The 144,179-nt window shown below is 46.2% G+C and overlaps 2 protein-coding genes across 5 annotated transcripts in view; both read right to left on the bottom strand.

The window, feature by feature from the left end:
* Nucleotides 1-36,079, bottom strand: part of tmem104 (transmembrane protein 104) — a 286,532-nt gene extending 250,453 nt beyond the window's left edge. Inside the window, exons 1-3 of one of the 2 annotated variants that reach the window (XM_072483238.1) lie at nucleotides 35,978-36,079; nucleotides 23,569-23,642; nucleotides 18,803-18,924 (exon numbers count right to left, since the gene is read on the bottom strand). In XM_072483238.1, the coding sequence (XP_072339339.1) occupies nucleotides 18,803-18,924; nucleotides 23,569-23,613 (167 nt within the window). In that variant the 5' untranslated portion in view covers nucleotides 23,614-23,642; nucleotides 35,978-36,079. Of the gene's footprint in view, nucleotides 1-18,802; nucleotides 18,925-23,568; nucleotides 23,643-23,743; nucleotides 23,854-35,977 lie in introns of those variants that run through there. The other variant, XM_072483239.1, reaches the window with a different exon arrangement.
* Nucleotides 36,080-53,289: 17,210 nt separating this feature from the next.
* ddx41 (DEAD-box helicase 41) lies at nucleotides 53,290-140,528 on the bottom strand. Of its 3 annotated transcripts, XM_072483234.1 has the most exons (17): nucleotides 140,388-140,528; nucleotides 135,695-135,772; nucleotides 134,561-134,717; nucleotides 130,399-130,473; nucleotides 127,990-128,050; nucleotides 115,904-116,040; nucleotides 105,074-105,146; nucleotides 103,291-103,444; nucleotides 85,253-85,389; nucleotides 81,721-81,883; nucleotides 80,171-80,302; nucleotides 77,479-77,550; nucleotides 72,447-72,543; nucleotides 63,731-63,880; nucleotides 58,778-58,849; nucleotides 54,938-55,048; nucleotides 53,290-53,857 (listed from the first exon to the last, which is right to left on the bottom strand). In XM_072483234.1, exons 1-17 carry the CDS (start codon nucleotides 140,427-140,429, stop codon nucleotides 53,721-53,723), a joined length of 1,848 nt encoding a protein of 615 aa, XP_072339335.1. In that variant the 5' UTR covers nucleotides 140,430-140,528; the 3' UTR covers nucleotides 53,290-53,720. The 3 variants fall into 3 exon arrangements, with proteins under 3 accessions (XP_072339335.1, XP_072339338.1, XP_072339336.1); XM_072483237.1 differs by lacking the exons at nucleotides 103,291-103,444; nucleotides 115,904-116,040; XM_072483235.1 differs by lacking the exons at nucleotides 115,904-116,040; nucleotides 127,990-128,050.
* Between the last annotated feature and the right edge of the window lie 3,651 nt (nucleotides 140,529-144,179).

The raw sequence follows: 144,179 nt of genomic DNA, 5'->3' as shown, positions 1-144,179 counted from the left end.
GGGTGCTTATATTTGGAGATTGCAATTACACTTTAGACTAAGTTTGACTGAAGTTTAGGAAATGATGGGATAGGGTTACAACCTCCCGAGAGTTAAAAGCAGAGCGCGCGACGTGGCCATTTTGAGTAAAACTCTGGATATTCCACCATCCCTGGAGTTGACAAGTGGTTGGACAATACAAAACAAGGAAAATGCCAAGAAAGCTGGAAGTGTTCTCATTTGATCAGAAAATATTATGAGGTGACCCAGACAAGGTCTTCAAAATTTAGAGGTGTGATGAACTGTTACTGTAATACTACCCTTGTCATCATGCAAGGTGATATCACCTTTAAGACCGGGCTTGGAACCCTGGGGAACTCCGCCTCCGGCTCCGCCCATCTGGGAGCCGTATAGAAGGGGCTGCCTTGTGAGCAGTGCAGCAGTTAGCACACGTCTCGGCACTCGTCTAGTTCTTAGTTTATTAAAACCTTCTTTACTGTTTACACTCTAAACGTCGTCGTTATTGAGGGTACCACAAGAGGATTGCTAACAAAGACAAAACTATTGATACAAAAGGCACAACAAAGACAACAATCAGAAAAGAGCACAAGGGCAAGAGAGTAAGCTGCTCAGGAAAACCTCAAGAGAAAGAAATGCAAGTAGAAGAGAAAAAGTGAGCACAATCAGAAAAAGAACAAGATTCCTCAACTGAAGTTGTATTTCATCAATATCAACCATCCACTTTGAATGATCTCAAACGTACCCACAACACACATCCCTTTCAATAATGGGAAGTAAAAACTTCAATCTTCAATTACATAAAGTTTAATTAAAAGGTGTGCAAAGTGGTTCAATCATAAAACTCTGCACAGTACTAAGTACACTGAAATATTTGCAAACAAGAGCAGCCAGCCACTTGTACAGCATTTTTGATTGTTTTTCTAAATATATAAAGGTGCTCCAGAGTTATAAAAAAAAACCATGGGACTTCCGGCATCAGCCACAAGCTGAGCGGTCGCACAAAAGCTGGCTCTCGTCTCGGAACCTAGGCTTTTCAACCCCACCAAATGGGTTAAAAATCCTCAAACAAAGACCCCAGCTATCGCAGTGCCAGCTAGAATGCCAAAGAACCAGTAAAACCAGTGAAAGGGAGACCCAAAAAAACACGGACAGGGAAGCCCACTTGGCAACATAGAACCGGCCATGGTTGACCCCACGGAACCGGCCATGGTTGACCCCACGGAACCGGCCATGGCTGACCCCACGGAACCGGCCATGGCTGACCCCACGGAACCGGCCATGGCTGACCCCACGGAACCGGCCATGGCTGACCCCACGGAACCGCCAGGCAATGATGGAGAAGATGGAGTTCATCACCACTGAGCTCCAGAGGCACAGAGCAGCAATGAAGGAGGACCTTGGCAGCAGTGGGGTCAGTACTGACTGCAATGGCCCCCATAAAGGAGGCAATGGGCAGAGTGCAGCAAAGGCTTGAGGCCCAAGAGGCAACAGTACAGGACCGAGAAAAAGCTGCCATGTACCAGGGAGACGGGATCGCTGCACAAAGTCGAGGTGACGAGGCTGGTCAAGACTCAGAAGGCACTGAGAGATAAAGGTCAACCACCAAGAAAATAAGTCACGCCAGCAAAACCTGCAGATCGGGGCACGGAGGGGAAGAGCCGCAGAGTATGTGGCGGCGATGCTCGGGGAGAAAAGCTTCGCCAAGCCCCCGGAGGTGGACCAGGCCCGCAGGCTGCTCCGGCAGTGGCTGAAGGCAGGGGAACCACTGCAGGCGATGATAGCGAGGTTCCACAGGTTCTAGGAAAACGAGCAGATCCAAATCTGCACCGTTTAAAAGCAAGGTCTACCCCACCAGATGACTGGTGATTGAACCTGTGGATCACCACACCTCTGGCAAGGGGGAAAGGTTGAGAAGGTGGGCCTGCCAGGACAAGGAAGATACCTTTGACTTCCGAGAGAGAGAGTGAGAGAGAGTGAGAGAGAGTGTGAGAGAGAGTGTGAGAGAGAGTGTGAGAGAGAGTGTGAGAGAGAGTGAGAGAGAGAGTGAGAGAGAGAGTGAGAGAGAGAGTGAGAGAGAGAGTGAGAGAGAGAGTGAGAGAGAGAGTGAGAGAGAGAGTGAGAGAGAGAGTGAGAGAGAGAGTGAGAGAGAGAGTGAGAGAGAGAGTGAGAGAGAGAGTGAGAGAGAGAGTGAGAGAGAGTGAGAGAGAGTGAGAGAGAGTGAGAGAGAGTGAGAGAGAGTGAGAGAGAGTGAGAGAGAGTGAGAGAGAGTGAGAGAGAGTGAGAGAGAGTGAGAGAGAGTGAGAGAGAGTGAGAGAGAGTGAGAGAGAGTGAGAGAGAGTGAGAGAGAGTGAGAGAGAGTGAGAGAGAGTGAGAGAGAGTGAGAGAGAGTGAGAGAGAGAGAGAGAGAGAGAGAGAGAGAGTGAGAGAGAGTGAGAGAGAGTGAGAGAGAGTGAGAGAGAGTGAGAGAGAGTGAGAGAGAGTGAGAGAGAGTGAGAGAGAGTGAGAGAGAGTGAGAGAGAGTGAGAGAGAGTGAGAGAGAGTGAGAGAGAGTGAGAGAGAGTGAGAGAGAGTGAGAGAGAGTGAGAGAGAGTGAGAGAGAGTGAGAGAGAGTGAGAGAGAGTGAGAGTGAGTGAGAGAGAGTGAGAGAGAGAGAGAGAGAGAGAGGCGAAAGAGTAGTTTAGAGAATCTTTAGGGACAGGAGGAAAGGGAAGCCAGGCAGCAGATCAACTCCATAATGGAAGTGATTCGGTGATACTTCTTGGAATTACTGGCAGAGAAGAAAAAGCTATATGATCTCCACTGAGAAAGCAGCCCACCACCTCTGCCAGACATGGAGGGCCTTCTAAGAGCATGAAGACAAGGCCAGCCGCCTGCTGGCAAACCAACTAAGCAAACAAGCTGCCTCAAGGGAAATAGTTCAGGTTAGGGACGGGAACGGGAGGATGGTCACCGCCCCAAACAAGATCAACGAAGCCTTCACCAACTTCTACTGGGCCTGTATACCTCTGAGCCCCTGGACGAGGCTCGGCGATGAAACAGTTCCTCAACGGACTGGACATACCAGTTGTGGGAGGACCTGGAAGCACCGCTAGGGCTGGATGAGATCATGGAATGCATTAATTCCATGCAGTCAAGGAAGGCAACAAGACTGGACGGGTTCCTGGTGGACCTTTACAGAAGATTCGCAGCAGCACTGGCCACGGACTTTCGGGAGATGTTCAATGATTGACTGTCAAAGGGTGTCCTGCCGCCCACACTGGCACAGGCCCCAATCTCATTGATCCCCAAAAAAGACAAGGACCCGATGGAGTGTGGATCATACAGAAGAATGATCAGACCACGTTTGTCAAGAGCAGACAGCTAACATCGAATGCCTGAACATAATTATGACCCCACCTGGGGAGGAGACACCAGAAGTGATCATCTCCCTGGACGTGGAGAAAGCTTTTGAAGGAGTAGAATGGAGGTAACCTCATGGAAGTGCTTGAGTGGTTTGGGTTTGGACCAGGGTTCACCATGCGGGTGAAACCTCTGTACAGCATTCTCATGGCAAGCGTGCGGACAAACGTCACCAGCTCTGATTATTTCCGGCTGCACTAGGGGATGAGGCGGGTGCCCATCGTCTCTGCTGCTCTTCGAAGTGGCAACTGAGCCATGGCCATCACTCTTGGATTGACAGAAGGGTGGATCAGCATCCAGACAGGGGGCAGGGAGCACACTATGCAGATGATCTGCTCCTCTACATATCAAACCCCCCTAGCCAGCATGGGACAGATAACGGAACACCTTAGGGAGTTCAGAGTCTTCTCAGGTTACAAACTCAACCTGGGAAAGAGAGAAACCTTGCCAGTGAACCTCCAAGGGGGAGAGCAGAGGCTGGAGGAGCTACCGTTTAAACTGACCCAGACCAGGTTCAAGTACCTGGAAGATACAGATAGCACACAACTGGACGAGGCTCCACCAGTGGAACCTTTCCAGCCTGGTGGAGGAAGTGAAGATGGATCTACAAAGATGGGGCTCACTCCTGCTATCACTAGGAGGAAGTATGCAGACATTAATGAACATACTGCCCAGGTTCCACTTATCCAGAACACTTCCAATCTTTCTCCCCAAATCCTTCTTCTCCAAGGTCGACAAGCTAATCATGGTCTTCGTCTTGGGCGGAAATAATTTCAGGATACAGAAAGCCATCTTACAGGGCGGGGGACATGTGGCAGGCCTGGCCCTGCCGAACCTCCTATTCTACCACTGGGCAGCAAATGCAGTGAGGCCGAGGGGATTGCTGGGAGAGCCAGAGACGGAACGGGGTCAAATGAAGGAGGCCTCCTGTACATCCAGTTCGATCCCAGCCCTGGGTCACTGTCCGTGTAGAGTTTGCACATTCTCCCGTGTTTGTGTGGGTCTCACCCCCACAACCCAAAAATATGCAAGGTAGGTGGATTGGCCACACTAAATTGCCCCTTAAAATTGGAAAATATGAATTGGGCTCGAAATTTAAGAAAAAAAGGCATGTAAAGAGGACGGAGAGGTACCAACGGCGAGGGATATGGAGGTGGATGGTAGAGCGGTGACCCCAGGTGAACTATCAGAGAAGTTCAACTAACTTTGATACCTGCAGCTGCAAGACTTTCTACGCAAGGAGACCAAGATGTTCCCCCAGCTACCCAGACACCACTGGACAGGTGCTAGCACGGAACTGGCTAGAGGGAAGAAAAATACAAATGACTTTTGGAAGATGTCAGGACCCCACTGGACGAAACCAGACAGAAATGGGGGGAGGAACTAGGCATGGTGAGTGCAGCACAGTATCAACTGCACCTCCTCTTGCGCAGGGCTAAGCTGAATGCAACTCAAGGTGGTGCACAGAGCACACTTAATCAAGACACAGATGAGCAGATTCTTCCAAGAAGTGGAGGACAATTGCGAGCGATGTCAGAAGGGCCCAGGAACACCCACATATTCCGGTTGTGCCCCAGATTCAATTTCTTCTTTTGTAAAGTAATAAATTTAGAGTACCCAATTCATTTTTTCCAATTTAGCATGGCCAATCCACCTACCCTGCACATCTTTGGGCTGTGGGGGTGAAACCCACGCTAACTCCACATGGACAGCAACCCAGAGCCGGGGTCAAACCTGGGACCTCGGCGCCGTGAGGGAGCCAGTCTCAATTTCTTCTTCGAGGCCATTTCCAGGATGGTGGAAGTGAAGATTGAGCTATGCCCATTTGTGGCAGTCTTCAGGGTGTCAAAGCATCCAGGGCTCTTCAAGGAGAGAGGGGCAGACACCCTAGCCTTCACCGCCCTGATCGTCCGGCGGAGACTTCTGCTTGGATGGACCAACCTCGGGTGGTTCTCCAACCTAGCAGAGTTCCTGAAGCTAAAGGTCTAACAAACAATCAGGACAAATTCTATGATCTTCTCCTGTGCGGCAAGGTTCCATGACCATCTGGCACCAACTTTGTTATAAGACCTACCCAAACCTTCGGTATGCAATGAGAGATTGAGGTGGTAGCATAGTGGCTCCTCATAAGGTCATGGTTTTGCACAGTGGTAATTTGGAGACCTGTAACTGCTGCTCAATTCACTGCAATGTTTTTATAGAACCATAGAATTCCTACAGTGCAGAAGGAGGCCATTAGGCACATCAAGTCTGCACTGACCATCTGAAAAACAGCACCCTACCTAGGCCCACTCACGGCCCTGCCACCACCTAATCTGTACATCCCTAAACACCAAGGGGCAATTTACCATGGCCAATACTTCTAACCTGCACATCTTTGGACTTCGGGAGGAAGCCAGAGCACCCAGAAGAAATCCATGCAGACATGGGGAGGAAGTGCAAACTCCACATTGTCACCCAAGGCTGGAATTGAACCCAGGTCCCTGGTGCTATGAGGCAGCAGTGCTAACCACTGTGCTGTTGGGAAAATGGGGGCACCGCATGAACTTTATCAACAGCTGGTTGGCATAACATTAATTTTTAAATTGGATACAATCTTGCAATGATTTTAAGTATGAACTAAATGCAGCTTATAACCTCCCATTTAGTATGAAATATAACAATGTAAAAATGTTTGTGAGCTAAATGAAGCTTAGTCTTTAATTGCACTCATCTAACAACATTATAAACGCTGGCTACAGGACGAATTCATTACCATGATGCCATCTACTGGTACAAACCTACTGCTGCATCTGCAAATTTACCCAAGCAGCTATATAAAAAAAATTATAATTGCGATGCAGTGGGGGCGGCATGGTGGCACAGTAGTTAGCACTGCTGCCTCATGGCACCGAGGACCAAGGTTCGATCTCAGCCCCGGGTCACTGTCCGTGTGGAGTTTGCACATTCTCCCAGTGTTTGCTGGAGTCTCACCCTCACAACCCAAAGATAACAGTAAGTCTTTATTATTGTCACAACTAGGCTTACATTAACACCGCAATGAAGTTACTGTGAAAATCGCCTAGTCGCCACACTCCGGCACTCGTTTACCGAATTCTAAACTGCTCCCAATCCTTAATCTTGTTACTTTTTGTAGCAAATTTATATGACTCCCCTTTGGATCTATTTCTAGCTCCTCGTGTCTCTCACACTCCAGGAATTCATCCACCACAGTATTATTGCTAATTTGGTTTGCCTAGTCTATATGTAGATTATACTCGCCCATGATTACTGTAGCATCCTTGTTACATGCATCCCTAATTTTCTGCTTCATGCCATCCTATATGGGTAGCACTGTTGCTTCACAGCTCCAGAGTCCCAGGTGCGGTTCCCGGCTTGGATCAGTGTGTGGAGTCTGCACGTTGTGTCTGCGTGGGTTTCCTCTGGGCGTTCCAGTTTGCGCCCACAAGTCCCAAAAGATGTGCTGTTAGATAATTTGGACATTCTGAATTCTCCGTGTACCCGAACAGGCGCCGGAATGTGGCGATTCGGGGCTTTTAACAGTAACTTCATTGCAATGTTAATGTAAGCCTACTTGTGACAAGATTATTATTATACCTTACCATTGTTTGGATGCCAAGAGACAACTCCCACTAATGCGTTGTGTCTTGCTGCTTCTTAAGTTCTAACCAAACTGATTCTACATCTAGATTTTGAGCCAGTATTCTTTCTCACTACTGCACGGATTTCATCCTTAATTATCAATGCCATCCCACCTTTTCCTTTTTGCCTGTCCTTCCGAAATATCAAATATCCTTCCGTATTCAGTTCCCAGCCTTGGTCACCTTGCAGTCCTGTCTTTGTAATCACATTCATATCATACCAGTTTACAGCTACTCGCGTTATCTTAAATAAATTTAGAGTACCCAATTCTTTTTTTCCCCCCCAATCAAGGGGCAATTTAGCATGGCCAATTCACCTACCCTGCACATCACTTTGGGTTGTGGGGGTGAGATCCATGCAGACACAGAGAATGTGCAAACTCCACACGGACGGTGATCCGGGGCTGGAATTGAATCCGGGTCCTCAGCGCCATGAGGCAGTAGTGCGAACCACTGCACCTCCGTGCTGCCCCTGCTATGTGGGTTGTTAATTCGTCTACCTTACTGCCAACACTATACATTCAGATAGTGCCTTTCGACGTGCTTTTAACATTTGTCCTGTGGCCTGATTTGCTGCGAACACTGGTTTTCTATGCCTTCCACTTTTGCTTGCCACTCTTCAGTCTTTCACTTCTTTCTTTGTTTCCGTCTGCTGTCACTCGACTCATGTTCCCATTTCACTTCCATTCTAGTTTATACACTCCCCAACTGTACTAGAAAACACCCCAAGTCCTGAGATGAAACCCATCTAGCTTGTACAGGTTCCACCTTGCCCCAACGCCTCAGGAATCTAAAATTGCACCCTCCACGCTATCTCTCTAGCCACACATTCATCTGGGCTATTCCCAAGCTCACTAGCACGTGGCACCTTGACCAATCCAGAGATTACAATGCTTAGGGGTTCTGCTTTTCATTTATTTCCTAGCTCACCATTTCTGCTTTCAAGACCTCATGTCTCTATTTACCCAAAAGCACTGGTACAGATATATGGACCACAACCTCTGGCTGTTCACCCCTCCCCCTTTGACCGTGGCACCAGGAAGGCAATATACCATCCTGGTGTCATGTCTGCTGCCACAGAAACAATAAAACTTGTTCCCTTTAGGATAGAAACACCAATCACTATTGCTCTCCCATCTTTTTCTCTCAACGCATGCAGCGGAGCTATTCATAGAGTCAGAGTGTACAGCGCAGAGGGAGGCCATTCGGCCCATCGAGTCTGCACCAGCCACTGGAAAGAGCACCCTACCTAGGCCCACACCTCCACCCTATCCTCAGAACCCAGTAACCCCACCTAAATGCTTTGGACACCAAGGGACAATTTGTCATGGCCAATCCACCTAACCTGCACATCTTTCGACTGTGAGAGGAAACCGGAGCACCCGAAGGAAACCCTCCAGACACGGGGAGAATGTGCAGACAGTGACCCAAGCCGGGAATCGAACCTGGGACCCTGGAGCTGTGAAGCAACTGCTAACCACTGTGCTACCATACCACGGACTTTTCTTGCTGCATTCCCCCAAGAGACAACTCACCCAGCAGTAACCAAAACTGAAAGCCTGTTGAAGGGGATGCACCCAGGGAATTCTTGCACGATAGGTCTAATGTTTTTAATCTGTCTAGCAGTCACCCATTCCCTTTCAGCCTGTGGTATGATCATTCACTGCACGTGCTATTCATGAAGATCATATTCTTGCAGGTGCGCCAGCGATTGCAACTGCAATTCCAGCCCCAAAATATAGTTTGAGTAGATGCGGCGGGAGACATTTCTTACACACGTGGACACCAAAAGTGTTTCTGGCTCCCACATCACAGGAGCATCCCACATGCCACAGCTGCCCTGCCTTGACTTACCCATAAATTACTTCCTTTACTTCTTACAGTTCAGAAAACATTAAGGAAAGTGGAAATGTTCATCAGGTCCTACTTACCAAGGCAGCTTCACTTCTTTTACGAACAGTAGAAATTGAAAGGATCATCTCATTATCAAAATCCCTCAGTCAAACTCCAACTTAAGCCAAACTCCAACTTAAGCACTCTCGTGCAGCCCAAAGCAGCACTCCAGTTGAAGACTGGCGAGCATGGGAGAATTGAAAATAAAATGTACAAAGCACAATGTCTCAGGGATCAGTTTCAAATCCCCAGAAACAGCCCATATTCAGAAATAATGTTGGCCAGATGTAGTAAGAGTAGTTAAGGCACTACATAAAGACATGGACAATGGCAGCAAAGAGTTACAGTCAATAAAATTCAAAGTACATCTTGCTCTGGAGAGGTGTACAGTATAGGCAAGTCAGTATTTCAGGATTAGCAGAATTTTCATCCAAACCTTCACTGCCTTTATCCTACCTTGCACCAAACACCCTTCACATATGGCTGCTGGGCGCGTAGTGATTTTAAAATTCTCGTATATTTTCTTAGTTCCCTCCCTGGCTTTGTCCCTCCCCACCTCTGCAATCTCCTCCAGTCCTACAATCCTCCAAGATGACAACATTCCTCCAATTCCAGCTTCTTTCGCATCCCTGATTTTATTACCTCCATCATTGGTGGTTATGCTTTCAGTTGCCTTGGTCCTTAAGCTGTGAAATATTCACCCTAAACCTCTGCCTCACTTTCTTCATTTAAGACACTCCTCAAAACCAAGTATTTTGGTCATCTGCCCCAATATCTCCTGATGTGGCTCAGTGCAGTTTTAGAATGCGACCACGAAGCACTTGGTTTGTTACACTAACGGCACAAATACAGCTCATCGCCAATTCCTAGTTGTCTGGAATACATTAACGGGGGACTGATGTTTCATTGATAAGACCTGATACGGAGGTTTCCTTCCCTAAAAACAAAAACAATTGAGCAATGAGAACCAGTAGCTTCCAAATTACCTAAATGAATGGAGTTTCACAAGTTGCAATAATAGGATTGGAATTCTTGACCTCAAGGTTGTCCGTCCAGTACCAGAAGCACTGTACTACAGGTAGGTAACAGATCGGAAGATAAAGTAGGGCAAAACTCCATTAACATGACATGGAGAGAGATATAGAAAGTGAAAACAAAAGCTCTTTAGAATTCATTACCATACTGCCATCTTCTGGTATAAATGTGCTGCTGCGCTATAAAAGCATTGAAACAATAAGCTATAAACACAGGAGAACTGTTAATTAAGAAGCAATTAAAACATACAATATTAATATTAATAGATCACTGGTGACAGTAGCACCCGATTTTGGGATCACACTTGAGAAAGGACGGGAATGTTGGAGAAGGAGCAAAGGACATTTCCCATTCCCCCGATCATCTACAGCGTGACCAAGGTCGAGACCCAAATATTGCCGGGTACTTGACATTCTGAAAAGAAACAAGGCTAGGAAAAGGTGGTGGGGTAGCTCTGTTAATTAAATATGTCATTGTCCAGTAGCAAGAGATGGGCAATAGGAATGGTAAGAGGTAATTTGTGGGAATCATTTATAGGCCCCCTACAGTAATTACATTGTTTGATAGGGTATACAGGAATAAATAAATGGGGCACGCAAGAAAGGCACCGCAATAGTCAAGGGAGACTGTAATCTACATGTAGATTGGGTATATCAGATTGGCAAATTTAGCCTGGATTTTATAGTGTGCATTTGAGACAATTTCTTAGAGCAGTACATTCTAGAGCCAACCAGGGAACAAGGCTAGTCTAGACTTGGTAATGAGCAATGAAAAGGGATTTAACAATAGCTTCATAGTAATGGGGCCTCCAGATGACAGCAATCATAACATGATAGAATTGCATGTTCAGTTTGAAGGGGAGAAATGTGGGTCTAGGACTGGTGTTTTAAACCTGGAAAAAGGTCAATTTAAAGGGTATAATGGTGGGACTAGCTAAATTGAGCTGCAAAAGTGGATTAAAAGGTGGGACAGTAGAGATGCAGTGGCAGACATGCAAGGAAAAATTGAAATAACTCAAAGATTTACCCCAGTGAGAAAGAGCGAATCTTTGAAAAGAATGAATCATCCATGGCTGGTTAAAGATAGTCCAACTTGAAAGAAACACTGAAAGAAACACTGTACAAATCTACAAAAATTAGGTAGGTCAGAGGATCGGTCAAATTTTAAGAACCAAAGACTGGCAAAAAGGGGAAGAAAGAGCATAACAGAAAGTGAGCTAGTAATATAAAACCGATAATAAAAGAGTTGACAAATATTTAAATAAGAGGGCAGTAACTGAAGCTAGTGCAAGCCCACTGGAGAAATGATAATGGAAAACAAAGAAATGACAGATATTTTGGTGGCTATCTTCACTGTAGAAGACAATGATCATTGAAAATAAAGGGGTGAATAATAGGGAGGAACTTTCTGGGAAAACTGTTAAGATTTAAAGATAGGGCAGCACAGCACTGCTGCCTTACCGCACCGAGGTCCCAGGTTCGATCCCGGCTCTGGGTCACTGTCCGTGTGGTGTTTGCACATTCTCCCCATGTTTGCATGGGTTTCACCCCCACAACCAAAAGATGTGCAGGGTGGCTGGATTGGCCAAGCTAAATTCCCCCTTAATTGGAAAAAATGAATTGGCTACTCTTTTTAAAAAAAAAAAAAAAAAAAAAAAAAAAAAATTTTAATTTTAAAAATAAGACTTAAACATGGACATACTCTCAGGACTGGATAATCTTCATCCTTAGGGTTTTAAAAGAAGTGGCTGCACAGATAGATGAACTGTTACTCTTCCAAAATTCTTTAGACTCTCAAGGATTGGAAAATAGCTCATGCAACACCTTTATTCAAGCAAGGACACAGAGAGCAGGAACCTACAGACCAGTTAGCCAAATATCACAAGATGGATAAAGGCAGACCTAAATAGCATATTTGGATTCCAGAAGGGATTTGATAAGGTGCCACAAAGGTTGGAACACAAGTTAAAATGATATGCTGCAGGCTGGGGAGTAACATAATATTAAGTAAGTTTGTCACTTATTGGAAGAGACTCCTCATTTGAAAAAATAATACAATTGTATTAGACACGGTTCATTCAACTCATTCCTGGAACATGGGGCTCACCTTATGACTAACGGTTGAGCCTACACTGATTGGCGCTTAGAAATATGAGAAAAGTGATCTAATTGAATCATAGATGATCCTGAGAGATTTGATAAAGATAGATACAAGGAGGTCATTTCCACTTCTGGGAGAGACTATCATCTGGGGACATCACTTACAAAGATGATGAGAAAGATTCTCTTAAAGGGTGGCTGGTATGTACAATTCTCTTTCCCAAAGTGCAGTGGAGGCTGGCTGATTACGTTCAACAAAATATTGATAGATGTGGGTTATGAAGTGCAGTTAAGACCACAACCAGATCAGCCATGATCTTATTGAACAGCAGAGCAAGCTCAAAGGGTCAAAGGGCATATGTCTGCTCCAAAGTCCATGTCCTGCAGTCCTAGAATGGTACCATGGATGAGGGATTTCAATTATGTAGAGAGATGGATGAAGCTGGGTTGAATCACTACAATGCAGAGGAAGCCATTCAGCCCATCAAGTCTGCACTGACCCTCTGAAAGAGCTCCCATGCCCCCCACCCTATCGCCACCTAATTTTCTGGACACTAGGGGAAATTTAGCATTACCAATCCACCTTAGCATTACCAATCCACCTAAGCTGCACAACTTTGGATCGAGAGAGGAAACCAGAGGAAACTCACGCAGACATGGAGAGAACTTACAAACTCCACAGTCACCAGAGGTCGGAATTGGGTCCCTGGAGGCAGCAGTGCTAACCACTGTGCCACCGTTAGTTGTTCAGAGGAAGAATGGTTAAGAATATTTAATGGAGGTCTTCAAAAATTGTAGAGCTTTGGATTGATGGGGAGAAACTGTTCCCACCAGGAGATTCAGTAATCAGAGGCAACAGATTAAGATAATTATGTAAAGCATGAATATGGTGCACAGAAACAGGCCATTCAGCCCAATTTAGCTGTGCTCCCGATAAGCCTCCTCTCACCCCTCTTCATTTAACTCCATCAGCACAACCTTCTATTTCTTTTATCCAGCTATTTTCCTCAACTTGTAGCAGAGAATTCTGCATTGAGCAGTCTGTGGGTTCAGAGTAGTGTTTATTGAAACTACATGGGTGCAATTCTCACTAATTGGAGTGATACCGCTGAACAGAATAGAACTGTTAAATCACAGCAAAACTAGTTGAAATCAATAGAGGTTAATTGAAACCAGAAAGGTTTCAGCAGGACAGGAAGTGCTTATATGGCTAAACCAATGGATGACAACTTGGCAATAGGTGAACCAACATGCAATCAAATAACCAATCTGCATCCAGAACAGGATTGTCCACGAGCTTTCAATGCATTTTGTATGAGAAACCCTGAAATGTCCCACACAGGAGCAGGAAGTGGAAATAAAGAGTTATGGGGGTAAGCCAGGAAAGAAAGTTGTGGATCACATCCAATCAGTCAGGATCTCATTGAATGACGGAGCAGAATCCATAGGCCGAATGGCCTACTTCTGCTCTTATGTAATTTACACATCACAAGAAGTGTCCCAATCAACCCAAGCAAAGAGATCTCAGTCAAAGATCACTTAAGTGACCTTGTCCCATTGTATTGACCTCAATAAAATGAAGACATTAGCAAGATTGAAAATTGCAATGGTAATCCATGGTCTCCAAACTGGAGATAAAATCATCCCAACGGTACAGGAGGCCAGTCTGCACCAACCCTCTGAAAGAGCACCATACCCAAGTCCACTCCCCTGCCCAATCCCTATAACCCCATCTACCCTGCACATCTTTGGACACAAGGGGCAATTTAGCATGGCCTATCCAGCCATCTTTGGGCTGTGGGAGGAAACCGGTGCATCCAGAGGAATCCCACGTAGACACAGGGAGAAATTGCAAACTCCACACAGGCGCCAAAGGTTGGAATTGAACCGGGTCCCTGGTGCTGTGAGGCACCAACGTTAACCACTGTGCCACCACACCATCCTGCAACATTCTGACCATAAGTAGTTTCTCTTGAACTCGTTATTGCATGTGATGACTTTTATATTTATGGCACCTTGATTTGGTCGCCACAAGTGGAATCTCTTTCAGAATCAAGTCAGCCGTCAGCCATTTATTTTGTAGAGAAAAGAGCCCTGGCCTGTTAATCATTTCTAAGGTTATACACCTCAAACCAAAAATCTTTTTTGCTTCTAGAATTACCGAAATTTTAGAAAAGCTCCCATGGATTAGAATGTAGCAAATGTAACCCTTCTATTCAAGAAATAAAAAAGGGCAAAATCAAGGAACTGTGGGCTCATTTACCCATCAGCAGTTGGAAAATCCTACAATCGCCAAAAGGAAAATGCATCAAGGAACAGTGTCCCCCAAGCTTTTCTTCAATTGAAAGGCTTAACATCAGGACAAATTTGTTTTGCATGCAGAGGGCCGGATCTGCACAACCCTGGCTGAATCTTAATTGGTGGTTGTTAGTGTAATTATTGGATCACAGATCGTTCAGCAAGTGCTATTAAATGTTTAATAAGACCACACCTGGCAAACCAGATACAGTTTTGCCACTTAAAATTCTTAGGAGGCTTAATAGAAGTGCTGTCGGGGCAGCACGGTGGCAGAGTGATTAGCACTGTTGCCTCACGGCACGGAGGTCCCAGGGTTCGATCCCGGCTCTGGGTCAGTGTGTGTGTGGAGGTTGCACATTCTCCCAGTGTTTGGTGTCGCCCCCACAACCCAAAGATGTGCAGGGTAGGTGGATTGGCCACACGAAATTGCCCTGTAATTGGAAAAAATGAATTGGGTACTCTAAATTTATTTTTAAAATATACAAGTGCTGTCAGGACATCCCACGTAGTTGGAACACAAGGTCACAAGTTTCAGAAAGGGAGTTAGTCATTTAAGGTCGAGACGGGAGGGGGGGGAATGGATTTCTTCATGTAAAGGATTATGGATCTTTGAAATTCTCTACCTCAAGAGACCTGTGGATGATCAGTTGTAGAGTGCACCCTGAGGGGTGGCAATTTAACCAGAGGGTCACCACACCTCAGGCAAAGGATAATGTTGAGAAGGAAGGGCCATTATGAAATAACATCAGCCAGTACAGGAATTGAACCTGTGCTATTGGCGTCACTCTGCATCACAAACCAGCCATCCAACCAACTGAATTAACTGCCTCCCAAGCAGTTACAAGCATTCCGAAGAGTGTGTAGGGAACGGTGGAAATCAAGGGATGTTGAAATAGTGCAAGAAATTGGAATTAAGGTCGACCAGGCTTGATAAATCATGAATGGCTGAACAGGCCAGAGGTGCTGGCTGGACTACTCCTATTTGTCGAGCTTTCATTCAAAACGGTTCACAGTACTCCCATGTGTTGTCGATACATGTAAAGCCCCCTAATGGAAAAAGTTCCAGTGTTGCGTAAGGGCATGTTGAACTTTGAAATAAGACTTATTTTCTTATATGGACATGCAAGCCAAAAAAGATGGAGGATGTAAATTCTGGGAATGTAAATTCAGTCAGTCTGAATTGCTCACCGTGGCGGTTGACACTCCCTGTTTTCAGAAGGACAGATCAAAGGCACAAAAGTCACACAAAATAATTGCCATCTACTGCAGAGATAATGGAAGCTGATCATCATCCAGCAGGTATGATATCCTGCAAGTAGTATCCTAGACCGGTTTGTGGATATGTACCTTCCTGGAATATGCTGCAAATCTTAGTGTGAACTAGTGCTGGGTGCATCAGTGTGTATGACACAAAGGGGCAAGACAGCTGCAGACAACCCGGATTGTTGAAGCAAACCAAGTCAGCAAAGCTGCAGCCAAAAAAGTAGCTGGATGACTTACTGCAGGACGCTATAATCTTGAAACCAACTATTCAAATACCGAGTTCAATGCTGCCGACATCAGGAATCAACGACCACAATGTTTCACCATCCACTCCTCATGGACAAGTCACAGAGGATTCATTTTTTTGGGGACTCACTTCTCATTTATAATTAGTGTGAATGTATGTGCATATGTTTTAGTATATTTTATGCATTTAGTAGCTAATCATTCTTTATCTCAAGAAAGCCTGGTTGAATTGGCTCATTTTAAAACAGAGATGGGGACAAGCTACCACAAGAGATGGGAGGGGGAGTCAGTTCATCCTCCCCTCACCTGGGGGCACAACAATTTAGGTATCCCCTGAACAAATTGAGGGATCTCGTCTGGGAGGAGAGATTTTCGGGACCCGTCGTAACAAACCTAGGTTCTGTGATTTTCAATTCTATTCTTCTGCAAATTGTCTCACCTCAATTATCTATAATTGAAGTTTGTCAATTACACATGCTGTTATTCTATTGATGTATTTCTGTATTGTCGCAGTGCTCCCGTGTATAGCTATTACCCCACCCCTAACTTGGTGTCTGAAAATTTTGAAATTGCACTGCCTCTTCCAACTCCAATTTATTAACCAACAGTGGCAACAATTATCCCAGTACTCCCTTATGGAATACCACTTCCTATTTTTTGCGAAGTGACTTATGTTTAACCTTCAAGTTTGTTTTCTGTTCCATAGCCAGCTTGCTATTCATTCTGTTCTGTAAAGAAATATATTCCACCCCCCCCCCCCCCCCCCCCCCACCAACGTTATTGTGGGAGACTAAGGAGCATCGTGTGGAGGCTATGTATATAGAACCATAGAAAAGTTATAGCAGAGCAGGCGGTCATTCTGTCCATGCAAGCCAGAGGACACCCATGCACTTCGTAATCCCAGTGTCTTGCACCCGTGCATCATCGTCCTGTAGTTTACAGCACTTTAGGGTGCAGATCCAGGTACATTTTTTTTTATTTTTTTTTTATTTTAATAAAGTTTAGGGTCTCTGCCTCCACCAACTCGGGCAGCAAATTCCAGTCACCCACTACCCTCTGCATAAAAAAGTTTTTCCACATGTCCTCTCTACACTTTCTGCCACTTATTTTGAATCTCTGTCCCCGGTTCTAGGATTCTCCGCCAAGGGAAACAATTTTATCCTGTCCACCCTATCTCTTCCCCTCAATTTTGTACACTTCAATCAAGTTACTCTTCTTTGTTCAGAGGAAAATATCCCCCAAACCTATCCAACCTCTCCTCGTAGCTACTAGGTTTGTGTGACTATTTTAATTAAACTGAAGAGTCAGGCTACAAGGATTAAACCAATGGGCTGGGTGTAAAACAGGTATTGTGATGTGGAGATGGGGTGCAACTAAACAACATGGATGGAAATTAACACAGATGAAGATTGTTCACTTGTTGAATTTCAAATGAAGTATGAGAAAGGTTTAAAACTAGCAATCATAAATTCATAAATAAATAAAGCAATGTTATTTGGTTTATTTTCCCAAAAGTAGTGACCATAAAGACAACATGAAAGATTTTTATATTCTGGGAAAGGTAACTTCAAAGAAAGTTAAGAACAATAGGTTTAAGGAGAGAAAACAGAAGACAGATTTTAAGGAAAGATTGAAAGCTGTACGATAGGGGAAGCCATGTGATATCCTGAGTGTGCACTGTGCAGGGGACAGACTTGTGAAATAAGCAGCCTCTAAGCAAACCCCAGAGAAGTATGTGTTTGTTCCAGAAAGGTTTTGTTACAAGTCTTGGACTTCCATTGGCAAGAGATGGGGAAGCTCTGTGAAAAACCTCCCCTATAGCTGCAAGGCATGGCTTGTATTACTTGAATTTTTATCGATTAAGAATCCATGGGGACTGTTGCCTGGAAAGGGGTGCTTATTTGAGAGTTTAAGTACTATTGAGAAACTTAATTGCGTGTTTAAGTATTTTTTTATTTAGCTAAAAAGCGTTTTAATATTTAAGTACTCCAAAAAAAATGGTATTGTAAGTTTTACTTTGGAATTCAGTACTTGTGTACCTTCTTTTATAAAAATACAAATTGCAAATCGTTGAGCTTGAATAAGCCACTCTGTGATAATTGGTCATCCCAGCAATTACCACCTGCCATATCATAACAGTTACTTGTCTCTTGGTTGCATTTGCTCTGGATTTGGTCATGAGTCGACTGTGCGGTGCCCCGTAGCAGGCATGGTGAAAATCCAAATATGTTAAATCAACACCATTATCCTCATCTACCCCTTCTGTTACTACTCCCAAGGACAACATTCAGGTTGCTCAAGCAGAATTTTCCATTTTGAAGTGCTGATTACTCTATTATATTCTCAGGTTCTAGATGTTCGTGTTACATTGTTGAGTAAGGACTCAATCTTTCCGACCACCATTAACTAATCATCCTATAGTTCTTCCTCGCTTTAGACAGAAAAGGAGATAATTGATAAATGTCTTTACCTCTAGATTTTAATGCAGAATGGATTTAATAACTTCAGAGTTTAGGTGAGGAAGCATTTCTTAACTCAACGAGTAGTGCATGAAAGGATGAATGCAACAAACCCTTCATAATATGTACTTGTTTTTGCAAAGCTAACCATAGCGTTGTTTTTTTTTTTCAAAATCCATCATTGCAATGCTGTACAACTGGGTACTCAAAGAACAACCTTTGGAAAAGGATACCAAACCCAACAATTTGCCATTGATTCACTACCCCACACAAGATAAATGTTCACATTGTTTAAACCCCTTCTCTTAACTGTCAGATTACTCCACATGTATGCATTCAGATTAATCCACATGTATCAATTAGTTTTCAAAAATCTCCCAATATATTATTGCAGTTTTAATATTTAGGCGATGACAGCTGATTTACAATCTCTACTAAACCTTTTATGTACAACATTTGTATACAATACCTCATAAATGCAAGGAAGATAATGAGAGCAAGGCTCACTCCCCAGCCAGCAACGGCAAAGGCTTGTGGCATCGTCAGTGCGCCGGTGCCAACGATCAAATTAAACATATACACAAGGCCCACCTATTAATGAAGCAGAAAGTGCATTACATATTAGAGCGCAATTATACTCTATTTGCTACTTAATATTTCCTGGTAGCTCAATAGCTCTGAAGCACAATAGATTAAATCACAATTCAATGTCTTTCATTCCATAAACTGTAATGGTCGAACGCAAATCTGAAGTATTCCAAGGGAGAGGATCATTTCATTCGCAGCCTCATTGAGCCCATCATAGAAATTTACAGCACAGAAAGTTAACATTTGGCCCATTGAGCCCATGTTAGGTACAAGATATCCAGCCTAATTGCACTTTGCAACTCATTTGTCTGCAGCCCTGGAGGTTACAGCACCTCAGGTGCACATCTTTAAAAAATGTCAGGAGGGTTTCTGTGTCTATCACTCTTTCAGATAGCGTTTCAGACCTCCACTGTTTTCTAGCTGGACGCGTCTCAAATTAACCCGTGATCTTTCTACTATTTTCGCTGGTTGAGGAATTAAGTCCTTCCTATCGGTTATTTTTTTAAAAAAATTTAGAATACCCAATTCATTTTTTTTTTCTAATTAAGGGGCAATTTAGCATGTTCAATCCAACTACCCTGCACATCTTTGGGTTGTGGGGGCGAAACCCACGCATCTATCATCCTGACACAGTCATGCCTACATGTGATCCAGTGGTTGACTAACTCTCCTCGGAAACGACCCAGCAAGACATTCAGTTCAAGGGCAATTAGGGCTGGGAAACAAATGCTAGCCTTGCCAGCAATGACCACATCCCATGAAAAGAATATACATTAAGGATCTGCGAGCATCACACTAAGGTTTCTCTGTACTTCAGGATCCTAACATTTATTCCATATTCCCTTGGACTTGTTACCCCCTCAAATCCATTACTGCACTCTTCTCCCCACTGAAATCAATTTGCCACTTTTCTGCCCACCAACCCCGAGCAATGGCAAAAAATAGTGACTGTAACAGGTTCAAGAAACGCTGCATCATTTAGAAGATTTATATAGCACTTTTCATGATCTCAGGACATCCCAAGCACTTACAGCCAATCAATTGTTTTAATGTGGGAAACATGGCCGACAATTTATGCGCAGCAAGCTCGCACAAATAGTGGTAAATGGTTTATTGTAATTGAGGGAGAAATATTGGTCAGGACACCAGGAATAACTCATCTGCTTTTTGAAATAGCACCATGGGTTCTTTGAAATCGATCTCAATTTAACAACTCATCTGAAAGACAGCACCTGTGAAAGTGTAGCAGGTGTTAGCCTCGTTCGTTGTGCTAAAGTACAGGAATGGTTCTTGAAGATCCAACCTTCTGACTCAAGGAGTCTTGTACACAACTAACCAACCTGCGACTGACAATTGTTGAGAAATCACAGATGAAAATTAAATGGAAAAGATTGCAATGGCAGACATTAACCATTTGATCACAGAATGAGAAAACCTATTCCTAATTTCTGCAGGAAATTAAACCAAGTCTTTTGTTAAGAATGGAGGGCAATCGACTTCTGGTGGCAGCATGTAGGGTGAGGTCGCACGTTGGTTGGCTCCTGCGCGTCCTTGATTTTTTAAGAGTTTAACGCCCAGTCCCAGAGGCAATTTTTTATTAAATAAGTGCAGTAAGACATAAGGATGGAGGAGGATGTCCAAGAACCAAAAGAAAGGCGCCGTAAAGAAGAGGCGTGTGAAGGTTCGCCGTCAGGTGGAAAGGTCTGCTCGGCAACTGGAATGATGGCGTGGGCTGGGTTGCTGGGTGGGGCCACACTGTTCATGGCAGAACAGATGACCGAGGAGATGGTTTTGGAATTTGTAAAGCACATGGAGGTGATGAGGAAGGAGATAATGGCGGCATTGAAGGTGTTGGTGGAGGAGGAGATTGCCCCGGTGAAGGTGGGGTCGAGGTGTGGGAGCAGGGTGAGAAACTGAAGGGAGTGGAGGAGGCCTTGTCGAAATACAGCGATCAGCTCACCTTGGTTGGTGAGGAGCTGCAGAGGGTGGTGGAGGCCAACAAGGGTCTGCAAGCCACGGTGGAGGACCTGGAAAACAGATCTAGGCGGCAAAAGCTGAGGATTGTGTGCCTGCCCCAAGGGGTGGAGAGCCCGAAGCCGACAAATGTTGGCGGAGCTGTTGGGAAGAGGGTGAAGATCCCTCCCGGTACGAACTGGATCGGGCTCATCAGTTGTGGAGATCTAAACTAAAGACAAACGAGCCGCCAAGGGCGGTGATTATTTGTTTTCTTAGGTACCATTGAAGGAGAAGGTCCTGAATTGGGCGAAGCAGAAACGAGAGGTGCTGGAGCTGGTATACATATTTACCAGGACTTAATGTGGAGTTGGCAAGGAGGCGGATGGTCTTCAGCCAAGTGAAGACGGCACTGTGTAACAGCGATGTGCAGTTCGGCATAGTGCACCCAGCTAAGTTGAGGGTGACCTGCAGCTCAAACGACTTTTATTTTGAGATGGTGGAAGCGGCGGAGGCATTTGTGAAGGCAGAAGGATTGGGGCAGACGTGAGAAATGGGACTGAAGATTGGACTTGGACTGAGGGCAGGCGGGGGTGGAAGATTGTATATAGTTCTATTTTTTATTTCCTGGTATTATAGGTGTTAAATGAGGTGAAGTTGTCTACTTGGACATGGTGGGAGTTGGGATTTTTTGCATGATGATTTTTTGGGGGGTTTGTGTTTGCGCACTGAGTTTGTGCATTTGAAGGGAATTTCTTGGTTTTCCTGGGACCAGTTTTTTTTTGGGGGGGGGCTGCACAGGGGCCTCCAAATTAGCTATCTCAAGCTTACTAGTGGATGGGATTGCGGGAGAGGGATGGGATTGCGGGAGAGGGATGGGATTGCGGGAGAGGGATGGGATTGCGGGAGAGGGATGGGATTGCGGGAGAGGGATGGGATTGCGGGAGAGGGATGGGATTGCGGGAGAGGGATGGGATTGCGGGAGAGGGATGGGATTGCGGGAGAGGGATGGGATTGCGGGAGAGGGATGGGATTGCGGGAGAGGGATGGGATTGCGGGAGAGGGATGGGATTGCGGGAGAGGGATGGGATTGCGGGAGAGGGATGGGATTGCGGGAGAGGGATGGGATTGCGGGAGAGGGATGGGATTGCGGGAGAGGGATGGGATTGCGGGAGAGGGATGGGATTGCGGGAGAGGGATGGGATTGCGGTCATTGGAGCCTAGGAGAACAGGTTTTGATGGGCCTAAGAGATGTGCAAAGTGGGGGGGGGGGGGGGGGCACTACTGCGTGAGGTGTTTGAGAGCAAGTGGATGCTAGGAGGGGGCAGGGTTCCATGGTAACAATGGGACAGGGCAGGCCATGCTCAGTGGGCAGGGCCCGGAGTTATGATGATGGCAGATAGGAGGGGCAGGGAGGGTGAAAGACACACTGGTCAGGATAGTTGCGTGGAATGAGAGGGGTTTTTTGGAGGGAGGTTCAGGGTCATCTTGGGGATCGTGCACATGAACTCGGAATCAGGACCCCTAGAAGCCATTTTCGGGGTGGAGGACCAGCTCGGGGCTGTAGATGTTTTGGCCTTCGCCTCGCTGATTGCCCGGAGGCAGTTCCGGTCAGCATGAAGGTTAGCTCCTCCACCTTGTGCCTCGGTTTGGCTGGGGACCTACTTGAATTTTTTTATTGACTCTCGAGAAGGCGAAGTTCAAGCTGAGGGGTTGAGGGAAGGGTCCTCCAATTCATGAGGATTGTTTATTATGTACTTTTGAGAATTGGTTGCCATTGAACATTACCTGGGGGGTGCGCGCGTTTGTGGGGGGGGGGGGGGGGGGGGTGGTTACGCTGTTTACTGATCGACTGTAAATTGCTGTTTTTACTTGGCATGTACAGGAGGATGTCCTGGTCTGTATATTGAGAAGGGTGCTGTTTGTGTTTGGGGGATTGTTCCTGTATTTTCTTATTTTTCCTTTGGTTGCTTATTTGATGAAAATGTTGACAATGAGGAGAATAAAAAGATTAAAAAATGGAGGGCAATCAGGATTTAAAAAAAGATGGATGGGAGAAATCACATGATGCAAATGCTTCAGAAGAGTGCAAGGACTGGGATGTCACAGGAGCTTTCCCATCCTTTTGGCAGTGCAGTCAGTATCCTGTTGCACCTTGGGAAGGGACACTGCTCGTGGGAGAGTCCAGTGTGGGTGGATCCACATCCAGAGAAGGTTGGGCAAGGGTACAACTGTTGTGTCCAGTAATTATCCTTTTGGGAGGTTGAAGGGACTTACTTGGCGGTGAGTTGGATGATTCTAGTCCAGTTGTAATATCTAGGTGGTGGTTGATGGATCAGAGAGGTTAGTTCTGAAAGTTCCGGTTCTTCATTCTGGGAGCATTGCTTCTACTTACGAGTATTGTTGCCTGTGAGGTTATTGGATGGTGAGCCTTGATGTCATGCACACTCAATACAGTTGTACGTTGGCTTTATGTGGCCTAATCCTTTCTTCGTGTGGTCCTGGTTTTTGGGGGGGGGGGGGGGGTTGTCAGCCTTGAGTGCCCCCCCCCCCCCCAGTTTTACATTCGGGACATCATTCACATTTTCTTTCAATAAGGGGTCTCCACTGAAGGAATAGCCCGTGTTTTCAAAAACTTAATTCTGCACTTACACCCCATCTCCCACCCCCAGTAACTCATCAATAAATACTCACATATGGAGAGTACAACTCCCCCGCTTCCGTAATCCCACCCGGCATTTTCAGCTCCTACAGCAGCAATCTGGTGGCTAATCAGAATTAAAACAGAACATTCCTATTAAAAAATGGACACCGCAAATTAACAAGCATTTCCAAAAGAAAATGTTCATAAATCAATAATAAAACTTACAATATTCTTGATAACTAGAGAACCCAGAGAAAAATACACTACAGCCCCAGAGAAAACTGGGATCAGTTGTTGTAGACTCTTGTGAATGGTTCCTTAGATCTGCTGTATTATGACATCTGCTGTATTATGACAATGATCTAATGGTGCAGGAAAATAAGTTATAGAATAGGCCATTGTGTTACCTCTTCAAATGTAGCTCTCTCTCTCTCTCTCTCTCTCTAAAAACTACACAGTTCTCAAGAGCCACTCCAGAATTGGTCACATTTTGTTCCTTTCTTCTCTCTGGTGTACACAGTTGGGTTATATCTAGTTGGTTATATCTAATTGAAGCAGACTTGGTCACCTTTGTTCATGTTTTTATATGCTCCTGTGACTTCAAAAACATCTCTAAATTCCATTTTAAATGATATGGTTTCAATTATCCTCCCATTCTTGCCCAACACCTCTTGCCCATCTCCAAAGTGTAGACCTACATGATTCAAAATATCTGAAGACGGCCAATGCAACTGGAGCAATGACTGTTGCCCTCTGCTTCACACCACCACTGAGCTACCAGTGGTATATATTGACTGACCGCAACCATACCCTCCTGCTCATCTTTGCTTTTCCACAATCACAACCATCTTCATTACACAAATAGTCCTCGATACAGTCTTCCGTACACCTCCAGAAGTTGAGTTAACCTTGGAAAAGTAATTACTTAGGCCCGTAACTTCCTCGAAGCATTAATCTCCAGCGGATTGACACACTTGACAGACTTATCCATGCTGTAATTGGAAAGCCACCGTTTCATGCAACTTTCCTCACTCAGGCTGGGTGAGACAGGAGCAGCAAAAGCCCCCCCTGACTACATCAACAGAGTAAATGGAGTGCGGAGAGGAAGGAAACATCTCCTTTTTATGCTGCTAGCCCTGTGGTTGGGGGAAGAGTGGGGGGGGCAGCCTATGTGCGGGGTGCCCCATGCGAGGTTGGGTCTCAGTTTTCTAAGTAGTTACTCTGAATTAGAAGTGTTTTTTTTTCCTTCCAGCTCTTTCAGAGTAACTAAAGTTTGCAATATAAATCACTTCTGTCAGATGGTGCCCAGTCCAGTGTAATTGTCCAGAGGAAGTCAGCACTTCTGGGAAATTGCTGGGTAAACCCTTACGCAGGCACCTCCTGGAGGAATTCCCCAGCATATCATTGGAGTAACCCGGAAAAGCGACACTGGGGAACCAGGAAGTTATGGGCCTTAAATGGGTCAAATGCTCATTTTCTAATCCATAACTGAACAATTAGATTGGCGGAGATTCATGTGAACATATGAATTAGGAGCAGGGGTAGGCCACTCGGCCCCTTGAGCCTGCTCTGCCATTCAATATCATGGCTGATCGGATTGTGACCTCTATTCCACATTCCTGCATACCCCCAGTAACCTTTCACCCACCCCTTGTTCATCAAGAAGCTATAATAATCATCATCATCAATATTGTCACAAGTAGGCTCACATTAACATTACAATGAAGTTACTGTGAAAACCCCTTAGGCACCACACTCCAGTGCCTGTTCGGGTACACGGAAGGAGAATTAAGAATGTCCAATTCACCCAACAAGCACGTCTTTCGGGACTTGCGAGGGGAAACCGGAGCACCCAGAGGAACCCACACAGACATGGGGAGAATGTTCAGGCTCTGCACAGTGACCTAAGCCGGGAGTTGAACCAGGGAGCCTGGTGCTGTGAAGCAACAGTGCTAACCACTGTGCTACCGCTGCCGTACAAATATTCAAAGACTCTGCTTCCACTACCTTTTGAGAGTTTTTCAAAAACTCACCACCCCCAAGAAAACATTTCTCCTCATCTGTCTTAAATGAGTGATTATTTTTAAACAGTGACCCGTAGTTCGAGCATCTCCCACAAAAGAAAACATCCTTTCCACATCCACCCCTTAGGATCGATAGTCAAGATATTGAGCTGTTGAACATTGTGGCGTGTGGAAGTAGTAATTGGTGAAATCGACTCCATTAACCATCAAATAATTACCAATTTAAAAAACATTCAGCCCATTTTAAGTCACCAGAAATATCTCGCAGATTCCCCTCAATTTTGGTATCAAATGGTTTTTGAAATGATTCCAGAGTTTTTGAGCCTATCTGGAAGTTCATGCCACATGATCTGTGAAGAACTTCCTAATATCAGTCTTAAGTTTATTCTCAACTCCCTTGTCCTACTCGCAACTGAAAAAAATTACAGATGTGCCTTTTCCATTCCCTCAGCAATTCTATCGACTTCAAGGATTACCTCTCAGAAGCCTCCTACCAAGCTTTAAAACCAGATACTTTCCTCAATCAATTCTCTGTTACAAGAATTCAGCCTCGTGACTTCATGGAATCCCTACAGTGCAGGATGCCATTAGGCCCTCCGAAACAGCACCCTACCCAGTCACACTCTCCCGACTAGATCCTGGCGCCGTGAGGTAGCAGTGCTAACTACCATGCCACCCAATACCTGAATATGTTCATTTGTTTCTCAATGACTCAGAACTGGGTTGAGTACTTTGACCAAGACCGCTTGTGACTTGAACTCTCATATTTTGATGATCGTGGCTCGGTTGACTACTGTTCTGTATTGGTTCAACATGCATTCGAGGTACAACTCCTTGGCCCCTCAACACCATTCATGAAATTTGCATGTCACCCATTTTTATCCAATTCATTCCATTTCAGCTGCCTCAGTTTCCACCATCAATTCAAATGAACTGAAAAATTGCCTAACATTTTAAATTCAAATTACTGATGCAAATAAGGAATAGCTGTTTCATCTGAAACAACAGATGATCTCAGCAGCATGGGGTATTCATTTCATCCACAGGAAACAAGAGAATTATCCTTGCGCTGTTTATGGAGCTCTTGGGATCTGGTTTCAACATGGCACAGTAAGAGACCATTCAGCCCATCATGCCTGCACCATGCAACAGGGAGCAGTCAAGTCAAATCCCACTTTCCAGTTCTGGTTCCATTCTCTTGTCGGTTACTGCACTTCAAGGGTATATCAAATTTTATTTTAACATGTTATAAGCATTACCCTCTACCACTCTTCCACATTGAGAGTTCCAGATTCCCACCGCTCTCTGGGTGAAACAATTCCCCCACTAAACCTCTTTCCTAGCCGATATTTATACAGCTTGGTTTGATCCCACAGGGCTTTCCCATCTCCTCCACCTAGAACCCTCAATTTTGCCTCCTTTCAGTGTCAAAGAAAACAACACGAGCCTATCTAATCTTTCCTCCATAACTACAATTCTACAGCACAGGCAGCATCCTCAATCACCTCTACACCCTCTACAATAACGAGGCCTCGAGGGTTGGTCACCCCTGACCCTTCACCAGTTGCTTCAGTCAAAGCTCCCATGATCAACATTGTAAGTCATAGTCAATGGTAAAACCAGCTATCTTTTGGTGGTGATAGCAGATGCACTAGAACTTCAAGGGACAATGACTGCTTACAGGTGGAGTATCCTTCATGGGGACAACTGGTGTTCCTTTGAAGCACATGAGGAAGGCAACTGGAAACCACCTCATGCAACCTTTTCCCCAGTCATTTGCTGATTGAACTGGAAAATGGGAAGCTCTTACAAGCAAAAGGGGAAAGCACATGACTGCTGAGGTTTGGAGAAATAAGCAGAGGATTTACACTTAGGTAGATCAACATTACACTTGATTATAAATGAACTATATTCTGCACCCTCGCTGTGGCGCGCACACACAAAACAGCTTTCCAGTCTCAAACACATATTGACCTTTGCTTCCTGCGTCACTTTTGGATCCAACTTGCTATTTTGCCTTGGGTTCCATAGGCGTTTGCTTTTGCGACCAGTCTGCCATATAATCCTTATCAAAAGCCTTGCTAAAATCCATATGGATTAAAGATCAAATGCTACACCAAAACTACTACCAATCCTCCTGGTTACCTCACAAAAATTCAACATTAGTCAAACACAACCTTCCCAGAAATCCCTCTGGACTCTTTTAATTAAATGGTTCTCAGTGAAATTTTATCCCATCCCTCGGTTTTCCCACCCTGAGGTTAGGCTGACAAACCTGTAATTACTCAGTCTATCCCTTTTGTCCTTTCAACAATGGTACAATGTTAGAACGGTCCTCTAGTTGTCTGGCAGCATACCTGTAACCAGGGAGGATTGGAAATGTACCTGCAACGACCTAGGGTACATTTCCCAGATGCGGAGATTTACCCACTTTAATACTTCCTCGCTCATTATGTTAATTTCATAATATTTCACATACCTCCCTGATTGCATGTCTGTATCATTACTCTTTAGTGAAAGGAGATGCAAAGTATTCATTAAGAACCACATCAGTCTACACACAGATTTTCCTTATCAGCCTTACTCTTTAGTAAGGCTTAAAGTAAGGCTTGCTTTTTATACAATCATGAAACAAACCTTCAGGTTTTCTTTGATTTTACCTTCAGTTTCTTAATTTCAACCCTACGCCTTTTATATTCTGCAAGGTCTCATGCAGCTTTGAGCCTCAGTGTCATAAGCTTCCCCTTTTTTTTTTAATCCTAGTCTTTTCCTTGAATGTTGTCCCCTGATCTGGCATTGATTTATCTTCAAGTTTCTGCTACATTTTAGCCGAATTACATTTTAGTTTAGTAAAATTAGTTTTACCCCAATTAAGAATTTGTGTTCCTAATCTTTGACCTTTTCCATAACTACCCAAAATCTAATTGAATGATGATCACTCCCTCCAAAGTGCACCCCAACTGCTAACTTTGGCATCTAATTTTATCCCAGTTAATATTAGGATACAGGGGGTAGGGGGAGAATTTTAATAGGGGGATTCATGCCGGATTGTTTTTGCACGAGATTTGCCGATGTATTTGCTCTTCAATCTGCCTCTGATGGAGGGTCTATAATACATTTCTCGTTCAGCTAAACCCATATGACCTCATTTGATTACCCCTCCACCACCACGAACTAAAATTGTTTATTTAATTGCGACCCCCCCTTCTCCTTGTTTTATCTCCCCACTATAATCTAAAAGCCCTGCGGCCTTTACTGCCCTTCTTTCAGTCATGTCTCAATTATAACTAGAGTGTCTCATTATAGTGACAATATCATACTCTCATGTCAATCTGTGCTCTTGGTTCATCTACTTATTTCCTAAAATGTTACCATTTAGCACTGCCAAACTATTTTCTGATGGGAAGATGCTGGCGTTGGACTGGGGTGGGCACAGTAAGAAGTCTTACAACAACAGGTTAAAGTCCCAACAGGTTTATTTGGAATCCTAGCTTTCGGAGCACAGCTCCTTCATCAGGTGAGTGAGAAACTATTTTCTAGCCTTGTATTTTATCCCATCCAAACACAAATTTCCTGCTATCCATTTCTATCTTTTCTCTCTTCGGAATCTACTCTCAGGTTCACATTTCCCTGCCAAGCTAGTTTAAGCCCTTCCCAATAGCACTAGCAAAGGTCCCCAGCAAGAATATTGGGCCCAACCCTCTTCAGATGCGAGTCATCTGACCTAATGTCTCAGGAATGTAAAGGCAGGTCCCTGCACCACCTCTCCAACCACATGTTCATCAGGCCTATCTTTTTATTTCTATAGTATTATTGCAGATCCACTCCTCTTCCTCCACCACTCCCGAGTCACCAAGAGTGCTGTGGACTTAGCTCTTCCTTCACTCCTGGAGAACTATTACAATCCAAAACACTTCATTTCTAATACACAGACAATCCAAAAGAAAGAAACTTTCAGGAATTACATGTGAATTTTGCAAAGTAGAGTGAAGCCCCATCTATCCTGCCCAACAAATGTCTAAGAAATCAATTCAATCAAACTTTTTATTATCCAGTTCAAAATAACTTGAGAAACTAAACATTTTATAAATCATTATTAGGCCTCAGTGACAAAATTACAGACAATTCTGGGCATCAGGCTCCAGGAAGATGTAAAGACATTAGAAAGAATAGAGAGGTTCTCCTTGGAGAAGAGAAGGTTACAAAGTAACCCAACAGAAACTTTTCACGGTGTTGCCAATTTGAAAGAGAAAATGTATTTCCTTTGGGAAATGGATCAATAACCAGAGGTCATGAATTTAAAATTAATGGTTAAAAATCCAGAGAAATGTTTTCACATTCTGACTGAAAGGATGGAAGCAAATACCGTGAATAATTCAAAAGGGAGTGAGACAAGTACACGGGATGAGAAACTTACAGGGTTATGAACAAAAAGGAGGGATGTGGCATAAATATGGTTGCTCTTTCCAAGAAACAGCAGTGTCATGGACTGAATGGTCTCAGTCTGCGATTCAAGAAATAAGAGCAGCAAAGAGAACCAACTTAAAAGGGAACCCAAAAGTCACCCAAAGGCATTTCCATAGAATCCCAGCAGTGCATGAGGCCATTGGGCCCATTGAGCCTGCACCGGCCCTTGGAAAGAGCACCCTACCAAAGCCCATGCCTCCACCTTATGCCCGTAACCCTACTAACCTTTCGGACACCAAGGGGCAATTTAGAATGGCCAATCCACCTAACCTGCACATTTTTGGACTGTTGGAGGAAATCGGAGCACCTGGAGGAAAATGCACGCAGACACGGGGAGAACGTGCAGAGTCCACACAGACCACCACCCGAAGCCAGAATTGAATCCGGGTCATTGGAGTTGTGAGGCAGCAGTGCTAACCACTGTGCCGCCCCAAATAGCAAAAATCTGGTAAAAAGAGGGATGTAGATGATTAGGAATCAAAGGAGGAATTTATTATACTGGGGGGGGGGGGGGGGGGGGGGGGGGGAAATGGTTGAAGCACAGCTTTACATCTGTATTTATTAAGAAAGATGTTGCCAAAGACAGTGAAACGAGGCAGCTGAGACACCAGATGGGCTAAAAAAAATAATCATAAATTCAAGTATTAGAAAGTCCAAATAGATATGTCATCAGGATGGGATCAAATGCATCCGTGGATACTGAGGGATATAAACGGTGGAAATTGCAGACCCGTGAGCTTCCACACTTGTTCAAAAAAAGGGTTGCGAAGATAAAACCCAGAAACTGCAGGTCTGTCAGTTTAACCTTAGTGGTGGAAAAGCTCTGAACCTGGGACAAACTTAAGTTGGACAAGAGTGGATTAATTAAGAAACACAAACATTTGTTAAAAGAAAATCACGTTAACTAATTTAATTTCATCAAAACAACGTGAAGGATTAATATGGTGTACATGAACTCAAAGGCATTTGATGAAATGCCACAGAATAAGTTTCCCAGCAGAGTTGAAGCCCATGGAATGAGACAGATTGTGGCAGCATAGGTATGAAGTCGATTAAGTGACACAAAACAAAAATGATTGTTTTTGGACTGGAGGATTAGATAGTAGGCATGTAGCTTTTCTTGATCTGTATGAATATCCACACTTGGACGTGGGGGGCACAATTTCAAAAATTGCAGATGATAAACTTGGAACTATTGCTACTGTAAAGGAGGATATGAATAGGCTTCAAGGAGGACGCAAAAAGTGTCAGACACATGGCTGATGAAATTTAATGCAGAGAAGTGTGAAGTGATACGTTTAGGAAAGCCATTATAACAAAGGCACAATTTTAAACAGGATGCAGGAACAGGGAGACAGAAATACAGGTGCACAAGTTGATAAATGTGGGAGCCCTGATTTTAAAAAAATTACCCAATTCATTTTTTCCAATTAATGGGCAATTTAGCATGGCCAATCCACCTAGCCTGCACATGTTTTCGGTTGTGGGGGCAAAACCCACGCAAACAGGGGGAGTATGTGCAAACTCCACACGGACAGTGACCCAGAGTCGGGATCGAACCTGGGACCTCGGCGCGTGAGGCAGCAGTACTAACCACTGCGCCACCGTGCTGCCCTAAGATAGCAGTTAATAAGGCATATGGGACCCTATGCTTTTAAAAATTCATAGGCAAAGCGTACAAAATCAAAGGAAGTTACGGTGAAGCACTGCATCTGATTTTGGGCATCACATCTTAGGAATGATGTGAAGGCATTAGTGAGAGCGCTGAAAAGAAAATGGTTCCAAGACTGGGAGACTTCAGTACATGGGCAGATTGGCAAAACTTGCTGCTCTAATTAAAGATAAATTTGAGTGGCGATTGTAAGTGTCCAAAATCATGAGCCTGGACAGAGTAGGTAGGGAATAGTTGCTCCCATTGGCAGAATAGTTGAGAACCAGAGGACACGAATTTAAGGCGATTGGAAAATGTAATAATGATGATGGAAGGAAATTTTTATGCAAACAGTTAGGATCTGGCAAGCACTGCCTGAATATGGCGTGGAAGCACATTCAATCGAGGCTTTCAAAAGGGAATTAGCTGGAGAAAATTACATAATTGTAGGAAAAAGGTAGGGACTGGGGCTAGCTCAGGTGCTCCTGGAGAGCCAGCATGGCCTCCATCAGTGTCTGAATAATACCATAACAGGTTTCTGTGAACTAACTTGATCTAAATCTGATGTAGATCTCACTCATTAGCTAAAGTCTTCTGTAATTGCTGCTGTCTGGAATGTTGTCCTGCACTTAGTTCTCTTAGCGAGTCCAGCCATTTACCATTACCATATCCAGCAGTGGTTCCTTTCTTGGACAAAGGGTGGAACAACCAGTCACCCCTTTCTTGTTGGGCTTCCCACTAGCTAACAAAGGAATCCTCGCTGCCCCCCCCCCCACCTATTTCTTGCCAGTTTAGTTACGGCAAGTTAAAATATTATTCATTATCTTATACTCATTACACAGTTTTGCCACTATATTTCTATCTTCACTTTCCTTCCACTATTAAAGGATCAGCAACATCCTGTCAGTGTGACTGATCCCTTTTAAAAAGTTTGTTTTCTTAGAGCATTTATCCAATTCCCTTTCGAATGTTATGAACCTTCATCCACCAACTTCCAGGCTTTTAATGCAGCCTCATTGTTTTGGCATTCTACACCTCTATTAATGAAGCTAAGGATCCCATATTACTGCTTGCTGACACATTAGTGACTTTATTTACTAATCATTCTAGCTTTATTTTATAGCAGACACTGTAACAAAAAGATATGTTATCATTCGATACTTATGGCCACCCACTGTTTGATTATTGCCATCACCAACATATCTCAGAGTATTCTGGCTGTCTAGCACCATTATCACATACTCAATTTAGCTTCCATACAGACACCCTTCCCACTTCCCTGTCCAACCCCACCCCTCCGCTCCCCCATCCAACCTCCCAGAAGCCTCGGTTTCCCCCACACCTCTCTCTCTCTCCCTCCCTCTCCCCCCCCCCTTCCCAGTCTCTTCCCCCCCCTTCCCAGTCTCTTCCCCCCCCTTCCCAGTCTCTTCCCCCCCCTTCCCAGTCTCTCTCCCCCCCCCCCCTTCCCAGTCTCTCTTCCCCCCCCCCTTCCCAGTCTCTCTTCCCCCCCCCTTCCCAGTCTCTTCCCCCCCCCTTCCCAGTCTCTCCCCCCCTCCCCCTCTCTTTCCCCCTTCCCAGTCTCTCTCTCTCTCTCTTTCCCTCTTTCCCCCTTCCCAGTCTCTCTCGCTCTCTCTCTCTCTCTCTCTCTCCCCCTCGTCCCCATCTTTTCTCTCTCTCTTCCCCATCCATCTCTCTCTCTCTCTTTCCCCCTTCCCAGTCTCTCTCTCTCTCCATCGTACCCACCTTTTCTCTCTCTCTCTCTCTCTTCCCCCTTCCCAGTCTCTCTCTCTCTCCCTCGTCCCCATCTTTTCTCTCTCTCTTCCCCATCTATCTCTCTCTCTCTCTCTTTCCCCCTTACCAGTCTCTCTCTCTCTCTTTCCCCCTTACCTGTCTGTCTCTCTCTCTCTTTCCCCCTTACCAGTCTCTCTCTCGCTCTCTTTCCCCCTTACCAGTCTCTCTCTCGCTCTCTTTCCCCCTGACCAGTCTCTCTCTCGCTCTCTTTCCCCCTGACCAGTCTCTCTCTCGCTCTCTTTCCCCCTTACCAGTCTCTCTCTCGCTCTCTTTCCCCCTTGCGAGTCTCTCTCTCTCTCTCTCTCCCCCTTACCAGGCTCTCTCTCTCCCCCTTACCAGGCTCTCTCTCTCCCCCTTACCAGGCTCTCTCTCTCCCCCTTGCCAGTCTCTCTCCCCCTTGCCAGTCTCTCTCGCTCTCTCTCCCCCTTGCCAGTCTCTCTCTCCCCCTTGCCAGTCTCTCCCTCCCCCTTGCCAGTCTCTCCCTCCCCCTTGCCAGTCTCTCCCTCCCCCTTGCCAGTCTCTCCCTCCCCCTTGCCAGTCTCTCCCTCCCCCTTGCCAGTCTCTCTCTCTCTCTCCCCCTTGCCAGTCTCTCTCTCTCTCTCTCCCCCTTGCCAGTCTCTCTCTCCCCCTTGCCAGTCTCTCTCTCCCCCTTGCCAGTCTCTCTCTCCCCCTTGCCAGTCTCTCTCTCCCCCTTGCCAGTCTCTCTCTCCCCCTTGCCAGTCTCTCTCTCCCCCTTGCCAGTCTCTCTCTCCCCCTTGCCAGTCTCTCTCTCCCCCTTGCCAGTCTCTCTCGCTCTCTCTCCCCTTTGCCAGTCTCTCACTCCCCCTTGCCAGTCTCTCCCTCCCCCTTGCCAGTCTCTCCCTCCCCCTTGCCAGTCTCTCCCTCCCCCTTGCCAGTCTCTCCCTCCCCCTTGCCAGTCTCTCCCTCCCCCTTGCCAGTCTCTCCCTCCCCCTTGCCAGTCTCTCCCTCCCCCTTGCCAGTCTCTCCCTCCCCCTTGCCAGTCTCTCCCTCCCCCTTGCCAGTCTCTCCCTCCCCCTTGCCAGTCTCTCCCTCCCCCTTGCCAGTCTCTCCCTCCCCCTTGCCAGTCTCTCCCTCCCCCTTGCCAGTCTCTCCCTCCCCCTTGCCAGTCTCTCTCTCTCTCTCTCCCCCTTGCCAGTCTCTCTCTCTCTCTCTCCCCCTTGCCAGTCTCTCTCTCCCCCTTGCCAGTCTCTCTCTCCCCCTTGCCAGTCTCTCTCTCCCCCTTGCCAGTCTCTCTCTCCCCCTTGCCAGTCTCTCTCTCCCCCTTGCCAGTCTCTCTCTCCCCCTTGCCAGTCTCTCTCGCTCTCTCTCCCCCTTGCCAGTCTCTCTCCCCCTTGCCAGTCTCTCCCTCCCCCTTGCCAGTCTCTCCCTCCCCCTTGCCAGTCTCTCCCTCCCCCTTGCCAGTCTCTCCCTCCCCCTTGCCAGTCTCTCCCTCCCCCTTGCCAGTCTCTCCCTCCCCCTTGCCAGTCTCTCCCTCCCCCTTGCCAGTCTCTCCCTCCCCCTTGCCAGTCTCTCCCTCCCCCTTGCCAGTCTCTCCCTCCCCCTTGCCAGTCTCTCCCTCCCCCTTGCCAGTCTCTCCCTCCCCCTTGCCAGTCTCTCCCTCCCCCTTGCCAGTCTCTCCCTCCCCCTTGCCAGTCTCTCCCTCCCCCTTGCCAGTCTCTCTCCCCCTTGCCAGTCTCTCTCTCCCCCTTGCCAGTCTCTCTCTCCCCCTTGCCAGTCTCTCTCTCCCCCTTGCCAGTCTCTCTCTCCCCCTTGCCAGTCTCTCTCTCCCCTTGCCAGTCTCTCTCCCCCTTGCCAGTCTCTCTCTCCCCCTTGCCAGTCTCTCTCTCCCCCTTGCCAGTCTCTCTCTCCCCCTTGCCAGTCTCTCTCTCCCCCTTGCCAGTCTCTCTCTCCCCCTTGCCAGTCTCTCTCCCCCTTGCCAGTCTCTCTCTCCCCCTTGCCAGTCTCTCTCTCCCCCTTGCCAGTCTCTCTCCCCCTTGCCAGTCTCTCTCCCCCTTGCCAGTCTCTCTCTCCCCCTTGCCAGTCTCTCTCTCCCCCTTGCCAGTCTCTCTCTCCCCCTTGCCAGTCTCTCTCCCCCTTGCCAGTCTCTCTCTCCCCCTTGCCAGTCTCTCTCTCCCCCTTGCCAGTCTCTCTCTCTCTCCCTTGCCAGTCTCTCTCTCCCCCTTGCCAGTCTCTCTCTCCCCCTTGCCAGTCTCTCTCTCCCCCTTGCCAGTCTCTCTCTCCCCCTTGCCAGTCTCTCTCTCTCTCCCTTGCCAGTCTCTCTCTCTCTCCCTTGCCAGTCTCTCTCTCCCCCTTGCCAGTCTCTCTCTCCCCCTTGCCAGTCTCTCTCTCTCTCTCTCTCTCCCTCTCCCTTGCCAGTCTCTCTCTCTCTCTCTCTCTCCTTCCCCCTTGCTTGTTTGTCTGTCTGCCTGTGTGTCTCTCTCCCCCTCCCTTACCAGAGTCAGTCTCTCCTTCCCGTCTGTCTGTCTGTCTGTGTGTGTGTGTGTGTGTGTGTCTTGTCTCCCTTACCGGTGTCTCTCCCGCTTACTCGGCTCTGGCCGCTGTGTGCGGAGCTCTGTTTCCCCGATCTCTCTGTTCTTGCTGACGTTGCCGATCGCGCTGCCGGTCACGGGACCCTGATTTTAAACGCGCGCGCAGCCGCGCGGGATTTGCGCACGCGCCATGAATCCTCGGCGTCATGACGTCACCTAAGCCGGCAGAGCCACGTAACGTGCCCGAACTCTTGGGGGTGGGAACCTCAGAATCAGGGACCTCCTGATTTGGTCAACTGTGTGCAGCATACAGTATAAATATGTGGACAGGAATACATACAAATAAAACATTTGTACATAGATCTATAATTGGTATATATTATAATAGATTTGGGATTTTCCCACAGATCATGATAAGGATTTTGGGGTAGTAATGGCGACTATACTGCCAACATTTACTCTCATTACCTGAAACGAACAGCAACTTCTGAAATCCACCTATGTAAAGTTAAATGCGGAAATCTAGAAGTTGATGGCAATGATTATACACTTCGCCATATGTGCACTGGTGAAGTTACCCCAGACTGGATTCAATTAAAAATCACTGAGAACTTCCCTTTTGCCAGGCTGTAACCCCAAAAGTTGCACCTTTCCAATGACGTGTAACTGATTCTTTACCAGCATATTAATTCATGGTCCTGCTGAATTATCCCTCTGGCCCTGGAAAACTAATTTTATATATATGTAATGACATTTTTCCCATTTGGATAAAAATTCCAAGATTTATTATATATTTTTACAGTTTATGCTTTTCAGCTACTAATTTGTATGTTTCAATCCTTTATGAAATGAAATGAAAATTGCTTATTGTCACAAGTAGACTTCAAATGAAGTTACTGTGAAAAGCCCCTAGTCACCACATTCCAGCGCCTGTTCAGGGAGGCTGTTACGGGAATTGAACCGTGCTGCTGGCTTGCCTTGGTATGCTTTCAAAGCCAGCGATTTAGCCCTGTGCTAAACAGCCCCTTTATTTTGCTCTCTGTAAAATTTGTAAAAAGCGAAGGTCAATCAGTGCATTTTACTTCCTTGTTTGCTGTCTATGTGAATATTTCAATGCCATTGGTTACTTATCCTGCTTGATAAATTACTGTTGTTGCACAGCTGGCGATCCCCTTGACATGGCATCAGAATCAAAATGACATCAGGAAAGGTGAAATCCGCATCACCCAGATTGTTTGATCTTTGTTGACAGCTTCCTTCATGGTCAGTGATGAGTGTCGCTTGGTCACAGGCCACAAAATCTGAGCCATTATGTTCTACCTCTTTGCCTGCTAGGACATCAGCAAATTCGTTTTATCAGTTAATAACTTATTAGTTTTTCTTTTCATGACGTGGTATTTGCCCTGAAATTAATTGCCACAGCTTATGGAGATGTTGATTTGCTACTTTTCTTCCCTAGTTCAACATGCCTACATTTCTCCCTGTGATAATTTTCTGCCTGGTAGATGGCCTCAAGCAATTCTTCTCACTGTCAACACAGTCTCTTTCCTTTGCATAAGGCTCATGGTGTCTCTTTACTAGGGATTGACAATTCCCAAACATGTTTCTGGGTTTTGTCATGTGGTGTTTACTCAGATGATACTTCCCATACTGGGTAAATGTTATTTGAAGATTGGATCTGTGGTTTAGTATCTGACTGCAGTTCTTCACCAGCAGTTATGGGATGAGAAATTCTGATACTACAATGTCAGTGAAGAAAGTGTGTATGGCCAAACCATAGTAATTAAGATAGAGTGGGAATTACAGTAAAAGACAAGCTCCTAGCGTACAGAGGATGTCCATAAGACCATAAGACCATAAGACATAGGAGCGGAAGTAAGGCCATTCGGCCCATCGAGTCCACTCCACCATTCAATCATGGCTGATTTCAACAGGAGAAAGAATGGACCAGTCAATTTCGCATCAGCAAAGATAAAATAACTAGAGAATCTGCTTTAGCGATCTTGGTTGAGAGACAAATAGTGAGCAGGACATTTGGAAAATTGGCCTGCTCTTCTTCAAATTGTAATATCCGCGAGGGCAGACAGGACCATGGTTTGACCTCTCTCCTAAAAGAGGGCACCTATGATAGTACTGAACTCCCTCAATACTACACTGACAACGAACGTTGGTTTAAGCTCCCTCCATGTCGATTAATCTCTAATTATACCAAAAACAGTGCAGGGGAGATGGTGCCTCCGAGTACCCATAATGCACGGCGTCAATGAAAGCACTGTATTAAATCAGCAGAATGGCCGCGCATGCCCGTGTGCACTGTGAGTTTTTTGAAAGCTGCAGTCTGCTGTTTGCAGTACAGCAGCAGTGTCCGGAATCCGATGCCCAATGCGGAAATGTTGCAAAAAACTACCGGAGTGTCGGAAACCTTTTATTTTGCATTCCACTGCACAAGCTATTGCAAACATCACTGCTGTCAATCAATCGTATTTCTCTAATCAATTGCTGCTTTATATATATCACCTTTCATAAATTACTTTGAGCAAAAGTTTTAGAGTTCAAGAGGAATGCAACTTAGGAAGTTATGCAACTTAGCCCAGATTTGATTTCCTCGCTTGACTGAAATGTTTAATATGAAAAAAAGCCGGTCTCCAAATCAGGATTCCTCAAAGGCAGATGTCCTCCAGCAATCCCTACCCCACTATGGGGGAATCTTCTGCAGATCACTGTGCACCATTGTGGTGAGCCATGTATGGCTGTTGTATATATTATTGTATTTACTCACGGCTGTTGTATATATTATTGTATTTACTCACTGTTACTGTTGTATTGATATTGTTGTCGGCTTTGCCCCTCTGAGAAGGTGTGTGGCCCATCGTTCCGGGACAGCCTCTCAGTGCGGGAGAAGCCACTGGTGGGCACATTCTAGCTGATTAAATTGATACCAGTTGATGGGGTAGATGGGGAGGTAGAAGGAAGCGGTGAGGTGATGGTGGGCGCAGTGGTACCCGCGGGGGCCAGGTCCCTGAGGGAGACTGTGTCCTGCCGCCTGTCGCGGTGTGTCACGTATGCGTGCTGAGGGTTCGAAGAGCTGCTCAAACCACAGTTCTTGTTAACTACCGTTTCAACTGGATTGATTGGTATCAACCATGAGAGTCAGACCAAGCAGAAACCAAGATGGTTGTGATCGTTGGAGGCCAATCATCTCAGTCCCAGGCAAACACTGCAGAAGATCCTATGCCCAACCAGCTTCTGCTGCTTCCTAAGAATGAGGAGTAGGCAATTCAGCCCCTCGAGCCTGCTCCGCCATTCAATATGATTAAGGCTGATCTCATCTCCACTTTCCTGCCCATTCGCCATAACCCTTCAACCCATTGTCAAAAATCTGTCTGTCTCCTCCTCAAATTCACTCAATGTCACGGTATCCACTGCACTCTGGGATAGTGAGTTCCAGATTCAAAACCCTTTGAGAAAAGTAGTTCCTCCTCGTCTTTTTAAATCTATTACCCCTCATCAGTAGCACAGTGGGTAGCACTGTTGCTTCACAGCACCAGGGTCCCAGGTTCGATTCCCGCCTGGGTCACTGTCTGTGCGGAGTCTGCACGTTCTCCCCGTATCTGCGTGGGTTTCTTCCGGGTGCTCCGGTTTTCTCCCACAAGTCCCGAAAGGCATGCTGTTAGGTGAATTGGACATTCTCAATTCTCCCTCTGTGTACCCGAATGTCACAAGTAGGGGATTTTCACAGTAACTTCATTGCAGTGTTAATGTAAGCCTACATGTGACAATAAATATTATAAAATTATAGCTTAAAACTATGAACTCGCATTCAAATTGCCCCACAAGAGAAAGCATGCACTCTTCGTCTACTTTGTAAATACTTTTTATCATCACATGTACCTCAATTAAATATCCTCTCATTCTTCTAAATTTGAGTATGGTTCTAAACTGCTCAATCTCTCTTCATAAGACAAATCCCTCATCTTGAATCAATCTGGTGAACCGGACATCCGGTGGCAGCTGCTTTATCCCTTGTGTCTGAATAAAGCTTGTAGTCGTACAGTTGAAGTAGATGCTTTATTGTGTGAGTTTGTTCTCTCTCCAGCGCTTATACTATGTTACATCTGAGCTGCCTGTCTGTGTCCTGCTCACCAGCTGCCGTTCCTGTGAAGAGTGCCCCCTGACTTCCTGTCTGTCCATTATATACATCTCTGGTGCTCCCTCTAGTGGTTACTTAGTGGTAGTGTATTTACATTAATCCCTTGTGTATATACAGTGATGCATATCACTACATCCACTCTTTTTTATTTTTACATATTTTCTGTACTTTGTTAAAGAAAATTGTTCAAAACAGGTAGATAAATGATGATGTGTACAAGTTGTGATGATATTGATGATTATACAAAGCCAATTAATATTTATGGGTCCAATCTTAATTTAAAACATTTATGAGTCCAACTTTATGAATTTATTCGGTTGAGTTTTTTTCTTCTTCTGTGGTTGACGTGGTTATGTTGTTATTGTAAATTCTTTGTAAATGTCATCAGTGTTCTTGTGTTTATGTAACCAACAAGTCATCACAAGGTGTTTGAATGGTCGAACCACTGATGTTGACTGATGTGGACTTTTTTCTGTGCTTGTGGTATCGCTTTAGTGTGTCATCTGCCTTGAAAGCTGGTGTGCTTGTTTGTTCCGGAGCAAATGTGAATTTGTGAGATTTGTTGTCATGACATGATACGTTTGTACTTTTGTCATTGTTTTGGACAGTGCTGTTGCATTGTCCTTCATGTGCAGAGTTGTACCATGTTGTACAGGTCGTTGTTTCATTGTTGTTGTTTCTGTCTTTGTTGTTATCATTGTTGTTCTTGTTGTTGTTTTTGTTGTGCTTGTTGTTGTCTTTGTTATGCTTCTTGTTGTTTTTGTTGTAGTTCTTGTAGTTTTTGTTGTTGTGCTTGTAGTTTTTGTTGTTGTTCATGTTGTGCTTTTTGTTGTTTTTGTTGTTGCTGTTGTTGTTCTTGTTTCTGGTGTGCTTCTTGTGGTTTTTGTTGTTCTTGTTGCGCTCAATGACTGTTCCGTGTGGATAGTTTGAAGCATTCTCAAAGTTTTTTTATTAATAAACATTTTATTGAGGTATTTTTTTGGCATTGTAACAGCAGCAATATCAACAATGTACATAAAAATATAAACATAGTGCAAATACCGCCTCCCTCCCCCACAGGTCCCCCCCATTACTTAACCCCCTACTCTACGCTAACCCCCTTTCTGCTGGCAATTAATTATCTACGAAGTAGTCGATGAATGGTTGCCACCTCCGGGTGAACCCTAACAATGACCCTCTCATGGCAAACTTAATTTTCTCCAGTCAGAGAAAGCCAGCCATGTCCGATAGCCAGGTCTCCGACTTCGAGGGCTTTTAGTCCCTCCATGCTAGTACTATCCACCTCCGGGCTACCAGGGAAGCAAAGGCCAAAACGTCTGCCTCTTTCTCCTCCCGGATTCCCAGATCCTGCAACACTCTGAAAATCGCCACCTCTGGACTCAATGCCACCCTTGTTTTCAATACCTTGGACATGACGTCAGCAAACCCCTGCCAAAATCCCCTCAGCTTTGGACATGCCCAGAACATGTGGACATGGTTCGCTGGTCCTCCCGCACATTTTGCACACCTATCTTCCACACCAAAGAATCTGCTCATCCGGGCCACTGTCATGTGAGCCCGGTGAACGACCTTGAATTGAATCAGGCTGAGCCTGGCACAAGTTGAGGTCACGTTGACTCTCCTCAACGCGTCCGCCCAAAGGCCCTCCCCTATCTCTCCCCCTAGCTCCTCCTCCCACTTTTGCTTCAACTCCTCGGTCTGCATCTCCTCTGATCCCATAAGCTCCTTATAAATGTCCAAAACGCTCCCCTCTACTATCCATCCTCTAGAAACCACCCTATCCTGAATCCCCCTTAACGGCAGGAGTGGGAAGGTTGGTACCTGTCTACGCAGAAAGTCCCGCACCTGCAGATATCAAAATTCGTTACCCCCCGCCAATGCAAACTTCTCCGCCAGCGCCCTCATACTCGGAAAGCTCCCCTCTATAAATAAGTCCCCCATCCTCTCAATCCCCACCAAATTCGGAACCCCCCGTCCATCCTCCCCAGGGCAAACCGGTGATTATCGCAGATTGGGGACCAGACCGATGCTCCCACTGCTCCCACATGTCTCCTCCACTGTCCCCAGACTCAAGTCATTCTCAAAGTTATTGGTGTCAGTGCCCTTTGTGGTATCTGATGTTTCATTGAGCGTTTCTTCTTGAGGATTGTGAGAATGATCTGATGTTGCATTGATCTTGGTGACATCAGTCATTTGTGGTTGATTTGATTCCTCTTTACTTCCTTGGTGCTCCTCTTCTGGAGTCATTTCTGGTTCATTTGAATCATATTTGGTTTCTTGGTGCTCCTCTTCTGGCGTCAAAATCTTCAAGATTTCATTTTCTTGTGGGTAGTTTAGAGTAGAGGAGGTTTCAATTTATGTGGTCTCACTTTGATCGTTGAGTGCTTCTGTACAGATGAGCTGAGATCTGTCAGTATCGCTGTGATCTTGCACATCTTATACGTCGATTGTGATCACATTGTCACTGTTCTCACACACAGTGGGTAGACCTATATTGTCTTCTTGTTGATTATGTGTGCTGGGTAGACTTTAATTGTCTTTTGTTGTTCACATGTGCTTGGTAGACTTTCATAGTCTGCTTCTGGTGTTACAGTGATCTTCACATTTTTTGAGTACTACTTCTAATTTGGTGTTGTCTTCACCTTTCAAGTATTTAATGCCATTACAGATTTCTCTAGCTTCATGTCCTGCTAGTAGCAGTTTCTTCAGAGACCGTTCTCAAATCATTAGCTATGATATATATTTTGAACATTTGTTTAAAACTTTTCCATCTATGACTTAAATTACCGATCGATTGTTTTCAGCTGCGGTGGAGTTCCAACGAGTTTAATTGAATAAGTGAATGTCCGGTACGAGTTTTCTTGTCATTTCGATCTTTCTTTGTCTGCATCTTGTGTAATCTTCTAGTAAGCGTTCTGAAGTCTCCTGGTACCATGTTTTATACCTTGTGTCTGAATAAAGCTCATAGTCTTACAGTTGAAGTAGATGCTTTATTGTGTGAGTTTGTTTCCTCTCCAGCGCTTATACTATGTTACATCTGAGCTGCCTGTCTGTGTCCTGCTCACCAGTTGCTGTTCCTGTGAAGAGTGCCCCCCGACTTCCTGTCTGTCCATTACATTCATCTCTGGTGCTCCTTCTCGTGGTTACTTAGTTGTAGTGTATTTACATTAACCCCTTGTGTATATAGAGTGATGCATATCACTACAGCAGCCATGGTGTAAGTGGCCGCACACAGGGCGGCTCCGACTCGGAGGCAAAGGATTCAGTACTTCATACTACGTTAGCAGGATAACTCAGATGGGTAAAGGTGCAGAGGTTGAAGAGGGTAGAGTACTCTCCGGGATTGTTATGTCATTTAGCTAAAGGACCCAGCAAAATACGGCTAAAAATCCGACCAGAAAATTGGAGTGCAGGCGCGGTGGTAGGGGAAGGGTCGGTGCCCGCAGGAAATGCTCAAATGGAGCGACTACTGGCCTTTATCAGGGATGAACTCCAGCAGCAAAGAAGAGAGATTCAAGGGGACTGGTCGAGGGCCATTGAGGATGCAATAGCACCTCTGCGAGTATTAATGGACCGCGCAGAAAAGTGCCTTGAGGCACATGGAGCGAAGCTGCGAGAGGTGGAGGTGGTGGTCTCCAATCAAAGTGACCGGATTATATCCCTGGAGGGGGAGGTTGGAGCCCTGGGGAACCTGTGCAAATCACTGAAGGTGATGGTGGCGGAGCACAAAAACAGGTCCAGACGGCAGAACCTCCGATTCATTGGGCTGCCGGAAGACGTGGATGGGACAAGCGCCACAAAACATGTGACAAAGATATTGGCCGGGCTGGTGGAGCAGTGAGTGCTGGATAAGGCCCCAGAAGTGGATCGGGCACACAGGTCCTTAAGGAAAAGGTTAACAGGGGAGCCGCTGCGGGCGGTGATTGTGCGGATGCACATATTTTTGGAGAAGGAAAGGATCTTGCAATGGGGCAGGGAGAAGCGAGACTGCGAATGGGAAGGAAACCTGGTTCACATATACCTGGATATCGGGACAGAACTGGCGACGAGGTGCGCAGGCTTCAACAAGGCCGAGGCAGTATTATACCGAATAAAAATGCGGTTCGAGGTTTTATACCGAGCGAAACTGTGGGTCACATTTGAAGGCCAGGAATATTACCTTGAAACGCCAGAAGAGGTGAATGATTTTATAAGAGACTATAACTGGGGGAGATTTGAGAGTGCAGGTACCTTAGGTTGGCGTCTCCATGGATGCGGAAAGGCATCCGACCTGGTAGAGTGGAGGTATTTGCTTGAAATTTTGGGTAGGTTTGGATTTGGACCGAAGTTTGTGGCTTGGGTGCACTTGTTGTATACTGTAGCCACCTGGGTTGGCCAAGTCCCGATTTAAAATGGAGAACAGCAAAGGCTGAAGGGAAATTCAGCCAACACAGGCAGAAACTAGCAGGTGCAAGTTACTGTGTATTAAACTCTGCAAAAGCCCAGACAGCATCGATACCAGCAACCATCGGCATAATAATGTAGCAGCCATCTACATACTAATGAGCGATACCCGGGAACAATCGCAACATTTGGGACAAACAAAGTCAAGCCAGACTCCTCAGCGACAGCAGGAGCCAACACAAAAGAGGTAAACAGACACCTCAAGACCGCCCATCGATCAGGGAACGGCTCCAGTATTGGAGAAATCGAACCAAGCGATTGAAACAAAGTCCGATCACTTGGAACCAGGTACAGGGTCCGCCCCGAAAGGCAGGAAGCCCCTGGGGACTATAAAGTTAAGCCCCCAAGTCCAAATCGTTCTTCTTGACCGGGTCAGTCAGCAACGCGGACCAACCCTTGACAGTGACCGGTGCAGCTGTCGCCGATATCCAGTAAGTCTTAAGTCAACGCTCGCTACGAGATAGGCGCTCCTTGCTACCAGTCCGTACCAACTTCGAATCCCGCAGACCCAGAACCCGAACGAAAGGCCATTTGTTCCCCTGACCTGGTGGGCCAGTCCGAAGCTTAGTACAGGCCTGTTAGTTGTAGAAGTAGCTTAGAAGTAGAAATTATGCATGAGTAGCGATTACTGTGTATAATAAATGTGCTTTGATTTGAATCTTACTAATTGGTGTGTTGAGTTATTGATCATTACTTGAACATGAACCTCGTGGCGGTATCATAAAGGTACCTGGCGACTCGAGAGCATAGGTTATAAAACAGAGCCAATTGAACCAACCAAAAGTTAGCAACAATACAGCTCCAGTGGCACGTGCAGTTACAAATAGAACAAGCTAACAAAGCTAACTGCCCACGACCCAGGACCCCCTAAATGGCGGAGACCCCACACGAGGACCCGAACGCGCTGTAAGGTATTCCCGTGCCCGCAGAACACCGGGACCCGTCCGTATCGGAATCATGGCTCCCCAGCAACCCCTCTACCTCAACCAGCATCCGGGATCCTGCCAGACGCAACCCCAGAAATGTAACCAGCGCCCTGGTCCCTGTCAGCACCCTGGACCCTGCCAGAAGCAACCACCTATCTTTCACAAGGTCAGACTTCTCCCATTAGATCCCAGGACCATCCAGCCGCAGCCGCCAACCAGGAAGCAAGGGAAACGCAGCGGTCTGCAGGTTAGACTGAAGCAACGTGGTTTCAAGACCCCTCTCCCCAGCATACTCCTGGCAAACGTCCAAGTGATCGAAAACAAGCTGGATGAACGTAACGCGAGACTTACCTCTCAGAGGGAAGTAAGAGAAGCTGTGTGCTCTGTTTCACAGAGATATGGCTCACCCCCGCCTCACCGGACTGTGCCATATAACCTGAAGGCTTCGCAATTCACCGGGCGGAGTGCACCATGTCATCAGGCAAAGCAAAGGATTGAGGGGTTTGCCGCCTCATCATCTCCTCCTGGTGCTTGGATGTGGCGACCCTGGTGACCTACTGCTCCCTGCACCTGGAATACCTGACCGTGAAGTGCCACCCATACTATCTTCCACGTGAGTTCACTTCAGCCATTATCACAGTGGTCTACATCCCACCCCAGGCAGAAGTGAGGAAGGCGCTGGACAAACTGTACACAGTTATAAACAACTACAAAACAGAACACCGGGAGGCCTTGTTCATCGTGGCCGGAGACTTCAACAAGGCCAACCTCAAGAGTGTACTGCCAAAATTCCACCAGCACATCTCCTGTCCCACCAGAGGTGATAACACTCTTGACCACTACTACTCAAAAATCAAGGGCGCCTACCGTTCCATCCACTGACCGCACTTTGTGAAATCAGACCATAAGATGGTGCTCCTTCTCCCGGCATACAAGCAGAAACACAAGCGGGAGAATCCAGCTAAGAAGGTTGTGCAGTGCTGGTCCGAGGAGACAGAAGAGCTCTTATGTGACTGCTTAGAGACAGTGGACTGGTCCATATTTAAGAACTCAGCGACCAACTTAAATGAGCATGCCGCCACTGTCACAGACTTCATCAGCAAATGTGTGGACGACTGCGTGACAAAGAAAGCAGTATGTACGTTCCCCAACCGGAAACCATGGCTCAATGGCGAGATTGACTCCCGACTGAAGGACAGGTCTGAGGCGTTCAAGTCAGACGACCCTGACCTATACAAGAAATCCAGGTACGACCTCCGCAAAACCATCCAAGATGCCAAGAGAGAATATCAAACCAAGCTAGAGTCACAGACAGACTCTCGGCGGTTGTGGCAAGGACAAAACATAACAGGCTACAAGCGAAGCCGAGCAGTATCTCCAGCAGCAGCGCACCCCTCCCCGATGAACTCAATGCATTCTATGCTCGGTTCGAGCAGGAAACCAACAATCCGCTGTTCAGTGCCCCAGCAGCCAATAACTCACCCATACCCACCATCACAGCTTCCAAAGTCAGGTCGGCCTTCCTGAAAGTGAACCCTCAGAAGGCGACGAGCCCGGACGGGATCCCTGGTCGTGCACTCAGAGCCTGCGTGGACCAGCTGGCAGAGGTGTTCGTGGACATCTTTAACCTGTCCCTACTCCACTCTGAGGTCCCCACCATCATAACGGTGCCAAAGAAGAACCAGGCAACGTGCCTCAATGACTACCGTCCGGTGGCCCTGACTTCAGTCGTAATGAAGTGCTTCGAGAGGTTGGTCATGAAGCGCATCACCTCCATACTCCAAGAACACCTTGATCCACTGCAATTCGCATACCGCCGCAACCGGTCCACAGCAGACGCCATCTCCCTGACCCGACACTCATCCTTAGAGTATCTCGACAACAAGGACTCCTACATCAGACTCCTATTTATTCACTACAGCTCCGCCTTCAACACCATAATCCCAGCCAAGCTCATATCAAAGCTCCAAAACCTAGGACTTGGCTCCTCACTCTGCAACTGGATCCTCGACTTTCTGACCCACAGACCACACTCAGGAAGAAGAACAACATCACCTCCTCCACAATAGTCCTCAACCGGGGCCCCGCAAGGCTGCGCATTTAGCCCCCTACTCTACTCCCTGTACACACACGACTGCGTGGCAAAATTTGGTTCCAACTCCATCTACAAGTTTGCTGACGATACGACCATAGTGGGCCGGATCTCGAATAACGATGAGTCAGAATACAAGAGGGAGATAGAGAACCTAGTGGAGTGGTGCAGTAACAACCATCTCTCCCTCAATGCCAGCTACACTGAAGAGCTGGTCATTGACTTCAGGAAACAAAGTACTGTACACAACCCTGTCAGCATCAACGGAGCCGAGGTGGAGATGGTTAGCAGCTTCAAATTCCGAGGGGTACACATCTCCAAAAATCTGTCCTGGTCCACCCACGTCGACCCTGCCACCAAGAAAACACAACAGCGCCTATACTTCCTCAGGAAACTAAGGAAATTCGGCATGTCCACATTAACTCTTACCAACTTTTACAGATGCACCATAGAAAGCATCCTATCTGGCTGCATCAGTCTGGTATGGCAACTGCTCGACCCAGGACCGCAAGAAACTTCAGAGAGTCATGAACACAGCCCAGTCCATCACATGAACCTGCCACCCATCCATTGACTCCATCTACACCTCCTGCTGCCTGGGGAAAGCGGGCAGCATAATCAAAGACCCCTCCCACCCGGCTTACTCACTCTTCCAACTTCTTCCATCGGGCAGGAGATATAGAAGTCTGAAAACACGCACAGACTCAAAAACAGCTTCTTCCCCGCTGTTACCAGACTCCTAAACGACCCTCTTATGGACTGACCTCATTAACACTACACCCCTGTATGCTTCATCCGATGCCGGGGCTTATGTAGTTACATTGTATACCTTGTGTTGCCCTATTATGTATTTTTTTTAATTCACTTTTCTTTCCATCAACTTAATGATCTGTTGAGCTACTCGCAGAAACATACTTATCACTGTACCTCGGTACACATGACAATAAACAAATCCAATCCAAGTTCCGGGCTGTACAGAGGTACCAGACAGGGATGCCCACTGTCGCCATTGCAATTTGCGCTAGCGATTGAATTCTTGGCGATGCCCCTTACAGGGTCAGCGGAATGGTGAGGGATTGTGAGGGGGAGTAGAGAACATTGGGTGTCGCTACACGTGGATGACCTGTTGTTGTGTCAGATCCACTGGAGGTTTGGGGCCTTCTCGGGGTAAAGCTTGAACATTGGGAAGAGCGAGATATTTCCGGTGAATGTGGCAGGGCTGAAGGTCGCCTTAAGGGTGCTACCATTTAAGGTGGCGAGGGAAAGGTTTCTGTATTTAGGGACTCGGACAAGGGAATGGGCTACGATGCACAAGTGGAATTTGATAATGTTGGTGGAGGAGATTAATGGGGACTTTAAGAGATGGGACACTGCATCTGACATTGGCAGGGAGGGTGCAGATCGTAAAAATGAATGTGCTACTAAGGTTCTTGTTTGTTTTCCAGGCCCTCCCAGTCTTTCTCCCGAAGGCTTTCTTTTGGAAATTGGAGGCAATAATCTCAGAGTTTATGTGGGCGGGGAAAGTGCCGAAGGTAAAGAGGGTCCTACTACAGAGGCAGAGACAGAAAGGGGGATTGGCACTCCGGAACCTGCTACATTATTATTGGGCAGTAAACGTGGAGAAGATGAGTGGGGGGAGCAGAGTGGGTTAGGATGGAGGAGGAGTCCTGCAGGGGATACAGCCTGAGAGCCATGGTGACGGCCCCTCTACTGTTTGCCCCGGGGAAGTACACAGAGAGCCCGGTGGTACAATCGACGGTCAAGGTGTGGAGTCAACTGAGGAGGCACTTTTAATTGGAGGGGCTGTCGGTGTTGGCACCACTGTGCGGGAACCATAGGTTTAAGCCAGGGGAGATGGATGAGATGCATGGGAGGTGGAGGTAGGTTGGGCCGAGGAAGGTAAGGGACCTGACCCTGGAAGGGCAATTTGTGGGTTTGGATGAGTTACGGGAGAGGTTCGAGCTGCCAAGGGGGAGCACGTTTAGGTACATGCAGGAGTGGAGGGCGTTTCCCAAATTGCCACAGTATACTCTGCTGGAGCAATTGCTGCTTCCAGACGAGTCCAGAAAGGGTCGGATTTGAGATATATATGGGTTGCTTGGGGAGTAAGGGGGGGTGCACAAGTGATGAGGATTAAGTGTAAGTGGGAGGAGCTTGGGGGGGAAAATAGATTGGGGTCTGTAGTGCAAGGCTTGAATGCTACTTCTTCCTGCGCGCAGATGGCCAGATCCAGTTTAAGACTGCGACAGAGTGCACATGATGAGCAGGTTCTTTTGTGGGGTGGCTTACGTCTGTGAAAAGTGCGGGCGAGGGCCGGCGAACCACGTGCACATGTTCTGGGGATGTGAGACGCTGGTACGGTACTGGGAAGCGGTGTTTGGGATGTTATCCAAAATTATAGGGGTAGAGGTCAGGCCAGACTCAATGGTGGCGATCTTTGGGGTCTTGGTGGTGCCGGAGCTGGTGTAGGGAAGAGGGGCTGACGTTGTGGCCTTCGCCTCTCTAATTGCCCAGCGGAGGGTTTTGTTAAATTGGAGGGCGGATACGCCACCGAGGGTGGCAGTCTGGCTGGGGGACCTGTATGATTTTCAACGATTGGAAAAGATCAGATTTGAGTTGAGAGGGCCGGTGGGGGATGTTCATGACAATGTTGAGGAATTGTTTGTCCTGGGTTTATTATACATGTTTGTAATAAAATACATTTTTTCAAAATCAATCTGGTGAACCTCCTCTGAACTGCCTCCAATGCAACTACATCCCTGCTCAAATAATGGCACCAAAACTGTACACAGTACTCCAGGTGACGGATCAGCAGTGCTTTGTACAGTTGCAGCAACACTTCCTTACTTTTATCCTCTATTCTTTTAGTTATAAAGGCCAAAATTCCATTTACCTTCCTTAGTACCTGCTGCACCTGCATGCTAGTTTTCTACGATTCATGCACTAGGACACCCAAATCTGGAGCATAGAATTCCTACAGTGCAGAAGGAAGCCATTCGGCCCATCGAGTCTGCACCAACCCTCTGAACGAACACCCTATCTAGGCCCCGGTGTATCCCCGTAACCCACCTAACCTGCACATCTTTGGATAATAAGGGGAACTTAGCATGACCAATCTACCTAACCCGCACATCTTTGGACCGTGGGAGGAAACCCACGTAGACGCTGAGAGCATGCAAACTCCACAAGACAGTTAGCCAAGGCAGGAATTGAACCCGGGTCCCTGGCACTGAGGCAGCAGTGCTAATCACTGCCACCCCAGAAATACCTCTGCACTGAAGCATGCTAAAGTCTCTCTCCATTTAAATAATAAATTGCCTTTCCATTTCTCTGCCCAAAATGGATAACCTCGCACTTATCCACGTTAAACTCCATGTGGCAAATTTTGGCCCATTCAAAAGTCTGATGGCAGTAGGGAAGAAGCTGTTCTTAAGTCGGTTGGTACATGACCTCAAACTTTGGTATCTTTTTTCTGACGGAGCAAGGTGGAAGAGAGTATGTCCGGGGTGCGTGGGGTCCTTAATTATGCTGGCTGCCTTGCTGAGGCAGCAGGAATTATAGATAGAGTCAATGGATGGGAGGCTGGTTTGCGTGATGGACTGGGCTACATTCACAACCTTTTGTAGTTTCCTGTGGTTTTGGGCAGAGCAGGCTCCATACCAAGCTGTGATACAACCAGAAAGAATGCTTTCTATGGGGTATCTGTAGAAGTTGGTGAGGGTCGTAGCTGACATGATAAATTTCCTTAGTCTTCTGAGAAAGTAGAGTGGTTGGTGGGCTTTCTTAACTATAGTGTCGGCTTGGGGGGACCAGGACAGGCTGTTGGTGATCTGTACACCTAAAACCTGAAGCTCTCACCCCTTTCTACTTTGTTCCCATTTATGTAGACAGGGCCATGTTCTCCACTACGCTTCCTGAAGTCGATGACTTCAAACTGCACTAGCCAAACAAATACTGTGGCTACAAGAGCAGGTCATAGTCTGGGAGTTGTGCGGCAAGTAACTCACCTCCCGACTCCCCAAAGTGAGGAGTCAATGCTTTCAGCTTTCCTGGATGAGTGCAGTTCCAACAATACTCAAGCAGCTGATGTCCTGGCCATTTAAATAATGGCTGGCTGTAAGGAAGCTCCTTTGTTCCAGCTAATCTCTGATTTTAAACAATCTTTCAATCCATTTACCTCCTCCCTTCTCACCATTCTAGGCCCCAAACACTTCTTCCAAATGGATCAATGATTTTCTTGTACTTATTTCAATTTAGCATTTTTAATGTGTTCACTGCTGATGTAGTTTTCTCTTATGATGTGGGGGGGACCAAGCGCAAACTGACTGATATTCAGTTCACAGGCATCAACCCAAGCCTCCAGTCGCCTGCCATTCCAATTCTCAACCTTGCTCCCAACTCTGACCTTTCTGTCCTCAACCTACTACAGTGTTCCAATGAAGGTCAACGCCAGCTCAAGGGACAGCATCGCATCTTTCAATATGGCACTTTACAACCATCCCAATTTTAGATCGTGACCTCTGCCCCCATTTTGTTTCATGTTTCTTTACTGCTTTGCTTTTTTTTTCCTTTCTTCTCTAGTTCCTTTACTTCGCTTCAGACAGCTGCTACCCTGCCATTTACATCTCCTCCAAATACATATTTTGTGTCTTTACTTGTCTCATTCCCTCTACTTTGGGCTTTTTCTCCATAAAACCTTTCGTTATTTAAGCCCTCCTGCCCTCCACACTATCACAGACCCTCCCTTTTGTTCTTCTTCCTACCCACTCCTTCCACTTGCTTAAAACATTACATTTTTAGCTTTACCCAGGTCTGATGAAAGGTCACAGGCCTGAAGCCTTAATTCTGTTTCACTTTCCACAGATGCTGCCAAACCTGCGGAGTATTTCCAGCAGTTTCTGTTTTGATTTCGTGTTTCCAGCGTCCATTTGCTTTTGTTTCAGTTCCCGAATCTGGTTTTGCTACATCTCATGATTGCTTCCTTTCCCAGAACTTTGCTGTTCTCCCACTTACTGCTTAAGAACACCCCTTGGGCAGCATCCAGTTCATCAGTTTTACTTTGGAACTGATCTATACATCAGTTCCATTATCCCAGCTCTGCCTCACACCTATCAACTTTCTGATTTTATCAATATTCTCAGCCTGCAAATCAGATATTGATTTTTTAAAAAGACTCGCAAAGCTGTTTTGTGTCCTCTGACTTATACTCAATATCACGCAGCCTACTCTTACTCATCTCCACCGCATCCTTCCTCCCTCTCCAGTTCCTGTTTTAATTTTGTTATTTTCTGTGCTGGCCACAGAATAATCAAGGCTTTCCAATCAGGCTGATTAATTTGCTTTTCCTTCTGAATCGATTATGTAATTCCGGTATCGCTGAATTTTAAAAAAGAGACCTTGTCGAAACCTTTCACCTTGCACGTGTGAGGGCAGACACAAAAATGTCAAATTTCAAATGGAGCAACAATTTATACTACATGAGGAAAGGGTGCTGATTTGTTGGCAAGTTGACTTTGATTGGCTGAGACAATGCCATGAAGAATGCACCAGGAAAATATTGTTCCCCCGAGTTTTAGTTTATTAAAAAAAAAGGCACAATGCTTGGACATGTTCCTTTTGTCTGCAAAGGACAGACTCCTGCATATGAATATATGTGGAATGGATGCTCATGAAGAAGTTGGGGTCACTTTTGCATTCCAGGATGATCTTGGAGTAGGGAGAGAGAGATACTCAACACATTATTTCAGAAATAATAGACTTTATTTTCAACAAATACAGTTACTTTCTTGGTCAGTTGAGTGTCTAACACGTCAATGAAGATCACCCAGCAAGAACATCCATCAAGATACTGAGGATTATGTAAGAATATATCCCATTTACTGAAGTCCATTGTTAAGGTGCAGGTTGACAAAAGCCAATACTTGTTCATCGTAGTCTTAACATCCAAATAAGGCAGCAAGCTGCTCGACAAACTGAAGCGTTCTGCAACAATGAAATGTTGCCTTTTAAAATTGCAGGTAAATGTGCTGTCAGCTGATCAAGAAAACATGAACATTGGGGAAATGCATGGAGCTGGTCACAGAATTACACACCTGGTCTTTCTCTCTCTGTCTGCGTGCGGTGCACAGATTCGTTCACGGAGCTGCTAGTTGCACTGGGATGTATCAAGTTAGAAGTCCATTGAGCTGTGAGCCAGATAGTCCTTGCGCCCAATGTTGCTGACCTGCTTCGTCTGCATGGCCTCCAGTTTTGGACAGTCTGTGATACGATGGCCCAAACCACCACAAAAGGTGCAGCCTCTTTCACCTGAACAAAGAACCAGAATTACATTAAATAGCAAATACATTTCCACCAGTGCTCATGCAGCCTCAATGTCTACAGTGCCTACACCACAAAGGAGGCGGGGATTTCACTCCTTTGTCGATAGCCTTCTGAAAGTCCAAATAAACCACATCCACTGGCTCCCTCTCATGAACTCTACATCCTCGAATGATTCCTTTTGTAAATCTATGCTGACTCTGCTGATTCTGCCACTGTTTTCCAAGTGCTCCGCTATTAAATCTTTTGTAATGGACTCTCGAATTTTCCCTACCATCGTTATCAGGCTGACTGGTCTATGATTCCCCGTTTTCTCTCTACCTCACTTTTTAAATAGCGGGGTTCCTCATTACACAATAAATTAATATTTTTTATTTGTTCATGAGATGTGAGCATCACCTGCTGGGTGAGCAGTTATTGCCAATCCTTAATTGCCCTTGAAGGACAGATAAAAGTCAGCCACATTGCTGTGGATCTGGAGTTGCATGTAGGCCAGACCAGGACATTAGTGAACCAGATAATCAACAATGGTTTCATGGTCATCATTAGAATTTCAACTGCAAATTTTATTAGATTCAAATTTCACCATCTGCAGTGGTGGGATTCGAATGCGGGTCTCTGGACAACTAATCCAGTGACAATACAGTATGCCACTACCTCCCCTTTCTACAGGAGGGAGAGGGAAAAACCAAAGAAACAAGCAACTTTCCTCACTGACAATAACACAAACCAGGCAGTCATCTGTACACCTCGTTGTTGGGTGTGTGGAGTGCTGATATCAGGAAGAAATTTAATTTTGAATTGTTCAGTGATCTTCTCAAGAGTAAAACAAAAATGTTACATATCATCTAGAAATAAGCTGGTCTCAGTACAGCCCAAAGCTGCACCACCCAAAGCCTAGCCCTCTTGGAATCTCGCTTTGCACAAAATGACTGCTGTATTTCCCTACACTTTGACAGACGTGAGTTGTGGCGTGGCACAAGACTTTCTATTCAGCTTTCTAAAGTTGGCCATCTGCAAATAGAAGGGTTAAGCTAAAGGCCATTTACAGCCAACAGACCAACGTACCTCCAATATCTAGCATAGTCTCATCTCCGGTCTGAAGGACTTGTAGAACAGGCGGGACTTTTTGCTTAGCTTCCAGTAACAGAGCCTTCAGATCCATTAACACCGACTCATCTGTAAGGAAAACATGCTTTAGCAAATCTCGCAAACACTAAAATGCACTGCAACAATTTATTTCTTGTAGTTTACATTTAGAGTATCAAATATAGATACAAGTCTGTCCAACATAACAAGCCTCACAGCAATTGAACACAGCCACAGTACATATATCCACAGACTTTCACATATTTGCACACCCACTCCTGAAGATGGTTACTCTTGGCCAGGGTACAGCTCCACAGAAACTGCCTGTCATCCAGCAACGTGCATTTTTAACAAGTGATCATTCTTCCCATCAATCTGGATACGATTGCCTGCAGGCTACATGTTTCTGGCAGACTGGCACCACAGCCAAAACTGATTCTGTCCGCACCTAGTACTCACACACACATGCACTCTGCAATGTGAGACACGACACAGGGAGTCAAAGTAAAAACCTTTGCCCTCCCAAGCCTACGGACATTGCAACTAATGGAAGTTCCCCACTTACCAGCCAGACCGAGGTTGGAAACTCAGCTCAGAGTGGAAATCCAGCGAGGACCACAATTAAATGATGTAAGGACAAACAAAATACGCAATTGAGCATTTCATGAGCCAAGTTAAGTATCTTCAATGGTTTCCAAGAGCTGTGTTCAACCGTTAGCTGTATAGCTATATACGTTTGTTGTCCAGAGTAACTCTGAAACTCAAGACATTCACAGAAATAGAGATGGGGAACAGGAGAAAGGAAACTCCCAATTAATATCACCTTGATTTGTAGTTGTTGCCAAATACAGCTTCTCTAACACTGTTTCAGTTATATACTAAAAGGTGCAGTCACTATAACATCCACTGTCAATTCATAAGCCAGTTCTTGCCAATGTAAACCACAGTCTTCCAGTTCCGAATAATTGTAGTCAGTTCTGAAATGCAGCAAGACCAGGACAGCATTCAGGCTTGAGTTGATAAGTGGCAAGTAACATTCATGCACGCAAGTGTCAGGCAATGTGCACATCCAAAAATAGAAAATCTAACCATCTCCTCATGACATTCAATGACATTACCACTGCTGAATCCTCCACTATCGACATCCTGGAGTTTATCATTGATCAGAAACTGAACTGAACCGGTCACATAAATATGGCGGCTGCAAGAGCAGGTCAGAGGCTGGGAATCCTGCGGCGAGTAACTCACTTCCTGACTCTCAAAAGCCTGTCCACCGCCTACAAGGCACAAGTCAGGAGTGTGATGGAATTATCTCCGCTTGCTTGGATCACTGCAGCTCCAACAACATTAACGTCACCCAAAAGGCTGGATACCATCTATATTCAGAACAAAGCAGTCTGCTTGATGAGCACCCATCCATTAATTTAAACATTCACTCCTCTCCACAACTGATTCCTCAACTATATACAATCTATATCAATGATTTGGATGAAGGGGGTAAATGTATATTTGATAATGACACCAAGGTAAGTAGGAAAGTAAGTTGTCAAGGGGAGACAGAGACTGTGCAAAGGGATATGGACGTGTTAAATGAGTGCGCAAAAATTTGGCAGATGGAGAATAATGTGGGAAAATGTAAACTTGTCCACTTTGGCAGGAAGAATAGAAAAACAGCATATCATTGAAATGGAGAGATTGCAGAAATTGGTGATACAGAGGGATCTAGTTACCCTGGTACATAATCACATAATGTTAGTATACAGGCCCAGCAAGTGATTAGATAGGCAAATGGAATGTTGGTGTTTATTGCAAGGGGAATGGAATATAAAAGTAGGGAAGTTTTGCTGTCGCTGTACAGGGTCTTGGTGAGACATATAGAACACAGTGAAGCCAGTGTCCATTGGCATACCACAGGGATCTGTGCTGGGCCCCCTATTTATCATTTATATAAATGACACAGCTGACTATGTGGGGGGTAGAATCTGTAAGTTTGCAGATGTCACGAAGATTGGCCGGGTAGTTAACAGTTATGTTGAGTGTCTTGGGTTACAGGAAGATATAGATGGGATGGTCAAATGGGCAGAAAGGCGGCAGATGGAATTTAACCCTGAAAAGTGTGAGGTGATACACTTTGGAAGGAGTAATTGACAAGTATTCAATGAATGGCCTGACACTGGGAAGTTCCAAGGAACCTTGGTGTGTTTGTCCATAGAACTCTGAAGGCAGAAGGGCAGGTTATTTGGTGGTGAAAAAGGCATATGGGACATTTCCCTTTATCATTCGAGGCATAGATTACAAAAGCAGGGAGGTCATGTTGGAGTTGTATTGAACTTTGGTGAGGTCACAGCTGGAGTCCTGTGTGCAATTCTGGTCTCCACATTATAAAAAGGATGAGATTGCACTGGAAAGGGTGCAGAGGCGATTCACCAGGATGTTGCTTGGGATGGAATATTTAAGTTATGAAGAGAGTTTGGATAACCTAGGGTTGATTTCGTGGGAGAGGCGGGTCATCTCACATCCTTTAAAAAGTACCTGGATGAGCACTTGGCATATCATTCAAGGCTATGGGCCACATGCTGGCAAATGGGATTAGATAGGCAGGTCATATGTCTTTCATGTGTCAATGCAGACCCGATGGGCCGACTGTTTTGTGACTGTGTACAGTTTTGGTCTCTTTATTTGGAAAAAAAAGATATAGGTTGGAATTCTCCACTTGGAAAATTATGTCATCCCGTCAGAGATGAATCGTCCATAATTTGCGCTTGCGCTGGAAGCGATAATCCAGAGGCGATTCCCTATCCTATGACATGGAAATTTATGCATGGAGGAGATTGCGAAGGATTACCTCGGGATTACCGCAATTGGGCTGCTGTTTTGAGCATACGGCGAGGTTCGGCGGCTGGACTCCCTCCGGTGACGCAATTGCTCCTCCTCCCACCACAGTACGTGGGTGACCTGCTCCCGCCCCACGATCCCCCACCAAAGACCCCCCCCCCATAAAAGCCCCCGACCCGGGTTCTGTCATTACAGAGGCCCTTACTAGAGACCCCCAATAAGGGAGGCCCCCATCAGGAAGCCCTCCCATAAGAGAGGACCCCCCCCACCATAAGAGATCCCCATTAGAGAGATCTCCACCGGAGACCACCCCATAAGAGAGATCCCCACCAAAGATCTCCCATAAGAGAGACTCTCACCCCCCCCCCCCCCACCCCCCCACCCCCCCAATTGAGAGATCCCTGCCTGGAAGCCCCCCATAAGCGAGCCCCTGCCTGGAAACCCCCCTATTACAGAGATCCCTGCATTTGTGAGGGCCTCTCGTATGGGGGGGGTTCCAGAAACCCACCTCAGCATTCACCTGAGGAAACAGCTGCGCTCCAAAAACAAACCTGTTGGACTTTAATCTGGTGTTGTAAGACTTCTTGCTGTTCCTGTGAAACACAGTAGCTGCAGTGTGTACCATCTACACGATGCACTGCTGGAACTCACCAAAGCTCCTTCAACGACATCTTCCAACCCCACAACCTCTACCTCATGGAAGTACAGGGGCAGTAGACGTATGGGAACACCAACACCTGTCAGTTCCCCTCCAAGCTACATATCGTCCTGACTTGGAACTACATCACTGTTCCTTGACTGTTGTGGGATCATAATCCTGGAACTCCCTCCATAGTAGCACTGTGGGTGTACATGCATCGTATGGACCTCAGCAGCTTAAGAAGGCAGCTCATCACCACCACCTCAAGGACAATTAGGAATGGGTAACAAAAGCTGGCCTTGCCAGAGACATACACATTTCATGAAAATTTTTTTTAAACTTACCACAAGCCTTGTTGATGAATGTCGTGGCTATCCCTGTTTTCCCTGATCGACCAGTACGTCCAATTCTGTGAACTGAACATAGAGAAAGCGCTGAGATTTAAGGGACTTTTGAAAACAGAATCACGCTGACAGTAGCCGAATTCATCAGCCACACAAAGGCCAGGCGTCATACTGGGCAAGTGAACTGAGCAAAGAAAATGATTTACATGGGTTTGACTTCTCAAGCTGGAATCTAAAGTATTATATTTTGAATTTTGCCCATTAATCCAGGGATCGTTTGAACTGTAGCCCCATGGAGTTGTGCATCAAGCTCCAATTACACTAGTAAACACACTGATCGCCAGCAGGACAATTTTCCATTGTCCCTGAACAAAACCAGAGGTGACTGTATTTGATACTGGGTTTGAGTAGGAGAAGCAAGAAAACAAAGATTTTAAATTTAAGCACAGCAAACTTCGAGGATATGAGAAACAAATTGCTGACAGTAAACTGGGTTGAGCTGTTAACGTATAATCATTGAGACTTTGGGAAGTATTTGAGTAAGTAACTCACATAATACAAAACCAGAACATGCGGATAAAGCAACCATAAGAGTCAGTTTCAAGCCAAAAGCTTTATGCTAATACAAGCAAAAAATGAAATTTAGGAGATTGAAAGTGTTATAAATACAAAAAGGGTAAAAAATAAGGTAATAAGAGATGCAGAAAGTGAATTTAAAGAAAGGGGTAGCAACGCTAACATTGAAGTTTTTTTTAAAATTTGTTTTAATAAATTTAGAGTACCCAAGTCATTTCTTCCAATTAAGGGGCAATTTAGCATGGCCAATCCACCTCGCCTGCACATCTTTGGGTTGCAGTAGCGAAACCCACGCAAACACAGGGAGAATGTGCAAACTCAACATGGACAGTGACCCAGAGTCAGGATCGAACCTGGGACCTTGGCGCCGTGAGGCAACAGGGTTAACCCACTGCACTAGCGTGCTGCCCCACATTGAAGTTTTTATAATTATTTTTTTAAAAGATTAGGTAGTACAAGAGAATCTAAAATGAAGTCAAGGAAAGAACTTACTGATTTTAATGCACGTGTGAAAAATGTTCATGGAGAAAATAATGGGATTTAAGGTAGACAAAACGCCAGAATCCAAGAACATAGGAAATGGGAGCACTGTTAAATAGGACTATGGTTGATCGTCAACCGCAAATCCACTTTCCCAACCATTGCCCTCTACTCTTATTGTCTAAAAAAATCTTTCTCAGCCATCAATATGCTCAAAGATACTCAATGACTGATCACCCATAGTTCTCTTGGATAGAGAATTACAAAGACCACAAGAAGAAATTTCTCATCTTTAATCCTAATTGACCCCTTTCCCCGAGATTGTGACTCCATGATCTAGATTTTCCAACCAGGTGAATTAGTCGCATAATGGCTACCCCATTAAGCCATCTTAAGAATCTTATATGTTTTTATGAGATCTGTTTTCATAATTTTAGGAGTTCAGAAGAATATGCCCATTCTACTCAATCTTCCCTCATTGGACAGCCCTCTAATCACAGGAATCAACCTGGTGAACCTTCATCGCAACTCCTCTAAGGCAAGTATACGCTTCCTATAGTAGAGAGCCAAAACTATATATGATGCTCCATATGTGGTCTCACCAAAGCCCTATATAGTTAGAGCAAGACATCCTTACTCTTGGAACAGTCCAAAGAAGAGTCATATTCAATTTGAAATATCAAGTCTGTTTCTCTCGGGGCGGCACATGGCACAGTGGTTAGCATTGCTGCCTATGGCACTGAGGACCCTGGTTCGAATCCCGGCCCTGGGTCACTGTCCGTGTGGAGTTTGCATATTCTACCCGTGTCTGTGTGGGTTTCACCCCCACAACCCAAAGATGTGCAGGTTAGGTGGATTGGCCACGCTAAATTGCCCCTTAATTGGAAGATTATTATTTTTAAAGTCTGTTTTTCTCTCTCCACAGATGCTGCCAAATCTGAGTTACCCAGCACTTTCTGTTCTTATTTCAGATTTCATGGAATCATACAATCCCTACAGTGCAGAAAGAGGCCATTCGGCCCATTGAGAGTCTGCACTGACCCTTGGAAAGAGCACTCTACTTAAGCCCAAATCTCCACCCTATCCCCGTAACTAGGGGGCAATTTAGCATGGCCAATCCACCTAACCTGCATATCTTTGGACTGTCGGAGGAAATTGGAGCACCCGGAGGAAACCCATGCAGACATGGGGAGAAAGTGCAAACTCCGCACAGTCACCCGAGGCAGGAATTGAACCCGGATCCCTGGAGCTGTGAGGCAGCAGTGCTAACCACTGTGCTGCCCCGGATGGAATATGGCAGACTGGCAGTACAGCAAGACAGTGTCGCAGGTTCCTCCAGCTAGGTGACCATGTCACATGACTCCCACCACTTTTGGCTTTGAGGCAGCAGTACTAACCACTGTGCCACCATTTCAGGCATCCACATTATTTTGCTTTTATTTATATGAATATACTCAGAATTCTCCATATTATACTCCATCTGTGCCCTTTTTGTCTGCTCACTTAATCCATCTATAATCCTTTGAAACTATTTGTGTCCTCCTCATTGCTTTCAACCTTTATATCGTCAGAAAACTTGGATATATTACACTTGGTTCTCCCATTTAAACCTTTGATATGGACTTTAAATTGTTGAGGACCAAGCCTGTGACACTCTGCTAGTTACACCCTATCTTCCTAAAAGTTACTTGTTAACTTCTACTCTTGTTTTAAGACATTAAGCAAATCGTGAATTCATGCCTAAATATTAACCCCAATCCCATGAGTATGACAAACCTCTTACTTGGCAACATACTGAATGCCTTCGGAATGTCCAAATATACCACATCCACTCCTTTCCCTTTATCTACCCCGCTAGTTATAATTTCAAAATACGGTGACAGAGTTTTTAAGCATGATTTCTCTTTCATAAACTATGATAACCATATTGTGATTTTCCAACTGCTCTATTACCATTTCCTTACGAACAGATTCTGTCATTTTTCTCTACTTCTGATATCAAGCTAGCTGGCCTACAGTTTCCTGTTTTCTCTCTCCCTCCATTCTTGAATAGTGGGCTTATCCTTGATATCTCCCAATCTACATGAGCCTTTCTAGGTTCACAGGGCAGTTCTGGAAGATCCCCCCAGCCACCTTTTTTAAAAAGCAAAAGAGACTTGTATTCATGTAGCGCCTGTTGTGACTCGCAATGCCCAAAGCATTTTACAGCCAATTAAATACTTTTTAAAGTATATTCATTGTTGTAAGAAAGAGGGCAGCTAATTTGAAAGGGTGTAGTTTTAGACATTATATTGGAATTAGTTTTAAAATTCTAGCTATCCACTAAGTGCTGAAGGGTTTAAATTCCTCTGTTCCATCTGTGCTGACGTTGTTAGCTGGAGGAAACCCCAAGGACACATTGTTCTGGTGATGGGGCCCCAGGAAAGAGAATCAACAGGTGGTCATTATTAAGGATGGAAATGAACAATGTGGGACCGTTCACCATTTTGCTCTGGTGGCAGATTGTCTGGAAGTAGACAGAAAGGGAGGCATAATCACAAAGGACTTTGACCAAGAGTCATCCAGACTCGAAACGTTAGCTCCCTTTTCTCTCCATAGATGCTGTAAGACCTGCTGTGATTGTCCAGTATTTTCTGTTTATGTTTCAGATTCCAGCATCCGCAGTAATTTTCTTTTATCACAAAGAACTGCTAAGTTTTACCTTGGGAAACAAGTATTATAAATTAGAGGAATCAGACAGGGAGGTTATTGATACCCACAGGGCTGATAACAAGAAACCAAATTTAAATATTAGAGGACAGCATGCATGTGTCTTTGTATGAATTGGATTTAATTAAGTAGAAGTCCTATGTTATGATTGGAAATTGTTCTCATAAACTATGCATGATATAAACCAAATTGATATTTGTGATTAGGTATAGATAACTGGTAACAACTGATTGGCATATGCTAATGTCTTATAATCAAATCTGGAGTACAACCTCAATGTTATCCTTGAATCAGGGCTCTCCGACATGCCTACTTGGAGCGTCAGCAGCCTGTGCTATTGCTCGCACCAAGAATCTTTGTCTGGTTTCTTGTGAGTGGGAGAGTGAAGTTCACTTGGCTGAATAGCTGTATTTTTCTCCACTAGTCAGCAATGTGATATGACTGGAAAATTGTTTTTTTAGTGACACTAACTGAGGGACACTAACTTCCCTGTTCTTCTTTGGAACTGTGAAATTGAATTTTCTGTGCCTACCTGAGAGCAGACAAGCCTTGTCATAAAGTCTCATCTGAAGGTGGCTACTCCAACACTGCACTGTGTTAGCGTGGAAATTTTGCTCATGTCTTTAAAAACAGTCCATGGAATTGGTCAGCTTTTACTCCAAATAGCTTCTCCAGTACTTTTTCTTCACTAATATTAACTGTTTTAAGTTCCTCACTTTCATTAAAACCCTAGTTCCCCATTGCTTCTTTGTGCCTCCTGCATTGCGCAGACAGATGCAAAATATTTGCTTAATCGCCTGCCATTTTCTTATTTCCCATTACAGTTTCTCCTGTCTCTGCCTCTAAGGGACACACATTTTCTTTTGTTAATCTCTTCCTTTTTAACCTAGACACGCTCCTACCCTCTGTTTCTACATTTGTAGCTAGTTTACTCTCAGTTTCCATTTTCCTCCTCTGCCGACATCTTACTGGGATGATTGAAACTTTCAGACTGAGCTCGATAGATTTTGTTTGGTCAGGCTATCAAGAGATATGGAGCAATGGCAGGAAAATTGCCTCCTTCTCTTCCCAGGGTGCAACTGAACTCTAGATCATTCATTGGTGCGATCAACTCGATCAATACCAGGTTCAAAGGAGCCTGTAACTCCTGTTCACTGGTGCATCTACAGATTAAGGAACCTTTCTTACCATAATTCTCAATCTCCTCAGGCATATCATAGTTAATAACATGCTGAATATTTGGGAAGTCCAAGCCTTTCGATGCTACATCGGTTGCCACAAGTACATCCTTATTTCCTTCTCGGAACGCCTCAATGGCTTTAGTCCGCTCCTCCTGGTCTGCAAAGAACCAGAACATGAACAAATCATATTAAACTGTTCAATCAGCTGGTATAAAGCTGTGCTTTAGAATCAGCAGATACTAAACACCAATCCTCAGTGGTACATTTTATCCTACAAAAGCCAAACTCCTTGAACAAGAGCAAAAATATATCAAATCTTGAGCTCTACCGAGTGAGAAAGGAAGGATTTTCACACTCAGAATCAACAACTTGCATTTGTATCGTAGAAAAACATTAGGAACAGACAATAAATGCTGTCCAGGCAGAAACACCCACAATCCATGATTTAAAAAAAATCCCAAACAACATTCAACACTCAGTCACAAATGATTGGTCAAAGAGGTATGTTTTTAAGGAGTGTCTTGAAGGAGGAGAGAGGAATAGAGAAAGGAAGAGATTTATGGAGGGCTTTGCAGAGCAACGGGCCTCAGAAGCTGAAGACACAGCCACCAATTTTAATAGCAATTAAAATCGGAGATGCTCAATTGGCAAGAATTGGAGGAGTGCAGATGCCTTGCAGGGTTGAGGGCCTGTAGAAGATTACGGAGGAGGGGTGTGGTCAAGGAGGGATTTGAAACAAAGATGAAAATGTAAAATCTGTGTTGTGTTTAAATCTGGGAGACAATGTAATTAAGCGAGCACAGGAGTGATGGGTGAACAGAATTTGATGCAAGTAGGATTCTTTATAACCTAAGTATATAGAGGGTGGATGATGGGAGTCAGGCCAAAAAAGCATATAATAATCAAGTCAAGAGGTAAACAAAGGCATGGATGAGGGTTTCAGCAGCAGAAAGCTGAGACAGGAGTCGCAATGGGTAATTATACAGAAGTGGAAGTAGGCGGCCTTTGAAATTGAGAGAATATGGGTTTAAAGGCCAGCTGTTGCAAACAGTATGGTTCAGACTCAGAGGTTGAAAAGTAACATGCTGCCTGTGTACTGATTGGATAGTTTAATTAATAATGCAAGGGCGGCATGTGGCACAGTGGTTAGCACTGGGACTGCGGCGCTAAGGACTCGGGTTCGAATCCCAACCCTGGGTCACTGTCCGTGTGGAGTTTGTACTCTCCCCATGTCTGCGTGGGTTTCACCCCCACAACCCAAAGATGTGCAGGTTAGGTGGATTGGCCACACTAAATTGTCCCTTAATTGGAGAAAAAAATAATTGGGTACTCTAAATTTAGGGAAAAAAAGCATGCGTACCTTTGATTGGTTAATTATTCTCATATACTATGCACGATGTAACCTTAATTAATAGTTATGGTTGGGCATAGAGACTTCCGGGTGCGGCGATGACCAGCTGAGTCGCACGTATCGGCAGCTCCCGGTGAAACGGACTTTTGGGCTCTTGATAGGAGCCCCAACGGCAATTTTGACGGCTAAAAACACTGTGCGGTAAACCAGAAGGGAATCCCCCATGGATACGGATGAAAAAAGGAGAAAGTGGCCGGATTGCAGTGGATCCTTTAGAACAGCTAGAACAGCGGCAAGGAAGGCGAGCAAAAACCAAGATGGCGTCGGAAGGTGGCAGTTTAACATGGGGCCCTGAACAACAAGAGTTCTTGAAATGCTGTGTGGAAGAGCTCAAAAAGGAAATGAAGAAAGAGCTGTTGGCCCCGATACTACAGGCGATCGAAGGGCTGAAGGAGGAACAAAAGACCCAGGAGCGGGAGCTTCGGGTCGTGAAGGCAAAGGCAGCCGAGAATGAGGACGACATACAGGGCCTGGTGGTGAAGACGGAGATGCATGAGGCACATCAGAAACGATGTGTGGAAAGGTTGGAGGCACTGGAGAACAACGCAAGGAGGAACAACCTGAGGATTCTTGGTCTTCCTGAAGGTGCGGAGGGAGCGGACGTCGGGGCATATGTGAGCACGATGCTGCACTCGTTAATGGGAGCGGAGGCCCCGGCGGGTCCGTTGGAGGTGGAGGGAGCATACCGAGTGATGGCGTGAGGACCGAGAGCAGGAGAAATTTCCAGAGCCATAGTGGTGAGATTCCTCCGTTTTAAGGATAGAGAAATGGTCCTTAGATGGGCAAAGAAAACTCGGAGCAGTAAATGGGAGAACGCGGTGATCCGTGTTTATCAAGACTGGAGTGCGGAGGTGGCGAGAAGGAGGGCGAGCTTTAATCGGGCCAAGGCGGTGCTTCATAAAAAGAAGATAAAATTTGGAATGCTGCAACCGGCAAGACTGTGGATCACATATCGAGGGAGGCACCACTACTTTGAGACGGCGGATGAAGCGTGGACTTTTATTGTGGAAGAAAAACTGGAATGAGCGGGTTATTAAAAAGAACGTTGGAACAAAATGGTGGGGCGAATGTGGGGGGCGAAGAGGGGGGTTAAAAAGGGGGGAAAGAGGAGTTTTATGTACTAATCCTGCGATGTGGTAACTTTTCTCTCTTCCACAGGTGGTGATGGGGGGAGGAGGGGAGGTGGAGGAGATGGGGCATTGGCCATTGGGGGCGGGGCCAAGGGAGAAGCGCGGGCTTGGTTCCCGCGCTATGATAATCATGGCGGGAATAGAGAAGCAGGAAGGAGGGGGCGTCGCATGGTGCGAGCCGAGGTCACGGGGGGAAGCCGAGGTCGGCCAGAGTTTGCTGACTTCTGGGAGCAACATGGGGGGAGCAATTACGCTAGTGGGGGATCTAGCGGGGGGGGTGGGAGGGGGGAATTACTGGGTTGCTGCTGCTGGGGAGAGGGGGGAGCTGGTATGGGAGGGGATGGGCGGGGGGGCACTGCCTGGGGGAGATACAGCTGCGTGGGAACCGGGTGAGGAGCTGGAAAAAGGGGATGGCTAATCGACAAGGGGGGGAGGAGTAGGAAGCCCCCCAACCCGGCTGATCATGTGGAACGTGAGAGGGCTGAACGGGCCGATAAAGAGGGCACGAGTACTCACACACCTTAAGAAACTTAAGGCAGATGTGGTTATGTTACAGGAAACGCACCTGAAACTGATTTCAGGTTAGGCTACGCAAAGGATGGGTGGGGCAGGTGTTCCATTCGGGGCTAGATGCGAAAAACAGGGGCGTGGCTATATTAGTGGGGAAGCGGGTAATGTTCGAGGCAAAGACTATAGTGGCGGATAACGGGGGCAGATACGTGATGGTGAGTGGCAAACTACAGGGGGAGACGGTGGTTTTGGTAAACGTATATGCCCCGAACTGGGATGATGCCAATTTCATGAGGCGGATGCTAGGACGCATTCCGGACCTAGAGATGGGAAAGCTGATAATGGGGGGGGATTTTAATACGGTGTTGGAACCAGGGCTGGATAGGTCGAAGTCCAGGACTGGAAGGAGGCCGGCAGCAGCCAAGGTACTTAAAGATTTTATGGAGCAGATGGGAGGTGTAGACCCGTGGAGATTTAGCAGACCTAGGAGTAAGGAGTTCTCGTTTTTCTCCTATGTCCATAAAGTCTACTCGCGAATAGACTTTTTTGTGCTGGGAAGGGCGTTGATCCCGAAGGTGAGGGGAACGGAGTATACGGCTATAGCCATTTCGGATCACGCTCCACACTGGGTAGACTTGGAGATAGGGGAGGAAACAGGAGGGCGCCCACCCTGGAGAATGGACATGGGACTAATGGCAGATGAAGGGGTGTGTCTAAGGGTGAGGGGGTGCATTGAAAAGTACTTGGAACTCAATGATAATGGGGAGGTCCAGGTGGGAGTGGTCTGGGAGTCGCTGAAGGCGGTGGTTAGAGGGGAGCTGATATCAATAAGGGCACATAAAGGGAAGCAGGAGAGTAAGGAACGGGAGCGGTTGCTGCAAGAACTTTTGAGGGTGGACAGACAATATGCGGAAGCACCGGAGGAGGGACTGTACAGGGAAAGGCAAAGGCTACATGTAGAATTTGACTTGCTGACTACGGGCACTGCAGAGGCACAATGGAGGAAGGCAGAGGGTGTACAGTACGAATATGGGGAGAAGGCGAGCAGGTTGCTGGCACACCAATTGAGGAAAAGGGGAGCAGTGAGGGAAATAGGGGGAGTGAGGGATGAGGAAGGAGAGATGGAGCGGGGAGCGGAGAGAGTTTAAGACATTTTATAAAAAATTATATGAAGCTCAACCCCCGGATGGGAGGGAGAGAATGATGGGCTTTTTGGATCGGCTGGAATTTCCCAAGGTGGAAGAGCAGGAAAGGGTGGGACTGGGAGCACAGATCGAGGTAGAAGAAGTGGTGAAAGGAATTAGGAGCATGCAGGCAGGAAAGGCCCCGGGACCGGATGGATTCCCAGTCGAATTCTATAGAAAATATGTGGACTTGCTCGCCCCGGTATTGACGAGGACCTTTAATGAGGCAAAGGAAAGGGGACAACTGCCCCTGACTATGTCTGAAGCAACGATATCGCTTCTCTTAAAGAAGGAAAAGGACCCGCTACAATGCGGGTCCTATAGACCTATTTCCCTCCTAAATGTAGATGCCAAGATCCTGGCCAAGGTAATGGCAATGAGAATAGAGGAATGTGTCCCGGGGGTGGTCCATGAGGACCAAACTGGGTTTGTGAAGGGGAGACAACTGAACACGAATATACGGAGGCTGTTAGGGGTAATGGTGATGCCCCCACCAGAGGGGGAAGCGGAGATAGTAGTGGCGATGGATGCCGAGAAAGCATTTGATAGAGTGGAGTGGGATTATTTGTGGGAGGTGTTGAGGAGATTTGGTTTTGGAGAGGGGTATGTTAGATGGGTGCAGCTGTTGTATAGGGCCCCGATGGCGAGCGTGGTCACGAATGGACGGGGATCTGCATATTTTCGGCTCCATAGAGGGACAAGGCAGGGATGCCCTCTGTCCCCATTATTGTTTGCACTGGCGATTGAGCCCCTGGCAATAGCATTGAGGGGTTCCAAGAAGTGGAGGGGAGTACTTAGAGGAGGAGAAGAACACCGGGTATCTTTGTATGCGGACGATTTGTTACTATATGTGGCAGACCCGGCGGAGGGGATGCCAGAAATAATGCGGATACTTGGGGAGTTTGGGGATTTTTCAGGGTATAAATTGAACATGGGGAAAAGTGAGTTGTTTGTGGTGCATCCAGGGGAGCAGAGTAGAGAAATAGAGGACCTACCGTTGAGGAAGGTAACAAGAGACTTTCGTTATCTGGGGATCCAGATAGCCAAGAATTGGGGCACATTGCATAGGTTAAATTTAACGCGGTTGGTGGAACAAATGGAGGAGGATTTCAAGAGATGGGATATGGTATCCCTGTCACTGGCAGGGAGGGTGCAGGCGGTTAAGATGGTGGTCCTCCCGAGATTCCTCTTTGTGTTTCAGTGCCTCCCGGTGGTGATCACGAAGGCTTTTTTAAAAAGGATTGAAAAGAGCATCATGGGTTTTGTGTGGGCCGGGAAGACCCCGAGAGTGAGGAAGGGATTCTTACAGCGTAGCACGGATAGGGGGGGGCTGGCACTACCGAGCCTAAGTGAGTATTATTGGGCCGCTAATATTTCAATGGTGAGTAAGTGGATGGGAGAGGAGGAGGGAGCAGCGTGGAAGAGATTAGAGAGGGCGTCCTGTATGGGGACTAGCCTACAGGCTATGGTGACAGCCCCAATTGCTGTTCTCACCGAGGAACTACACCACAGGCCCGGTGGTGGTGGCTACACTGAAGATTTGGGGACAGTGGAGACGGCATAGGGGAAAGACTGGAGCCTTGGGCGGGTCCCCGATAAGAAACAACCATAGGTTTGCCCCGAGGGGAATGGATGGGGGATATGGAATGTGGCAAAGAGCAGGAATAACGCAACTGAAAGATCTGTTTGTGGATGGGAAGTTTGCGAGTCTGGGAGCGCTGACCGAGAAATATGGGTTGCCCCAAGGGAATGCATTCAGGTATATGCAACTGAGGGCTTTTGCGAGGCAACAGGTGAGGGAATTCCCGCAGCTCCCGACACAAGAGGTGCAGGACAGAGTGATCTCAAAGACATGGGTGGGGGATGGTAAGGTGTCAGATATATATAGGGAAATGAGGGACGAAGGGGAGACTATGGTAGATGAACTAAAAGGGAAATGGGAAGAAGAGCTGGGGGAGGAGATCGAGGAGGGGCTGTGGGCAGATGCCCTAAGCAGGGTAAACTCGTCATCCTCGTGTGCCAGGCTAAGCCTGATTCAGTTTAAGGTATTACACAGGGCGCATATGACTGGAGCACGGTTCAGTAAATTTTTTGGGGTGGAGGATAGGTGTGCGAGGTGCTCGAGAAGCCCAGCGAATCATACCCATATGTTTTGGTCATGCCCGGCACTACAGGGGTTTTGGATGGGGGTGACAAAGGTGCTTTCAAAAGTAGTGGGGGTCCGGGTCGAACCAAGCTGGGGGTTGGCTATATTTGGGGTTGCACAAGAGCCGGGAGTGCAGGAGGCGAGAGAGGCCGATGTTTTGGCCTTTGCGTCCCTAGTAGCCCGGCGCAGGATATTGCTAATGTGGAAAGAAGCCAAGCCCCCGGGGGTGGAGACCTGGATAAATGACATGGCAGGGTTTATAAAGCTAGAGCGGATTAAGTTCGTTCTAAGGGGGTCGGCTCAAGGGTTCACCAGGTGGTGGCAACCGTTCGTCGAATACCTCGCAGAAAGATAGATGGAATGGAAAAAAGAAGGCAGCAGCAGCAGCCCAGGATCGGGGGGCCGGGGGGGGGGGGAGGAACCAGAAGGACTCTCAGGGTTGTTAATATACACTGTATAATTTGTATAGGTCGTTGCTACAGATAATTATATATTGGACTGTTAAATTATATTTTTGGAGAGTGTTACTTGTGATAAGGCAGTTGCCAATTAGGGTTAGTTTTCATTTTTGTTATTTATTATTTATTCATTTTCTGTTTATAAAATAGGTCATTGTTATTTGTGTTGTTATAATATTGTGTAAAGGATGCACAATGTACTGTGTTGGTTGACGAAAAATTTTCAATAAAACATTTTTTTTTTTTTTAAATGATTGGGCATAGATAACTAGTAACAAATGATTGGTAAATGCTAATTTATTACTGTAACCGAATCTCAAAGTATATCTGCCTGTACAATTCTTGAATATGTGCTCTCCGGCATCCCAATGAGTAATGCCACTAGCCCCTGCGATAGCTTGTAATAAAGGCTGAGTTTTAACTCCAAGATGTTTGGTTTGTCGTGAGTGGAAGTGAAGTACACTGAAATCGAATAGCTGTACTTTTCCCCCCAAAACTGTTTTTTTGCCAATCTTGTATCCATGCTACTATGTTACCCTCTACACCATAAGCTTTTATTTTCTGCAATAATCTTTGATGTAACACTTTATCAAATGCCTTCTGGAAATCCAAGTACAGTACGTCTAAAGGCTCCCCTATATCCACAGTGCATATTACTCCCTCAACGGCCAATAAATTGAGTAAGCATGATTTCTCGGTCACAAAACCCTGCTGACTCTTCCCGATTACCTTGGTCTTTTTTCTAAGTGCCTCGCTATAACCTACTTGATACTTGACTCTCACACCTTTCCCACAACAGACAGCAAGCTAACAAGACTGTAGCTTTCTGTTTTCTGCCAGCCTCCCTTCTTGAATAATGGGGTTATATTTGGTACTTTTTAGTCTGATGAAACCTTTGCAGAATCTAGGAAGTTGTGGAAGATCAACACTAACGCATCTACTATCTCATTAAACACCTCTTTTATGACCCGAGGATGAAGTCCATCAGGATCCAGAGACTCGTCCGCCTGCAACTTCATTAGTTTGCTCAGTACAGCTTCCCTAGTGATTGTAATTTCACCAAGTTCCTTTCTCTCCTCCACCTTCCAATTGACAGCTATTACTAGAACTTTTTTAAATCTTCTATAGTGAAAACAGAAGCAACATGTGTTCATTTCATCCGCAATTTCCTCATTATCCACTATTAACTCTCTAGAAGACCAACACTCACTTTCCTTACTCTTTTCCTTTTTAAATACCTGCAGAAACACGTGCTATCCGTTTTTATATTTCTAGCTAGCTTCCTCTCATACTCTAATTTCTTTCTTTGGATGAACCTTTTAGTCATTCTGTGTCGTTCTTTTAGATTCTGACCAATCATCTGACCTGTCACTCATCTTTGCACAGTTGTACGCTTTTTCCATGAGTTTAATGCTTTCCTTAACTTCTTTATTTAACCAAGGGTGGTGGGTCCTCCACTTAGAATTTTTCTTTTACAGTAGGAACATACTGAAATATCCCCTTAAATTATTTTATAAATTGCTTCTCTGTTGATCTATCCTAGTATCCCATTTCACTTCAGTTAGCTCAGCTTGCATGTGTAATATAATTTCGATTTTTGTCACAAGTAGGCTAATCACATAGTAGCCCTTAATTACTTTCAAAATACTAGTGTAGGGCCCATTATTCTCCCTTTATAGGGGCAAAATTCCATTGTCCAAAAGTCAGAGTTCTGCCACACGGTGGAAACTTTTCATCCTTGTGGAACATACAGCCATAAAAGACCGAACACACACACACACACACATTAACATATCTAAGAGACTAGAAATCAAGAGTTTTCTTATTTGGAAGTGGGGTGCCAGGGTACAGATGTAAGGACAAACAGTTTGTGTTTGAGCTTACCTTTCCCCCCGTGTATGGCAACAGCCTCCACACCCTTCAAGAGCAGGTATTCATGGATCGCATCTACATCAGCTTTCTTCTCCGCAAATATTAACACCTGAAATGTATATTAAGGTTGGCCATTTATCAAAGATCTAACACAACACACTATATTTTAATGGATATATATTAGGTAAACATGTCTACCTCCTAATATTTAAAAAACTGGACAAAGTCTTTAATAAAGCTGAAACTACGTCTACCTGTAAGCCTGAACAAAAGAATGTTTCTGGCAATGTCAGAGAAGTTGGAACTGGATCAACTCTGAAGATACGCTCATGACCCCTGTGGCTGCAAGGATCAAAGTAAATTCTACAAAGGCCATATACATGAACTTTCATAAACCATAAGTCTACCAGTCTGCTAGGATAAAGGACCCTGAAAACTCCTTTGAAATTGTTAATGGCTGGACCATTAACAATCTCCAGAATCCAGACAAAGGAACATACATCCTTTGTCAAAGCCAAAATGACGGGAGTCATGTGACTTGATCCCCTACCTGGAGGAACCTGCGACAGTGTCTTGCTGTACTGCCAGTCTACCATCTTCCATCCCGGCGACACAGTGGTTAGCACTGCTGCCTCACAGCTCCAGGGACCCCGGTTCAATTCCTGTCTCGGGTGACCGTCGGTGTGGAGTTTGCCCTTTCTCCTCATGTCTGTGTGGGTTTCCTCTGGGTACACCGGTTTCCTCCCACAGTCTAAAGATGTGCAGGTTAGGTGGATTGGCCGTGCAAAATTGCTCCTTAATGTCCAAAAGGATAGGTGAGGTTACTGGGTTACGGGGATAGGGTGGTAGCGTGGGTTTAATTAGGGTGCCCTTTCCAAGGGCCGATGTAGATCCGGAGAGCCGAATGGCCTCTTTCTGCACTGTAAATTCTATGATTCTATGATCTACCAAGCAGCAGCTCAAAACAAGGACTCAGTCCAGATGAATACCTGAACCCACCTACCACCACCCACCTACCACCACCCCAATCCATGCTGTTTCTGTTAGAACATCTGTATCAGTGCCTACAAGATTAATTCATCTCTATGTGCCTATCATGTCATGGAACTCATTGCTATTGGAAAAGTTAATTATCCAGCATCAGTCTTCAGTCTGCCAACTTCTGTGAAGGAATACACCATCGGAATTTGAGTCTGGACTCACGTGAAACAATCATCTTTTATTCTGTGGTCTTTGCCCTGCAAATTGTTATTTCTCTGTCTCCCCTCTTTTATTGTACGAGTGAAAATAGGAGGCTGCATGGCGACTTTCCTGTTGTGTTAGTGAATAAACTACCCTCTGAGCTTACCCCATCTTGAGTTTGCTATGGGGCTATTCATAGAAATTGGATCACACCAAAACTATGGGGTTGGGAAATACACCATAGTTTATAAAGGGGGGAATTCAAAATTAAAACACCTCTGTTTATGGACAGGGGTTGAAAGGAGAAATCAGGGTTGTTTAAATTAAACCCTCTCCTGTCCGTAACACATAAGATACCAAGTTTGCAGTTGAGTTTCAGTGCCTGCAAAGTTCCTCAATTTGGCACTGTTTCTTTGGAATTCTCTGCTAAAAGCAAGAGATATTTCCTAACCAGAGGCGTCGCATACTCCCTCTGCCATTTTGAGAGAAACAAGTCATATGAACCACTCACTATCTGAACCCTTGTCCAGTCCTCTCCCAGAAGGCAATGGTCACAGCTCATATGTGTCAGAACCTTGCACACACAAATGCACAGCCATGCACATTTTCACAAACACACGCACATGGGACACAGAAACCATGTGCACACATAAACACAGAAGGAACAGATTGTGATGCATGTAAGACATTGTTATATGTATTACATATTTGTGGTAGTAATATTAACGAAAACCCTGGTTTAAAATACATAAAGGCAGTGTGTCAACTTAAGCTGTGATTAGGAAGTCGTAAAATTGAGGTAACCATTGCTTCTAACCATTTACTTGTTTACAGAGAGATGGCTAATGGAACATTGTTTCGATTTCTGGCGATTCCCTGGGGTGTAGATAGTTTGAGGGATTGTGTTTAGTCTGAGTTAAGCAGGTCATGGGATAAGTTAGTGGGAGTCAGGTCTGTCTGTAGTTTTGCAGTCTGCTGGAAGATTTTATGTTGAACAGCAGTTTGCCATAAGATTTGAGTCTGACAAGATAGGACAGTAAGAAGTCTTACAATACCAGGTTACAGTCCAACAGGTTTGTTTTGAATCACTAGCCTTCGGAGCACTGAGAAGGAGCAGTGCTCTGAAAGCTAGTGATTTGAAACAAACCTGGTGGGCTTTAACCTGATGTTGTAAGACTTCTTACTGTGCTCACCCCATTCCAACGCCAGCATCTCCACATCAAAGATAGAAGTATTTTCAGGTTATTCCTGAAAGGGTCTCTCTCCAACAGAGAACTCCAAGTAACCCTGACTGCTAACTTTATATATAAGTGGATTTTTAATTGTGCTGAGTTGCTTTGTTGGAACACATACAAAGAAGTACACAAATGCACAAGCATGCATACAAACATTCACGCGAGTATAAGCACATATGCATGAACACATGTGCACATAGGAATGCACGTAGACCAGACTAACACATACATTTACACAAACACGTGCACTCACATTTTCCATTGTAAAACAACACAAGGGGCTTCAGTTGTGTTATGAAACAAAATTTAGGTGTTTGGGTTAAAACTTAACTAATTCGATGGGATACGATACCCACATAAGAGCAATACCCAGAAAGTCCAGGTCCAGGAAGCCGGCAAGTAAAGATTCGTCGACGGATTTCGAAGCCTCTGAAGGCTCTTCTGCTGAGAAAATGGCGGAGGCTGCTGCCACAACTCTGGCCACTCCACTGACGGCTGAGATGCTTTCAGGCACCTTGGCAGTGCAATTTCAGAAACAGTGGCGGACTGTCCCTGAGGAACCCCATAACTCAATAGAAGTGGCCCTAGCTCACATTCAGTCGGCGTTGGCGAAGTCTGATGGGACGGTAAAGGCGCATGATGGAGCGTTAAGAGTATGTGGAGATAGTGTCTGGAAGCAGAGCGATCAGATTGTCTCCTTGGAGGCTGAAATGGCAATGTTGGTAGGTGATAATAGAGCACTGAGGGTCAAAGTGGACAATCTGAAGAATTGCTCCAGGAGACAGAATCTTAGAATCGTGGGTCTACCGAAGGGAGTGGCAGGCCCAAATCTGACAGACTATATCTCAAAGATGTTTGGGAGGATGGGGTTGGGTTGGGGGAGGGGTCACAGGCAAACATCGTGAGGCTCCATGCGGAGCCGAAATGAAGGAATGAGCCCCGAGGAGAACAAAGGACGACCGAGGCTACAAATGGGAGGAGAACGCCATCAGGCTCTATCAAGAGGTGAGTGCAGAACTTGCAAAAAGGCAGGCGGTGTTTAACAAGGCCAAGGCCCCAATGTGCAGAGGAGGCTGATGCTTTTGTTAAGAAGAATGGGCTGGGGGCGAGTTAATTGTAATTTTAAGAGGTCGCTGTATTATTGGGCAGGGCATGTGGTTATGGGAACTTGTTGGGGTTTCTTGCACAAGTTTGTATTTTCTTGTTCTTGTGTGGGATGGGTGTATTTTCTTTGATTATTAAAGTTGGATGTGGGCAGGGGCGGGTTGTTATGGCTATTTATTTGTTTTCACTCCAGGCAGGGGTCATCCTGCTCGCTGAGGAGGTAGACAACGAGAACGAAGTAGTAGGGGTAACTGCAGCTCATTACTTTATTGCAATTTTAGATAATGAGTTTAGGGTTTTGGTTTAGTTTAGTTTAGGGGTAGAGATAGTTGAGGGAGGAGCTAGGGTTTTTTTTTTGTCCTTTGGTTGTTTGATTGTTCATTTAGGTACGGTGTTGTGGGGAGGCAGTGATGCGGATGGGGAGTAAAGCTCCCTCTGCACTTTCCCATCAGACAACCCAAAGACAGGTACAACATAGGATAGATGTATTGTCTCGTCAAACACTCTCTGGACAGGTAAAGCACAGGTTGGACGCTGAACACCATGGATCAGCAAGATACTGCTCACATTACTGAGAGATGACCAGCAGTTCTCAAAGGAGACATTGGGCTTGAACTAACGAGAAACAAACAGAGTACGTTCTGGGTGGGATTAACGGAGTCCTTCTCAGCGCTTGTAGATGCCAATATCTAATGACACTCTGGGGACCTTGGGCGCCTCAGCGGGGAACGCCCCGTTGAGACAGCGCTAAGTTGTATTCCCTGCACTGAGGAGCACCGCTTGTCAATGCAGGAAGAAATCGGGGTGTCATTTGTAAATGCCGCCCTGATCTTTCAACGCCCTGATGTGACCCCAGTAACCTCCCCCCCCCCCCCCCCCCCCCCCAACGCACCCATTGGGGGGTCCTCGAGCCCCGTGCACCCCACCTCACATAGGCAGGGCACTTCCTGGCCCAATCCCCGGCACGGGCAAAATGCTGCCTAGGTACTGCCAGCCTGACAGTACCCCTTTTGGCCTGGCAGTGCCACCTAAGCACCCTGGCAGTGCCAAGCCAGCACCTGGGTGGCACTGCCATGGTGCCAGGTTGGCAGTGCCCAGGTGGCATCAGCAGTTCCAGGGTACAACCCTGCCTAGAGGCCACCCACCTGGGACCTCCAATCACTTGGGAGACCCCCCCTCAAGTGCCATTCTGCCTGGTCTGTTTGTGGGGACCAGTGCTAAACGGCACCCGGCTGGGGTCTCCTCGCCGAGGCCATTAGATCCCGGGTAGCAGTTAGAACCGGTCTCAGCAAAGTTAAGCGAGTGTTAGATCTCACGAGGCGCAACAACCGTTGGGAATCCTGGAAGAGGCCTCTCGCGGGATGTACCGGCCACGTCTAATCCTGATTTCAGCGGGAGGCAGCCGGTAATATCGCGTCCATTGTGTGTGGTGCTACAATGTCTGTCAATTATTGGGTGTAATATCTCATCACACTAAGAGGCAAAACAATGAAATTGGACTAGACTGAAGTGAAGTCCTTTACCGGAGGTGGAGTCTTCTGCAGACATTCCAGCAAGTACACCATCTTAGCTTCTTCCTTCACGTATTCCACCTCCTAAACATAAGAGGACATTCACATTTCATTCATGTTGATCAGCACTAATTCTCTGAAGGGGTAACATGTCGGAATTTAAAGTTTTCAGCATGAACATCAAACCAGCCAACTCATTCAGAATCTGAGCCTCGCCATCAACTTGAAAAGGAGAAACAGTTAACACTGATCCCTTCTAACCTTTTTGGTCATTAAGGGCAATTTATCATGGCCAATCCACCAAACCTGCACGTCTTTGGACTGTGGGAGGAAGCCGGAGCACCCGGAGGAAACCCACGCACACACGGGGAGAACGTGCAGACTCCGCACAGACAGTGAACCAAGCCGGGAATCGAACCTGGGACCCTGGCGCTGTGAAGCAACAGTGCGGTAGCACAAGTGGATAGCACTGTGGCTTCACAGCGCCAGGGTCCCAGGTTCGATTCCCTGCTGGGTCACTGTCTGTGCGGAGTCTGCACGGTCTCCCCGTGTTTGCGTGGGTTTCACCCCCACAACCCAAAGATGTGCAAAGTAGGTGGATCGGCCACGCTAAATTGCCCCTTAATTGGAAAAACTGAATTGGATACTCTAAATTTTTTTTTTTTAATAATAATCTTTATTATCACAAGTCGACTTACATTGCAATGAAGTTACTGTGACAAGCCCCTAGTTGCCACATTCCAGCACTTGTTCGGGTACATAAAGGGAGAATTCAGAATGTCCAAATTACCTACAGCACGTCTTTCGGCACTAGTGGGAAGAAACTGGAGCACGCGGAAGAAACTCACACAAACACGAGGAGAACTTGTGACATTAATAAAGATTATTATATTTGAGGAAATGACCAGAGAAAGACATGGGGCTGGATTCTCCCATACCCGGCGGGGCGGGGTGTCCCAGCGGGACAGAGTGGCGTGAACCACTCTGGCGTGGGGCCGCCCCAAAAGTGCGGAATCCTCCGCACCTTCAGGGGCTAGACCCGCCCCGGAGTGGTTGGCGCCCCGCCGGCCGACGGGATAGGGGCTTGGCGCCACGCCAACCGTGCCGAAGGGCCTCCGCCGGCAGGCGCGAGTCGGCGCATGCGCGGGAGCGCCAGCGCATGCTGGCGTCATCCCCGCGCATGCGCGGGAGGGTTTGTCTCCGCATCGGCCATCGCAGAGGACCACAGTGGCCGATGCGGAGAAATAAGAGTGCCCCCACGGCACAGGCCCGCCCGCGGGTCGGTGGGCCCCGACTGCGGGCCAGGTCACCTTGGGGGCCCCTCCCGGGGCCAGATAACCCAGGAACCCCGGAGCTCGTCCGCGCCGCCAGGTCCCGTCGGCAAGGGACCTACTCTAATTTACGCCGGCCGGCGGGACCGTCTACAGACGGGCGGGACTGCGGCCCATCGCGGGACGGAGAATTCAGGCGGCCCCGGCGCCCATTGAGTCGCGCCGGACCCCACCATTCTCTGAGGCGGGCGGCGCGACTCTCGCCGGGCCGTTTTTTGGGGGGCGGGAGAATTGGGAGGACGGCGGGGGCGGGATTCACGCCGACCCCCTGCCATTCTCCCGCCCGGCGGAGGGTCGGAGAATCCCGCCCCAGGTCTTTAAAAAGAATGACCTATGGCAGGCAGACATAGTCATAGGATGGATATTCGGAAAAAGATGGCTGAGGAATGACCAGACATTACAATCATAGGGTATAGCAAGTAGAGGGAAGGGAAGAAAGAAATAAAAAAAGAAAAAGATGATGGGACTCAGGGGAGGAGAGAGGATGAACATGCAGGATCTTGGAGCATGAAAGGGGCAGGGGTGCAATGCATCAGACAATGAAGAAGGTGCAGGACAGGGGAAGGCAATGGGACAATGGAAAAGTGAAATGGGGAGAGAAAGGACAAGAGAGAATGAATGAAAGAAAAAAGAATGGAAAAGAAAAATGTAGTTGCTCTTATTTTGTAAACGAGTGCAATAAGCCAATTTATACACAGCAAACAGATATTTGACAATCTATTTCAGTGATGTTGAGTGTGGAATAAAGTTTGGCCTGGACTCCTCTTTGAAATAGTCCTATCGGAACTTTCATGGTCACCTTCGAGAAGATAGCCCTTGAGAGTGCAGCATTCCCTGATACTCGGAGTGGCAGTCTAGACTTTGTGCTCAAGTCTCTGGATTGTACCTCCTGACTCAAAAGCGAGTATAAAATATCATGCAATTGCACTTCCTCCACTAAGCCACAACTAACGCTTGATAAATATACTTTTTTTCTCAAGATACAGTGGGACAAAAACAGGAGGACTTTCTGGAATGAAAACAAAAAATACTGGAAACACTCAGCAATAAGGCAGCATCTATGGAGATAGAAACAGTTAACATTACAAATCAAGGAACTTTAAGCAGATTCTGAATATTTCCAGCATTTTCTGTTTTTATTTCGGATTTCCAGCTTCTGGAACCTTCTTTGGACAGTACATGTACCATTTGGAGTTATGCAGAAGGCAATAAGGAGCTACGTTAGTGTTGGTTAAATCAAAAAGTTTCAGATGGAGCTCTTAAGCAAAGCTATTTTCTAATCTGACGTTGAAAAATTCCTTTGAAGCCCTTGTCTTTACACGGGTTAACTATATCACACAGTATCCAGATGAATTTTACTCTTTCCATCTCACCTGGATCACATCGAGGCTGGCAGCTCCTGCCCGGCCCACATTGATGGTGATGGGCTTCACCAGGGCACTCTTGGCAAAGTTCTGAATCTTTTTCGGCATGGTGGCACTGAAAAGTAGAGTTTGGCGTTGGCCCTGTGGGAAGGTGTAAAGTGACATGAACATGAGCCTAATAAGCATCAGACTGGACAAATCCCTCCTACGGAGACAAATGGGAAGTCAAAGCTTTCCATTTCTGGCCACAGTTCGGAACTCCCCTCCCGTTTCAACTGAATATCAACATCTCCTTGCAGAGGTGTGCCTTATAATTGAGCACAGTACGAAGTCTTACACCAGGTTAAAGTCCAACAGGTTTGTTTTGATGTCACTAGCTTTCGGAGCGCTGCTCCTTCCTCAGGTGAATGAAGAGATCTGTTCCAGAAACACATATATAGAAAAATTCAAAGATGCCAAACAATGCTTGGAATGCGAGCATTAGCAGGTGATTAAATCTTTACAGATCCAGAGATGGGGTAACCCCAGGTTAAAGAGGTGTGAATTGTACCAAGCCAGGACAGTTGGTAGGATTTCGCAGGCCAGATGGTGGGGGATGAATGTAATGCGACATGAATCCCAGGTCCCGGTTGAGGCCGCACTCAACCGCACTCAGTGCGGCCTCAACCGGGACCTGGGATTCATGTCACATTACATTCATCCCCCACCATCTGGCCTGCGATGGAGGAAGGAGCAGCGCTCCGAAAGCTAGTGACATCAAAACAAACCTGTTGGACTTTAACCTGGTGTTGTAAGACTTCGTACTGTGCTCACCCCAGTCCAACGCCGGCATCTCCACATCATAATTGAGCAGCAAATGGCCCTTATTCATTATTGTGAGGGCCATAAGGCCCATTTTGGGAAGGCAAAGGAGAGTTATCCCCTCTAATTTCCTCTTTCGCAGCCAAAAGACGACTATCCTAGAGTAGATCATTAAATCTCACTCACATAACCATTCTGGTAGTGGAACAACAGAGGTCAGGACTAGAAGCAATACCCAAGCAATGGCAGGGGTGTGGAGGAGCACAAGCACAGGGCCCTGGGTAATGGAAGACATAATAACTGAGAAGGATAATAATTAGAGATGCCATTCCTGATGACTAATGAAAGCATCAAGTGAGAAGAGCAGGGTCAAATACTGCTATGGTTCCCTCATCCAGTCAAATATTCTGCCGACACCATCCACCTAGACTCAGTCAACAGGTGTCCAGAAAACTGTAACCAGCATTAGAGAGTGTAGGGCGAAAGAAGGAGAGAGCAAACAAAGGGAAGTGGGGGTGGGGACAGAAGCAATACAGTCTAGTCTGGACATACGTCACTGACACCACCAGGTCTCAGTGAGGAACAGACTAGGGATTTTGAAGAGCTGGGAGGGTAGGTATAACTCAATCAACCTGGTTTTAATTCAACTACAATGTTTACAGGTTTCTGCCTGTTCACTTCATTAAGCCAGTCACTTCACTTGAACGAATCTCAGTGCCGCAGCACCCCTTCCCAAAGATAGTCAGAGAAATGGTCACCTTAAAGTAGGAGAAGATGGTGCGAATGTCTTCCTCAAAACCCATGTCAATCATCCTGTCTGCTTCGTCCAATGCCAGATACCTACAGATGTCCAAACCAACCATTTTTTTCTGTAGAAGATCCATCAGACGACCAGGAGTGGCGACCATCATATGCACACCTCTGCAGAGTGACAGAGGATTGGCTTTAAATCATTACATCTGTAGATATTTGTGCTGAGACACTTGTTCTTCCAATGGACAAAATCCAAGTCAGCTTCCTGCAACTATCACTGCAGGAAGCGTATTTGGCCCTACACTCGAGATAGGTGATATCCCCGATGCAATCAATTTCACCCTTGCCCAGAATCACTAGCTGAGACTGAGGATCCCTCACCCTCTTACCCCAACCAACATAGGCAGCAGCTTTGATGAAAACACAAGGATAATTTATTTGAAAAGTCCTACAAAACACCTTTGCCTTTGAATTAGTAATACCAAGCCAAGTTACAATCAAGGGGGCCATTCAGCCAATGGGCCTGTGCCAGCGAGAGCAATTTTTGCCTGCTTCAATTATTTATTATATTTATCCTGATGCAATAGTCCTGGTGCATCCGCCCCATGACAAATCATTCCAACCAAAACAACCCTCCATGTAAAGACCTCCCTCACGACTCCAGTAGTGACAACTTTAAATTGACGATTCCACATCACTGACCTCGCAAACAAAGGAAATTAACTTTCCCGATTGTCAAGAAACAGAGGTAGTTTTAAGTGGTCTATATTCGTATTGTTAAATATACGGGCGGCAGGGTGGCACAGTGGTTAGCACTGCTGCCTCACAGCTCCAGGGTCCCAGGTTCGATTCCGGCCTCGGGTGACTGTCTGTGTGGAGTTTGCACTTTCTCCCCGTGTCTGTGTGGGTTTCCTCCGGGTGCTCCGGTTTTCTCCCACAGTCCAAAGATGTGCAGGTTAGGTGGATTGGCCATGCTAAATTGCCCCTTGAGTGTCCAAAAGGTTAGGTGGGTTATGCGGATAGGGTGGAGGCGTAGTGTACTCTTCACAAGGGCTGGTGCAGACTCGATGGGCCGACTGGCCTCCTTCTGCACTGTAAATTCTATGATTTTCTGATTGGAAAGAAGATATAGATTTAAGTGGGTTGAAATTAGAGTTTTTGTGTCGGAGGGGTAAAACTCTAGTTAGATTCATGTTAAACAAAGGTGTTTGCATGAATGCGGGTTTAGGTTTCAAATCAAACCCTGTTTCTATTCTGCTGAGAGAGAGTTTACGACGGGAAAAGTAAACATGTGCTTGGAGAAAGAATGATATGGTGCTTAGCAACCAGGGACCAATTTCAGGGCGAAGACCTTTTGAGATTTAGTGTTTAAGTGGATTCCAGCAGTTGGAGATAGGAAGCTAGAAAAGGAACAGCTGTCAACTCTGCTAGAAGCAGAAAAGTTATACAATGAAGTAACGGTAAAGCCAGACATCTGAAGCAATTGTAAGTTTGGAGTCCTTATTTCTAGCCTTTGGAAACAATAGTACTCAATTGGAGACTGAGTATCAGAGATTTGGGTAGACATTTGGAAGCTTGTGGCAATTCAAAACAGAGGAACACTGACAGGAGAGTTAGAAAACCTGGAGGTTGATCTTTGCTAAAACATCTGAGAAAAAGCCTTGTTTGAAAGGACAGATGGAAAAATGGAGGCGAATCCTTGATGAAAACAGCTGAGGGAAAGCATTGTTTGAAAGAAGATTTTAAAGAATGTATTTTTGAGAGTGGAGTTTGGAAACACTCGCATGACAAACATCTGGGGGAAATTTGAAGAGAAACCCACAGAAGACGAATTGAGTGGCACCTGCCACTGGGTTTGTCTGACCACAGGTAGCCTATTGGGTTACAGGGACTGTGTGTTTATTGAGAACATTATAGCATAAGATACATCATGTAACCTGTGTTATCCTTGAAATCTGGGTACAGTTGTGAAGATATGGGGGTAGTAAAGGAATATTGTATTATAGTCAAACATTTCACGTTTAATAAATGTTTCTTTGTTGTTAAAAGCTAATTGACAGCCCTGATACTCTGTTCCTCCATGTTTCTTTGAAAAAAATTAAACATTGCAGTCTTTTTAGCCAGGTTTCTATTCTAGGATCTTCCTGTCCAGTTATTTTTTGTTAAATAAATTTAGAGTACCCAATTCATTTTTTCCAATTAAGGGGCAATTTAGCGTGGCCAATCCACTTACCCTGCACATTTTTGGATTGTGAGGGCGAAACCCACGCAAACACGGGGAGAGTGAGCAAACTCCACACGGATAGTGACCCAGAGCCGGGATCGAACCTGGCACCTCACATCCGTGAAACGGCGGTGCGAACCACTGTACCACCGTGCTGCCCCCGTCCAATTTAAAAAATAAAAAAAAATTTAGAGTACCAATTCATTTTTTTCAATTGAGGGGCAATTTAGTATGGCCAATCCACCTACGCCGCACATCTTTGGGTTGTGGGGGGCAAAACCCACGCAAACACGGGGAGAATGTACAAATTTCACACGGACAGTGACCCAGAGCCGGGATCGAACCTGGGACCTCGGCGCCGTGAGACAGCAATGCTAACCACCGCGCCACCGTGCTGCCCACCCCCACCCAGTTATAACATCAACTGAGATCGTAACACTACTCATTCTATCAACACCCTTCATCATTTTAAAAACCTCCCTTATCTAAATTGACTCTTATCCATTACTGCTCTAATGGAAACAGTTCCAATATCTCAAGTATTTCCACATAACTGTTGGTTCCCAACTCTGGCATTATCCTGAAGAATGTACACTCTCTCTGGACTTAATGTCATGTTTATAAGGTGGCACCCAAAACCATTCGCAATACTCTCAATGTGCCCTCATGAATCTTTTCTATATCTTGATCCATGTTTTTACTCCAGCACCCAATTACTCTATTAAAAGCTCCAAAATTCTACTGCCATTTTTGATGGGTTGAATTGCTATTATCCTCATAATTAATTTTGGCCCAAGATGTCTCCAATCCTCCACGATTTTCAGTCTCTTTACATTCAGTCTATACTCCCATTATTCAGATTTTCCTTCCAGAAAAAACTTTTCCTAACACGTAAATTAACAAAATTGACAATATACTGAAGTGTTCAGAAAGGAAAGGATAGCAAATATAAAGAAACAAATATATTCTCCTTAAACTGTGATTCAGAATTTCTGAATAAGAGCAGAGAAGGTTGCCCAATTTTCTGGCCAATTCCCTCAACTAACATCACTGAAAACATGTTATCTGGTCATTTATATCAGTGCTCTCTGCGGGATCCTGCTGTGTGCAAATTAGCTGCCAGGTTTCCCTTGGAGGCAGTTTACAGAATACACAGCTGAGTTCCACTGTGGAACTCTTTCTCAGGGATCTATCAGTTTACCATTCCACATCGATTCACAGAGGAGAATGACCATGGGTCACAAGGCAGTGATCCAGTGCTGCTCTCTTTCTGTGAGGGCAGGAACAAAGGGCAATTAATATATTGCACGTACCGTTTGACAACCTCCATTTGCTCCTTGATGGACATGCCGCCAATGCAGAGTGCGCAGCGAAGCTGGGGAAAGCCGTCCTCTTCTAGCAGGCGGCAGTAATAGTCGATAATCCCGTGGGTCTGTCTTGCCAATTCTCTCTGAATGGGAAGGAAGACAATGTTTTCTTCAGCCCATACACACACACACACACACACACACACACACATTAAATTTGTATCACGACATCTCTAGTCACAAAAAAATACAGCAATTTCACATCAGTAATGTCAGTATAAACACTGCTGAGCAACACAAAATTACAATCATGTGTGCTGATCTTCACAGCCCCGGCTGGTGTGGGAAGGAAGGTGCAAACCATGAGATGGATTCACTGTCAACACAGGTGAGGCCTGTGATGTAGTAGGTTTTGGCTCTGATTTGAATTCAAGCTGCACCTAATGGGGACAGAAGTCTCTTCTTTCAATTGCTGTACAGGTTCTCATTCAGCTCTTGGTGGTGATGGTGGTGGTGGTCATTGTTTAACCATCCTCAAGCCAGTAGTTTCACTTACAATGGCTGATATGGAAAACAAACAAATATCACACAAAGAACCGGGGTGCTGGCTATGGTTGAAACTAATATGTAATATTAAAGTGAATCACACTGCCCTGGGAGTCTTTGATGAGAGTATAGAGGGAGCTTTACATCGCATCTAACCTAGTGCTGTATCTGCCCTGGGTGTTTTGATGGGACAGTTTTAAAGGAGCTTTACTCCATATATAACCCCGTGCTATACCTGCACTGGAGTTTTTGATGGGACAGTGTTGAAAGAGCTTTACGTCATATCTAACCCTTTGCTCTATCTACCCTGGGATATTTGAAGGGGACCAGTGTAGAGAGAGTTTTACTCTGTATCTAACCCATGTTGTACCTTTCCTGGGAGCATTTGATGGGCCAGTGTACAGTGGCAAGATCCTGGGGGTATTGACAGCGTGGATATGAAAAGTATGTTTCCTCTTGTGGGAGAAAGTAGAACTCGGGGTCACAGTTTAAAAATAAGAGGTTGCTTATTTAAGACAGAGAAGAGGGGAAATTTCTTCTGGCCGCAGGCTATGAGTATTTGGAACTCTTCCTCAAAAGGCAGTGAAAGCAGAGTCTTTGAATATTTTTAAGGCAAAGGTAGATAGATTCTTAAATTTAGAAAATTAGAAGAGTGGATCATTTGGCTTTTCGAGGCTGCTCCACCATTCCATATGATCATGGCTGATCCTCTATCTCAACGCCATACTCCATGGTGTATTTAGTGCGCAGAAAGCTATCTATTTCCTTTTTAAATATATTCAGTGACTTGGTCTTCACAGCCTTCTGTGATAGAGAATTCCGCAGGTTCACCACCCTCTCAGTGAAGAAATTCCTCCTCATTTCAGACCTAAATGGACACCCCTATGTCCTGAGGCTGTGATCCCTTGTCTGGACCCCCAGCCAGGGGAAACATCATCCCTGCATCCAGTCTGCTCAGCTCTGTCAGAATTTTATATGTTTCAATGAGATCTCCTCTCATTCTTCCAAACACCAGCAAATACAGGCCTCGTCTTTCCTCATGCAACAATCCTGCCATCAGTCTGGTGAACCTTCGCTGCAGTCCCACTGTAGCAAGTATATCCTTTCTTAGGCAAGGAGACCAAAACTGCTCACAATACTCCAGGGTTTGGTCTCACCAAGACCCCGAACAGCTGCAGAGAGACATTCTAGCTCCTATACTCAAATCCCCTTGCAATGGACGCCAACATACCATTTGCCTTTTTAACTGCTTGGTACACATGCATGCTTGCTTTTAGTGACTGGTGTACAAGGACACCCAGGTCCGTTTATACATCAACATTTCCCAATCTATCACCATTTAAATAATACTTTGCCATTCTGTATTTTCTACCAATGTGGATAACTTTACACTTATCACATTATACTGCATCTGCCATGTATTTGCCCATTCACTCAGCTGGTTCAAATAGCCTTGAAACCCCTTAACATCCACCTCACCACGCACAATCCCACCAAATTCTGTCTCATCAACAAGCCTGGTTTAAGAATAGCTGGGGGCCCAAGAACTGATTCCTGTAGTACCCCACTAATCACCACCTGCCACTGTGAAAAAGTGTTCCTACTTTCTTGTTTCCTGTTGTAGCCATCTAAGATGGCCATCTGCAAAGGACCATGGGAATTATGGCCAACCCAGAACTCAGACAGATACACAGCCTATGTGTATCTAAAACACAGGTAACCAGACTTGATCGAAACCCCCGCTCGTTTACATTTTAATGGCCCATTTTCCCAGGACAATAGAACTCCAATCAAGCAACCGGTACAGCCACAGACTGATCGGCACCACTCCCCTTACTCAGAAAGCACAACTGCCAAGGTCAATGATCGCTAAGGACCCGCCCAGCTACCCCTTTAATGGCCAAAATCTGCTCCCATGTTTATTCGGAACACCGTTTCCAGTTCCACAGGTTTCACCCCCCATACTCTCATGACCGGACGGCCCATGAAGGGTATTGAATATTTATTAGGCCTCGATCTGGCAAGCCCTACGGTAACCGCCCTCACCCACGAAAAAGCAGTCCAACAGGTTACAGAAAACATTGAAGCGGCACAACTCACTGCAGCTGTCCGATTAGGAGCTAGAAAGAAGCAGAAATGAAATGAAAATCGCTTATTGTCACAAGTAGGCTTCAAATGAAGTTACTGTGAAAAGCCCCTAGTCGCCACATTCCGGCGCCTGTTCGGAGTGGCTGGTACGGGAATTGAACCGTGCTGCTGGCCTGCCTTGGTCTGCTTTAAAAGCCAGCAATTTAGCACTGTGTTAAACCAGCCCCTGAATAAAGCCTGCTTTGACAAAATTGTCCACCCTGTAGAGTACACAGTCGGTCAGCAAGTAATGGTTTCACATAACAACCCTAGTTCTTTCGTCTCCCCCAAATTTGCAGGACCCTACTCCATTTCCGACAAAGTGAGCCCCTCCGTGTACAAGATAACGTACCCCAACGGTAAAACTGGTTGGTTGCACATCAACCAACTCAAAGTCTACGGATCACAATGTAGCCACTCCCACCACATCTCTCTGGCAATAGGAGACGATCACGCCCCGCCCATTGAAAACCTAGTCCGACCCCTGCGCCAACCCTCCCCCAGCCATTTATCCCTTGTCTACGTCCACAGACCCGAACTTGTCTCCGCCCACAGGTACGGACTTTCACCTTGAACTTGACTCCGACGACAGCGGGAGCCTCCCGGATTTGATTACTATCCCTGAACACTGGCCCGATCTCTCTGCCCCCAGTCACCCCAACCCCCGGAACCATGACTTAGATATCTTTGACCCCCTATATGCCCTCCCCCAGCCACCGCCACATCCACCGCCCGACCACAGTAACTTGCCCTCCACTCTCACCGTCCCTACGCGTCACGACAAACAAGCCCCTCTCTGGCACCGCGACAACTCTTGCAGACTAGTAAGGCACGACGATTCGGACCATCCGACGGCCCACGCGGCCAAGGCACAGAAACGGCAGACACGGGTCTGGCAACCGGGAGATGGTGATAATTCAGATACTGACTCTCGTTTCGGCAATGCTTTTACAACATTGTTTGGTGCAGAACCCCGAGGTGTCCAGATGATGAGAAAGGGACACCGCCTAAGTATTAAGGTGTCCAAAGTTCTGATGGAGCCTGCCCGCCTTGTTCCTTCCTTTTTTTTTTCTACTACATGGTTTTAATTCATGTCGCCCGACACACAATTACTCTTCTAGTTCAAGGGTACGATACTCAATGACAGTTGAAGGTACACATTTGTTGAGAAACAGATCACTGTTCTCCCAGTCTTTATGACAAGTTTCCACACGACTACAAATTCTTACCGTCCACCCAGGCCACCCAGGTAGGGAGTAATGGCACTGATCCCCACCCTACCTGAGGACCCCAAATTCATCCGGTCAGTTAAGCTCAGGTAGTGGAGTAACGGCACTAATCCCCGCCCTACCCGGGGATTCCACCCATTCTTCTCCTGCAGCGGCCCACACACATCTCATGTTCCCTTCACTTCATACGCTCTGGAATGGTTCTCTACACTCTGCAATGGCTTTGGCTGGCCTTAGTTTCACCTTCTCTACTCTCGCTTCGGTGTGGTATAAAGAATGTATTTTGCCACGTTCCGTACGCTCACCCCTTCTTTCCTTTACCTCCCGTGACTCCCTGGTTGTTCCCCACATGCTATTTACACATATGACTCAATTGGTCGCTATACACGCTGCTATACGCGAACTACCTCTGAGACCTGGGCGAAACTCTATAAAACTGGCCCCCCTGAAATTTGGCTGGTTAAGATAAGCCTCAACCACCACTGGTTGCAAGTAAAGAAAAGACTGGTTGAAGAAATTGTCCAACCACTCCCCGCATCTACCACAAGCTGCGAGAGTCTCTGTACTTTAAAAATTTGCATTTCTTGTCTCTCCAAAATGGTATTTCCCCCCCAAAAAAATGAGGGAGTCACACATGGTGACAATCATAATGGGTAATTGGAGTAAGGAGAGAAAGGCTAATAAAACAAGATATTAACCAAAGATAATAACAGATACTATGTTTGCATCCCCAGGATTACCCGGAAAACAGACAACACAGGATGAAGCAAGGACTGCTGACATGCGTTTGGATCATCGCTGGACTTCTGCAACTGCGCGCACAAGAACTGTTTTAACAAACCCCACACCAGCCCCGAGCACTACCACACAACAGGCCACCACCAGCCCGGACACTACACCACACATAAAGACAGGCATCGAAACCCCCACCTGGTGCGAAAACATTGCCAAATGGAACCCCCTTTCATACATAGTAGAGGCCCTTCTCGTAATTGCAATAATCTGCAGTGTCATTCAGACACTCCGACTCCGTAAATGGCGAGCAAAAGCCTCCCGCTCCCCGATATATACAGTCCGAGCCCCCTTCTTTGGAATTCAACAAAATGAACTCATGTAACAATCGCTGCTAAAAATAAACCATGTACCTCTTTTACTTTATTAGGATTAAGTAGAAATGTGACGCTGCTATTTTAAATTTTGTACTGTATATAAGTTCTTTGATATTCACCAGCAGCATGAGAGTAGCTTAGATAACGTTAGCTAGAGATCAACTGTGCACATAAATTAAATGTTTTATAGTGACCTGAATTATAGTAACTGTTAGAGATGAATTCATTTATAAATGTATTAATGGAATATTAGGTAAATGTCCCAAACCATAAGATAGAGTAGAGTAGAACCCTGCCTTGACCAAGGGTGACCGGTCCACCAAGGATGAACAGGGATCAATAGTGTGATCCACCATGCTTCGTGTTCAGGATCAAGAGGACGGAATGTAGCCATCTAAGAGTGCCACCTGCAAAGGACCATGGGAATTATGGCCAACCCAGGACTGAGACAGATACACAGCCGATGTGTATCGAAAACACGGGTAACCAGACCTGATCGAAATTCCCGCTCGTTTGCATTTTAATGGCCCATTTTTCCAGGACAATAGAACTTCAATTAAGCAACTGGTACAGCCACAGACTGATCAGCGCCACTCCCCTTACTCAGACAGCACAACTGCCAAGGTCAATGACCGCTAAGGACCCGCCCAGCTACCAAGGCACCTGGTCCGTTATTGGCCGAAATCGGAGAGAGTGATCAGAGCCCAGTCGAACTATTGGGTCCAAGGTTAAGGACCGCCCCAAAGAGCGCGAAATCCCAGAGGGATAAAAGAGAGCGCAGCCATGTGTTCTGTCTCTTTTGGATCCAGCCTGTGTCGGCGCAATAGTAGCAGAAACAGCCAGCTAAGTTCAAGACCAATGATCGCTACCTGACGGATAAGCCCAGCAGAGATAGAGCCACTTTCTTCGAACCAGCCAAGTGAAATCCAGATAAAGGCCTTATCCATTTGCACAGTGCCGGTCGCCCTGAAGTTAAGTGTAGGTTATTGTAGCTGATAGGTGTAGTTTAACTTGTAGTAGATATCGTGTTTGCATGTTGAGATAACTCGTGTATGTAAATAAACCATCTTTTGAACTAACTAACTGGTTGTGCGGTCATTTGGGGCTGGTTTAGCACACTGGGCTAAATCGCTGGCTTTTAAAGCAGACCAAGGCAGGCCAGCAGCACGGTTCGATTCCCGTACCAGCCTCCCCGAACAGGCGCCGGAATGTGGCGACTCGGGGCTTTTCACAATAACTTAATTGAAGCCTACTCGTGACAATAAGCGATTTTCATTAATTTTCATTTTTTCATTTTCATTTGATCGATATAAGTTAAGGCTTGTGGTTCACTAAGATAAATAGGAATACCCACAGTATTGGCGACGCTGTTGGGACCGAAACAGAGCAACACTGTCTGCTAACCAATCCTCAATCCTAACCAATATTACCCCCAATCGCATGTGCACTAATTCTGCACACTGACCTCTTATGTGGTATTCTATGAAAGTTTTCTGAAAATCCAAATACACACCAACAGGTTTTCCCTTATCTATTCTGCCACTTATGGCCTCAAAAACGTCCTCGCATGTTTATCAAACATGATTTCCTTTCATGAATCCATGTTGATTTTGTCTAACAGTAATAGTTTCTAAGTGTCCTACTGTCTACAATAAAAATTCCCTACTACTGATAAGGGTTAGAATATGGAGCTTAGGTTACAATCATAGCAGCCATGATCATACTGAATGGCGGAGCAGGCACGAGGGGCAAAGTGGCCTATTCCTGCTCCTAATTTGTATGTTTGTATTTGCAGTTTTGCTCACTATAGTATAGGGGAAAACAAAGGAGCACTGGAGAAAGTACTAAAGAGACTTATAAGAACTCAAAAAGCTACAGCTATCAACAGAGACTGAGCATGCTTTTAGAGAAGAGAAGACTGAGAGGAAACATAAGAACATTTTATCATAGAATTTACAGTGCAGAAGGGGGCCATTCGGCCCATCGAGTCTGCACCGGCTCTTGGAAAGAGCACCCTACCCAAGGTCAACACTTCCACCCTATCCCCATAACCCAGTAACCACACCCAACACTAAGGGCAATTTTGGACAAAGGGCAATTTTATCATGGCCAATCCACCTAACCTGCACATCTTTGGACTGTGGGAGGAAACCGGAGCATCCGGTGGAAACCCACGCACACACGGGGAGAACGTGCAGACTCCGCACAGACAGTGACCCAAGCCGGAATTGAACCAGGGCCCTGGAGCTGTGAAGCAATTGTGCTATCCACAATGCTACCGTGCTGCCCTAGGAGATGGAAGAGGCTATTTGGCCCTTCAAACCTGTTTGACCACTCAAGAAGATCATGGTAAATCTAGCTGTGGCCTCAGCTCCACTTTCCTTTCTGTCCCCCATAACCATTGATTCCCGTGAATAACAAAAATCGATCAAATTCAAACACCCAGTCTCCACTGGTTTCAGAAGAGAATTTCACACACCAATTTCACACCACACCTTTGGGAGAAGACGTTTTTCCTAATTTCTGCCTTAAAAGTGAGACCTCTTGTTTTTAAACTATGTTCTTGGAGATCACGTGATGTGAGCACAGGAGCGGCTGCATTTTTGCAAGCTTTGGCTCAGCTCATCTTGTAATCATTTATTTTAAACTGGTGCACATTTCATATTTGTCTTTCCTTGGGATACATGTCTTGTGCTATGCCCCTGGAGGATCCTGATTGGCGTTTTGCGAAGAGGATAAATTGAATAAAAATCCTTGTTTGACTGCGACAGTCGAAGTGGGCAGGGGTGGGGGCCCAGCTTACAGAGATGCTGTTGCTGGTGAGTGGGCTTGTACTTCAGTGGTGCTGTGCGTCATTGCGAATGATGGCCGCCATTGAGAATGTTGGTCTCAATGAAGATCTCGACTCTGTGGTGCAGGTCTTTAGAGCTCCCTTTGAAGATTTGCAAGCTAAACTAGGGAGAATGGTGGAGGTGCATGAGAGCTCTGGCATTCGGAAGCATTTTCTCTGATAAGGGCCCGCCTTCAAGATGCTGAGATCCTTTTATCTAGTCTTTTATCCTGATGAATTCGGGCGGGCAAGATGTGTCTCTGAGCCCGGTCCCTGGCGAGAAGTGGGAGGCAAGTTCCCAATTGAGTTTGAAGTTTGGCTGCTATGCTTCATTCATCTTGATTTGGAGGCCGAGTGCATTAGGTTCGACGGAGAACAGAGTACCTGATCTTCAAGCCTGGGATTGGTTTTCGTCGTCGACTCCCGTCCCCCACCACTGCCCCTATATTATCCCATCTTCGTGTTCGTCGTGAGAGGTTGGAAGTGGCCGAGCAGGTTGAGGCATTCCCCAGCCGGGGCCTCGTCTGTGGGCTGCTTGGGTGCCAGCATAGTGGAGGTGAAGGTGCTTCATTAGTTGGAATGCTTGAGAGATCCTGAGAAGTGTTCCTTTATCTGTCTTGGTGACGGCCTTCTCGAGCAACATAAATGGTGTCATTATCCTGCAATTCTTCTGTAATCCCCGACGTTAATTCCTTGTGATTACTTTGTTGTTTATTGTTGCCTATTCTCCTGCCAGGACATGCGAGATGTGAGCATGAGAATGAGTGTCGTCTGTTATCCTGTTCTGGCAAAAATCATATTGAGTCAATGATGTGAAATGTGATCTGTGCACAGTTTTACTCCCTTTTGTTATTATATGTTATAATCCTTGTGGTTATGGGAGGGAGGGGTGCTTTTTCGACACCCCATATCTCGTTTATAGTGAAAATGAATGGAGCCAGGGAGGGGTAATGGGTGGATGATGGTGACAAGTGATCGGATTTGTTAAGTCTTCACTGAGATTAAGGATAGCTCCCCAGTTACAGTTAACTGTATCGAGTTTTTATTTTGTCTTTTTGTTATTTCGGACTTAAAAATCCGTGCCTTTCTTCTTCGATGGCGGAGGACTGGGTTCCTTGTGATTCTTCCTTGAGGTTGGAATTTTTCCTCTGGGTCCCTTTTTTTATATTTAGAGCTACTAAAATGGGAGGATATGAGTGGCGGTGCACGCTGAGCCAGGTTTGGTTGATCCTTGGCTGATCTGTTAAAGTGTGAGATTGTTCTTAGTATTCCTTCTGAGGTTTTTTTCAGTCTAGATGGTAGCCGTGCACTGCCCTGAATGTGATTGGAGAGATGCGAGTCCGACTGGGTTGTGGGTGTCGGGGTGTACTGGAGGTCCTGGGGTTACTGATTCCTGTGTGTCGGGAGGTGCTGGGCTAGGCTTGATCCAGTGCTGTGGCTGATATCCTGTTGTCCCCTGGAGCTTGGAATGTCCCTTCTTGTTGAAGATGTCTATTATGGATGTCTTAAGAGTTTGGATATTGCTTCCTCAGTGCGCCAAGACCTAGGATTGAGCAGAGTCCTATATTTTGGTTGACAACCCCCCACCCCCACCCCCCTCCCCCGGTGGGTGGGCCACCTTCTTGGTTGAACGAGCAGCTTGTTCTCTCTCTTCCTCTTTGTTGGATGGTCGGCTGGAGCCAGGGAAATAAGGAACCTTTTTTATCCTGTCGCTTATTTCTGGTAAGTCGAGCTCCTTTTCCTCTTTGGAACGCCCTGAAGGCTTGATCGTAATCCAAACATGTTGTTGCTGTCCTCTCTGTACTAATGTATGGAATGATGTTGCTTCTGTACTGGCCCCGAGATTCGGGTTACGTTGCATTGTGTGGCATATGTAACTTCCCTTTAGATGTAGGGTTTTCTCATATTTTCTTTGTTTTGTGTTCTTTTTTAAAGGTGGGTATGAAGAATCCCTGATTGGCTCCAGCATGGGTGCAGACGGGTTAGTATCCGAGGAAATTAAGTTATGGTGTGTCACTGGTGCCTTTGGTACTGCTGGAGTTGAGGGAGATATGTATTGGTGTGTGTCTGAACATGGCACTGAAAGTTTATCCTGAATTCTCATGGTAATTGCGAGCAAACACATCGTGCACCATTTTACCATGTTTTCTTGGCTTCATCCTGTTTCTCCCTTGGTCTCTAGTGGGGCTTATAGATTCATCTAGCTATGTCTAATAATTGTATCAAGCCAGTTATAAAGTTGCTCTTGCTCCCCTCTGTATTCATGTATGTTGAGCTGTTTTGCTCCTTGCTTACTGCGCTGTATTTATTTTGTTATTTTGTTGCGCTGTTTGCAAACTATGTCCCCTCGCATTAGTCCCCCCCCCAAAAGAGGAAACATCCTCCGGATATCCACCCTATCAAGTCCTCTATGGATCTTATATATTACAATAAGATCATCCCTTGTTCTTATAATCTCCAATGGGTATAATCCCCCCTTCATCCCAGGAATGAGTCCAGTGAACCTTTTCTTTTTTTTAAAAAATATATTTTATTAAAGATTTTCGATCAAAAAGAATTTTCCATTTTTACAACTTTGTAACAAAATGTACATTGACCGTTATTTAAACAATATATTAAACTAACAACAAGTGCAGAAAAGAAAAAAGAAATAATAATACTGAAAAAATAAATATAAACAACTAGCATGGAGAAAAAGAAAAAAAAAACAAGAAAAAAAGAAAACCCCCAAACACCGAATACACCCTCCCCCCCCCCGGGTTGCTGCTGCTGTCTTTTCTGTTTTCCCTTATCGCTCTGCGAGATAGTCAAGGAACGGTTGCCACCGCCTGGTGAACCCTTGAGCCGAACTTCTTAGTGCGTATTTTATTCGCTCCAATTTTCTAAACCCTGCCATGTCGTTTATCCAGGCCTCCACGCCCGGGGGTTTGGCTTCTTTCCACATAAGTAGAATCCTGCGCCGGGCTACTAGGGACGCAAAGGCCGAAACATCGGCCTCTCTCGCCTCCTGCACTCCCGGCTCTTCTGCAACCCCAAATATAGCTAAATTCCCTCACCTGTTGCCTCGCAAATGCCCTCACTTGCATATATCGGAAGGCATTCCCAGGTGGCAACCCGTATTTTTCTACCAATGCTCCCAAACTCGCGAACGTCCCGTCCAAGAACAAGTCCTTCAACTTCCCAATTCCTGCTCGCTGCCAAGATTGGAATCCCCCATCTATCCTCCCTGGGACGAACCTGTGATTGTTCCTTATCGGGGACCACACCGAGTCACCCGTCACTCCCCTATGTCGTCTCCACTGCCCCCAAATCTTCAACGTCGCCACCACTACTGGGTTTGTGGTGTATTATTTCAGGGGGAACGGTAACGGCGCCGTCGCCAGTGCTTTTAAACTTGTTCCCTTACAGGACGCCATCTCCAGCCTTTTCCACACCGCCCCTTCTTCTTCCCTCATCCACTTACATATCATAGACACGTTGGCGGCCCAATAATAGTCACTCAGACTCGGCAGTGCCAGTCCCCCTCTGTCCCTACTGCGCTGCAGGAACCCCCTCTTTACCCTCGGGGTCTTTCCAGCCCACACAAAGCTCATAATACTCCTGTCCACTTTCTTGAAAAAGGCCTTTGTAATCAGTATGGGGAGGCACTGAAACACGAAAAGAAACCTCGGGAGGACCACCATTTTAACCGCCTGAACTCTGCCTGCTAATGACAGGGGCACCATGCCCCACCTCTTAAAGTCCTCCTCCATCTGTTCTACCAGTCGCGTCAAGTTAAGTTTATGCAAGGTTCCCCAGTTCCTGGCCACCTGGATCCCTAGATATCGAAAATCCCTTGCTACTCTCCTCAGCGGCAGATCGTCTATCCCCCTGCCCTGTTCCCCGGGGTGCATCACAAAAAGTTCACTCTTTCCCATATTCAATTTATATCCCGAGAACTCTCCAAACTCCCTGAGTGTCTGCATTATCTCTGGCATCCCCTCCACTGGGTCCGCCACATATAGCAGCAAATCATCCGCATATAATGACACCCGATGTTCCTCTCCTCCTCTGAGCACCCCCCTCCACTTCTTAGAGCCCCTCAGCGCTATGGCCAATGGCTCGATTGCCAACGCAAACAGTACCGGGGACAGGGGGCACCCCTGTCTTGTGCCCCTACGTAATCGGAAATAGTCGGATCGTTGCCTGTTTGTAACCACGTTTGCCACCGGGGCCCCGTACAGGAGCTGAACCCATCTGATGAACCCCTCCAAATCCAAATCTTTTCAGTACCTCCCACAGGTAGTACCACTCCACTCTATCAAATGCCTTCTCTGCATCCATCGCCACCACTATCTCCGCCTCCCCCTCCGGTGGGGGCACCATCATCACCCCCAGCAACCTTCGTATATTGGCATTCAATTGCCTCCCTTTAACAAACCCTGTCTGGTCGTCATGTACCACCCCTGGGACACAGTCCTCTATCCTTGTCGCCATCACTTTGGCCAGTAACTTGGCATCTACATTTAGGAGGGAGATGGGCCTGTATGACCCGCACTGCAGCGGGTCTTTGTCTCGTCTCAGGATCAATGATATCGTCGCCTCCGACATTGTCGGGGGTAGTGTCCCCCTTTCCTTAGCCTCATTGAAGGTTCTCGTCAGGAGTGGGGCCAGTAGGTCCACATATTTCCTGTAAATTTCCACCGGGAACCCATCTGGTCCCGGGGCCTTTCCTGCCTGCATGTTCCCAATTCCTTTAATCACCTCCTCCACCTCAATCTGCGCTCCCAAACCTGCCACCTCCTGCTCCTCAACCCTTGGGAACTCCAGCTGGTCCAGGAAGTGTATCATTCCCTCTTTCCCCTCCGGGGGTGGGACTTATACAGCCTCTCATAAAATGACTTAAACACACCGTTCACCCTCCCCGCTCTCTGCTCCGTTCTTCCCTCCCCGTCCCTCACTCCTCCGATCTCTCTCGCCGCTCCCCTCTTCCTAAGTTGTTGGGCCAGCAATCGGCTCGCCTTTTCCCCATACTCGTATTGTATTCCCTGTGCCTTCCTCCACTGCGTCTCCGCCTTACCCGTGGTCAGCAGGTCAAACTCCGTCTGTAGTCTCCGTCTTTCCCTGTATAGCCCTTCATCCGGGGCCTCCGCATATTGCCTATCCATCCTCAGAATCTCCCCAATCAGTCTCTCCCTTTCTTTACCCTCTTGTTTCCCCCTGTGGGCTCTTATGGAAATCAGCTCCCCCCTAACCACCGCCATCAGTGCCTCCCATACTACTCCCACCTGGACCGCTCCATCATCATTAACCTCTAGGTATCTTTCAATACATCCCCTCACCCTTCCGCATACCCCCTCGTCTGCCAACAGTCCCATGTCTAATCTCCAAAGTGGGCGCTGCTCCTTCTCCTCTCCGAGATCCAGATCCACCCAATGTGGGGCATGATCTGAAACGGCTATAGCCGAATATTCCGTTCCTACCACTTTCGGGATCAGCGCTCTTCCTAGGACAAAAAAGTCTATCCGGGAGTATACTTTATGGACGTGGGAGAAGAAGGGAAACTCTTTACTCCTCGGTCTAGCAAATCTCCAGGGATCTACTCCTCCCATCTGCACCATAAACCCCTTAAACACCTTGCCCGCTGCCGGCCTCCTCCCGGTCCTAAATCTGGACCGGTCCTGCCCTGGGTCCAGCACTGTGTTGAAGTCCCCCCACATTACCAAATTTCCCATCTCTAGGTCCAGGATGCGCCCCAACATACGCTTCATAAAACCAGCGTCATCCCAGTTCGGGGCATATACGTTCACCAGCACCACCGCCTCACCTTGCAATCTGCCACTCACCATCACGTACCTGCCCCCACTGTCCACCACTATGGTCTTAGCCTCAAACGATACCCGTTTCCCCACCAGGATTGCCACCCCTCTATTTTTCGTATCTAAGCCTGAGTGGAATACCTGTCCCACCCATCCTTTCCTTAATCTGACCTGATCCGCCAATTTCAGGTGCGTCTCCTGAAGCATAACCACATCCGCCTTCAGTCTCTTTAGGTGCGCAAATACCCTTGCCCTCTTAATCGGCCCATTCAGCCCTCTCACGTTCCACGTGATCAACCGGGTCGGGGGGTCCTTTACCCCCGCCCCACCGTCGACTAGCCATCCCCTTTTTTAAACAAGCTCCTCACCCGGGTCCCACGCACCCGTTTGTCCCCCAGACGGCGCCGTCCCGTCCCGACCATCCCATCCCGCATCAGCTCCCCCTCACCCTCAGCAGCAGCAACCCAGTTAATCCACCCCCCCCCCGCTAGATTCCCTTCTAGCTTGATTGCTCCCCCCATATTGCTTCCGGGAGGCAGCAAACTCTGGCTGACCTCGGCTTCCCCCGTTTACCCTTGGCCTCCCTCCCCTTCCTTCCTGCGGCCACTTTTCCCGCCGCAATTTCCATAGCGCGGGAAAAAGCCCCGCGCTTCCCTCTCGGCCCCGCCCCTAGTGGCGCAACTCCCTCTCCCCTTCCCCACCGGCGCCCACATTTCTTCGTGCCCCCCCCCCCACCTCAGGGAGGGGGGGGGCGGAGAAAAATTTCTCCCGTCTAACATTTTTACAGATAAACCCTCCCCCTCTCCCCCCTTTGCATTTCTTTGCCACCACTTCGTTACTTCTTTCCAAACATCAATTCCTCAAATCTAGTCCAACTTCTCTTCTTGAATAAATGTCCACGCCTCCTCTGCCGTCTCGAAGTAGTGGTGTTTGCCCTGGTGCGTAACCCACAGTCTTGCCGGCTGCAGCATTCCAAATTTTACTTTCTTCCTGTGGAGCACCGCCTTGGCCCGATTGAAACTCGCCCTCCTTCTCGCCACCTCCGCACTCCAATCTTGATACACGCAGATCACCGCGTTCTCTCGCCTGCTACTCCGTGTCTTCTTAGCCCATCTCAGGACCATCTCCTTGTCCTTGTAGCGGTGGAACCTCACCACTATTGCTCGCGGTGTTTCCCCTGCCTTTGGTCTTCTCACGAGGACCCGGTATGCTCCCTCCACTTCCAGGGGGCCCGTCGGGGCCTCAGCTCCCATTAAAGTATGGAGCATCGTACTCACATACGCCCCAACATCAGCTCCCTCTGTCCCTTCGGGAAGACCCAAAATCCTTAGATTCTTCCTCCACGAGCTATTTTCCAGGGCTTCCAGCCTTTCTATGCACCTCTTATGTAGTGCCTCGTGCGTCTCCGTCTTCACCACCAAGCCCTGTATCTCGTCTTCATTCTCGGCTGCCTTTGCCTTCACTCCACGGAGCTCCATCGCCTGGGTCTTTTGCGTCTCCTTCAATCCCTCAATCACCAGCAACTTCGGCGCCAGCACCTCCTTCTTGAGCTCCTCCACACATCGTCGGAGGAACTCCTGCTGTTCCGGGCCCCATACCATCTGGGCTCCCTCAGCCGCCATCTTGCTTCTCCCTTCTCTTCTCTACCCCTGCTCCAGAGGATCCTCCACAATCTGGCCACTACTATCGCTTCTTTCCATCCACACCCGGGGGGGACTCCTTCCTTTATCGCCTCACACTGGGTTTGGCCATCAAAAATTTCCGTTGGGGCTCCCGATGAGAGCCCAAAAGTCCGTTGAAACGGGAGGTGCCGAAACGTGCGGCTTAGCTGGTCATCGCCGCAACCCAGTGAACCTTTTCTGAACTGCTTCTAAAGCAATTGTATATTCTTTTAAATAAAGAGACCAAAACTGCACACAGTACTCCAGGTCTGATCTCAGCAAAACCCTGTACAGGTGTAGTAACATTTTCCTACCCTTGTATTCAATTCCGCTTGTATTAAACGGCAAAATCCCATTTGCCTTCCGAATCACTTGCTGTACCTACATACTAACATTTGTTACGGTACCCTGGATTAGTTCAGTCAATTCCAGCCCACTTAACCCAGAGTCGCAACACAATTGAAATTTGTCTTTGGTTGCCCAATAACTACAGTCACCAGCATTGTCAATTTAGTGGCAATTTAGTGTGACCAATCCACCTACCCTGCACATCCTTGGATGATCCATGCAGACACGGGGAGAATGTGTAAACTCCAAACGGACTGCAACCCGGGTCCAGGATTGAACCCCGGTCCTCGGCGCCGTGAGGTGGCAGTGTTAACCACTGCACTGTCGTGCCGCCCTTCAACTTTTATTAATACCAATAACTATAATTAAATATGAAGCAAATACAACTGGTTAACTATTGTCTAATTCCGAACTAAACCCTCCTTCTTTAATTCACCCCAGCCTTATACACACACACACGCACACAAGACAGACAAACACAGAGGGGAAAGAGGGGTGTAAAGGCAACACTAAAAGTAAACGGATAAAGAGTCAATGCTTCAGATGGATGTCTTCCAGTTAGATTTTCCTTCAGTCTGGGCCTCGAGTTGGATGGTTTTGCTTTCCGTCTGCAATAGTTTTCACTGCAGATTCATTAGGGGCTTGGGACATCTCTGCGGACTGAGAAACAGTTGGGAGAGAGAGAAAAACACACAACCTCTCCTCTCAGCATCTAGGAACTTTCTCCTGCTGGGTCCTCTGAAAACTCCCACCTGGCAGAACCCAATCATTGTCTGTTGCCAGGCAGGATATGGTCCTTGGCCAATCCATTGGCCAACAGCCAACCAAGAGAACCAAATCCTTCTGATCCCTGCGGTGCCACAAAGTCCGAGTTCTTCTGATCAAAAGCTATAACTTCATAGCAGAGTATACTATTTTGGAACTTATCAGTTCTGAACATCCCCTGCTCGACTTAAAGATCCATGGATTAAAAATGATTTTTTTTTTAAATTTAGAGTACCCAATTATTTTTTTCTAATTAAGGGCAATTTAGCGCGACCAATCCACCTGACCTGCACATCTTTGGGTTGTGGGGGTGAGACCCACGCACCCACGCAGACACAGGGAGAATGTGCAAACTCCACACGGACAGTGACCCGGGGCCAAGATCGAACCCGGGTCCTCGGCGCCATGAGGCAGCAGTGCTAACCACTGTGCCACCCGATGGATCAAAAATGATAACGACAAAATAAAAGAAATAAGGAAATCAACAGGAAGGGCCCTTTCATCTTATATGATTCATGTACCAGGACACCTGGATCCCTCAATATCACAGAGTTCTGTAATCTCTCTCCATTTAAACAGCATACTGCTTTTCTATTCTTCCTCCCAAAGTGGACAAGTCAAATTTTACCACGTTATGCTTCATCTGCCAGATTTTTGCCCACTCACTTAGCCTGTCTATATTCCTTTGCTGATTCTCTGCCTCCTCTTTATAACTTACTTCCCTCCCCATTTTGGTGTCATTGGCAAATGTAGCTGCCATATATTCGCTCCCTTCATCCAAGTCATTCATATAGATCGTAAATAGTCGAGGAACCAGCCTTGGTACCTGTGGCAATCATTAGTTACAGTTTGCTAATCCAAATAAGACCCACTTATCCCTATTCTCTGCTTCTTGTTAGCCAACTAATCCTTTATCCATGCTCATACATTACCCCTGCACCATGTGTTCTTATCTTGTTTAATAAGCTTTGATCCTCATCAAATGCCTTTTAGAAATCCAAGTATACCACATTTACCAGTTACCCGTTATCCACCTTGAATGTTACTTTATCAAAAAACTTAGTTATAAACACGAAGACCTGCTGAGAGCTTGAAAATTATGAATGGGTTGGATAGGGTAAAAGGGAGAAAATGTTTCCACTTGTGGAGAATCCAAAATAAGGGAGCATAATTACAAGGTAGTCCCAAATAAGTCCAGTACGGAATTAAGGAGTAATTTATTTACGTAGAGAGTGGTTAGAATATACAACTTGCTACGAAAGGAAGAGGTTGAGGCAAATTGGTCTGAGTACATGAGAAAAAAAGAGGAAAGATATACGGAAATGCTGAGCTGAGGGAGACAGAAGGGAAGGCGACCCTCGCAGTGTTATAAATACCAACGTAGATTAGTTGGGCTATTTATGCGCAGTATATTCTATGTAATTCTGTGCAGTCAGCCCCGACTCCTTCCACACATTCACTGTCCTTCGCATAGAGAAGTTACTTCTAAATTCATCTAATTTCTGGTTATATATTCCTGGTGACAATGTTAAATATATCCCATCGTGAACTAACCTCCACTTAACGATCCTCCAAAAAAATTCCCAGTAGAGGAGTTAAGGTGCTCTCAGGAAGAGCAGAGCGGTACTTACAGATGGACAAATGATGAGGCCATAGGGACCTTCTCTTTTGGAAAATGGCAGCCTTTTCTCCTGCTCCTGGCAGAACATGATCATTGGCAAAGTGAATACTAGTGTCTTGCCAGAGCCAGTGAATGCAATCCCAATCATATCCCTGCCGGCCAAGCTGAAACAGAGAGGCAGGTATGAGAACATCCAACACTGCAGAGCAAGGGAACTCCAGGACAATTGCAGCATTCATTATGCCAGCCAAGATCATGGCAATACCCTTGCAATGTACCCATTACTAATCACAAATAACACCCTATAGCCAGTATTGTTCATTAGACACCCGAGTACCTCAGAGAACTAGTTGCCACCATAAGCATTAAGCACAAAAGCTAACAAAAGTACAGAAGGCAAGGTGGGTTTTGTTACATGTTTACCCTGTATTCCAAACAGCAGAGGGTTGGTCTCACACAGCGTACAGAGAATATGAATGAGATCATATACTGACAAAATAACATATAAGTGTGCAGAATTTTATATCTTCAAATACTAATTATTTCGCTTTTAATTTACAAATCACATACTGAAATATCAGTGCCCTCTACATCGAATATTTATGAATGCTTTCTAATAGGAGCGGTTGGAGTGCACTCAGGATCTGCCTCCAGTACCTATCCCAAGACTGTGGAAGCATTAACAGTTAAAACATTTACCAAGATAGCTCTTTTCATCACTGAACAGACTCCCAATAGAAGACTCCCTCTGCTGAGGTTTACAGGTTCAGAACCAAGTTAACAGCATAAATTTAACTTTCCAATCCAGTACCTTCACTCAGATGACATCATGTATACTAGCAAATGACCAGCAATAATACAAAATACAGTAGGGGCTACAATGTTCCATCTACTGGAATCCCTTAGATTTGAATAGGTGTCTGGTGTGTGACAAATACAGGATTTTAGATATATTGGATTATAAACGTTTGGAAATTTAAGGGTTAACAACTTGGGTTAGAGTGTGTTTGACTGCTGCAGTCATGTTTTAAAATAATCTTGTTTTGCAAGACCAGAAAGCTTTTAGGAACCAGAGGTGAAGTAAAAAGCCTGGGCTAATGCACTGTTGTTTGACTAGGAAGAATCCCTGGGGAGTTAATTTGTTTCAGCTTGGGGAGACAATGTCATTACTTGGTGGAGCTAAGACATTCAGACATTTTGAGAAAGCTTTTGAGTTGAGTTCTGATCTGGCTCACCTTTAGACCACAAGTAAAATATATTGCTGTCAGTGTAGGATACTTTAAAAAGATTAGTAGATTTAAAGCAGTGCAGACTTGTCTAAGGGCAAGGGGGAAGCTGAAACAAACCAGTTGAAACAGTGTTTTGGAGACATCCAGCCAACGTCTGCAGGGGTTCTAACATGAGCCAAATCTGTACTGGAAAGCAGGTATTGTTCTGTGCCACTGGATGTAAGATGGATTGAAAGCTGTGTGTTTTCTTTTCTATCTTGTTGTTTATTTGTGAATAGAGATAGTAATTAAGGATATTGTATTTATTGTATTGAGTAGTATTGTTTAAGAGGTCATTGTAAGCTATTTTTGGGTGTGATGTTAAAAAGTTTAATACTGTATTAATAATAAAGTTTTGTTTTAAAATACCAAATCCCTATTTCTTCGTGCAATCATTCCTGGAGTTAAATACGCTTTCCGCACAGTCTTACAAAATAAACTAAAATATTGGGGTTTCGGCCAGTATCCTAGCCACTGTTGGGGTCTGGTCCGGGATCGTAATAGGTGTAAAATTCCAGTACTCACACAGTTGGAATTCCTTGGATCTGAATGGGCGTTGGATGCAATATCCCCTTCTTCTTCAAGCCTTTCAAAATTGCTGCAAAGAAAGGAGCGAAAATTTTCCCATGAATACACAGTTGGCATGCAGGAGATGTCACAGTTAGGATCACACATTCCCTGATTCATAGCTGGGAGCTACACGAGTGTCACTGCATCATTGCAAATGACATTTGGTGCAGAGAAGGAAGAAATTATACATTTTGGTGAGAAGAACAGTGAGAGGCAATGTAAACTAAAGGGTGCGATTCCAAAGAAGCTGCAGGAGCAAAAGGACCTGGGGATATTTGTGCACAAATCATTGGGGGGTGTCAGGGCACATTGAGGTTAAAAAGGTGTACAGGGGGCAGCACGGTGGTGTAGTGGTTAGCACTGCTGCCTCATGGCGCTGAGGTCCCAGGTTCAATCCCGGCTCCGGGTCACTGTCCGTGTGGAGTTTGCACATTCTCCCCGTGTTTGCGTGGGTTTCGCCCCCACAACCCAAAAGATGTGCAGGGTAGGTGGATTGGCCACGCTAAATTGCCCCTTAATTGGAAAAAGTGAATTGGGTACGCTGAATTTATTTTTTAAAAGGTATACAGGATTTTGTGCTTTATAAAGAAAGCCATGGAGTAAGGGCGTTACTGTGGGGCAGCACAGTGGTTAGCAATGGCGTTTCACAGCACCAGGGTCCCAGGTTCGATTCCCGGTTTGGGTAACTGTCCGTGAGGAGTCTGCACGTTCTCCCCGTGTCTGTGTGGGTTTCCTCCGGGTGCTCCGGTTTACTTCCACGAGTCCCGAATTACGGCTGTTAGGTAAATTGGACATTCTGAATTCTCCTCTGTGTACACGAACTGGCCTGGAGTGTGGCGACTAGGTGCTTTTCGCAATAACTTCATTGCAGTGTTAATGTAAGCCTACTTGTGACATGAATAAAGATTATTATGTTGAACCTTTACAAAACACTGCTGCAGACTCAAATGGAATAGTGTGTCCAATTCTGGGCACTTTAGGAAGGATGTAAAGGTTTTAGAAAGTGTGCAGAAAAGATTGGTACCAGTGATGAGGGACTTTAGTTACGTGGATAGATTGGAAAAGCATGAGCCTTTCTCCTTAGATTACGGTGAGATTTAATAGAGATGTTCAAAACTGTGAGGGATCTTGACAGAGTAGATTGAGAGAAAAACTGTTCCCATTGGTGGAAGTGTCAAGAACAAGAGGACCTTGATTTAAAATGATTGGCAAAAGCAAGGCAACATGAGGAAAAATCTTTTGTACGCAATTAGTGGTTAGGATCTGAGAGTGTGGTGGCGGCAGATTCGATTGTGGCTTTCAAAACAATTGGATAAGCACCTGAAAGGAAAAGATTGTGCATGGCCACAGGTCAGGGGAGTGGTACGAGCTAAATTGCTCTTGCCGATGGCCAGCATCGGCTTGATTAGCTGACTGACCAGCTTCTGTGCTATGACCATTCAATAAAAAGTTCAATTCAAAAACATTTGCGAATAATAGTGTGTGCATCTGGCCAACAGATCTCCAGTACCTCAGTACACGTTTCAAAACACATTGAACATTTTGTTTTCAAACTTTAGTTATTGGTTTTTACAAAAAGGTCCATCGCTAAATACAGACGAAGGAAAGATCAGAAGAAAAAGGGATGAAAAAAGAAAAGGGGCTGAAAAAAAAGAGGAATAGACAGAATTATTTAGCCCATAGAGGAAATAGGTTGTCAAAATAATAAAAGGTTTAACTTAATTTAATTTTTTAAATAATTTAATTTAATAATCTTTATTGTCACAAGTAGGCTTACATTTACACTGCAATGAAGTTACTGTGGAAAGCCGCTCGTCGCCACATTACAGCGCCTGTTCGTGTACACAGAGGGAGAATTCAGAATGTCCAATTCACCTGACAGCACGTCTTTCAGGACTTGTGGGAGGAAACTGGAGCACCCGGAGGAAACCCACGCAAACACAGGAGAACGTGCCGACTCCACACAGACAGTGACGCAAGTCGGGAATCGAACCTGGCACCATGGAGCTGTGAAGCAACAGTGCCACCCACTGTGCCGCCCGTGTAAAAAAAGTTGAAAACAGAGGACCAGAAAGCAGCTTTTTGAGTAACGTTATGAATGCGTGAAACAGAGACCTTCAAATGGGATTAACATTTCAACAAAGATCAATTGTACTGTCAGGAGATAGAGAAGGAAAGGAAGCAAGATGTTTACTGACAAAATTGCAAATCTGTAGGGATCTAAAAAAATTAGATTTGTGAACACCATTCTCCCTTACTGGATAATCAAAGGAAGCAAATGTACCCTCAGACAAAAGGTCTTAAAAAGATTTCAAACCAAATCTGGACTGAACGTGAAAAGCTCAATTAATTGGATAGGGACCATCGACCACTCCGTCAGAAGCCGTGGCCGAATGAACCACCAAGAGCAGTTATCGTTTGTTTCCATAGCTTTCAGGAGAAGGGCCAAGGAACATCAAGACTGGAAGTGGCACGGTAATCCCGTTAGGATCTACCAGGACATTGCGGCCAAACTGGTGAAGAGGACGGCGGCCTTCATCAAGGCTAAGACTGCATTATACAAGGAGGGAGTTTTGTTTGGAGTGGTGTACCCTGCGAGACTACGTGTTACATATGAGTCGAAGGACTATTATTTTGATGCACCGGAGGGGCAAATGCTTTTGTTGCAGTGCATGGACTTGCCTCTAGGTAACTATGCTGTGTGAGGGCTTTGATTGCTGTAGATGGAGGAAGGAATTGGAGTATTGTGTGCAGATTTCAAGTTATTTGTGGGTATTTAATTGCTCTTGGGGATAATAGGGGGGTTCTTTTTTGGTTTCACATGGTGTGTTTATAGGGAGGGGGCTAACTGTTCTGAGGGTTGCTGTTTAATGTTATTCTTCGGCAATATATAGTTCTTGTTGGGAATTTAGGTGTGATGGGTACTGTTTTATGTTGCACAATTTATTTCCGGGGTAGGCTATAATAGTTTATTTTTCTTAACCCTGGGAGGTAGGGGCATTGCCACACGAGCAAAAGATTTGGCTAGCTAACGGGAGCGAGATGGGGGAGGGGCTGCAGCTCGTTAAACCAATTTGGGGTGGTTGGATGAGCTTAGCATCTTAGCTTGGTTGGCGGTTGAGGTTTGGGGGGAGGGGGTTTGTTCATTCTTTTGGTTTCAATATGTATATTTGGCTGGCGTGTTGCTTGGGGGAGGGAGGGAGGGGTTTGTTTGCTGACAGTGACTATGGGTTGTTCTTTGTTTCATTTTATGGATTTGTTTGGCGGCCACCTTGGGTGGGCCTTGGGCCTGTACTCTTTCAGTAGTTACTTGATTATCCCTTTCGGTGGAAATCACTGACTCCGGGATGAATCAGGATGGGAAGTCCCCGATTCGGTTGGTCACCCGGAACGTCAGCACGTTGGAGGACCCAGTAAAAAGGTTGAGAGTTTTTTGCTCACCTAAAGAATCTGAAAGCTGGTGTTTTTGCAGGGGATTCATTTGCAGGTACGGGATCAGATCAGATTGTGGAACGGGTGGGTGAGCCAATTGTTTAACCCAAGCTTCGATGGAAAGGCTCGGGGCGGACAATTTTAGTTAACAAATGGGTTCTTTGCTCGACCACCAGAACCATGGTGGATCCCAGCAGAAGGTTTATGATGTATCAGAACAGCCAGAGCTACACACGGGGAGGAGGGCTGACGCCCTAGCTTTCGCTTCCCTAAGCTCACGCTGGAGAATCCTGCTTGGCTGGCAATCGGCAGTACCATCCACAGCTGCAGACTGGCTGGCAGACCTGACGGAATTTCTCCATTTGGAGACAATCAAATACACCATCCGAGGGTCGGAAGAAGGCTTCCACAAAGCGTGGGAGCAATTCGTCGGCCTGTTCCAAGACCTTTTCGAAGCCAACAGCGAGGATGGAAAAAGCGAGAGACGGGAGAAAGCAGACAGGGACACACAACTCTGGGGGGGGGGGGGGGGGTAACTAAGAGGAACTACAGGGAGAAGCATTGGGGGGAGTGGCGGGGAGAATAGGAGCGAGGGGACAGAACACCCTGAACGAAAGAGGGGAATGCCAGGGAGGGGCCAGGGAGAGGGGAAGTGGAGGGAGGAGAACATAAGAACTGCACATGGTATAAATATTGAATGTAAAGTTTGATTATGTATAATTGAAAATGCCAATTAAAATATTTTTAAAAATAGATTTATTATGGTCAGTGGATCTTTGGCGATTACGATGGTGGTATTGATAAACGTCTATCGCGTAGGTTGGATGCATTGCTGCAAACAGATAAGGGGTTTTGTGGGCACATAGCTATCGCCATTGATTGTTACATGAGGGTCAACAAAAATCAGTCTGTCTCACCATCCCGTGTGGGAAGCCCTTAAAGCAGTTATCAGAGGGAAAAGAATCTCCTGCAAGGCGCAGATGGATAGGGCGGCTCGGATGAAACGGCAGAGGCATGTGGATGTTATCCTTGAGGTAGACTATCAGTATTCGCATGACCCTACCGTGGAGTTGCTGCCAAGCAGGAAGAAGCTGCAGATGCAGTTTGATCTGCTGTCCAGGGGCAAGGAGGTAAGTTAGCTGCGGCGTTCGAGGGGGGTATTTTATGACTATGGGGAGCAGGCCAGTCATATTTTGCCCCACCAGCTGAGGTAGCAGACAGCTTTCCGGGAGATTGTACAGATTAGGGATTCGAGCAGCAGTTTGGTCTCCGCACTGGACAAAGTGAATGCGGCTTTTGAGGCATTCTTTAAGATTCGTTAGAGGTCGCAGCACCCAGAGGAGACTTTGCACAGGTTGGATGGGTTGACCTTTCCGGTGGTTGATGGAGAGAGTTGGAGGCCCCGTTAAGCCCGGAGGAGATACTAAAAGGTATTGGATTGATGCAAACCAGCAAAGCACCCGGGCCTGATGGGTTTCCCATCGAGATTTATAAGAAGTTTGTGGATGTAGTGTATTGTAGCCCTTTTTTTCTTTTAATTAATAAATATTCTTTATTAATTGTTCACACAACAAGCAGCACAGTGGTTAACACTGCTGCCTCACGGCACCAAGGTCCCAGGTTCAATCCCGGCTCTGGGTCACTGTTCGTGTGGAGCTTGCACATTCTCCCGTGTCTGCGTGGGTTTCACCCCCACAACCCAAAGATGTGCAGGCTAGGTGGATTGGCCACGCTAAATTGCCCCTTAATTGGAAAAAATGAATTGGGTACTCTAAGTTTTTTTAAAATTAATTGTTCACACAGCGACTGGACTATTCCTCCCTGGTTCACGTATTTTTCCTCACAGTATATAGGCCACAAAGAACCCGTGTTCCGAGTTACCCTTCTGAGTTTTGGGATACTCTCGCATTTAACAGCAGTGGTGTTTTTAATGCTATATGTGAGGAGACAAATGGAATATTTTTATGAATCAAAATTGCAGCATTGATTTAGAGTGAAATTTGGAATGGAAGGCCTGTTCCACCCACCCTTCCTGAGTCTAAAATGATCTAAAGCAGGCATTGTCAAACTCGGGGGCACGACCCGCGTTTGGGTCGTGGGGGGTGTCGGGTGGGTCACGGTGCCGTCCATCGCAGCGCTCCCAATCGCGCAAATCTGCACGCAACAGCCACAGCAACCGGCCGTCAATCACGCCGGCTGCAAGCAGCCTTCAAAATGGCCGCGAACATGTAAAACAAATGCGGCCGCACTGCGCATGCGTGCCCGATCATCGGCACGCATGCGCAAAACTATGCGTAGAGCGGCCGCTTTTTTTTTTTTGGTAGCAGCTGTTTGTTTTACAAGTTCGGGGGGGGTTTCTTCACTTATTTTATTCATTTAAATTTTTATTTTTTTCATTTATTTTAATCATTTCATTTTTTACAAGTTCGGGGGGATTAATTTAATAAAATTTTACAGGAAAAAAAATCCAGAACTTTGGACAGCTGGAGACTCCACACTTTCCAACACCGGAAGGCTTCACCTTCATCCAACAGGTTCCATTGGAGGAGCGTTTACGAGGGCCAAAGGGACCCTAAACCATTTCCTCCATTTTTGTCAGCAGCAAACAAGGTAAGTGAAAATGGTGGGCCGCGCAGGTCGGCCGGTGTGGGTCGCGAAGGTCGGCCGGCGTGGGTCGCGAAGGTCGGCCGGCGTGGGTCGCGAAGATCGGCCGGCGTGGGTCGCGAAGGTCGGCCGGCGTGGGTCCCAAAGGTTGGCCGGTTGGTAAAAATGGGTCCCCGGAAAAAAAGTTTGAAGAACACTGATCTAAAGTATGCAACTGGGTCTCTTGAAGAAAAACAAACTTTATAAAGCATTTTTTTTCTGTGCTTTTCAAAGGGGACAATTGGTGAGCTGACAAAATGTCTCCAGCTGGTCACCTGATGCCTTGCAGCAGTTTCAAAGTAACAATGGCCACTTGGGACGGTGTGTCTACGACAGCCAACTTCAAACAAATGCAAGCCTTCGCAAGTCTTAATCTCCCATAATGGTGCTAATGGCTGAAGCATTAGCAATCCTAACATAATGGTTTGAACAAGAGAGCTTTAGTTTACCAACCCAAAACCAATGTCTCCCAGAACAAAGTAAGAAATCTTACAACACCAGGTTAAAGTCCAACAGGTTTGTTTCAAATCACTAGCTTTCGGAGCACTGCTCCTTCCTCAGGTGAATCAGGAAGGAGCAGTGCTCCGAAAGCTAGAGATTCGAAACAAACCTGTTGGACTTTAACCTGGTGTTGTAAGACTTCTTACTGTGCTCACCCCAGTCCAACACCGGCATCTCCACATCATGGCTCCCAGAACAAAGGAATCCTAACTCCAATTAAACAGCTCAAGATTCTAGCCTTGGGAATATACATTCTGTGTCCAACATTGAGGAGGTATGTCACGACTTCCCCAAGCTGCATCGTGATACCATCCGGCGGAACTGACCTAAGGCAGTTCCTATTTGACCTCCAACATGAACAATGCTCCAAGCTGTGTTTTCTACAATCAAACTGGAGGCAGCAGAAAGAATTCTGGCCCTCATACATACTTTGGTTCTGTCTTCACAAATGAGGACACAAATCAGATCCCAGAAATGTTGGAGAATGAAGAGGGAAGAACTGAGGGAGATCAACATTGTAGAGAAATGGTGCTGAGAAAACTGATGGGATTGAAGACGGATAAATCCCCAGGGCTTGAGAATCTGCATCCCAGAGTGCTTAAGGAAGTGGCTCTGGAAATAGTGGATGCATTGGTGGTCATCTTCCGGGATTCTATAGACTCTGGAACTGTCCCTGCAGACTGGAGGGTAACTCACGTCACTCCGATATTCAAAAAGGGAGGTAGACAGAAAGCAGGGAATTATAGACCAGTAAGCCTAACATCGGTAGTGGGGAAAATGCTTGAATCCATTATCAAGGACTTTATAGCAGAACATTTAGAAAGCAGTGGCAGGATCAGTCAGAGTCAGCATGGATTTATGAAGGGAAAATCATGCTTGACAAATCTGTTGGAATACTTTGAAGAGGTAACCAGTACAGTCGACAAGGGGGAGCCAGTCGATGTGGTATATTTGGACTTTCAGAAGGTGTTTGACAAAGTCCTGCATAAGAAATTATTGTGCAAAATTAAAGCGCATGGGATTGGGGCAAATGTATTGAGGTGGATAGAAAACTGGTTGGCAGAGAGGAAACAAAGAGTAGGAATTAATGGGTCCTTTTCAAATTGGCAGGCAGTAACCAGTGGGGTACCACAGGGGTCGGATGAGGGAACAAAATGTAACATCTCAAAGTTTGCAGATGATACCAAGTTTAGGTGGGAGGGTGAATTGCGATGAGGATGCAGGGATCCTACAGCAAGATCTGGACAGGTTGGGCGAGTGGGCAAACCAATGGCAGATGCAGTATAATTTGGATAAGTGTGAGGTTATTCATTTTGGAAGCAAAAATAGGAAGGCAGATTACTACCTGAATGGTTGTAAATTGGGAGAGGGAATTGTGCAGCGGGACCTGGGTGTCCTTGTGCACCATTCGCTGAAGGTAAGCATGCAGGTGCAGCAAGCGGTAAAGAAGGCTAATGGTATGTTGGCCTTAATTGCAAGAGGTTTTGAGTATAGAAGCAGGGATGTGCTTACACAGGGCCTTGGTGAGGCCACACGAGGAGTATTGTGTGCAGTTTTGGTCTCCTTCTCTGAGGAAGGATGTTCTTGCTCTCGAGGGAGTGCAGCGAAGGTTTACCAGACTGATTCCAGGGATGGCGGGACTGTCATATGAGGAGAGATTGACTAGGTTGGGATTGTTCTCGCTGGAGTTCAGAAGAATGAGGGGGGATCTCATAGAGACTTATAAAATTCTAACAGGGTAGATGCAGGGAAGATGTTACCAATGATAGGTGTGTCCAGAACCAGGGGTCACAGCCTGAGGATTCAGGGTAAACCATTTCGGACAGAGATAAGGAGACACTTCTTCACACAAAGAGTGGTGAGCCTGTGGAATTCATTACCACAGGAAGTAGTTGATGCTAAAACTTTGAATATATTCAAGAGGCAGCTGGATATAGCACTTGGGGAGAATGGGATCAAAGGCTATGGGGGAAAAGCAGGATTAGGCTATTGAGTTGGATGATCAGCCATGGTCGTGATGAATGGCGGAGCAGGCTCGAAGGGCCAAAAGGCCTCCTCCTGCTCCTATCTTCTATGTATCTATGTATCAAACCTGCCAACTACAAAGGACCATGGGAATTATGGCCAACCCAGGCTCAGACAGATACACAGCCTATGTGTATCTAAAACACAGGTAATCAGACCTGACCAAAACCCCCGCTTGTTTACATTTTAATGGCCGATTTTCCCAGGACAATAGAACTCCAATCAAGCAACCGGTACAGCCACAGACTGATTGGCGCCACTCCCCTTACTCAGAAAGCACAACTGCCAAGGTCAATGACCGCTAAGGACCCGCCCAGCTATCAAGGCACCCACCCCTTTATTGGCCAAAATCGAAGAGAGTGATCAGAGCCCTATCGAATTATTGGGTCCAAGGTTAAGGGCCGCCCCAAAGAGCACAAAATCCCAGGGGATAAAAGAGAAAGCAGCCATGTGTTCTGTCTCTCTTGGATCCGGCCCCCAATTGCAGCAGGAACAGCCAGCTAAGTTCAAGACCAACGATCGCTACCTGACGGATAAGCCCAGCAGAGGCAGAGCCACTTTCTTCGGACCAGCCAAGTGAAATCCAGATAAAGGCCTTTATCCATTTGCACAGTGCCGGTCGCCCTGAAGTTAAGTGTAGCTTATTGTAGCTGATAGGTGTAGTTTGACTCGTAGTAGATATTGTGTTTGCATGTCGAGATAACTCTTGTGTATGTAAATAAACCATCTTTTGAACTAACTAACTGGTTGTGTGGTCATTTGATCGATATAAGGGAAAGGCTTGTGGTTCACAGAGATAAATAAATAGAGCAACAATTGTGGTCACCCAACACCTTTCTGTTTATAGACAAGTAGACAGTGGGGACATTCAGTCAGTGTAAATTGATCCCTCTCCTGTCCATGACACAGTCTTAAACCTCTTCAGGTGAGAAAACATCTTACTGCATTTCACAGGGTAATTCAGCCCTTTTACGTTCTAACTAACAAAATTTATACAAACTTTGGACACGAGATACAAGATTCTTAGGTGTCATTACACAAAAAAACAAAAATTGTTAATTGATCAAATTGAGGCAACTAAGCCAGATTAAGTGACAAACTGACACTATCAACTTAAAGAGCAGTCATAAAAAGAAATAAAAAGGAAAGAGAAAAGAAATAAAAACACAGAAAAGTCCCCAAAGCTGGTCTTTCCCTCACGCCACTTATAAAGCTAAGTGTGAACATAGCCACCTTCAGGATATCCCAAAAGAACTTGGTTCAAAACTCCATCCAGAGCAAAATGAAGCACAAATATCATCCCCATATAACGTGCAGACTCCGCACAGTGACCCAAGCCGGGAATCGAACCTGGACCCTTGAGCTGTGAAGCAACTGTGCTAACCACTGTGCTACCATCCCTCCCTAATACCGTGATGCACTTTTTAATCCAAGTGTGAGCTTCCACCGACATTCCAGCATGATGAACCTTTCAGTCTCTAGCTACTTTCTTTCTCTCTCTCTCCATACATTACCCATCTCAAAGCCCATCACCAGGGCAACACGTAGGCCTTGTACCCCTGTAGAGAGGCTGAATAAAATATTCCTGAGAGCCCAATTCCCTTTCACCATCGAACGAAATGGACAGTTGAAAACAAATATGCTCATAACCCAACATTCTCAACACTTTTATGGGACTTTAGAGACTCATGGTCGACACAATATCAGCACACAGGCTGCTGCCATTATCACCAAGCATAAACACTTTGCAGCTTTTCTCAGTAAAACAATCTGGGCCTCTGTTAATCACGAACAATCAAACAGGCAAATTTCAGAACAGATGACATGACAATCTTAATTTTGCCCTATATTAAACACAGTCCCAAAGCATAACAATGTTATAAATTTTATAACTGTAATATTCTGTATATTTGTATATGTCTTTTGTACATGAGCTGCAGTACAACTGTGACTACACTACAAGTACTTAATTTTCTGCAGAATTATAAAACATCCTGAGATCATCAAAGTCCTTGTTCCCCACCTCAGGCTCAGCCCCAATCCGATGCCCCAACTCAGGTTCGACACCTACTTGCCCGCAGCAAGTGCTCGGAGACTTTGCCCATCCCCACCCCAGTGCTCCACCCACCCTCCTGCCAGCATCCAAGCCCTGTGCCCCATCCCACATGTTTCAATCCCTCTTGCCTGCTGGAAACTTCATTTCCTTGAAATGTTTGACGGGACACGGCAAGCCCTCTCCCTCCACAAGGATGTGGTATTTCCTCCGCACACGCTCATTGCGAGCTTCGGGCATGCTGCGTATATATCGCGGTGGATTCCAGCTGCAAGGAAACACCCACATTAGTGGTTACACAGTTTCAGTTGGGCAATTTTATCATCCAAACTCTCACTCCCTCACAAAAATGCAACGATGTGTGTCTGCTTTGCGTCTGTCTTCACTGCAGTGGATACAAAAACATTCCAGAAATAATTGTGAATCGGGGTGAAAGGGTGGGAGGAACTCAAAACAATTACAATCATCAGGGACAGAGTACTAATAAAATTATTGGAACTAAAAGCGGACAAGACCCTGATGGATTTTGTCCTTAAAAGAAGTGGCTGCTTTCTTTAAAAAGGGTATCAGAAAGCAGGAAACTACAAAGTCCTTCTCTATTTTTCAATCTGATGTGACCTTTCCAGAATCCAGGGAATTTTGGAAAGTTAAACCAAATGCATCTACCATTTCCGTAGCCACTTCATTGGGAAATTCTCAAAGCAATCAAATAGTCAACATGGTTTTGTGAAAGGGAAATCATAGAATCCCTACAGTGCAAAAGGAAGCCATTCAGTCCACCGGGTCTGCACCAATCCACTCCGCCCTATACCCGTAATACCATAACCTAACCTGCACATCCCTGGACACTAAGGGGCAATTTATCATGGCCAAGTCACCTAATCTGCACATCTTTAGACTGTGGAAGGAAACCGGAGCACCCGGAGGAAATCCACACAAACACAGGGAGAATGTGGCAGTGACCTAAGGCCGGAATTGAACCCGGATCCCTGCCGCTGTGAGGCAGCAGTGCTATCCACTGTGCCACCCATGTTTAACTAATTTATTGACGAGATAACAAGCAATGTGGATGAAAGGGAATCTGTGGATGTAATGTACTTAGAGGCATTTGATAAGGTGCCACAACAAAGGTTACTCCGTAAAATAAGAGCTCATGGTCCATGGGTAACATATTAGCATGGAGAGAGGATTGGTTAATCAACAGGAAACTGAGAGTCGCCTTAAATTAGACACTTTTGGGTTGACAAGATGTTATGAGTGGAGTGCCACATGGATCAACATTGGGAACTCCTATTTAGAAATGATGTCAATAACTTGGATGAAGGGACCCAATGTATGGCTGCTAAATTTGCTGACAACATAAAGAAAGATAGGAAAGCAAATCATGAAGAGGACATAAGGAGTCTGCAAAGGGCCATAGATAGGTTAAGTGAATGGGCAAAAATCTAGCAGATGGAGTTTAATGTGTAAAAAGATGAACTTGTCCATTTCGGCATGAAGAATAGAAAAGCTAAACAGACAGAGTTACAGAACTCTGAGGAACAGAGGGATCTAGGTGTCTTGACACATGAATCATTAGTATGCAGGCAGAGCAAGTGGTTTCAAAGGCAAATTGTTATGTATCTGGGAATATATCCCTGCCAGTTATGCGTCACGCGATGTATAGTGATGTCAGCAGAGTGTTTGCATGGGCTTTGAGCAGATCAGTATCTTGATTGTATGAGCAACATCCTTAATAAACCTCTCATTGTTTTTAACAGGAATCCAGAGTATGGGCACCTCCATACTTTTTCTCTTTGTGGCAACAAAGAAATATAACAGGAGAGAAAACTGGCAATGAGGATTGAGGCAGAAAAATCGCTGAAGATGATTTTGTCGACTAACTGTGGGATGGCATTGGGACCAACAGAAGATTCTTGGGACCGGACTTACACGGATGGACATCAGGCGAAACGCTGCCACCAATGTGAAGGTATGACAAAATTTTTGTCAGGAATTGTGAGTAAGAAGACCGTCGGTTGGGTGATTGCGTTGAAGTGAGTGGAGTCAGGGCTGGGCTGCAGGCAAAGTTGCACGGGCTGCGGGAAATGAGGAATTCAAAGTCTTCCGCCTCTGCACGAACCACTACTCCTCCGAAAAGTTGAAATACTAAGGCAAAAAGGAAAATATTTCCAAGTTGCTTGTTCAAGGGATTTTGTACGCCATACTTTCCAACACAGATGGGAGGAAATGTAGATCCTAGGAGATGGGATCCAAAAACGGTGGGGAAAACGGGCACCATGGACACATTTGATGAGAATTATGAAACATAGAATTCATATCAGGAAAGATTCCAATTGTTTTTAATAATAAATCAGACACCAGAGATCCTAAAGGTCGCAACATTTCTCAGCTCAGTTGGCCATAAAACATTCATGTGTTACAGAATCTAGTTCACCCAGCTAAACCAGGAGATAGGTCCTACAGTGAATTAAGATATTAGAGGCGCATTTTTCTCCTTAATAGCTATTGTTTTCAGAAAGGTTTCAGTTCTACTTCCGTAGTCAGGAAGATTAAACATTGTAGTTTTCCAGAGTCTTTAAGAAGATTAGCTAGATATTGTGAATTTAGTACACCACTTGATGATACTCTTCAAGGCAGGTTGGTTTGTGGACTCCACAGTGAAGCAATTCAGAGAAAGCTGCTTACTGCAAGTGATTTCACCGAAAAAACTGCTGTGGGAATTGCCATCTCTATGAAGATCCACAAAATCGATGCCTCAAGGAACAAGGCTGCAACGGTGCAATCATGTCACTGTTGTACACAGGTTGGACACTCAGTGGGGGAATGCTGGAATAAAACAAATGTATGCAACAACTGTGGTAAGAAGGGCCACATTGCCACGCCATGTTGGGTTCAGTAAATGTCTTCTACACCAAGAAGGTGCAAGAAAGAAGGGCAGGCCAGCCAAACAATCTAGTTGTGTCTACAAAGTAGTGAATGAAGCTAAAAATCACTCAAAAGAAAACAAAACCGAGCTACTGCAAAAGCTAAAGCTAAGTGATTTTGTCAATGCAGGACGGTCAACAATGTTTTTGGACATATCCAAAACTTGAAGGTCATGAAATTAAAATATAAATTGATATGGGCCAGCAGTATCGTTGATGCCTGCGACAATTTATCATTAAAAGCTTAAGCGTCTGTCTTTAAAACTGTCAAATGTGATCCCAAGGACGTACACTGAAGAGGTTGTACCATTAAAAGGATACATTACGGTGAAAGTAGAAACAAATTCACAGACGGTGAAGTTGCCTCTTCATATTGTACGTGGTGTATTTGACAGGGTATGGTTGGCTAAGATTAGGCTTAAATGGGAAATGGTTGATCAATTAGTGGATTCAAAGAAGTACGAGAAGGTGTTCGAAGATTTGCTCGGTTCTGTGACTGGCAACCGTACCCTCCAGAAACATGTCCCTGAACCTCTCCACCGCCTCCCTCTCCCATGCCCTAAATAGTGAATCTAGCCAGACGGCACAACCCTATGGTGCCTGCAAATCAGAGCCAGCAGTGACATGGAACCCAGTTTAAAGTGCTGCCTAAACGGATTCCAAATTCTCAAAGTGGCTATCACCACCAGGCTTGAAGAGAGTCTAGCAGGGTAAAACAGGAGTGGGGCAGTAACCAGGGCCCTCAGACCCAATGCTATGCACAAAACCTCCTCCATCCGTCCCAGATCCTTGAACTACCCTGCACCTTATCAATATTTGCCGTTCAGTAATAACATAACAGATTAGGTAGTGCCAACTCCCCCAACTGCCCATCCCTTTACGGAAAAGCCCTACGAACCTGAGGAGTCTTACCAGCCCAAACAAAAGCAGATATCAATTTGTTAACCCCGCAAAAGAAAGCCTAGGGAAGAAAAACTGGGAGACTCTGGAAAAAAAACTCAAAGCTCATGAGAATATTCATCTTCACCATCTGTACCTTTCCCGCCAAGGTCAAAGGGAGGGCATCCCACCGTTTCAAATCAGCCTACACTCCATCCACTAAATTAGAAAAGTTAAGTTCATGGAGTGAGACCCAGCCATGGGCCCCGGATACCAGATGCCGGAAGCTAGTCCTGGCCGGACAAAACAGTAGCCTACCCAGATCAGCTGTTTTCCCCGGGGTGTTCGCCGGAAAATATCCGATCTTGCCAAGATTCAGCTTGTACCCCGAAAGGAGCCAAACATCCTGAGCAACTCCATCATCCCCCAACATTGGAGCGTGGGTCCCTGATATGTAGTAACAAATCGTCCACATAAGGAGGCATTATGCTCCCCCCCCTCATGCTCTAACCCCTCCATCTGTTAGATGACACCAACGCAAAGGCTAGCAGCTCGATTGCTACGGCAAACAAAAACGGAGACAGCAGACACACCTGTTCAGTTGGAAATAACCCGAGCTCAGGGCATTAGTACGTACACTCGCGGTGGGAGCCCTGTACAAAAGCATACTCCATGAAATAAATTTTGACCTGAAGCCAAACCGTCCCAGGATCTAAAAGAGGTGCCCCAACTCAACCCTATTGAATGCTTTCTCCGCGTCCATTGAAATAATTACCTCTGGCTCGGTCCCTAAGGACGGTGACAATACAACATTGAAGAATCTCCTAATATTGGCCGACAACTGCTGACCCTGAACAAATCCAGTCTGCTCCTCCGAAATCACCCCAGGTAAGCAGGGCTCTAAACGCATTGCCAATGCCTTAAACAACCTAGCGTTTAACAACAAATTAAGCCGAAATGACCCACATTCCATAGGATCCTTGTCCTTCTTCAGGATCAAGAGTCGCCGCTTGCGCCAGCATGGCCGGCAACACCCCCGAGACATGGAATCATTAAACATATCCAGCAGAAGAGGGACCAACTCACCATAAAACGTTTCGTAAAATTCAATGGGTAACCCATCCGGACTGGTGCTTTGCCTGCCTGCATTAACCAAATACAGCTCATGATCTCCTCTGGCCCTATCGGCATCTCCAACTCCTGACTTCTCTCCTGCTCCACCTCCGGAAAGTTCAACCCATCCAAAAATTGTTTCATTGATGAAGCTTCCTCCGGGGGCTCTGACTCATACAACCCACATTAGAAAGCCTCAATCCTCTCATTAGTCTTCTCTGCGGCAGAAACCAACCCACCACCCGAGTCCCTAACCTACACTTTCTCCCGGGAGGCAGCCTGCTGTCTCAGCTGGTGAGCCAACAGACGACTGGCCTTCTCCCCATACTTATAAAAAGTGTCACAGCAGGCTCACCGCCTTACCCGTTACCAACAACTCAAATCCATTTGCAATTTCTTTCTTTCCGCCAATAACTCCGGTGTCGGGGTGATCGAGTAATAGAATCCACCTCATGAATGGAGTCCACCAGCCTCTGCCTCTCCATTTTATCCTATTCATCCCTATGCGTTTTATGAGAAGATACTTATCTCCCCATCTAATAACCGCCTTCAGGGCTTCCCAGAGCAAGGAAGGCGAGACCGCCTCATTCCTGTTGAACTCAATGTACTCCCCAATGGCAGAGGCTACACGCTCACAAAAACTCTAATCTGCGAGCAACACCGTGTCCAGTCTCCACAGAAGTCGCTGAGAGCTGCCCGGCTCCAACATCAGGTCCACAAAATGAGGATCATGATCCGATATAATCACCGGCCTCCCTCCCGTCCCACAACCCAGGGGTAAGCATATCCACCTTGTGAGGCAATCCAGCAATACCCCAACCTGCACAAGCTCCGGGCACAGCCAAGATGGCCTCCACTTCCCCCATCAAGCCAGCCCAACGACAAAGGAACCGTCCCCACCCCAACCTGAAAACCAAAGAAACTGCCAACAAAAGCTCCCCGCCCCAGTTCCCTGTCACCAGACCCAAACAGAGCAGAAGCAAAAAGCTCATTACCTTAAAAAAAAAACCCAATGGCAAGAAACTGCAGGCATTTTTCCTTCTCTGCTCTCGTTAACTAACTATACCGCTAGAAGGGTGGCCCCCGCATAGGGTAGAAATCAATGTCAACTAAACAGGACATCAACAATCAATCCCCGGCCCATACCAAACAAAATAATGCAGAATAATGGAGGAAAATCAATATCCAACACCCCACCCAAAAAAAACCCAACAGTACAACGTACAAACCCCAACTTCGCCCATAAAAAACACCCAATGAGGCCTGTCACAATCCCGAGCCCCCACTTTACAAAAATCCCACAAAAAATACAAATACAGATGAACTTAACAATGAACAAACAAACTCCATAGTCCTTAAGCGCTTTATTTAATCCCAGTCCGTGCTTCTTGACAAACTCATTCACATCCTCCAGCGCCTCGCAGCAATCGTCTCGACCTTGAAAGTCACCCGAAGAGCCGGGTCACACCGCACCAAACCTCACGTTGTTCTTGTAAAGCGCGTTGGCCTTATTAAACTCCACACGCCTTCTCATCAGCTCTGCCCCAACATCTTGGCCCTCCCGTCTCCAGTCTCGAGGGTCCTTCACCCACCTCAGGACCCGTTTCTTATCCAGGTATCGAGGAAATCTGGCTATGATCACCCATGGTGGCTCCCCAGATCTGGGCTTCTGTCTCAGTGACCAATGGGCCGGGTCCAACTCAGGAGTTCGACCCCTCCCCAGAAATTTCTGAACATCTTGGACATATAGTCCATGGGGTTTGAGCCCTCTAGGACCTCCGGCGGCCCAACGATTCATACGTTTTGGTATCTGGAGCAATTCTCCAGATCGTCAACCTTGGCACCCTACGCTCCTCAGCCAACCATGCCATCTCTGCCTCCAAGAAGACAATCCGATCATTATGGTCTGAGAGTGCCACCTCCATTTTCCTTATCGTCGCCCCTTGTACCTCTATCTGCTGATCCATCTTGTGCATGGCCACCCAAATTGGGGCCAAAGCTCCCTCTATTGCCTTCTCCATATCATCAGCAACCGCCTGCTACTGCTTCTTAAATTCTTCGGTCAAGAAGCTAACCAACGCCTCAGTCGACCACTGAGGGGCCAATGACACAACAGAAGCCTCCGCCATGTTCCCCCCCCCCCCCCCCCTCCCGAGGCTCGAGGAACAAGTCTGACGATGATCCCTTGCCCAACTTCTGCCTTGTGTTATATTTGCCGGACATTACTCGTATGGGGGGATCTCATTCCATCAAATAACACTAATTCCCTCCAAAGAATTGCCCATAAGCCGGGCAAAAAGGGCCAGGAACAATGTACCCTGGCGGGGCCACCATGTGTGTAATTGCTCACCACATAGTCACTCCCTGAAGTTCAGTTTGATTTGTTAACTCCACCTGATACCTCAGAGATTGTCAAATGACAACAAGGACAAATTGCAAGGAGGGAGAAAATCTCTAAAAAGCGAGTATTCAACCAAGGAGAGAGTGTTAGCTAGGAGCTACGCAACAAACAAGAAATAGGTATCCGCTATGATCCTAGCAAAGACAGGTCCAATATCATACACCAAACAGGCAGATGATCAAAGAGTTTGACGATATCATGCTGATCAGTTACTTGCTGCACAAAGCAAGTACACAGAACTTCTCAAGAGGTTCTACCTTTAGAAGATCGAGAGAGCTATACTTTGGAACAGAGACCAGAGACAATGACGAGTTCAGATTCTGCGTCTTTGGACTTTCCAATGCCTTTAGTGATAGATGCTGAAATTACTATCTACGGAAAGGAATGAGGTTGCAAGTAGCCACGTTCAAGAACACAGAATTCTATCAAAAAGCAATAGACGTCCACCACAGAGACTCTCTTACTGAATTGTATACATGTATAGAAATAATGTATCAGGGGATCTATTGTATAAATATTAATTGTTGTCATTGCACTAATTAAGTAAAGGGGGGGTGTTATGTACCTGGGAATAGATTCCTGCTGGTTATGCATCACATGATGTGTAGTGACATCAGCAGAGTGTTTGCGAGAGTATGACCCTCTCATCGTGTTTTACATAGATTACATAGAACATACAGTGCAGAAGGAGGCCATTCGGCCCATCGAGTCTGCACCGACCCACTTAAGCCTTCACTTCCTCCCTATCCCTGTAACCCAATAACCCCTCCTCACCTTTTTGGTCACTAAGGGCAATTTATCATGGCCAATCCACCTAATCTGCACGTCTTTGGACTGTGGGAGGAAACCGGAGCATCCGGAGGAAACCCACGCAGACACGGGGAGAACATGCAACCTCCGCACAGTGACCCAGCAGGGAATCGAACCTGGGACCCTGGCACTGTGAAGCCACAGTGCTATCCACTTGTGCTACCGTGCTGCCCTTTTAACAAGAATCCAGAATGTGAGCACCTCCACAACTTTTCTCTTTACGGCAACAAAGAAATATAACACAAATTAAATGTTGACATTTATTGCAAGGGGAATGGAATATATAAATAGGGATGTTTAACCAGATGTGGTTGGAGATCACATCTGCAGTGCTATGTACAGTTTTGGTCTCCTTATTTAAAAACTGATATAAATGCCTCAGAAGCAGTTCTGAGAAGATTCACTCGACTGATACCTGGGATGGGGGTTGTTATCTTAGGTGGAAAGTATCGACAGACTGGGCCTGTATTCATTGGAGTTTAGAAGAATGACAGGCGATCTTCGTGAAACATAGAAGACCTGGAGGAGACTTGATAGGTTGGGTGGTGAAAGGATGTCTCCCTATGTGGAAGGGACGACAACTTGGGGATATAGTGCGCCCCAAAATTGGGAGATTAAATTATTTTTTCTCTCGGAGTGTCTGGAATCTTTGGAACTCTCTCTACCCTGGAGACAGGTGGAGGCAGGTTATTGAATATTTTTAAGGCTGAGTTAGATAGGTTCTTGACTAACAAGGGGGTCAAAGGTTAACATGGATAGGCGGAATGTGGAGTTGAGCAACAATCCGATCAGCCACGATTTTATTAAATGGCAGAGTAGGCTCGAGGAGCTGAATGGCCTACTCCTGTTCCTAATTCGTATGTTCATGAGCAACTATTCAATTTATCAGTTTGCCAGGGACAGTTTGAAACATTCACAAACTATTTAAAGCTCTGAGGACAATAATGTGTTGAAAAGCCATACAACAACGAACGTTCATGGCATAAAAGGTTCTGTGTTAGCAATTTAAAACGTCTGCATCAATTTCTCCCCATAGCTTGATATATTCCTCTCCTTTAAATGTGATTCCAACTTTCATTTTAGAGTTGCAGTAACATCTTAATATTTTATAATGCCTTTAGCAAAGAAACACAAACATCTCAAGACATTTCATTAACAGATGCTGAATCAAGAGATAGTAAGAAGTTTTACAACACCAGGTTAAAGGCCAACAGGTTTGTTTGGAATCACCAGCTTTCGGAGCACAGCTCCTTCATCAGGTGAGTGAAGAGGTGGGTTCCACAAACACATATATAGACAAAGTCAATGATGCAAGATGATACTTTGAATGCGGGTCTTTGCAGGTAATTAAGACTTTACAGGTCCAGACAGTGCGACTGGAGAGATGGCTAATAACAAGCTAAAGAGATGTGAATTGTCTCAAGCCAGGACGGTTGGTAGGATTTTGCAAGCCCAGGCCAGATGGTGGGGGGTGAATGTAGTGCGACATGAATCCAAGGTCCCAGTTGTGATCGTACTCATGCGTGCGGAACTTGGCTATCAGTTTCTGCTTGGCGATTCTGCGTTGCCGCGCGTCCTGAAGGCCGCCTTGGAGACCCACAGCGAAGAATCACTGAAACGACTACACAATGACATCAATAAATTCCATCCCACCATCAGACTCACCATGTATTACTCTCCAGAACCGGTTGCATTCTTGGACATATGGATCTCCATCAAGGACAGTTACCTCAGCATTTCACTTTACCGCAAGCCCACGCAACGGTATGATGCTCCACTTCTCCAGCTTCCACCCTAAACACATTAAAGAAGCCATCCCCTATGGACAAGCCCTCCGTATACACGGGATTTGCTCAGACAAGGAGGAATGTAACAAACATCTACAGACACTGAAAGATACCCTCGTAAGAACAGGACATGGCGTTCGACCCATCGATCGACAGTTCCAACGCGCCACAGCAAGAAAACGCACCAACCTCCTCAGAAGACAAACATGGGACACAATCGAAAGAGTACCCTTCGTCGTCCAGTACTTCCCCGAAGCGGAGAAAGTACAACATTTTCTTCGCAGCCTTCAACACGCCATCGATGAAGTCGAACATCTTGCTAAGGTCATCCTCACAACCTCACTACTTGCCTTCAAACAACTGCGCAACCTCAAACAGACCATTGTTTGCAGCAAACTACCCAGCCTTCAGGAGAACAGCGACCACAACACCACACAAGCATGCCATGGCAACCTCTGCAAGATGTGCCAGATCATCGACATGGTTACCACCATTACACGTGAGAAAAGCAACCGCCAGGTACGTGGTACATACTCGTGTGACTCAGCCAACGCTGTCTACCTCATGTGCTGCAGGAAAGGATGGCCCGAGGCGTGGTACATGGTGAGATCATGCAGACGCTCCGACAACGGATGAACGGACATTGCGCGACAATCACCAGGCAGGAATGTTCCCTTCCAGTCAGAGAACACTTCAGTAGTCAAGAGCATTTAGCCTCCGATCTTCGGGTAAGCGTTGTCCAAGGCGGCCTTCAGGATGCGCGACAACGCAGAATCATCAAGCAGAAACTGATGGCCAAGTTCCGCACGCATGGGTACGGCCTCAACCTGGACCTTGGATTCATGTCTCACTACATTCACCCCCCAACTATCTAGCCTGGGCTTGCGAAATCCTTCCAACCATCCTGGCTTGAGACAATTCACACCACTTTAACCTGTGATTAGCCCTCTCTCCAGTCGCAAAGTCTGGACCTGTAAAGACTTAATTACCTGTAAAGACTCGCATTCAAAATATCATCTTGCATCAGTGACTTTGTCTATATATGTGTTTGTGGAACCCACCTCTTCTCTCACCTGATGGAGGAGATGGGCTCCGAAAGCTAGTGATTCCAAACAAACCTGTTGGACTTTAATTTGGTGTCGTAAGACTTCTTACTGTGCCCACCCCAGTCCATCTCCGAATCAAGGAAGGAATTTTGGTGTTGCTACTCTTTATTAACTACTAAAACTATTTTCATGTGTACAGCAAAGGGGGCAAGCTTGGAGCTGTCTCCATGCTTAGGTCTACATGAGTCTCTGCTCAACAGTACACTGGCCGGTGCAACTTACTCCGTGCGGACAGTGTCATCTAGTTGCATTTTCAGTATTCCAACAACACGGGGCACACATTCGTGTTAACACAGGGCGAGTGGATGGACTGCAGCAACTGTGTCAAGTCCTGTCCTTGGTTTGACAGCAAAGTGTTGCAACTGGGACAACTGAATACTGCCCATATAGGGGTGGAGTGGGGTTGCCCGCATGGATGAGGTGTAGGACATACACACTCAGGCAGGCAGGGACCAAACCAATTGAGTGGGGATGAACCCAAAGGGGCAGCAAGGGCATACCCATCGAGATGGTGGTTAGTGGGCAGCGCTGCAGTGATTTAGCGGGCTGGGGTGGGCATAGGGGACCTGCTGAACAGGATGGGGGCTGAGAGACCAACTGGGGTAGGGACAAAGCAGCAGAGGTAGTTTGCAGCAAGTGCCCTCTGTAACATATTAGCTGCACTTTCTGAACATCCGTGTACACACTGACTGCACCCCCATTAAATTTGTCAAACTGACTTCTCCTTTAACTAATTTTTGGTCTTCCTCATCTAGTGTTGACTATTATGATTTGTCTCCGAGGACAGCATGGTGGCACAGTGGTTAGCACTGCTGCCTACGGCGCTGAGGACCCGGGTTTGAATCCCGGCCCCGGGTCACTGTCTGTGTGGAGTTTGTCTATGTCTGCGTGGGTTTCACCCCCACAACTCAACGATGTGCAGGTGGATTGGCCATGCTAAATTGCCCCTTAATTGGAAAATAATAATTAGGTACTCAAAATTTATTTATTTTTTAAATGATTTGTCTCCGCTCTGTTTAGTGGCACAGTTTCTTCATGGTTTATAATCACATCAATCTTACTTGCACCAATTTCAATATATTCTATTTATAATTAATTTGCACAGTAGTTTGCACTGCAACTTCAAAATTTTCGCAAGTTTCTCAAGTCTTTGACAACACAAGAAATACGGAATAATTAAATCGGGAAGCGAACCTGGTTTTGATTGGGTCATCATAGGTTATGCCTTTCGCCATTTCCTTCACAGACATCAGAGCTACAAAAGAAATAAAAGCAATGTTTGACCACAGCTTGCCAATGTCTTGCTGTCAGCAGTATGAGCCCATGATTTGCTCGGGTAGGATTATAACAAGGATTGTTTTTCTTTTAATCAATGATGGCCAAGCGAGCTCTCCAGAAATCAAAGTCTAGGAATGGCTATGAATGTTCAGTACACTCACAGTAACTGGACTGAGCAGAGCTGGGAAAATCTGCCTGCAATGTAGGATGGCAAAAGAACCAACAGGCAGATTCCCTCCTTGCAGGGAAGGCAATGGACGATTTATAAGAAACGTTCAGAGTTTTAATAGACTAGCCGGGGAGAAATAAACTCGCAGGTAGAAGGCATAGTAAGCAGGGGACACAGATTTTTTTTTAAAAATAAATTATAGAGTACCCAATTCTTTCTTTTTCCAATAAAGGAAATCAGCAAAAGAAGCAAAGGTAAGGTGAGTAGAAATGTATTTACACTTAGTAATGATCTGGAATACACTGCCTTAAAAGGGCGATAGAAGTGGATTCCAAAATAATTTGCGAAAGAGAACCGTTTATAAATTTGGAAACAAAAATTTGCAGGGCTATAGGGAGAGAGCAGGGGAGGGAGAATAACTGGATAGTTCTTTAAAATATTGGCATCGGCATGATGGGCTGAATAGCATCCTTATGTGTTACATGATTATATGACTCCACACACAGCAATATCTCGGAGGCCTTGACCAAGCAACTTGGCAGTGAACACAGCCAGTATCAGCATCACTGTCACTGGAAGAACATGGAGAGATAAAACAAAATAAAGGATGCAATTCTAAAGGAGTAGACAGATCTCGGTGTATACCTGCATAGATCATTGAAGGTGGAGAGAGCAGTTAATAAAGCATACAATATTTTGGGTTTCATCAATAGGGGCATGGAGTACAAGAGCAAGGAGGTTATGCTGAACTTATCAAGGCACGCGTTAGATCTCAGCTGGAATAATATGTTCAGCTCTGGGCGTCACACTTTAGAAAGGATGCAAACATATTGGAGAGAGTGCAGAAGAGATTCACTAAAATGGTTCCAGGGATAGGAAACTTCAGCCAAGGTGGCACAGTGGTTAGCACTGCTGTCTCACAGCACCAGGGACCTGGGTTCAATTCCAGCCTTGAGTGACTGTCTGTGGAGTTTGCACATTCTCCTTGTATCTGCGTGGTTTCCTCCCGCAATCCAAAGATGGGCAGATTAGGTGGATTGGTCATGCTAAATGTAATAATAATAATAATTTTTATTGTTGTCACATTAGGTTTACATTAAGACTTCAATTAAGTTACTGTGAAAAGCCCCTAGTTGCCACATTCCGGCGTCTGTTAGGGTACACGGAGGGAGAATTCAGAATGTCCAATTCGTTTAACAGCACGTGTTTCTGGACTTGTGGGAGGAAACCGGAGTACACGGAGGAAACCCAGGCATACATGAGGAGAACGTGCAGACTCCGCACAGACAGTGACCCAAGCCGGGAATCGAACCAGGGACCTTGGCGCTGTGAAGCAACAGTGCTAACCACTGTACTACCATGCCGTTTCTACTTAGTGTCCAAAGATGTGCAAGTTAGGTGGATTGGTCATGTATAATGCGCGGGGTTATGGGGATAGGGCAGGGGAATGGGCATAGGTAGAGTGCTCTTTCGGAGAGTCAGTACAGACTCGATGGGCTGAACGTCCTCCTTCTACACTGTAGGGATTATGAATTCTGTTCTAAAATAGATGAAAGAAGTTGGGACTGTTCTTCTTGGAGAGAAGATTCAAATGAGGTGTTCAAAATCAGGGGGATGGGGCTGGACAGAGTAGATACAGAGAACTGTTTCTGCTGGTGAAAGGATTGAGAACGAGGCGGCACAGATTTAAAGCAAAAATAGAAAATGCTGGATAAACTCAGCAGATCTGGCTGCATCTGTGGAGTGGATCAGAGTTAACCGTTTCAGATCTAAAAGATCCTTCCACAGATATCTGCGTGAATCAAGCCAGAGAATATGGACACCTCCCTGGGGTCTCCATTCTTCTGACTGATGATCTGTCAATCACATGCAGTCTGTCCTCACTGGATTTCCTGGGCACCATGGTGTCGGTGAAGTGAGCTTCAAGGGAATCCAAAGATCTTTAGTTTTCTATTCTGTTGAAACATAGTGGAATGGAGGGCAGAATTTAAACAAAGAGGTATGGAGGGTGAGGTGGGAGGAGAGAGGGAGAGCTGAGAATGGGTATTTCGAATGGAAGGAAAGTGGTGTAGATTATAAACAGCAGCACACAGACCAACTATGCTGTGCATTCAATGTAATATTCTCTGACTATTAGTTACAACAGTTAAACTGACCTCTGCCTTCAGCAACACTTTCCAGAATTTTCTCCTCTTCTTTCAGACGTTTTTCTTTCGCAGATTCTTTACGTGCTGCAAAACACAAATCAAAATGTGACCACCCAGCGACAAATCCAGATTAAAAGTCAAGGGACATGAACATAAACACTGAATTGAACAGTCAGCCTGATATGATCCAAATCAAAACGCCCCACTCCACCCTGCATTACACGGACAATTGCAAACTGCCCTGCATCTCATAGCAAGTGTCGCACTGCTCAGTATCCCATGGCAAGTATTGGTCCGGATGCCACATATCCCGACCTGTTTCAATTTTCCCATATCACTCAGTGTCAGGCTGACCCCTATCCCATATTGAGCGTTGTACCGACCCAGATTTCATGATGAGACTTGGTCTGAGGGCCCTATATCACTCAATGAATGTCAGACTGCTCCATGACCCACACAATGACAGACTGCTCCATATCCCACACAATTTCAAAATGTTCCATATCCCACACAATATCAGACTGCTCCATATCCCACACGACAGTCTGTTCCATATCCCACAGTACGTCAGACTGCTCCAAAACCTACACAATGTCAGGCTGCTCCATATCCCACAACGAATGTCAGACTGCTCCATATCCCACAATAAATGTCAGACTGCCCCATATCCCACACGTCAGTCTGCTCCATATCGCACACTATGTCAGGCTGCTCCATAACCTACACAACGTCAGACTGCTCCATATCCCACACAATGTCAGACTGCTCCATATCCCACACAATGTCAGACTGCTTGAGATCCCACAATGAATGTCAGACTGTTCCATGTCACAAAATAATTGTCAGACTGCTCCATATCCCACAATGAATGTCAGACTGCTCCATAACCCACACAATGTCAGACTGCTCCACATCCCACAATGAATGTCAGACTGCTCCATATCCTAAAATTAATATCAGACCGCCGCATATCCCACAATGAATACAGACTGTCCCATATCACAAAATAATTATCAGACTGCTCCATATCCCACAATGAATGTCACTGTTCCATATCCCACAATGAATGTCAGACTGCTCCATATCTCACACAATGTCAGTCTGCTCCATATCCCACACTACGTCAGACTGTTCCATATCCCACACAATGTCAGACTGCTCCATAACCCAATGACAGACTGCTCCATATGCAACACAATGTCAAACTGTTCCATATCCCACACATTGTCAGACTGCTCCATATCCCACAACGAATGTCAGACAGCTCCAAAACCCACACAATGTCAGTCTGCTCCATATCCCACACCACGTCAGATTGTTCCAAAACCCACACAATGTCAGTCTGCTCCATATCCCACACCACGTCAGATTGTTCCATATCCCACACAATGTCAGACTGCTCGATAACCCATACAATGTCAGACTGCTCCATAACCCACACAATGTCAGTCTGCTCCATATCCCACACTAAGTCAGACTGCTCCATATCCCACACAATGACAGACTGCTCCATATCCCACACAATGTCAAACTGTTCCATACCCCACACAATGTCAGACTGCTCCATATCCCACGCAATGTCAGACTGCTCCATATCCCACAATGTCAGACTGCTCCATATTCCACAACGAATGTCAGACTGCTCCATTTCCCACAATTAATTCAGACTGCTCCATATCCCACACAATGTCAGACTGCTCCATATCCCACACAATGTCAGACTGCTCCATATTCCACAACGAATGTCAGATTGCTCCATAACCCACAACGAATGTCGGACTGCTCCATTTCCCACAATGAAGTCAGACTGCTCCACAGCCCAAAATGATCAGACTGCCGCATATCCCACAATGAATGTCAGACTGCTCCATTTCACAAATTAATTGTCAGACTGCTCCAAATCCCACACAAATGTTAGACTGCTCCATATCCCACAATGAATGTCAGACTGCTCGATAACCCACACAATGTCTGTCTGCTCCATATCCCACACAATGTCACACTGCTCCATATCCCACACGTCAGTCTGCTCCATATCCCACACGTCAGTGTGCTCCATATCCCACACTACGTCAGTCGGCTCCATATCCCACACTACGTCAGTCTGCTCCATATCCCACACTACATCAGTCTGCTCCATATCCCACACTACGCCAGACTGTTCCATATCCCACACAATGTCAGACTGCCCCATAACCCACACAATGTCAGACTGCTCCATATCTCACACGTCAGTCTGTTCCATATCCCACACGACGTTAGTATGCTCCATATCCCACACTACATCAGACTGCTCCAAGACCCACACAATGTCAGACTGCTCCATATTCAACACTACGTCAGTGTGCTCCATATCCCACACTACATCAGACTGCTCCATATCCCACACAATGTCGAACTGGTCCAGATGCCACACAATGTCAGACTGCTCCATATCCCACAGAGAATGTCAGACTGCTCCATATCCCACACAATGTCAGAATGCTCCACATCCCACACAATGTCAGGCTGCTCCATATCCCACACTATGTCACACTGTTCCATAACCCACACAATGACAGACTGCTCCATATCCCACACAATGTCAGACTGCTACAAATCCCACACAATGTCAGACTGCTCCATATCCCACACTACGTCTGTCTGTTCCATAACCCACACAATGTTGTTGTGTTCTTGTTTCCTTCTTATTGTGTTCTTGTTTCCTTCTTGTTGTGTTCTTGTTTCTTTCTTTTTGTTGGGGGGGGATTTGTTGAAACTTTGTTGAAAATTTTAAATAAATATATTTTAAAAACAAAAAAACCACACAATGTCAGACTGTTCCATATCCCACACAATGTCAGACTGCTCCATATCCCACACTACGTCAGTCTGTTCCATAACCCACACAATGTCAGTCTGTTCCATATCCCACACAATGTCAGACTGCTCCATATCCCACAACAAATGACAGGCTGCTCCACATCCCACAATGAATGTCAAACTGCTCCATATTCCACAATGAATATCAGACTGCTCCATATCCCAAAATGAATATCAGACTGCTCCATATCTCAAACAAAGTCAGACTGCCGCATATCCCACAATGAATGTGAGACTGCTCCATATCCCAAAATGAATGTCAGACTGCTCCATAACCCACACAATGTCAGACTGCTCCATATCCCACAATGAATCTCAGACTGCTCCATATCCCAAAATGAATGCCAGACTGCTCCATAACCCACACAATGTCAAACTGCTCCATAACCCACACAATGTCAGACTGCTCCATATCCCACAATAAATGTCAGACTGCTCCATAATACAAAATGAAAATCAGATTGCCGCATTACCCACAATGAATGTCAGACTGTTCCATATCCCACAATGAATCTCAGACTGAATGTCAAACTGCTCTATATCCCACAATGAATGTCAGACTGTTCCAGGTCCTAAAATGAATGTCAGACCGCTCCATATCCCACAATGAATGTCGAACTGAACTGATCGCTCCACGCATCTTCACTACTGAGTAGCACACTCCATATGTTTCACCCGCTGTCTATGTATTTAATTTGTATTTAAGGTATGTCCTATGTTTTTCATGTATGGAACGATCTGTCTGGATAGTACGCAAAACAATACCTTTCACTGTACCTCAGTACACGTGACAATAAATCCAAATCCCACACCGATTGTCAGACATCTCCATATCCCACATTGAAGGTCAGACTGTTCCATATCCCAAACGGAATGTCAGACTGCCCAAAATCCCACACTGACTGCCAGACAGCTCCATATCCCACACCGAATGTCAGACAGCTCCATATCGCACACCGAATGTCACACAGCTCCATATCGCACACTGAGTGTCTGACTGCTCCATATCGCACACTGAATGTCAGAAAGCTCCATATTGCACACTGAGTGTCTGACTGCTCCATAATCCCACATTGAATGTCAGGCAGCTCCATATTGCACACTGAGTGCCGGACTGCTCTATATCCCACATGGAGTGGAGAATCGTACATTTCTGCATCACATTTTGTCAAAGGGCTGCTTTGATTGGACAGTCCTCAATGTTGAGTAATTTATTGAAACAAAGCTAGCCCCCCCCCCCCCCCCCCCCCCCCCGGACAGAATTGCCTGTTCCCGAACTCTGCCTGACATGGTTACAGAAATGCTGCACCTTCCGCCTTCTCCTTCAGTTGCTGGTGTTGGTCTAACAGGCTGATATTGGAACGTGGCCCCAGGGGACCATCCCCATCATCCTCTCGGAGGTCGCTGTCACTGTCCTGATCATCATCCAAGGCAACTTTCCTGCGTATCCGCACAAGCTTCTCCATCTGGTCACACAAATAAAACAATCAGTTTCCAAGCAGCAGCAATAATTCAGAGTTAAACCATCGCATGATCTTGTTACAGACTTTTTTCCAGCATTCATTTCAGATGCACACATTATTAGGCCCACACTGTGGCCTTCAAATTCCAGTCTGAAAAAAAACCACTTGCTGAACACTTGGAGAACATGCAGTGACAGTCACAGCACCGGCTCTTTAAAAAATCTAAGTTTCACTCGATACACCACACACTGAACCAAACCCAAGAACACAACAAAGTAAGAAAGAGGTGCATGAAAAAAGATCATAAAGTGAAATGAAATGAAAATCGGTTATTGTCACAAGTAGGCTTCAAATGAAGTTACTGTAAAAAGCCCCTAGTTGCCACATTCCGGCACCTGTTCGGGGAGGCTGGTACGGGAATTGAACCGTGCTGCTGGCCTGCCTTGGTCTGCTTTAAAAGCCAGCTCTTTAGCCCTGTGCTAAACCAGCCCCTTTAGATATAGTCCCTTTAGATCTGAATGTACTCAACAACTGAGCATCTACAACCCACCGGGGTAGAGAATTCCAAAAATTCACAATCCTCTGAGTGAAGAAATTTCTCCTGATATCAGTCCTAAATGCTTACTCCCCTTATCCTAAGACTGCGCCCCCGTTTTCTAGATTCCCCGGCCAGGGGACACATCCTGGGGGATAGGGGGCGGAGGCCACCCATCTGGTGCTTGTTATAGACTATATATAAAAGCCGGCCCAAAGCAGGGCCTGGTGTGGTTAGTTCTCCCAGCAAGGACTGGAGTGGGAGCAAGTTACTGCCGTGAACAGAAAATTGTATGTAGTTAAATAAATCTCTGATGTACTACCGCTGGCTTCCTCAAGTTGCTAAAGTATCAAAGCAATCAGAACCATGTGATCGTAGCATAGAGTCAAGCTTAGTGAAAGCATTCTGCTCAAACTCAACAAACACAAATCCAGTCAACACTCACCAGCTGTTGCTTCCTCTGCTGAACAGGAACATATGGAACGTAGTCCTCCTCTTCCTCCTCATCATCCGAGAGTGTGCGCTGTAATACAAGATAGCACTTTACTGTACAGAGCACACAATTACTGCTGCACCAGGAAATGGCAGCAATGAAGTCTCATGAGGGGTGGGATAAGACTATTACTTCTGTTTCACCTGAACTGTGAGGGACACTCAACAGTCAGGTAAGGCTCTGGGTACAGACAGGTTCCCAATTGAATTTTACAAGAAATTTGCGGGTCAGCTGGTCCCATTGTTGTTAGATATGCTTGATGATTCCTTGGGGGGTATTGCCAGCTACATTATCGCAGGCATCGACCTCTTTGATTTTGACAGAAGTTAAGGATCTGACCAAGTGTTGGTCGTATCGTCCTATTTCACTATTGAATGCAGACGCTAAGCTGTTGCCAAAAGGTTTGGCAATGTGCTTGGAGCTCTGCCTTCTGGGGGCGATTTAGGAGGAACAGATTGGATTTAAGGGCAGGCAGCTTTCAGCCAACGTACGACAACTGCTTAATATTATTTTGTCCAGGGCAGCACAGAGGCGCAGTGGTTAGCCCTGCTGCCTCACGGTGCCGAGTTCCCAGGTTCGATCTCGGCTCTGGGTCACTGTCCGTGTGGAGTTTGCGCATTCTCCCCATGTTTGCGTGGGTTTCACCCCCACAACCCAAAGATGTGCAGGCTAGGTGGATTGGCCACACTAAATTGCCCCTTAATTGGAAAAAATTAATTGGGTATTCTAAATTTTTTTTAAAATGTTATTTTGTCCCCCTCTCAAGTCCCTAAACCAGAGATGATTATTCCAATGGATGCTGAAAAAGGGTTTGAGACGGTGGAATAGGGATATCTGTTTGAGATCCTTGGAAGGTTCGAGTTTGGACCTAGATTTATATTTTGGGTCCATCTTTTCTACAGAGCTCCCACCTTGAGTGTTCATACAAATGCCCTGACCTTCGAATACTTCCAGTTAAATAGAGATACAAGGCAGGGTCGCCCATTGTCCGCTCTTATTGTTTGCTTTGGCAATCGAACCTCTGGAAATAGCACAGAGGTCGTCAATGGGGTGGAGGAAAATACAGAGGGGAGGGAGGGAGCATAGGGTGTCCTTGCATGCAGATGATCTGCTGTTGTACATAACAGATCCTCTCTCCAATGTAGAGGAGATAATGAAGCTCCTTCAGAATTTTGGCTCCTTCTCGGGGTACAAGTTGAATCTGAACAAAAGCGAATACTTTCCGGTGAACTCCCCAGGCAAGGGTGCCAATTTGGGGATGTTGTCTATATGTTTGACCAGAGCTAGCTTTCGTTATCTGGGAATCTGGGTGGTCCAAGACTAAACCTCGCTCCATAAACTTAATTTTACTAGCCTATTGAATGGGGTTAAGTCCGACTTGAAGAAGTGTGACAGCTTCCCTCTGTCCGTGGCGGGCAGGGTCCAGTTGGTAAAAATGAATGTCCTTCTAGGATTTTGTTTCAGTGTCTCCCAGTTTTCCTTCCCAAATCTTTCTTTGTGAAGGTGAATGAACTGATTTCTTCCTTTATTTTGGCAGACAAGACTCCACAGATTCATAGGACTTTTCTGCAGAGGGGGAGGCAGTCGGAGGAACATTGCACTGCCAAATTTGTTATTTTACATTGGGCTGCAAACATTGAGAAAGTGCGGGGGTGGCTTAAAGATCCTGATTCCATACGGAGGTGGATGCAGGTGAGTGCTTGTAAGGGTACTAGTTTGACGGCCTTGGTTATGGCTCCCCTTCCATTTTCTCCCGCAAAGTCTACTTCAAGCTCATTGATGGTAGCGACTCTGAGGATTTGGAGACAGTTCAGACAACATTTTCAGCTGGGTGCCTTGTCAATGTTAGCCCCAGTCTTCAGAAATCATCATTCTGTTCCGGCGGTTTTGGACTTGTCATTCGGGTCATGGGGGAAGAAGGGGCTGGACATGTGTACAGAGTGGACGTCCTTGAAGATTTGTTGGGTAAATTCCCACTTCCGTAGTCTAATATATTTAGGTTTTTCAGGTGGTCAGATTGTCAGTAGAGCAAGCTCCATTGGATGAGGTAAAAAGGAAGTGGGAGCTGGGTCCAGTTTTTGATGGGGGTGGTGGGAGGAGGGTGTGGAGTGAGGCTCTTCACAGAGTCAACTGCACCTCCTCATGTGATAGGGCTCAGCTTGATTCAATTTAAGGTGGTGCATAGGACGCATCTGACCAGGGCACGGATGAGTGTTTTTTTTCCAGGAATAGAAGGGAAGTGTGAGCGTTGTTCACAAGATCTGGTGAATCATACAGACATGTTCTGGTCATGTCCTAAATGTGTGAGCGTTTGGGTCTCCTTTGTCAACACCATGTCAGGGATTGTTGGGATTGAGTTGGAGCCTTGCCCGCTGGTGGCTATTTTTGGGGTCCCAGACTCACCAGAGCTACAGACGGTGGTGACAGCAGATGCTCTCGCCTCCCCCTAGTTAATAACCCAAAGGCATTGGGTGTCGGGCCAGCCGGGGTTGGAAACGGGTGTAGAGGCAGATGTTGTAGCTTTCGCCTCGTTGATCGCCCGAAGGCGGATCCTGTTGGGATGGAGATCAACCTCACCACCCTGTGCCCTGGCATGGCGGGGGGGGACCTGCTGGAATTCTTAACACTTGAGAAGGTCAAATTTGAACTGAGGGGAAGAATAGGGGGGTTCTACAATTCATGGGTGTTATTCATTATGCACTTTTGAGAATTGGATTACATCGAACATGGGGGGGGGGGGGGGGGGGGGGGGGTCGGCAGAAAGTTTCTACTCGATGTGGCAACCTTTCATTTCCTATTTCAGGGAGTTGGTCACCGTCAGATGTTAGGGAAGTTGGGGGGATGTTGACTGGTTTCAATTTGTTTACTTTTTGAGCAGTGTAGGGAGGGTACGTTTGGGATTGTATTTGTTTTGTGTTTCCACGTGTTATAGTGAAACATTTTCTCAATCAAAATATATATTTTTAAAGATCTGAAGGTCAGGATCACTGGACCAGGGTTCAACCATTCAGCTCTTCAAGTCTATTCCACCAATCACGGCATTATGATCTGTACATCAATTCAATTTACCATTTCTCTCTCCATAGCCCTTCATATCTTTCCTGACAAAAAATTACCAACATCAGACATGAAAATTCCAGCTGCATCTACATAGCCTTTTCCAGAGTTCTACTCTTTGGGTAAAAGATATGTGTCCGTATTTCCCTTTTGAACGGCCTATTCTAATTTTAAGGTTATGCCCCCTTGTTCTGCACTTCCCCAACCAGAAAAATGTTTCTCTCCATCCAGCGGTTCCACCTCAGATAAAATATCTGCACTAAGTCTCTGCTCCAAAGTGTCATAAAACTCTTTAGATTGCTGGTCAAGTAAACATTTCAAGGCTGAGACTAAAAGCATATTGGTAGGCCAGGGTGTGGAAGATTATGGAACCAAGGATTGTTGTTCGAAATGTGATAGAAGAATCAGACATGATCTCATTGAATGGTCAGTAATGGAATGGGCTGAATGGTCTCCTTCTGTTCTAGACCCACAGTACGTTCCCACAAACAATATATAAAATTCATAATTTGTTTTACATATGTAACATTAAATAAATTACATATTTGTGTACAATGTCAGTTGTCATTCAGCGAGTAGCAATCTTGCTACTGAATAAGAAAGTCACTGGTTCAGGTCCCGTTCTACAGTGTGGAACATAAAACCTAGACTGAAAGTCTCCATGACCACCAAGGGAGCGTTGCACGGTCTGAGGGTCAGTACCGAGGGAGTGACGCACTGTCGGAGAGACAGTACCGAGTGAGCGATGCACTGCTGGCGGGTCAGTACTGAAAAACCATCGCACTGTTGGCGGGTCATTGCAAAGGGAGAGCCGCACTGTCGGCAGGTCAGTACCAAGAGAACGCCGCGCTGTCAGAGGGTCAGTACCAAGAGAGCGCCGCGCTGTCAGAGAGTCAGTACCAAGAGAGCGCTGCGCTGTCAGAGGGTCAGTACCAAGAGAGCGCCGCGCTGTCAGAGGATCAGTACTGAGTGAGCGCCGCACTGTTGGAGGGTCAGAACCGAGGGAGTGCTGCACTGTCGGAGGGTCAGTACGGAGGGGGCGCTGCATTGTTGGGAATCAGTAACGAGGGAGCGCTGCACTGTCAGCAGGTCAGTACCTAGGAAGCGCCGCACTATCGGAGGATCAGTACCGAGGTAGCACCGCACTATCGGAGGGTCAGTACCGAGGGAGCGCCGCACTGTAGGATGGTCAGTACCGAGGGAGTGCTGCACTGTCTGAGGTTCAGTACCCAGTTAAGAGCTGCATTGTCGAAGAGACAGTACCAAGGGAGTGTTGCACTGTCGGAGGGTCAGTACTAAGTGAGTGTTGCACTGTATAAAACTACAGTTCTCTCTCCTTTCACTGCCACGGTTTCAGTGAAGAGGAGAAATGTTTTCCCCTGGTGTTCTGACCAACAAGCACCACAGTCAAATTGTCTGGGTTACATTATACTGTTGTGAGTGGGATTTTGCTCTCGTTAATTAGCTGTCGCATTTCCTACATTTTAGAAACACTTCATCAGCTGTGAAGCGCTTTGCGAGATCCTGGGGCATGAAAGATGCTATGGAAATGCAGTCTCTCGCCCGTGGCCGCTCTGAGTTTTTTTACCTTCACGCTTTCGCGCTCCCTCTCTCCGCTCTGGGGCTCCATTATTGTCGGCCACTGTATGTCCGGTCCGTCCGCCTTCCGGCTCCGGGCGGCAGCGTTTCCGGTCCGTCCACCGTCCGGCTCCGGGCAGCAGCGCTTCCAGTCTGTCCGCCCTCCTGTTCCGGGCGCCGTTTCCAATTCGACTAGTGGTGCTGGGAGTTTTTTTCCCCCGCAGAAAGACCGAGGCCACGAGTAAGGCCGGAAGCCTGACTCTGACTTTGAACGAAGGCGGCGGGATCGGGTTGTGAGAGCCCAGGAACCTGCTACCCAGCAATGGCTCGGAAAACAGGTCATAGGGAATACATTTCAAAAGCATCAGGTGGAAGGAAAGGAATGGATTGTGGAATAAGAAGGAAATTGTTTTCCACTTGAGTGAAAATAATCTGAGCAAAGCCACAAATTCCATCCAATATGATCAAGATTAACTTCCTTCTCGATCTGTCTTTGACCTGGTTGACCACACCATCCTCCTCCAACTGCTTTCCAATGTGGTCCAGTTGGATGGACTGCCTTCACCTGATTCCATCCCTTTCATCTCCGAGACAGAGAATCACTTCTCTTCCCACCCTGCATCCTGATGTCCCCCAAGGGTATATCAAAGAACAGCACAAGAACAGGCCCTCCAAGTCTGCACTGACCATGGTACCTGCCTAAACTAAAACCGTCTGCATTTACGGAGTCCGTATCCTTCCATTCCCACCCTATTTTTAAAAATATTTTCATTATTTTTCACATTTTCTCCCAAATTTACACCCACCAACAATAACCTGTAACGAATACAATGTCAATTCCCATATCAACAACAACAATCCCATCCTCCCACCAAACCGAAGCCCACATGTTAACGTAAACAAATAACAAAACGGAATCAGGAATCACCCATAGTCTCCATTAACACATACAATCTCCCTCCCCCAACCCCCCCCACCCAATGTTCGAAGTAATCCAATTCTTGAAAGTGCATAATAAATAACGCCTCCATCCTTCCCCCTCAGTTCAAACATAACCTTCTCAAGAGTTAAGAATTCCAGCAGGTCCCCCCGCCACGCCAGGGTATAGGATGTACAGGGTATCTCCACCCCAACAGGATCCGCCTTTGGGTGATCAATGAGGCGAAGGCTACAACATCTGTCTCCACACCCGTTTCCAACCCCGGCTGGTCCGACACCCCGAATATGGCCTCCCGAGGGTCCAGGTCCACTTTCACGTGCACCACTTTAGAGATTACCCTAAAAACCTCCTTGCAGTAATCCTCCAGCTTTGGACAGGACCAAACCACATGAACGTGATTTGCACACCATCCCTCCCCCCGCAACGTTCACACACATCTTCTACCCCCTCAAAGAGCCGGCTCATCCTCGCCTTTGTGAGGTGTGCTCGATATATCGCCTTCAGCTGTATCAGCCCCAACATCACGCACGAAGTGTAGGCGTTCACACCAGAACCCTTCCTCCATACCCTCTCCCAACTCTTCCTCCCACTTTGCCTTGATCCCTTCCAGCAGTGCCTACTCCTCTTCCAAAATAGCCCCGTAAACCGCTGGCACTACCCCCTTCTCCAGTCCCCCTGTCGTCAGCACCTCCTCCAGCAATGTGGAGGTCGGCTCCACCGGGAAGCTCTGTGTCTCCTTCCTGGCAAAATCTCGAATGCGTGTATCTAAACATTTCCCCCTGCTCCATACCATACATCGCTCCCAGCTCCTTCAATCCTGCAAACCGACCCCCAAGAAACAAATCTTTTAGAGTCTTAATCCCCTTCTCCTCTCATCTCCGAAAATTTCCATCCCACTTCCCTGGCTCAAATCTGTGGTTCCCCAAATTGGCATTTCCCTTGACCCTGCCCCAACCCGAAGTGTTGGCAAAACTGCCTCCAAATTCTCAATGAATTCCAGGATTTAGATGTTTCAGGCGGGATAGAGGGGGATGTAAAAGGGGAGGCGGAGTTGCGCTACTTGTTCGGGAGAATATCACAGCTGTACTGCGAGAGGACACCTCAGAGGGCAGTGAGGCTATATGGGTAGAGATCAGGAATAAGAAGGGTGCAGTCACAATGTTGGGGGTATACTACAGGCCTCCCAACAGCCAGCGGGAGATAGAGGAGCAGATAGGTAGACAGATTTTGGAAAAGAGTACAAACAACAGGGTTGTGGTGATGGGAGACTTCAACTTCCCCAATATTGACTGGGACTCACTTAGTGCCAGGGGCTTAGACGGGGCGGAGTTTGTAAGGAGCATCCAGGAGGGCTTCTTAAAACAATATGTAGACAGTCCAACTAGGGAAGGGGCGGTACTGGACCTGGTATTGGGGAATGAGCCCGGCCAGGTGGTAGATGTTTCAGTAGGGGAGCATTTCGGTAACAGTGACCACAATTCAGTAAGTTTTAAAGTACTGGTGGACAAGGATAAGAGTGGTCCGAGGATGAATGTGCTAAATTGGGGGAAGGCTAATTATAACAATATTAGGCGGGAACTGAAGAACATAGATTGGGGGCGGATGTTTGAGGGCAAATCAACATCTGACATGTGGGAGGCTTTCAAGTGTCAGTTGAAAGGAATACAGGACCGGCATGTTCCTGTGAGGAAGAAAGATAAATACGGCAATTTTCGGGAACCTTGGATGACGAGTGATATTGTAGGCCTCGTCAAAAAGAAAAAGGAGGCATTTGTCAGGGCTAAAAGGCTGGGAACAGACGAAGCCTGCGTGGAATATAAGGAAAGTAGGAAGGAACTTAAGCAAGGAGTCAGGAGGGCTAGAAGGGGTCACGAAAAGTCATTGGCAAATAGGGTTAAGGAAAATCCCAAGGCTTTTTACACTTACATAAAAAGCAAGAGGGTAGCCAGGGAAAGGGTTGGCCCACTGAAGGATAGGCAAGGGAATCTATGTGTGGAGCCAGAGGAAATGGGCGAGGTACTAAATGAATACTTTGCATCAGTATTCACCAAAGAGAAGGAATTGGTAGATGTTGAGTCTGGAGAAGGGGGTGTAGATAGCCTGGGTCACATTGTGATCCAAAAAGACGAGGTGTTGGGTGTCTTAAAAAATATTAAGGTAGATAAGTCCCCAGGGCCTGATGGGATCTACCCCAGAATACTGAAGGAGGCTGGAGAGGAAATTGCTGAGGCCTTGACAGAAATCTTTGGATCCTCGCTGTCTTCAGGGGATGTCCCGGAGGACTGGAGAATAGCCAATGTTGTTCCTCTGTTTAAGAAGGGTAGCAAGGATAATCCCGGGAACTACAGGCCGGTGAGCCTTACTTCAGTGGTAGGGAAATTACTGGAGAGAATTCTTCGAGACAGGATCTACTCCCATTTGGAAGCAAATGGACGTATTAGTGAGAGGCAGCACGGTTTTGTGAAGGGGAGGTCATGTCTCACTAACTTGATAGAGTTTTTCGAGGAGGTCACTAAGATGATTGATGCAGGTAGGGCAGTAGATGTTGTCTATGTGGACTTCAGTAAGGCCTTTGACAAGGTCCCTCATGGTAGACTAGTACAAAAGGTGAAGTCACACGGGATCAGGGGTGAGCTGGCAAGGTGGATACAGAACTGGCTAGGCCATAGAAGGCAGAGAGTAGCAATGGAGGGATGCTTTTCTAATTGGAGGGCTGTGACCAGTGGTGTTCCACAGGGATCAGTGCTGGGACCTTTGCTCTTTGTAGTATATATAAATGATTTGGAGGAAAATGTAACTGGTCTGATTAGTAAGTTTGCAGACGACACAAAGGTTGGTGGAATTGCGGATAGCGATGAGGAC

This window comes from Scyliorhinus torazame, chromosome 18 (assembly GCF_047496885.1).
Source record: "Scyliorhinus torazame isolate Kashiwa2021f chromosome 18, sScyTor2.1, whole genome shotgun sequence".
In the NCBI taxonomy this organism is placed as follows: domain Eukaryota; kingdom Metazoa; phylum Chordata; class Chondrichthyes; order Carcharhiniformes; family Scyliorhinidae; genus Scyliorhinus; species Scyliorhinus torazame.
This window is presented reverse-complemented; position numbering and strand designations above follow the sequence as displayed.

Bases quoted from the DNA above. Each gene is read 5' to 3' on its own strand.
- ddx41 (XM_072483234.1), bottom strand. From the start codon at position 140,429: ATGGAGCCCCAGAGCGGAGAGAGGGAGCGCGAAAGCGTGAAG. The intron at 77,551-80,170 runs GTGAGATGGAAA...TCTTATGTTTAG, and splicing joins CCAGCCTCGATGTGATCCAG to GAGGTGGAATACGTGAAGGA. The intron at 55,049-58,777 runs GTAAGTTTAAAA...TTTTCCTTACAG, and splicing joins ATTCATCAACAAGGCTTGTG to ATGAGTCGGTGTTAATGGAT.